Source organism: Girardinichthys multiradiatus, chromosome 24 (genome assembly GCF_021462225.1).
Source record: "Girardinichthys multiradiatus isolate DD_20200921_A chromosome 24, DD_fGirMul_XY1, whole genome shotgun sequence".
NCBI lineage: Eukaryota > Metazoa > Chordata > Actinopteri > Cyprinodontiformes > Goodeidae > Girardinichthys > Girardinichthys multiradiatus.
The window spans coordinates 5834158-5978336 of record NC_061816.1 but is presented as its reverse complement, the minus strand read 5'-3'; the positions used below and the strand labels follow the sequence as shown (position 1 = coordinate 5978336).

At 42.9% G+C, this 144179-nt stretch overlaps 2 protein-coding genes and 2 long non-coding RNA genes across 6 annotated transcripts in view; 3 read left to right on the top strand and 1 right to left on the bottom strand.

Annotated features, from left to right (window-relative positions):
• The window catches only part of LOC124861172, a 40349-nt gene extending 1499 nt beyond the window's left edge, over nucleotides 1-38850 (top strand). Inside the window, exons 3-23 of the mRNA XM_047354698.1 lie at nucleotides 1-775; nucleotides 882-1142; nucleotides 1849-2277; nucleotides 2362-2766; nucleotides 4614-5051; nucleotides 6982-7419; nucleotides 7576-7863; nucleotides 11253-11681; nucleotides 13045-13497; nucleotides 16463-16927; nucleotides 22692-23120; nucleotides 23238-23675; nucleotides 26282-26719; nucleotides 34990-35253; nucleotides 35362-35616; nucleotides 35703-35951; nucleotides 36061-36318; nucleotides 36419-36721; nucleotides 36808-37077; nucleotides 37391-37474; nucleotides 38015-38850. The exon at nucleotides 1-775 is cut by the window's left edge and continues 783 nt beyond it. Coding sequence (XP_047210654.1) covers nucleotides 1-775; nucleotides 882-1142; nucleotides 1849-2277; nucleotides 2362-2766; nucleotides 4614-5051; nucleotides 6982-7419; nucleotides 7576-7863; nucleotides 11253-11681; nucleotides 13045-13497; nucleotides 16463-16927; nucleotides 22692-23120; nucleotides 23238-23675; nucleotides 26282-26719; nucleotides 34990-35253; nucleotides 35362-35616; nucleotides 35703-35951; nucleotides 36061-36318; nucleotides 36419-36721; nucleotides 36808-37077; nucleotides 37391-37474; nucleotides 38015-38081 — 7436 coding nt within the window. The 3' untranslated portion in view covers nucleotides 38082-38850. The remainder of the gene's footprint in view (nucleotides 776-881; nucleotides 1143-1848; nucleotides 2278-2361; nucleotides 2767-4613; nucleotides 5052-6981; nucleotides 7420-7575; nucleotides 7864-11252; nucleotides 11682-13044; nucleotides 13498-16462; nucleotides 16928-22691; nucleotides 23121-23237; nucleotides 23676-26281; nucleotides 26720-34989; nucleotides 35254-35361; nucleotides 35617-35702; nucleotides 35952-36060; nucleotides 36319-36418; nucleotides 36722-36807; nucleotides 37078-37390; nucleotides 37475-38014) is intronic.
• A 38216-nt stretch (nucleotides 38851-77066) lies between these two features.
• Nucleotides 77067-88717, top strand: LOC124861966. The gene is made up of 2 exons (XR_007036802.1): nucleotides 77067-77171; nucleotides 87222-88717. It is a non-coding gene; the product is annotated as an uncharacterized LOC124861966 (long non-coding RNA).
• A 357-nt stretch (nucleotides 88718-89074) lies between these two features.
• Nucleotides 89075-142713, top strand: ahr2 (aryl hydrocarbon receptor 2). 2 transcript variants are annotated; one of them, XM_047355898.1, is made up of 11 exons: nucleotides 89075-89502; nucleotides 99339-99526; nucleotides 133180-133340; nucleotides 133417-133506; nucleotides 135497-135611; nucleotides 135865-136004; nucleotides 136081-136283; nucleotides 136367-136476; nucleotides 136985-137126; nucleotides 137201-138689; nucleotides 139842-142713. In XM_047355898.1, the coding sequence occupies exons 1-11, from the start codon at nucleotides 89444-89446 to the stop codon at nucleotides 139926-139928; spliced, it is 2784 nt and encodes a 927-aa protein (XP_047211854.1). In that variant the 5' UTR covers nucleotides 89075-89443; the 3' UTR covers nucleotides 139929-142713. The 2 variants fall into 2 exon arrangements, with proteins under 2 accessions (XP_047211854.1, XP_047211853.1); XM_047355897.1 differs by having other exon boundaries at nucleotides 89076-89502; nucleotides 133177-133340.
• Nucleotides 94315-115216, bottom strand: LOC124861963. Of its 2 annotated transcripts, XR_007036799.1 has the most exons (5): nucleotides 115106-115216; nucleotides 114880-114966; nucleotides 101483-101617; nucleotides 98042-98183; nucleotides 94315-94611 (listed from the first exon to the last, which is right to left on the bottom strand). It is a non-coding gene; the product is annotated as an uncharacterized LOC124861963 (long non-coding RNA). The 2 variants fall into 2 exon arrangements; XR_007036800.1 differs by lacking the exon at nucleotides 98042-98183.
• Nucleotides 142714-144179: the final 1466 nt, after the last annotated feature.

Sequence of the window (144179 nt, the reverse complement as noted above, 5' to 3'; positions counted from 1 at the left end):
GCTGTTCATCAGAAGACTCTCTGCAGCCCAGAACTGTGACTGAAATATACATCAATATTGTTCGGTTCTGTCTCCAGAACAGCAACAAAACCAGCATCAAGGATCCCAATCAGTTCATCAGAACCAAGAGAAATGAAATCCTGTCTCTGGCTGAAGCTGCTTTTAATGCAACTCAGAGAAAAACTGTGAACCTGGAAGAACTTTCCTGTGAAGACAGCTGCATCCTTTCCTTCCTGAAACCACTTGTTGTCAAAGTCACCTGTACCAAAAGACCTGTTAAATATTCTTTTCTCCATTACACGATGCAGGAGTTCTTTGCAGCTCTGTGGCTTTTAAAGAGTCCTGATAAGATCAGGGAGGTTTTTCAGCAGTGCTTCACTGAGGAGATGAAACACATGAAACATCTGATCCCTTTCATGTGTCAGTTGTTGAACGAGGAGAACCCCAGTTTGATGAGCTGTCTGATTCCAACTGAGGAGCTCAAGGAGACATCTAAATGGTTCTTCAAGGAGATGATCAAAGCATGTTTTCACACACTGTTCTTATGCCAGTGCTTGTATGAGTCCCAGAGCTCTGAAGCCTGTATTTACTTTCTGGACAAACTGGACTTCTATCTTGACCTCAGTGGAGAGAATCTGGACCCTTATTCTTGCTGTGCTGTGGCCTATGTGGTCACTCAGTCAAAGGAAAAGAAGATACGTCTGAACCTTCAGGATGTGACGGTATCTGAACAAGGAATGAGACAGTTCCTTGGATGCCTTCAAAATGTTCAATGGTATGAATGAATGTGCCTTTTTAGTGTCACATAAAATACTTACTAGGATATTTAATAGCTGAGGACTCAAATAAACATGATCAATACGTTTGTCTTTAAATGGCAGTTGTGGTGCCCTCATGGAGCAGCTGTGGAAGATTTTCCTCCTCAGTGAAGAACAGATGGATCACGCAACCTTACTGGGTCTCAGTGGGAACCTGCTGTACCTTCCAGCTGTGGGTAGAAGAAAGCTGTTTGACAGAGCTGTGAAATTTATGCAGAAGATGACGAAGGTGAACGTCTGCCTCTACGGGGACAGAGATGGTCCACTGTGTGACACTCTGTGTAAATCCCTTTTAGACGCTCTGCCGTACATCAGCTCTCTCAGGTCAGTTTATTTGGTTTCACATATTCTATTCAACGCATGTAAGCCTCAGTTCAGATGGATTTGGTGAAATACTAGAAATAAGACAGCTGCTGGTTCTGCGGTGGTGTCACTACAATACAACCGAGACTCAAAAATATCTTTATTTCGCTTTAGTCCCCATCCCATATTAATCTATCAGCAGCACATGCATATTGTCGTCTGCATTACATTGTATTTGTTTTAGCTATGTTTGCAACCAACAGGCCTATCTTGATAATGATACTCTGATGAGTGTGTTTATGACAAGCGGGTAACGAGTTAAACAGGTGAAACAGATTGTTCTGAAGACAGTTTGCATCCCACTAAACAGTCACTAGGTTAGCATTAGTCGCAGGCGGCGGGAGCGGAGGCAGCAGGTATTGTTCCTTTGTTTGGAATGTTGTACCGACAGAAAGACATCCATATCTTTGCACAGGAAAGGATTTAAAATGTCAGGCTTGATAAAAAAGTTTTTATACCCTTAAATCGTTTATAATAATAACATAATCTGTGCCATGTATATAAAACAATGGGTGCTCATCAAACCACATGCAGTAGTCAGATATATACTTTTTTAATAACTACATATTTGACACTCATTATGTGCACAAGTTCAGATTGGATACATAACAGTAAATCAAGAGGTATAATTTATGTTAAACATATTTTTGTTGTTATGAACCTTCAGGATGACCTACAGAACTGCAGGTTTGTTAAACCAGGAAGAGTGCAACGACACAATGGAAAAGGGTCAGAAGAACATGTTCCTGGATTTATGCTTAACAGCAGCTCTGAACGGCAAACAAACGTTTCATAGTGTAATGATGGAGCTTGTGTCGATTAGTCATATAAAAACTGACTTAGTGAATAGTCTTGTTGATTTGCATCAACATGCAATGAGGAGAGGTTTTTCCGCTGACTTACCAACCCTGAGATCAGTTTTCCAGTCAGCTCCTGCAGTCTGGACCATAAAGCTCTCAGAGAGAAAGACCTCCATCCTCCTGGAAGTGCTGAAACTCCAATCAGAGAAGAAACAAGTGAATCTGACAGACTTTTCACATGAAGAGAATGAAGTGAGGAGTTTCTTACAGTGTCTGCCTTATATCTCACAGCTCAGGTACATTATTGTTATAATCTTATCAATATTTCTGTTTTTGTGAGCTTGTTTTCAAATTCTTTCTTGCTTTTTGCCTTTTATCAGTTTTGCAACTGAGCCATCTGCGTCCTCAGAGGACATTGCGTTCTTGGAAATGTTGTGCTGTGCTGCGGCTGAAATGAAACAACAGAAAGGAGTGAATATGCTGGGGCTGTTGTTATCAGTGTGCACATACAGAGGAATTCCTCTCAAGTGGAAATTTGGTGATTTCCTTTTGGACCTGTACTCTTCTAAGACTGAAACAGACCAGAATTTCTCATCATTCCAGTCGGTCCTTCAGTCAGCTCCGGCAGTCTGGTTCATAAACCTCTCCAAGAGGAAGACTTCCATCTTCGTTGAAGTGCTAAAACTCCAATCAGATAAGAAACAAATTAATCTCACTGGTTGGTCACATGAAGAGAATGAAGCAAGGAGTTTCCTACAGTCTCTGCCTTATATCTCACAGCTCAGGTACATCACCCTTATATTATTTTACTGGTTACATTTTTATTTGAAACAAGTTGTTATATCACAGTGTCTTTTCTTGCATTGTATGAAAACATAGTTTTAACTATCTCAATGCATAATGGACAAATAAGTAACCGTATAACTTTGTTAAGCAACTTTTCTTGGTTTCTTAAAGTTGGAGTTTTTTATTGCTGTAGGAAGTTTTTAGAAGATGGCTAGGTAAACTGCAAAATAAATTTAAGTTTATATTCTATTGTAGGAATTTTAAAATTATGATGATTTTACTATTTACTGACAGTATTTATTACTACTTACTAGTTTTGAAATGCTGCTATGTGGACTAACGGCTACAAAATTATCCCGTGTTTACTTTTATAAATATAAATCTCCTGTGAAATTATTATTGCCATTATTGTTGTTTTGGTTACTGGTACTTAATAACACTACTTAATTTATATATATATAATATATTATAATCCTATAATAATTACCATTATTTTTGGAAAGTACACATTAAACTAGAAATATTTGCATTCCATGTGAAAATGTGCTCTGAATGCTGTAAGCTGAATGTTTTGGGTAAAAACAGCTGAAAAAGTCTTTGATGCTGAAGGATGCTTCTTTCGAAAGATGTAGCCACCGAATTAAGACAGCTTCTGTTTTATTTGCTAAATTTAGCTAACATTCTAATTCCTAATCTCAGCTAAGAGGCTAATATTAGGCCAACAATAGGAAGTTAGCTATGTATATCTTTCTCCATCTCTAATTCTTACAACAACTTATATGCTAAAGTCTATGAAATTGCCCCTTAAACTTAACTGTTAGCTGTTGTCTGTTGGTTGAAACAGCAGTAGAAGCTGTTTAACTAGCTAACACAAAATGTTAGCAAAATTAATTTTGCGTTTTGTCACCTCTTTGGGACAAAGGAAGCTGGTCTCACATAAACACAAATCTTCCACATGTCTTTCACCTTCAGTTGTAGTTCGAAAAACCTAAGAAAGCAACTATAAATGATACAGAGGAACAGGAACTCATTAGTGTGAATGCTATAGGTATTCAGGCAAAAAGAGAAACAGTACGACTGTGATGTGAATGCTTACTTTGCTTCACAGAACTAGGGAAGTTCCATTTCCAGCAAAAATGCAGTGTGACAAAAACAATGTATGTTGCTGTGATATAAAGGCTGATAAAGGCAGCAGAGTCGGGTGACCCAGAAAGCCACAAAAGGCGGATCTGTGGCCATACATGAGAAGAAGAAACACAACCGACCATTTACAGCATGATTGTAAACACTTATTGAACAAATAAAACTGTGCGATAAAAATGTGCAACTCTCTTCTCCCAGAGGACTAGGAGAAGAGAAGAGAGAAGAGGAGAAAGCCTCAATTTAAAAGTGATGAAGAGCAAAACTAGATGTAATTGACCCCGTTGCTCCACTGTGGCAGTTGAAAGGGCAGTTGGAAACAGTCACTCTCCTTGTCAATTAAATAAAATGGGCTGCCTTCTCTTGAACAAATATCTCTCTTAAAAGCAGTAACTAGTATCCAAAAAAATCTTGAACTGTGAGTGATAGGATACATTTTGATTTTAGGCAAACCGTAGCAGATATTTTTAAGAATTTTCACTCATGACAGTGGGCCAAAAAAAAAAGTAAAGATTTTACCAAGAAGTATTACCAAAAGTCTTAGCCATAATGTCTGGAATGAGCTGAATACTTTCGTATAGCACAAAGTATATATGTATGTGCTTGTTGACTGGCCTGCACAGAGTCCATATGTACGTGTGTGTGTGTGTGTATGTATGTATATGAAGTCAAATATTCTTAATATTTTTTCTTTTTGTTGTTGCAGTGTGGTTCCTTTGTGCTCAAACCCGGTTGAGCAAACCAGATTCTTAACCAAACTTTTCTCTGCCGCAGCAGAGAGAGAAAAACAGACAGGAGAGAAGATACTGGAGCTGGTAGCATCAGTCTGCAGCTATAAACATTTTCCGTTCAATGATAGATCCATTGATGAAACATACAGGCGTAATTTCTTGGTGGATCTGTACTCCCAGGTGAAGTACTGTGAAACTAAAACAGGTCTCAGTCTTCTGCCATCATTACAGTCAGTTTTTCAGTCATCTCCTGTAGTCTGGAACATTGACCTCTCAGATAGAAAGGCGTCCATCCTCCTGGAAGTGCTGAAACTCCAAACAGAAAAGAAAGAAGTGAGGCTGTCAGGTTGGTCACATGAAGAACGTGAAGTAGGGAGCTTCCTACAGTGTCTGCCTTTTATATCCAAGTTCAGGTATATCAACTGTATTTAACATTACATTTGAACAGGATAGCTTTGAATAATTTATAAAAGTAGTTTATGATGGAAAAATATTAAAATTAAGCTGTTTAAAACTATTTCATACATCTGTATTTGTTTACCCGCAAAATATGAATTTTGTTTATTACTCAGATGGTTAGTTGGCAAAGAACTTATGGACGTGGAGATTCATTAGTCATTTATTCATGTCCACAAGTGTTTCAGTCTTGGTAGCAGTGTGCTCTTGATAGACATTTCCACACCATGCAGATATTTGTCTGTGATGGAACTTTTCTATTGCCTATTTCACTGTCTTCACCTTGATGAGTTAAGCCTACTAGCTTGAGGGACCAATATAGCCTCAGGAGGCTGCCGAGTCCTTACTTGAACAGGTAGCCAGTCCATTACAGAAAAACAACACAGGGTTGCGGGAGCAGCAGTCTCAGCAGAGACATCCAAACCTCCTCCAGCTCTTCTAGGGGGAACCCAAAGCGTTCCCAGGCCAACCGGGAGACATAGTTCATCCAGCATGTTCTGGGCCGTCCCCTGCGCCTCCTTCTGGTGAGACTCGTAAGAATTGCTTCCAGAATGCTTTCGAAACCAAAGCCCGAGCCACCTCAGCTGACTCTTCTTGATGTGGAGTAGCAGTAGCTCTATTCTGAACCCTTCCCAGATGGCCCAAGCTCCTTGTCCTATCTCTAAAGGGAGTGTCCTGCCACCCTGCAAATGAAGCTCTTTTCAGCCGCTTGCATCCAGGATCTGGTTCTTTCGGTCATGACCCAAAGTTCATAACTATAGGTGAGGGTAGGAACATAGACCGATCAGTAAATTGAGAGTTTCACCAGCTCTCTTTTCACCTCAACGGATTGGCACAGCATCCGCATTACTGGGGAAAACCCACTAATCCACTCATATACTAGACCCAGAGATACTTGAATATATCCTTGCCGCTTTGCAACTGGCTGTGAACCGCCCTAGTACATGATGTAGGTTTTGGCTGGAAGGAGCCAGCACAACCATGTCATCTGCATAGAGCATAGACAAAATCCGCTGGTCCCCAAACTGGACCCGCTCCCGCTCTTGGCTGCACCTAGAAATCCTGTCCATCAAAATTATAAACAGGACTGGTGACAAAGGGCAGCCCTGCTGGAGTCCAACAAACCAGCAAACCAGACTCCTGCTCCACATGTACAGAGACCGAATGGCCCCTAATAATAGCCCCTGGACTCCATATTCCTGGTGCACACCCCACAGGACACCACAAGGGACAGGGTCGAATGCCTTCTCCAGATCCACAACGCACATGTGAACTGGTTGGACAATCTGCCATGAACCCTCCAGCACGTTGCGAAGGGTGTAGAGCTGGAGTGGAGTTTTTTACCCAACTTGGTCACTTCAGCCTGAGTGATGATTTAGTCCGGCTCAGGGGCCCCGGTTGGTCAACCAGCCAGTTTTTCCTTGATGTTACGCGATCCAAGTTAAACAATGAAGAGAGGATTGACCATAAGCTGCGGCCACCCTAAGGCTGGAGAATACCTTATTTCTACATGTCCGCACCACTCACTAAATAGAAACATTTAAATGGCTTTTAAACACTTTTCTCTGGCTTTTGCCTGATTGAGTACGAGATGCTAAATAGTTCTTAGAAATCTAAACTCTTCTGTGTTTTATTTATTTTTCTAAAGTTTTATTCTGTTTTCTATTTTATGATTTTTGTAAAGCACTTTAGTCAACTGTTGTTTTTAAATGTGTTATATAAATAAATTTCACATTGACATACAAACAATGTTCAGCTGCTCTGATTAAACATATGCTTAACTAACTGTAAATTCATTGTATGCAAGTACAAGGTGGAGTCCATCTTTAGTCTGTTTTATGCTGCTGACATTAACTCATCCTAAATGTTTGTTTCGTATTGTTCTAGATTTGTTCCTAAGAGTGCAAAACTTCATGAGGAAACCAGGTTCTTGGTGAATATGTTCTGTGCAGCAGCAGAGAGAGAACAGCAGACAGGAGAGAAGATGCTGGAGATGTTAGCATCAGTTTGTAAATTTAAAATAATACCTGTGAGTGACACGGATATGCTTGAGCAATCTCAGAGGGCTTTCCTGCTGGATCTGTACTCTCAGGTGATGGCCTGTGAGAGTAAAACAGGTCTAAGTCTGCTTCCTTTGTTAAAGTCAGTTTTCCAGTCAGTTGCTGGAATTTGGATCATAGACCTTTCAGAGAGAAAGACCTCCATCCTCCTTAAAGAGCTGAAATTCCAATCAGAGAAGAGACAAGTGGTATTAAAAGGCTGCTCACATGAAGAGAGTGAAGTGAGGAGTTTCCTAAAGTGTCTGCCTTATATCTCACAGCTCAGGTAAAGTCAATACACTTTTTGTAACTTGAGTTTAATCTCACTTGTCTTTAGTAATTCTTCATTTAGATCAAATTAGGATGCATTTGAGGACAGAAGATTTTGTGTATTACCATTAAAAACAAACATTGTTCTTTTCATTTTACAACATTTATTTAGGTTTGAGCCTTGGATATCAGAAGCTTCTGAAGAAATCAGGTTCCTAAGAAGTTTGTTCTGTGCAGCAGCAGAGAGAGAACAACAAAAGGAAGCGAAGATACTGAACCTGTTGGCATCAGTTTACATTTATAAAGCATCACCTCTTAAGCAGAAATGGTCTGAATTCCTGCTGGAGTTGTACTCTTATGAACTTAAAGCAGGCTTGAGTTTTCTACCATCATTACAGAGAGAGACCACCATCCTCCTGAAGGTCCTGAAACTCCAATCATGCAGGACACAATGGCCCAGGTAAGTTAAATAGTCCTTGCCTTTGTCCAAATATTAATATATTGGCTCTACCGTAAGTGTCAGCCCCCCTAACCAACAGTCTGCATTAATCAGCTCTGTTAACACAACAGGGCAACTAAGAAAAAAACTATTTTCTTTAAGAGTCTCAAACATACAGTCCACACCTTTACCTGTCAACAGGCCACACCCAGGTTGCAACCTGTTCTGTTAAGGCATGGTTTTTCTGGCGCCAATAATATCCACAGAGCGTCCCGTCTTGAATGACATGCCCCCACTCTTCTTGCAGACTTTCAGGCCAGTCAGCTCTAATTATAAATCTGACACCTCAGGCATATAGCCAATGAAATTCCTGTCACCTGGATGTATGAAAAGGTGGTGGTGAGTCAGTGGTGCTTAAAGATTAGCAGACAGAGTCTTTGTGCCCGCATGTGTAAGAAGTTTCTCACCAAAGATTGTCAGAATGTATCAAAAACAGAATACATTTTTTCAGTGCAGTTGCAAAATTACCCATGAGAGTGGATTGTGATTTATTAGATCATTACGTTGTTTATTAAACTGGTTTTATGGCAGCAGATTCCCAGGGAAGAAGAATTGTTTCTTGCCGAAGGCGATTGTATCATTTACAGGTAAACGTTTTTATTCTCTGCTAGCCTGCGTCTGTGTTGGGTTTTTATTTATTTCTCCTGGTCTGGTCCTTAGTTTACCTTCTGTTCTGTGTTTTGACTTGTGAATTGTTTTCACTCCCTCAGTCTCCCTGCAGTCTGGCTCACACATTTTCCCTTAATTGATCAGTCTCTCTGTTCATTGGTTCTCTCTGTACTCTCGTTTGTATTTAGGCTCTTTAGTTTCCATTGTTTCCCGCTGGTTCCTTGTCGTCCCCCTCATCATTGATACCCCGTGTTAGCTCTGAGTCATATACTACTATCATGTCTGGTCTGGTGTCCTGCTCTGTTAACCTGTCATCTGGATTCCGTATGTGCAAGAATTAAACCTTTCTTACCTTCGTTCATCATGTAATGTTAGCCTACTTCTCTGCACTTTGGTCCTACCAAAACCCGTTATATGACATCCGACCCCCTACTCTTAACATACCCTGCTCGTCTAAAAAGGGATCCAAGTTTTTTAACGGACTGCCTTTAAAAATATGTTTTTGGCTTTGAATTCACTTATTTTGCTGCACTGCTTGAATGATGATGTTTAGGGCTTCTTTGGACTCATCCAAAGTGAGTCTTGTTTTGCAGCAGTGCCAGCCCTTGCAAGGGTTGCTCTTATCAGTGACTGAGCTAAAGGCATGAGTAATATGCGCCAAATGTGTGAGAGCACAAACCAGCGATCTCCAAAAAGAAAACGTAATGAATCTTTGAGAACCAAGTTGTTTTGATGAAAGCCATAGCTTTTTGAAGTGGTATCCTCTGTCATCAGCATTTGAGCTGGGGTCAATGAAATCATAGTTGCGACTAGGAAGACTCTGACTCTGGTTGAGCTGTACGTTTGGTCTAGTGAACAAGTTGGTAAGATTCAACTGGTGAGCAGGGGCAGAACGAGTGACTTGATTTGCAGGATTCTGTATAGTTTTCACGTAGTGCCACTCTTCTGGGCGTGAAGACCTGCGAATGCAGGTCCCTCGGTGGCTTACATAGATATAAAATGTACTTGTTTCATTGCAAAAATAGCCTAAGACCTTTCTTGTAAAAGATTATGTTATCTAGCCGAAGATGTTTTTTTTGTGAGATCAGGTCAGCCAACTCTACATCTAATATAGCTAGCTGCACAAAGTTCCAATCAGGGTATAGTTTGTTCAAGACCTGGAGTCTTTGTCTCGACCATGACAAACCAAACCTGGCAGCTCCCATCAAAATCAGTCACCTCTAAGTAAGCCACTGCAGCAATCGCATTGGTCGAGGTGTCATAGAAGATGCACAGCTATCGGCTTTCAGCTGTTGAAGGTGAGAACAAATAGTACAGTTCTTTGAGTGATTCTTTCCAGGAAGCCCACGATTGCTCCATTTCTTGACTCAGTGGAACATCCCAGCTGGCATTGTCAGCGAGAGCTTGGGCTATGATCACTGAACATTTAAAAAATCCCTATTGCTTTGTTCATCGTAATTAGCATGCATTTTTCTTGTTTTGTCTGGACAGCCTGCATGATATACGTTTACCAGTAAAACTTTGGAGCATGACTTGCCCTTCAGGTTTTCCCCACAGAGTTTAGTGCAATTGGATGTAATCTCTTTTGCTTCCTGGGCATCCTGCTCCCCGTTATGCTTGATCGTTGGGTCAGCTTCTTGGTTCCATGGAGCATGACCTGGGTGGACAACAGTTATTATGTGGCCCTTGCCACATTCAGAACATTGTAACTTAGCTTTGCAATGCTTGACAATGTGTCAAAGAAGAACAGCCTTAAAGCAATTGTTCTATTTCAGAAACGTCCTGCGTTCTTTCATAGGTTTCATGTTAGGAGGGCTGCAGATTTTTGTGAACTGGGCACAGTTTACTACAGTCTTCTGTCTTTATTGGAAACCCACTTGTGTCAAGGCTGGGTTTTCGACGGATCTCTGTTTTGTGCACAAATATCTCTCTTTGTCTGTTTTCATGCAGCTGGCTCAGTTCTAGCGGTGCTATGAGGAGGACAGGCAAAATTAAAGCTAGGGTAAAGTTGACAAAAACATGAAATGGTGGAAAGGGCACACGGTGAACCCGCTTATAGTTTGCACTGACCAATACACACTTCTCTTGCAGGTTAAAGTTAAATTCCTGGACAATTGGATTCACACGCCTTGGTGTGTCCAAGTATGAAAGGCAAGAAAAGCCCCCCTCATTGTTGGCACACAGAATTTTCTCATCTTCATGTAATCCCTGTTAGTAATAACTGCGAAGCTCCCAATCCTTTTGAATGGAGCATCTTCAATATCTTGTGTGCTCTGTTTTTGTAAAACAACTCAGAGGCGTAATGAAGCCCAGCCACATCAAGGCTGTCTTTACTCTCTGAATAAAGTTAGGTTTTTAATTGACAAGGTTACTACTAGTGTTACAAAGGACAACCACCAGAGCGCGGCATTTGAATAACAAAGGAACAGAAATAGTTGGTTAATGGGCCAATGCGCAGTTTGCAGCAAGAACAGGTTTTCCAGATTTATTAAGCATTTTCAGCTGGATGTTGCTAAAGCAATATCACAGGATATGTCTATGTTAATAGCAATCATCGTCATGAATTGTTTCATGAATCTACAACCATGACTATATATGATGTAAAGGCTTTTAACCAACATTGTGGTAAGGTGTTCTGGTATGATCATTTAATTTTAATGGACAACACAGTTGGGAACAGACTACAAGCTGGCATAGCTGAGATCAAATCATCACTAAATGTTTCCTTTTTATTGTTACAGTGATTTTCTTCAGAGCTCAGATCTTGATAAACAAATCAGGTTCTTAGTGAATCTGTTCTGTGCAGCAGCGGAGAGAGACCAGCAGACAGGAGAGAAGATCCTGGAGATGTTAGCATCAGTCTGTAGATATGAAACATTCCCTTTTAAAGACGGTGGTAAATATCAGATGGATTTCCTGCTGGATCTGTACTCCCAGATGAAGGACCGTGAGACCAAAACAGGTCTGAGTCTCCTTCCATCATTACAGTCAGTTTTCCAGTCAGCTCCTGAAGTCTGGACCATAAAGCTCTCAGAGAGAAAGACCTCCATCCTCCTGGAAGTGTTGAAACTCCAATCAGAGAAGAAACCAGTGAAGCTGATGGTCTGGTCACATGAAGAGAGTGAAGTGAGGAGTTTCCTACAGTTTCTGCCTTATATCTCAGAGCTCAGGTACAGTCCTTCTACTTCACTGTTTTAACTGACCTACCTCTGACTTTCTCTGGCTGCTATGCTGGCTGCACCATTACAAAAACACTTCCTGCTGAAAGTATCAATATAAAAACACTTCCTGATCTGTTTATTCAGAACTTTTACTAAACTTTGTTGTGTTCCTTATATTTTAATTTATACCTTAAATTTGAACATCTTTACTATTGAATTGAAAGCAAAGGTTTAAATGTGGAGTTAGAAAATGGTTCCCTAGTTTTATTAAAACTTCTCCAGCTCAGAGTGAGAAGAAAACCAGATTTAATGCAACATATAAGAAGAGAGCAGACAATAGGAAGACAGTGATAAACAGGTGGTAACTTGTGCATTACAATGACAAAACAAGAACTTTGTTTGATTCATTCAGAGATTTAACATTTTCTTGCCGCATAAATGCCTATTTTATTTCTAACAGGGTAAATATTAATTTGATCAGAGTTAAAAAAATATAAATACATCTTGAGCAAATGTTTGGTTGGTGCCTTACATGTTAAAATATGACTGTTAATAAATCTTAAAAGATTTAAAGGTAATTAATAAATCTTCATGTAATATTTAAGGTTTATGGACGAACAGTACAGGTTTGCATTCCTAACCTATAGCGATGCAGAGTTAGTAGTGAGGTCAATGATGTGGCTTTGGGGAGAAAATGTTTATTTCAGCCATTAGTGACTTTAGTATTGACTCTGAATTGAGTGAAACCCTTGAGAGTTGAATCAACCCTGGCTCTGAAACACTTCATACATGACTTGGACTTGCCTTTCACAGACTTGAGACTTAATTGGACTGGGGAAATGACTTGTGCACATCTATGTTGTTAAGACATCAACAATCTGTTTGTCTGCAAAAACGTTTTCGGATGCACCTGTCTATAATTCACACAGAATATTTACATTTACTGTATTTTAGTTTTTCCAATACTGGTAATTCTATAAAACGTTTTTGTAAAATGCATGTCAGGGGATTTCCTGTGATCTACTCATTGTCTGATTGGATGGACTGGACTTTGATGAGTGGAGATGAACATGTGAATTATTACACCCACTAGTGAACAGAAATAAAAACATGACTGGATTCAACTTTTTTTCTTAAACTCAGATAAAATCCCAGAGATGATAATAACTCAGTGATTTAGGCAACAGGATCAGTGTTTGTGTTGTGAGTCAGTAACAGCTGCTTTGATCAAACACGTGTTCAACATCTAATTTCCTCACATGCAGGACAGACATCAACAAGATGGAGTCCATCAGTAGGGTGGACTCCCTACTGATGGAGCTGAGATTATGCAGCTGAGATTAAATTATGAATATGTTTTTGCTTCTTTTAGCTACAGTTTTGATGACTGGGATGACGGGAGTTATGATCCTGATGGACTAACCAGGTTCTTCGTGAATCTGTTATCTGCGGCAGCAGAGAGAGAACAGCAGACAGGAGAGAAGATGTTGGAGCTGTTAGCATCAGTCTGCACATATAAAGGTTTCCCTTTTAATGACAGCGACTCTGATGATAAAGATCAGAGTGACTTCCTGCTGGATATGTACTCCCAGATGAAGGACTGTGAGACTAAAACAGGTCTGAGTCTCCTTCCATCATTACAGTCAGTTTTCCAGTCAGCTCCTGCAGTCTGGACCATAGACCTCTCAGAGAGAAAAACCTCCATCCTCCTGGAAGTGCTGAAACTCCAATCAGAGAAGAAACCAGTGAAGCTGATGGTCTGGTCACATGAAGAGAGGGAAGTGAGGAGTTTCCTGCAGTGTCTGCCTTATATCTCACAGCTCAGGTACAGTCCTTTTATTTTATGTACCTAAATGAACAAACAATCAGATGAAATTGACTCTGCATATTTCTTGGATCCTAATATGTTTGCCATATGCGTTATATTTAAATACATCTTTCCATATAGAAATTATTAAACTTTTATTCTGATTTTATTCTTGTCTAAGTTGTCTTCTCTTTTATAACTGGATCATTTATATACAAGGATCAAATGTCAGAGGGTTGTAGCAGCTGGTCACAGGCTGGTTTTTATTGTGGTAAGGAGCTAAATTGGGGTAGAATAACTTTAACACTATGTGTTGGGTCTGATTATCATCTAATCGGAACTTTTTCTCCGCCTAGGTTTTTATTTTGGTTTGTTTTCTGTGATAAAATGTTAAGGGCAAAGCTTGTGATTCCTCTTATAACTAGCCTTTGTAGGTAACTTTGTGTAAAACTGGACTTAATTTTACTCAAAAGCAAACTTTCAATATTGGTAATTCTATAAACTTGTTTGTAAAGTGCATTTCAGTGTGTAAAAGCAGGGTTTGATATAATTACAGTCTCCTCCTGGTGCCATGTTTCATTCCTAACAGGAAGTGGTGGTTGTTTTGAAAGATTCTGATTGGCTGATATAGGTTTTAGCTTTGCGTAAAACTACCCCTATTGGTTTGGCATGTTTAAAACAATTCTCACTAGCATGATTGTGCAGGTTTGTGAGAATTCAAACTTTTCTAAAAAAGTTCCTACATCTACGATATATTTTTTTAAAATGATGTGGGGGACATTTTATTGACACGGCTACGTGTGTACAAGGCCTCAACCTTCAGCACCATCATTATCATTCTCCTTTTCTGTGCTGAGAAAAACTTTGCTAACATGGATTTAGCATAGGTTTTACTGGTCCATATGCCTCCATCACCACCAGATCTCGATCCCCTATCCAGGGGGTCAGATCAGCGATTCCTCCACTCCATTTCCAAGGGATCTGACCACCTCAGCCTGCACCTCGTCAGCTCCGAGCACTGGAGCCTTCTCCTATTCGCCCCATTGCTCAAGAGCCTGCTCCTAGCCTCAAGCTGCTGCTGCCTCAACCACTACTATGTAGTCACCCCTCAATTTCTGTTCCCAAGTTCTCTGATGAGGCCGTCCAGGTGGGCTTGCCTCTGCCTCAAGTTGTGTTCCCACGTTCTCCAACTAGGGGATCAAGGTGGACTGGCCTCTGTCTCAAGTTCCTCGTCTCCATCTCACATTCCTGTCTCCGAACTTTCCAATTAGGGCCAATATTTTAACCATCAGATGCTCACTGGTGAGCAACATCCCAGGAGGCTGCCCTGGTCTCTTGAATCCAGGCAAGGTTGTTGCCTGGATTTGTATGGTGAACCATATTATCTGAATCAATGAATCGCTCTTAGTCTGATCCCTCCTGAGGCCAATTTAACACTGGAGACCCTACCAAGAGCTCAAGCTCTGGATAACACAGCCCTCAGGATCATAGGGGCATATAAACCCTTCTATTATGTTAAGATGCCATCCATCCATCCAATAGCAGCCTAAGCAGAGAGACCCAAACTTCCCTCTCCCCAGCCACTTGGGCCAGCTTGTCTGGGGGAATCCCAAGGCGTTCCCAGGCCAGCCAAGAAACATAGTCCCTCCAGTGTGTACTGGGCCATCCTCTGGACCTCCTCCCTGTGGGACATGCCCAGAACACCTCACCAGGGAGGCTTGCAGGAGGCATCCTAACCAAATGCCCGGGCAACCTCAACTGGCTCCTCTCGACGCGGAGAAGCAGTGCTCTACTCCCTTAGAGCTTCTAAATATCTAAGGGAGAGCCAAGACCCCCTGTGGAGGAAACTCATTTCGGCTGCTTGTATCCGTGATCTCGTTCTTTCCGTCTTCACCCAAAGCTCATGACCATAGATGAGGGTAGGAACATACATTGACCGGAAAATCGAGAGCATCACTTTCTGACTCAGCTCTCTCTTCACCACAACAGACCGGTACAGTGCCCGCATCACTGCTGACGCAGCACCAAGCCGTCTAGCGATCTCCCACTCCATTTTTCCTCATTCGTGAACAAGACCCCAAGATACTTGAACTCTTCCCCCGACCTGGAGGAGGCACTCTACCCTTTTCCAAGTCCACAAAGCACGTGTAGACTGGTTGGGCGAACTCCCATGCACCCTCCAGGACCCTGCTGAGGGTGTAGAGCTGGTCCTGTGTTCCACGGCCAGGACGAAAACCACACTGTTCTTCCTGAATCCGAGGTTCGACTCTCCGAAGGACCCTCCTCTCCAGAACCCCCGAATAGACCTTACCAGGGAGGCTTAAGAGTGTGACTCCCCTATTGTTGGAACACACTCTACAGTACCCCTTTTTGAATAGGTGGACCACCACCCTGGTCTGCCTATCCAGTGGAACTGACCCCGATGTCCACACAATGCTGCATAGTCACATTAGCCAACACAACCCTACAACATCCAGAGCCTTAAGGAACTCTGGGCGTATCTCATCCACCCCCGGGGCCTTACCACCGAGGACCTTTTTAATGCCCTCGGTGACCTTAGCACCAGAGATTGGAGATCCCACCCCAAGATCCCCAGGCTCCACTTCCTCAGTGGAAGACCTGCCGGTACTCCACCCACTCCCGAAGTACTCCCGAGTTGAGGTCAACAGCACACCCTCCCCACTGTAAACAGTGTAGGTGGTGTCAGGTCTGACCAGCATCCTCCCCCACCATCGGAGCCAGCTAACCACCAGGTAGTGGTCCGTGGAAAGCTCCGCTCCTCTCTTCACTCGAGTGTGATTTATGCCACAGGATCAGTGTTTGTGTTGTGAGTCAGTAACAGCTGCTCTGATCAAACACATGTTCAACATGTAATTTCATCACATGCAGGACAGACATGTACAAGAGTTCATCAGTAGTGTGTTGTTGTTTTTTGTGCTGCTCAGATCAAATCATACTAAATGTTTCCTTCTTGTTGTTCCAGCTTGGATGACTGGGAAGAGCAGAGTTGTGATCCTGATGAACAAACCAGGTTCTTAGTGAATCTGTTCTGTGCAGCAACAGAGAGAGAGAAGCAGACTGGAGAGAACATGCTACAGCTGTTAATACCAATCTGCAGATTTGAAACATTTAGTTTTCAACAGAAAGAAATCGATGATGATGATGATGTGTCCATCAAATATCGCCTTGACTTCCTACTGGATCTGTACTCCCAGGTGAGCGACTGTGAGACTAAAACAGGTCTGAGTCTCCTTCCATCATTACAGTCAGTTTTCCAGTCAGCTCCTGCAGTCTGGACCATAAAGCTCTCAGAGAGAAAGACCTCCATCCACCTGGAAGTGCTGAAATTCCAATCAGAGAAGAAACCAGTGAAGCTGATGGACTGCTCACATGAAGAGAGTGAAGTGAGGAGTTTCCTACAGTGTCTACCTTATATCTCACAGCTCGGGTACAGTCCTTCTACTTCATTGTTTTAACTATTCAAGAACTTGTTAGTTCTCTAGTTAGTTCTCTAGTTAGTTTTCTACAGCTGCAGCAGCAGGCTGCGACTGGAAATTAACTTTAACTTTTCCACAAGTTAAACCAACTTTCACCTTGCATCCACAACAAACACCTCTGAAAGATAATGTTATCCTTTGCAGTAGAACTGAGCACAACCTAGTCAACATATCCCCTAATTCACAAACGTTCTGTGCAAAACTCAAAACAATTTCACAATAAAACGTCCTAGTTAACGGAGATCACAACTGTTCATTCTGTGTAACAGTGATTTGATGTCTGTCTTTTTAAGGCCCACTGAGGGACGCCATATGTTGGGGGTTATGATTATTGATTGATTAATCTTGATCAATAATTATAATTACAAATCATAATTTGACTAAATCAATTTCTTAACCAAAATCCTCATTTATGAATCGAGACCAGAGATGTTTCTGGTGTTGTAATTGCGGCTCAACGCCTTTGACAATTACAACCGTTAAATACTCAGTAATAATTAATAACTATTACCGGAGATGTCACTGTTTAATCGACCGTTTCTGACGAAACGTGTGGAACTTTACCTTATCTTGACTGACAAATCACTTTTGCACACAATGAACACAAAACGCTCTCTCTTTATCTATGTGAATATTTATTAATCTTCACCTACTCAACATGCAAAATTCTACATAACAAAGGTAACACATCTAACTAAGCAAAAATAAAGAACACAGCAGTGGGTGTTGAATCAACCAGCATTTATGGCAAAATTGAGAATATGACGGAAGAGGTGTGGGGGTGAATGGAGAGTGGGGGTGCAACTCCGATTGTACTCAGTGATGTCCTGATCATAAAACTTCCCCCAACTCCTGAGCACACAAAGAGTTATAAAGCTTTTGGCGGCAAGCTAGCGAGCAGTGAGAAAAATGGTTTCACCATGAGGTGATTTTAACAGTCCAGTCTTACCACACACCTGCGTTGACTCTCAGGTGGTAGAACACGCACAGAGCTAGGAACGCGGCGGCTCCAGATATCAAAATAACACATCAAAGTTTCAATAACAAGGTTACATGCACATATCGTTCAGAACACATGAGATCCTAACTAGCGATTCTGATCGCTTCTACAACCTCTGACCCTGCCCAGGCCTTCTACTAAAGAAATAAAAATAAAAGATGGGTTTTACTTGGTGAAGTTTCCTTCTGGGGCAGCGAGTGGGAGGGAAAGATGGGGGGTTGAAGCATTGTGCGCGTCCGCAGCTCAACTCCAGGAAAGCGATCAGTCCCCGTCCTTTGGCCTTCTTGACGAAAAGGAAAAATATAATTGGACCATCAAAGTCGACTTGGGATGAAAACACGGTGGCAGTTCATTCCTCGAACTCCGTGTTTTTAGTTACGTGTTAAACTCACGTCTTCGATCGGCAAAGTGAAATTTCTGGCCTTCCTAGTCCAGAAACCTCAGTTATGAATTGTTCGTTGTCCAACGAGAGAGAATGAATGAACTCTGAAAAGAGCTCTTCTCTTGAAGTGGCGCACTTCAGTCACTAGTCCGGTCCTAGCAGAAGGCGTATGTTCAAAGTGAACGCCTTCATATATAGCGTCCTGTGACGTCAGACTTGGGACGTCCAGTCATATCAGTCGCAGTGCTCGACGGGATATGTAGTAGCGGGCTGTCCTGGATACAAAATGGCCGATGCCATTGGAGAGGCACAGTGACGTCCAACAACGTGCAGATAGTCCAATACTCAGCAAACAAGTGGTCCAACAAACATACATAAACAGCATCACCATGGCAACATTATATCATACTGTGATATTTCTTCAGAGTTTAATTCACACATTGAGACTTTATTCACATGGAGTCATTTTTCAGTTACTTTATAAATTGATCCCATTTCAGAAGAAATCATTGTTCTCATTGCAGCTCATTATGGTTCTGATTCACTTCAGTTTCTTTATTATCAGCCTGCGATTATTATAGATCTATGATCACTTTGTTAGAATGAGGTCTGAATTATGTATTAAACCAAGACAGGTTAATAAATAAGTTATTTAATAGTTTATGTGCTTAAGTCACTGGCTCTGATGGCAAAAGAGATCTCACTCTCTACAACAAACTTACTAAACCTATGAAATATCTTGCTGCAAACACTGAAGGACCTAAGTTCCTCAAGAAGTACAGGCTGCTCTGTCCCTTCTTGTAGATGGTTTTACTGTTGCATCTCCAGTCTGGCCTCTTGTCCAGGTGAAAACTGTGTTTTTTATAATTCTCCACCAACTCCACTTCTTCTCATAGTGGATATAGTTTTTGACCAATTCCTGTTGGTTTTGAAATTTACGATGATTTCCTTTGTTTAGTTCACATTGAAGAAAAGATGGTTGTCCCCACTTAGTCCCTCTCTAAAACACCCCACGACTGCAGAGTCATCCAAGTATTTCTGCAAATGACAGGAGTCTGTCTTGTACTAGAAGTCTGATGTGTGCAGAGTGAAAAGGAATGATGTGAGTACAGTTCCCTGTGGTGCTCCAGTGCTGCTGATCAGCTGGTCAAACAGTGGTCTGTTCGTCAGGATAGTCTTTGACCTAGGCGATTGTCAAGACCTCCATCTGTGTCTTCTGGTGTTTCTGACAAAGCAAATCAGGCTAAATTGAGTTAAATTCACTGGAGAACTCAAATAACATGATCCTCACAGCACTCCCTTCTTTGTCTAGATAACAGGGCTCGAGGGACGGTGTCCTGCTGCTTTTAGATGTGCCTCTGCTTCACCACACCGGAGTTAAATAATTAGCAGGACTCTAGAGAACTAGATTGCATATTGAGGAGGTAATTCAGCCATTTGATTCAGGTGTGTTGGACCAGGGACACATCTAAATGTTGCACCAGCCCTCGAGGACTAGAGCTTGACCCCCATGGTCTAGATAAACCGTAGGTTTGTTTAAGCAGGTGCATGATGGCATCTTCAATTCCAACCCCACAGCGATAGGAAAACTACAGGGGCTTCTGATAGGATGGGCTTATTTGCTTACTCAGATGGGTCAACAGGAACCTCCATAGGACCTTCATGATATGGGATGTCAGGGCTACAGGTGTATAGTCATTGAGGACAGATGGGTGAGTTTTCTTTGGCACCTGAACAATGCAGAATGTCTTCCACAACATTGTAACCTTCTCTTATGCTAAGGTTGAAAAGGGGCTGCAGAATTCCTCAGAGCTGCTCCTTATAGGCCTTCAGGACTCTGGGCCTTACACCATTTGGACCTGCAGCCTTATTTTGGTTCAGTCTCTCCAGCTGACTCTTCACCTGACTTCTATAGAGACAGACAGAGGAAGGGGGAGGCAAAAGGAGCAACAGCCTCTTCTGATTTGGTTAAATAAAAACGTATGTAGAAGCAGAAGGGTACATGGCTGAGGTGGAAGATGAAACATTTGAGGTGTGACAGGAATGCTGGGGGTGAAATGAGGGTGTCTGTTTGGCTGCGGGCAGGAGAGAGGGATGCTGAGCTTGTTTCTGAACTGTACCTATTGAAGAATGTGTTCAGTTCATTGGCTCTGTCCAGGATTTAATTGATTTGATCCTCCTTCTGCTTGAAGCCTGTGATCTTCTTCATCCCTGACCACACATCTTGACATTGTTTCGCTGGAGCTTGACTCCAGCTTCTTCCTGTACACCTCCTTGATGTCTCTTATCTTGACTTTAAGATGCTTCTGTATACTCTTGAATAAATCCATGTCTCCCTCCCTGAAGGCTCTTTTTCTTCTTGTTAAACAGGTCCTTTAGGTAACTGGTATCCATGGTTTGTTACTGAGGAGGCACCTCACTGTTTTGATGAGGATGGTGTTATCCACACAGACGTTTATATTATCGGCCTCACACTGAGTCATGGCACTGATAGGTTATCCATGTGGCTGGCACAGTGCATCCCAGTCTGTATCCTCAAAACAACCTTGCTGGGCTTCTTTAGCATGCTGCGACCATCTTCTCAAAGTTCTCCTAATTACAGGTTGCCTAGGAACATGGGATTTAAACTCGGAGCAGAAAAATAAGATTGTGATCTGATTTGCTTAGAAGAGGCCTTGCTTACGATGTGTATGAGTGCTTGACATTCACATAAAACAAATCCAAAGTTTTGTTTTCTCTGGTAGAGCAGCTGACAAACTGTTGAAACATTGGAAGTGTAGCAGACAGTGAAGCAGAGTTAAAATCACCAGATATTTCCACCAACGCATTGGAGTGTTGTTTCTGTAGCTTAGCAACAGCTGAGTTGATGACATCACATGCAGTGTTAGCAACAGCTGCTGGTTTAACGTAAGCTATTGCCAAAATAACACTTATGAACTCTCTGGGTAGATAATAAGGATGGAAACAGTTCAATACCCGGGTTGGAGAGAAGACACTTTACAGTAACATGTCCTGAATTACACCATCTGTTTTTCACAAGTATTGCTAACCCACCTCCTTTGCGTTTGCCCCTCCTTTAAATCTCTGTCTGCTCGTATGGTCAGAAAGCAGAGAGAAGGTGGAGTCAGGGATATGGTCCTGCAGCTACAGTGCTGTGCAAAGGCTTTAGGCAGGTGTGAAAAAATGCTGTAAACAAAGAATGCTTTCAGAAATATAAATGATAATTGTTTTTTTTTATCAATTAACAAAATGCTAAGTGAGCGAACCCAAACATACAGCCAAAGTCATTAAGAACTATCTTCAGCGATAAGAAAAACAAGAATTACTGGAAGTGATGGTATGGCCCCCACAGAGCCCTGATCTCAACATCATCGAGTGTGTCTTGTATAACATGAAGAGACAAAAGGATGTGAGAAAGCCTACATCTACAGAAGATCTGTGGTTAGTTTTCCAAGATGTTTAGAACAACCTACCAGTCGAGTTCCTTCAAAAAATGTGTGCAAGTGTACCTGGAAGAATTGATGCTCTTTTGAAGGCAAAGGGTGGTCACACCAAATATTGATTTGATTTAGATTTCTCTTTTGTTCATTCACTGCATTTTTTCACATCTCCAAAAAACATTTGTACAGTACTGTATGTCTAAGTGAAACACTTAATACTGCATTCCCCATACTCTAGTCACATCCTAGTTAGGGCTTGGAGTTCATCCAACTTGTTTCCCAATGATCTTGCATTGCCCATCATAATCAAAGGAAGAGATGGTTTGAACTTCCTCCGTCTCTCTCTCCTCCTTTCTCCTGTTCTGCATCTGCAGCGCCGCCTTTTCAACTCATCTGAGATTTGGGGCTGTAGTTGCTCCCGGTTGTAAAAACACAGTGTTGCTATGGTAATGCATTATAACAAATATTCACAAGAAAAAGGAACAGTATCTAATACCAGAGTAAATCATCAATCATTCAAAACAAGCAGTTTTCATGCACAAAAATAACAGCTACTCCAACATGTTGCCAGCAATTCTAGACTATGAACTGGAATTTGATGGTTGGAGATTAAATGTGAATTATTACCACCACTACTGAACAGAAATATGAACATGACTGCATTCAACTTTTTATCTTAAACTTAAAACACCAGAGATGATAATAATTCAGAGATCCGATGTTCAGGATTAGTGTTTGTGTTGTGAACAGCTGCTCTGATCAAACATGTTTAACATGTAATTTCATCACTTACAGGACAGACCTGTACAAGACGGAGTCCAACGGTAGTGTGTGGTTGTATTTATGCAGCTCCGATCAAATCATCACTAAATGTTCTTTTCTTTTTGTTCCAGGTTTGTTCCAGAGAGCTCAGGTCTTCATAAACAAATCAGGTTCTTTGTGAACCTGTTCTGTGCAGCAGCAGAGAGAGACCAGCAGACAGGAGCGAAGATGCTGGAGATGTTAGCATCAGTCTGTAGATATCAAACATTCCCTTTAGATTATTGTGGTGAATATCAGAGTGACTTCCTGCTGGATCTGTACTCTCAGATGAAGGACTGTGAGACTAAAACAGGTCTGAGTCTCCTTCCATCATTACAGTCAGTTTTCCAGTCAGCTCCTGCAGTCTGGATCATAGACCTCTCAGAGAGAAAGACCTCCATCCTCCTGGAAGTGCTGAAACTCCAATCAGAGAAGAAACCAGTGAAGCTGATGGTCTGGTCACATGAAGAGAGTGAAGTGAGGAGTTTCCTACAGTGTCTGCCTTATATCTCACAGCTCAGGTATATTATCTATTTTTGTCATTTTTTGTTTTGTTGTAGACATGGTCAGTATTTCTCTGTGGGCAGAAAAAAAAAGAAAATCAAACACCAAATTGTCTCTTTTTATTGTATTTGCAGTTTTTTGTCTCAGGCATCAAATTGTTCAAAACAAACCAGGTTCTTAGTGACTCTGTTCTGTGCAGCAGCAGAGCGAGACCAGCAGACAGGAGCGAAGATGCTGGAGATGTTAGCATCAGTCTGTAGATTTTCGAGATCCTTTTTATTTGACATATCCAAGGCAGATCGACATCGGAGTGACTTCCTGCTGGATCTGTACTCCCAGATGAAGGACTGTGAGACTAAAACTGGTCTGAGTCTCCTTCCATCATTACAGTCAGTTTTCCAGTCAGCTCCTGAAGTCTGGACCATAAAGCTCTCAGAGAAAAAGACCTCCATCCTCCTGGAAGTGCTGAAACTCCAATCAGAGAAGAAACCAGTGAAGCTGATGGTCTGCTCACATGAAGAGAGTGAAGTGAGGAGTTTCCTACAGTGTCTACCTTATATCTCACAGCTCAGGTACAGTCCTTTTATTTTATGTACCTAAATGAACAAACAATGAGATAATATTTGACTCTAAATATTTATTGGATGTTTCACATATGTGTGTTGTGATTATGAATATGAAAATGAAAATATTATTCAATATTTAATATTAATACTTTAATATTTTATCAAATAATATTTCAGGCTGTTAAGGATGGTCCTTTGAATACCAGCCCAATAAAGCTGGTATTCATAAGACAAAATTGGTAATAGGACAAAATTGAAAGGGATAAGCGAAGCTCTGGCATTATTGAACAGCAAAACTCTGCATAAGCACAGAATTAATTTCCACAATTTTTTAAATACAAGAATTGACAAAAATAAGTCAACTCAAAGTCAAACATATTTCAATCAATAAACTCTTTACTATGCTAAAACAATCCAACTAAACTACCAAGCAGAATTAAAGAATAGGGGAGACTAATGGGCTATGTACAATATAAACAAGTTAATCAAAGATGATTGAAAATCCTGACCAAAAAGAGTGATGCAATATTACCATGTAATGTTTATGTTTGAGAACCAAGGATTATCAAGAAGAATCTGGAAGTGAAGTAAAGTTAGTCTTGAAACCAACTAAGGCAATAATCGGTATACCTTCAATCAACCATTCACAATGCAAGATCAGATTACACATTATTTTAATAAAATAACATTTTAAAGAATGATTTGCCGAATAAAACCAACTTTCTGGGTGACTAATTCCCAATGGTGTTTAATTAGCTGCCTTTATTTAGTAAAATAATATTTAAGGAAATATTATTTTGAACAAGAACCAAACCTTTTGGATAAATAAATGGGTCTTAATAGTGTTTAGTTATCCTGTCTAGTACAATAATATTTGAGGAAATATTATTAAGGAAATGTTAAAAAAATATTTATTGAAATATTTTGAATGAGGACCAACAATCTTTCTAGGTAAATGATCTGTAGCTGTTTAGTTAGTTATCAAGTTTAGTAAAATAATATTTAGAGAAATAATACTTCCTAGATTGGAAACTAACAACCTATCTGTGTAAATGATCTTCAGTTGACTCATAAAGTGGGCACATGTTCTTAGCCGTTAGCGGTTGAAGCTAACAAAAGAAGTGTATAGCTGGTTAGCAGAATCAAACACATACCTTAAAATACCACTAACAAAAGGGTTGAAATGCATAAGCGTGGACGGTGCGTTATGGCCGATCTTCTGTGTTTAAGAACCACCCTTAAAAGAAAGTTTGTCTTAACTTTAAAAAGACAACACAGAACACATCCTTAGCTGAGTGCTAGTCTGCTAGCACTTACTGTAGCTGAGTTTCTCAACACAAAACAAAACAAACGTCATTAAACGAACATTATTTAGATTATTTAACTCTAAATTAATCTTCTCAGCCCAAACACTACCTCTTACGTGAACCGTGCTGAGGCGGAGTCTTCCTGGGCGTTGAGGAAAACATCCACGTGCGGGTAAACAAAGGGTTAGCTCGCAGCTAACCTCCGTAGCTGTGGGAAAGGGCTTCTATCTGGCCCGGCCGAACCGTAGGACAAAGGCACGTTTGGCTCCTTGAGTGGCCGAGATGCGATGGGGTAGCTCCCGCTACCTGGCCGTGCAACGCGTTCCTGGCCTTCTTTTCCAGGCCGTGGGGGAAATCCACTTCGATTAGGGCTGCTTCTGGAGGCCTCAGAGGAAAAGCCAAGTCAAGCTTTTCTTATTACACCCTTTATATGAATGCATGCCATGGCTGGGTTAAAACATTACTGTAACCTTTACCTTTACTGTAATCTCCAGACTACATCTTCATCCACATAGAAGTCATTACACTCTATTCATTACAACCAGATCATTTATATACATGTATAATCAGGTTAATAAAGTAAGTTTTTCCTTATGATTAAACCTACATGAGGTCAACTAAAGCAGTAGCTCAACACTCATATTTGATTTTGTGTCCTGACTCTAAATCGATTCATGATTTGAATACATTCTCTTGTCAACAAGGATGAAGGTTCAGTGTTTCCAGTCCATCCCATCTAACTCCTCCCTCATGTTCTCAGTCCTCAGAGCAGCAACATGAACCATTACTGGCTGCTGGTCTAACTGGTCTTCATGAAGGTCTCTATGTGAACAAATGGTTCCCAGAGAACAATGAGGGAGAACATCCATGTTTTAATGAGAACTATTGAGCTGCAGCAGGTTGGAACCATGTGACAGTCTTCTGTGTGAAAGAATAATGAAATGATGTGAATAATAAGAGCTCTGTAGCTCAGTGACAACAACACAGCCATGTTAACAGCTCCTCACACACAGAGAAAAACATGCAGTTAAAGCTGATGTTGGTGGCTTGAATTTCTCTGCAATTAGAAAAATCTAAGGACAGCATTAGAAAAATCCCAAAGATGATAATAACTCAGAGAACTGATGCTCAGATCAGTGTTTGTGTTGTGAGTCAGTAACAGCTGCTCTGATTAAACATGTTTAACATGTAATTTTATCACATGCAGGACAGACATGAACAAGATGGAGTCCATCAGTAGTGTGTGGTTGTATTTATGCAGCTCAGATCAAATCATCACTAAATGTTTCCTTCTTGTTGTTCCAGGTTTTATCGTTGGAGGTCAGATCTTCATGAACTAACCAGGTTCTTAGTGAATCTGTTCTGTGCAGCAGCAGAAAGAGACCAGCAGACAGGAGAGAAGATGCTGGAGATGTTAGCATCAGTCTGTAGATATAAAACATTCCCTTTAGAGGAACAATACATGGATGATAAATATCAGAGTGACTTCCTGCTGGATCTGTTCTCCCAGATGAAGGACTGTGAGACTAAAACAGGTCTGAGTCTCCTTCCATCATTACAGTCAGTTTTCCAGTCAGCTCCTGCAGTCTGGATCATAAAGTTCTCAGAGAGAAAGACCTCCATCCTCCTGGAAGTGTTGAAACTCCAATCAGAGAAGAAACCAGTGAAGCTGATGGACTGGTCACATGAAGAGAGTGAAGTGAGGAGTTTCCTACAGTGTCTACCTTATATCTCACAGCTCAGGTACAGTCCTTCTACTTCACTGTTTTAACTATTCAACTTGTTAGTTCTGTCTTCAAGTCTTTAACATTCATAAACAGCATCACCATGGCAACATTTATTACATACTGTGATATTTCTTCAGTGTTATATTCACACATTGGGACTTTATTCACATGGAGTATCCATTTGTTTGCACTTCGTTCAAAAACAAAGCTCTCGTTATCTTTCTTGTTGACGCAGTGTGTGCAAAGTCTGAGACCAGCACTAAAATACTATTAGCAGAAAAACATTAAAGTGCATTACTTACAACATAACATGCATTACAACATTTACAAAATGTTTGAAACTTGTTGTCATAACGTCGTAGTTATTGCATTTTAGACCATCTCAAGGCCACAGTCCGTGGCACAGTTAATAGATGATTCAGTTTAATGTAACCTCAAGACTTTGTCTTGGTCAGAATAGTGAGATTGGTCCATCTGTGTATGCAGAAAAATATGTTCATGGTCAGTTTTTGTTGGAAGTGTCTGTACAGTTAGTAAGAAGATTCAGTATTTGCATGTTCGTCCTTTAGTCCCTCATGTCAAACCACTCACTGGTGTTTTCAGTCCACTGAACCATCAGGGTTTACCAGCACACATGCATCCTGGTGCTTTATCAAACTGGGCTTTTAGGTTATGGTGCAGCACAACAGGATAAACGAACGCATTTTAAAGAAAGAAATCTTCGTAAACAGATGCAAAACAAATGTCCCTTGTTATGTTGTAATACAGTAGGTTTGGCTATGAATAACTATTTTTCATAATGTACAGTTTCACTGACTCTGGATGAGGCAACAATCACAAAGGCAGAACGACAGGTGTAAGAGTTTATTTGTAATACAAGCTAATTGAGATTGAGCCCGGACTGGATCTGCCAAAGGGATCTGGACTGGCACTGAAGAGGGTAGGAGAGAGGTTATTGTTGTTCGGATGAAGTTATGGAAAGATGTGCAGAGAAGGGTTGAGGTCAGCTTACTGTTGGTGGTGGTTGATGGCTTGTTGGAGGAGGTTAGCCTTCCCCACAGAGGGTGAATTTGGCCGGAGGAGTGGCACAGAGATTAACAGTGCCGGGGTTCTCTTTGTGTGATCCTTGAGCAGCTGTGCTTAAGCTGAGCACGCAGTGTTGGAGGGTGGACAGGCAGGTGAACAATGGTGAAGTGTTTCCACGAGGTGATCTCAAAGCTGCTGGACTGAAGGTTGGATTGGAAGGGAGACTAACGGGTGGAGCAGCAGGGAGTTGTCCAGCACTCTCCAGAGCATGACACGTAGGAAAGGAGTTTGGAAATCTGTCACAGGGTGATCAGATCTCCAAAGCAGGACAAGAAACTCAATTAGAGCAGGTTTAAAGAAAAAGAAGAGAACTGCAGAACACAATCAGGTTACCATGCTGGCAGAAGCAACATGTTGACGCCTCCCTCCAGGTTCCAGCTCCTTATGAAGCCCCGATGATTGGGCTCAGATGAGAAACACCTGTTGCAGCTGCACCTGTCAGTCACACCCTGCAGGAGAGGGAAAACACAGCACAAACACAAAACCAGCACACAGCCACTGTGGGAATGAACCATTAATGGTTGCCAAAGGCAATTATTCACAATGTAAGTAATTTTAATTAAAATTAGTAAGTTAGGTCTCCAGCTGTGTGTCAGTAATTAATAGTTATTTATTATTTTATGAATACCTGCCTGGTAAGGTGTGGTATTATAGAACAATAGATTTAGGAGTGAATTTGTGCACTGGTGTTCGCAAACAGTAAGCCTTGCACAGAAAATACTTGAACTACCAATTGATTCTTAATGTGCCCTGCGATGGACTGGCGACTTGTCTAGGGTGTACCCCACCTCCTGCTCATAGACTGCTGGAGATAGGCACCAGCTTCCCCGCGACCCACTATGGAAGAAGCGGTAGGAAATGACTGACTGATTCTTAATGTTGTGTTAACAAGAGTGACTAGAATAATATTAAGGACCAAAATGGCTGTAGCGGGTATAACCAAAATATACCCAAGAAGCCCGAAGGAGAGACGCGAGGCTATCCCCCGGTGGGCCCACCACCTGCAAGGGGGAACCGTGAGGGACAGGTGCAAAGAGGATTGGGTGGCGGACGAAGGTGGAGACCTTGGCGGCCCGATCCCCGGATGCGTAGGCTTGCTCTAGGTCGTGGAATGTCACCTCACTGGGGGGAAAGGAGCCTGAGCTCTGGGAGGTTGAGAGATATTGACTAGAAATAGTTGGGCTCACCTCCACGCACCGCGTGGGCTCTGGAACCCATCTCCTCGAGAGGGGCTGGAATCTCTTCTACGCTGGAGTGGCCCACAGGGAGAGCCGGCGGGCTGGGGTGGGTTTGCTTGTTGCCCCCCAGCTCAGCTGTCTCGTGTTGGGGTTTACCCCAGTGGTTGAGAGGGTCGCATCCCTGTGCCTTCGGGTTGGGGACAGGTCTCTGACTGTTGTTTCGGCCTACAGGCCGGGCGGTAGTGCGGAGTACCCGGCCTTCTTGGCACTTGGCAACAGGACACCCTAGGTAGGAGGTCGATGATTGATTTTGTTGTCGTATTGTCAGACTTTCGGCCGCATGTTTTGGACACTCGGGTGAAGAGATGGGCTGAGCTGTCCACTGATCACCACCTGGTGGTGAGTTGGATTCGCTGGAAGAGGAGAAAGCTGGACAGGGAAGCCCAAGCGCATAGTGAAGGTCTGCTGGGAACGTCTGGCAGAGCCCTCGGCCAGGGAGGTATTCAACTCCAACCCCCGGGAGAGCTTTGACCAGATTCCGGGGGATGTTGGAGACACAGAGTCCGAGTGGACCATGTTCTCTGCATTTATTGTCGATGCTGCTGCCCGTAGCTGCGGCCGTAAGGTCTGCAGTGCCTGTCGCGGCGGTACCCTGAACCCGGGCCTGGGAAGAGTGTGGTGAGGCCATGGAGAGGGACTACCAGTTTGCGTCGAAGCGATGCTGATAAACCATCTGGCCGCCTCAGGAGGGGAAGCAGTGTTTCACCAACACTGTTTACAGTGGGGGTGGGAGGCTGCTGACCTCGACTGGGGACATTATTGGGCAGTGGAAGGAGTACTTCGAGGATCTCCTCAATCTGCCATCACGCATTCCCTGGTGGAAACAGAGGCTGGGGACTCGAGGTTAGACTCTTTCATCACCCAGGCTGAAGTCACCAAGGTCATTAAAAAGGTCCATGGTAGCAGGGCTTCGGGGGTGAATGAGATCCGCCCTGAGAACCTCAAGTCTCTGGATGTTGTAGGGCTGTCATGGTTGACACGCCTCTTCAACATTGCGTGGCGGTCGGGGACGGTGCCTCTGCACTGGCAGACTGGGGTGGTGGTCCCCCTTCATAAGATGTGTTCCAACTACACTCTTCAGCCTCCCTGGTAAGGCCTACGCCAGTGTATTGGAGAAGAGAGTCCAGCCAATAGTCAAACCTCGGCTTCAGGAGCAGCAGTGGGGTTTTTGTCCCGGCCGTGGAACACTGGACCAGCTCTATACCCTCTACAGGGTACTCAAGGGTTCATGGGAGTTTGCCCAACCAGTCCACAAGTGTTGACCTGGAGAAGGCATTCGACTGTGTCCCTTGTGGTGCCCTATGGGGAGTGCTTCAGGAGTATGGAATCGGGGCCCTTTAGTAGGAGCCATCCGGTCTCTGTACAAGTGGAGCAGGAGTTTGGTCCGCATTGCCGGCACTAAGTCGGACCTGTTCCCGGTGCACGTTGGACTCCGGCAGGGCTGCCCTTTGTCACCGGTCCTGTTCATAACTTTTATGGACAGGATTTCTAGGGCCGGAGAGGGTCTGGTTTGGGGACCAGTGGATTTTGTCTCTTCTTTTTGCAGATGACGTGGTCTTGCTGGCCCCCTCTAGCCAAGACCTACAGCATGCGCTGGGGCGGTTTGCAGCCGAGTGTGAAGCGGCTGGGATGAAGATCAGCTCCTCCAAGTCCGAGGCCACAGTTCTCGACCGGAAAAGGGTGGGTTGTCCTCTTCAGGTTGGAGGGGAGTTCCTGCCTCAAGTGGAGGAGTTCAAGTATCTCGGGGTCTTGTTCTTGAGTGAGGGAAGTATGGAGCAGGAGATCGACAAATGGATCAGTGCAGCTGCCGCAGTAATGGGGGCACTGTGGCGGTCCGTTGTAGTGAAGAGAGAGCTGAGCTGAAATGCGAAGCTCTCTATTTACTGGTCGGTCTACGTTCCTACCCTCACCTATGGCCATGAACTTTGGGTCATGACCGAAAGAACGAGATCCCAGATACAAGCGGCTGAAATGAGCTTCCTACTTTGGGTGGCCGGGCACTCCCTTAGAGATAGGGCGAGGAGCTCGGACATCTGGGAGGAGCTCGGAGTAGAGCTGCTGCTCCTTCACATTGAGAGGAGTCAGTTGAGGTGACTCAGGCATCTGCTTCGGGTGACTCAGGCATCTGCTTCGGATGCCTGCTGGACACCTCCCCAGGGAGGTGTTCCAGGCACGTCCCACCTAGAGGAGGCCGAGGGGACAGCCCAGGACACGCTGGAGGGACTATGTCTCTTGGCTGGCCCGGAAACGCCTTGGGCTTCCCCTGGAGTAGCTGGAGGAGGTGTCTGGGGAGAGGGACGTCTGGGCGTCTCTGCTGAGTCTGCTGCCCCTGCGACCTGGTCCCGGATAAAGCGGGAAACGAAACGAGAATCATAAACGATGCATGAAGGCTTTAAGAAAAGAAAAGGGAATAGCTTTCTAAATTACACGCAGGTAGGGGGAGCTGTATTTAATAACATCTTAAACTAGCTTATCACACATAAAATCCGATGTTCAGACGCACAAACATTTCCCTCAAATCACACCAAACAATACCACCATGAAACTGCCATGATCTGGTGTTTGAGCTTGAGTTTCCCTTAGGGATCTGTTTCCTCCTTTATGTTCTTCAGTTACTGTTATTTCAGTTTATTCACATTATTCCAGATCATGTTTTATTCTTACATTTAGATATTTATGTTCTTTAGCCCATCCCATTGTTTACTTATTCTTCTTATTCCTGTATATTTAATAATGTTAGATTCCCTGCTCATCTGTGTAAATCAGGTTCCCTCCTTTAGTTATTCTGCATTCCTTCTCTCTCATCAGCTGCTCCTGTTTTCTACTGACTAGCTATCTTGATCACTGGTCCATTCTCCTCCCTACCTCAGTATATGCTATGGTTTTCATTTCACGTCACTGGATTGTACTGTTTGCAACCCTATTTCATATCTGATGTCCTGTCCGTTTTCCATGTCCTGTCTGTAACCTTTCAGTTTTCAGAATGTTGACCCTGTGGCTTTGAAGCTCCTGATCTGCAACGTTGGTCCTGTTACACCTCCGCTCCAAATCATCAGATCACACACAGATCGATCCAGTCTAAAGGAGGACCAAGCGAACACTCGAGCCTCAGATCCGTACCGGTTTATCCATCAGACATAGGACAAATCCAGGGCCTTATATGAAGAAGATGTGTAGACCATGCCTTCTCCACTGCTGCTGGAGGAAATCCAGCAGACCTTTCAGGGTTCCAGGCTGGCAATTCCCCTGCCAGGAACACCTCCTCTCCACCTTTGCGAGGTAGACCGTCAGTTCACCGCCAATGACACTAGCATTCCCATCTGAGTCAGCACAGTTCCCTGCCTCGGTCACAGACTTCTCTGTCTCCATCACCTGCTTCGACATCTCTTGCTGCTTCCTCCTCTGCTCAGCGCAGAGGGCACCGTCATCTAGTTACTTCTAGCTCCTACTAGTTTAAGATGTCTGACTAACAGACCTGCTCTTTCCTCTGAAGATCCAAATGCAGTTTCCACCCTGATTTCCGAGGGGCAGGTTGAGCTCTGTTCTAGCCTCTGGGGGTCCATATGACCGCTCCACACTGCCTGCTGCTTTACCTCCTGTTTCTTTCTCTTCCTGCCGAAAGTGATGCTGTCATCGAGACAATGTCCGTCTCTGTTCCAGAGGACCAGACCAACGCCTCCTCACCTCTCCCATGGGGTTTGATCAGTACCTTCTCCCAGCGTCTCCAACATGCTTTTGGCTTCCAAGCAAGCTCTCAGCTCACCACTCAGTGTCTCCAAGCCCCGGACACTCTTAGCTTAGTAGCTTAGTGGTGCTTAGTGCTGCTGAAAACGCTGCTCCCTGTCTCTAGAACACATCAGCAGGTCTTTGTGGGTTCAGGATTTTTTCATATTTTGCAGCCCAATCTTCATCATCACAATCGTCATCCTCACAGTCATCTGCATCTCCTGATCATCCATCTACACTACAATGTCTGGCCTCACCACCATCATCTACAGTCCTGGCTGAGTTGCTTTTATCTTCATCATCATCTGCACTTCTACCATCATCCGCTTCAGCTCTCGCCACTGAGGGTCAGCTCAACGTTTCAACCTGTGCTCATCCCACTGAGGGTCAGCGCAACGCGTAACCCTCATCTCACGCCACCGAGGGACAGCACAACGCCTCTGCTCATGCCATTGAGGTTCAGCCCGATGTCTCAGCTTCTGCCTCTGAGGGTCAGCTCGACGTCCCAGCTTCTGCCTCAGAGGGTCAGCTATCATCACCATATTCTCCTGCTCTTGATCCAGAAAGGTTCAAGAGAGAATCGCCTCTGTCTCGATAACAACTCCACTGCAGACATTCTGAGGTTTCTGATGCTCCCCATGGCTCCTCCAAGGTTCCCAGCACCCTTCTCCAGTGCCACGTTGAGGGTTCCAGCGATTCCTGCACTGCTCTTCAGGGTCTTGCCACGGATTCTCCCAGTACTTCCTAGAGTTTCACTGTGGGTTCAAGTTTCCCAAGCTTCTAGGTGGGCTCTGGTTCTTGCCCTCCTAACGAGGCCCCTTCCGCCAGGCCTGGAGCCACGACATGAGGCAGGTAAACAACAGTAAGATCCAGTGGTGAAAACAGAAAACCAAAAAGAATAAATACTGTGGAAGGTTGGAGAATGGACAAATGAACCAGGGGAACCAATCAGGAGGAATATGAGGCAGCTGGTGACAAGGAATGCAGAGCAACTATTCCCTATTTTTGCTGTCCAGTTTTCTTTTTTTAGAAAGTGCCATCTGTTCCTTATCTTTCCATTTTTCTGTCCCACCCGTCTTGTTCAACTCTCTCTAGCGTTGTTGTGTGTCTTTCTGCCTTTCTCTGGCGAAGTCAATTCTCTCCCTTTCTACGTCTCACTTGTCTTTTTCTCTACTTTATATGACGCGTCTATTTGTAACTCCTCAACTTTCTCCTTTTGTTTCTCTCGTCCGTTCATGTCTCACTTGGCTTCCTTCTCATCTGACTTCTTTGCACTTGCCATAAGCTCAGAGAGCGTAGCGGAAAGGTGAAGCTCCCAATTTACTGGTTGACTACGTTCCTACCCTCGCCTATGGGCATGAACTTTAGGTCATGACCAAAAGAACGAGATCCCAGATACAAGCGGCTGAAATGGGCTTCCACCGCAGGGTGGTTCCAGGCAATCCCTTAGAGATAAGGTGAGGAGCTCAGACACCTGGGAGGAGCTTGGAGTAGAGCTGCTGCTCCTTCACATTGAGAGGAGTCAGTTGAGGTGGCTCAGGCATCTGCTTCGGATGCCTGCTGGACACCTCCCCTCCAGGCACGTCCCACCGGGAGGAGGACGAGCGGAACGCCCAGGACACCTGGACGGACTATGTCCTCCTGCTGACCTGGGAACACCTCGGGCTTCCTCCAGAGGAGCTGGAAGAGGTGTTGGGGATGGGGAAGTTTGGGCATCTCTGCTTAGTCTGCTGCCCCCACGACCATATCCTGGATTTAGCGGAAGACGATAAATTCGAGATATTTACTGATGAGAAAAATGAGCAAGAAACCAGACTAACAAAAGCAAGGACATCTGGATAACTCTATGCGTTACATTAACGCTCAGCTTGGACTCCTGCTTTACTTGCACTGCTTTACTTGCACACTGATCATCTGCACTGTTGTATTGCTCTTGCATCTTATACTGCTCTATACTTACTCTCACTCACTTAAAACTGTGCACATATATTTATATTATATTGTAGATATGTTTATACTGTTTAATTTGTACTGTATTGCACCGACTACGCCAAAACAAATTCCTTGTATGTCCAAAAACGTACTTGGCAATAAAGCTTTTCTGATTCTGATTCTGATTCTGATAAGATTGGTGATTTGCTGTGACTAATATAGTAATCGCCTGGATGGCCGTGAGGGTTTTAAAATATTTTTTTTTCGTCTTTGTCTCATCTTTCCTGGTTTCTCTGTGTTTCAGTTGTGATCCAGGGTTCTTCCAGAGTGTTTGTTCGTCACTATCAGTGAAATCCAGAGAGGAGGTCCAGCAGCTGATGTCTCTGCTGCAGCTCCTGAACTTCAACCTGCTGCTAACAGGAGAGTTGAACTGGGAAAACTGCAGCTCTGTGGGCAGAGTTCTCCAACTGTGTGGATCTAAAGTGGATCTGATCCTCACCGCCAGCAAGATGTCTGTTAGAGGAGCCTCCATCCTCTTTAGATCTACAACACAGCTCCACAGTCTGAGGCAGGAAGCTGGAGAACATCTCTTCTTCTTCTAACACCACTTATCATCCGTCATGTTGAACCATCAGTTCTTGATGTCCATCATCTCTGTTCTTCTGTCTGATTTCAGACTTTCCAACAACGTGGCCTTGTTCTTGTCTCAGTGGGCAAGAAGAAGCAGAGTGTCCTGTCCTCTGGTTGTTGAAGAGCTTTCTGTGGTGTCCACCAAAGCTCCACCATCACAGAGAGTCTTGTTGAAGGTTGGCAGCAGTTTGGCGTCTCTGCTGAGGTTCTGGACAGTTGGACGGTTAGACCTGACTGAGTCCGGCCTCCCTGCTCAGAGTCTCCTCAGTCTGCTGCTTCATGATGCTCCTCTCACAGTCAGGTAAATGTCTTCCTCATCTCCATCAGCTGAACTAAACACAGATACCTTCAGAAACACAGTAAGGATTTTATCTGTGGACTCTGCAGACTGAGTGAAGAGAGTCTCCAGCAGCTTCTGGTCCTCCTCCATGAGGTCCAGGATCAGGACCTGACGTTGTCCTTCTTGAATAAGTTTGGTGGAGACCTGAGCTCCTGCCAGTTGAACTGGGAGCTTCTTCACTATCTGCTGCAGCAGCCGTCAGCTCAGACCATCACTGTGAACCTGAAGAAGAACCGCTTCTTACAGGAGAGAGCTACACAGCTGCTGCCCTTTCTGCACAGGATGGTGCTTCAGAGGTGGAGGTTTTGTCTTCTTCTAATAAATAGTTAGTCTGATCTTCGTCCAGCAGCTTCTGGTTCCTCTAACTAAACTAAGAGTTGCTGTGGATCCTCTGTCTGCTTTCAGGCCCAGTCCCAGCTTTGTGAGGACTTCCATCAGAGAGATCTACAGAGGTCACAGCAGTCACATGATACTCTGTCTGCTGAGGTCATTGGATCATGTGATCAACCTGAGCTGCACAGAGATGGACTCAGAAGACTGTGCTGCTCTGATCTTCATCCTCAGACACAGTGATGGAGTTAGACTGAAGCTGCTGTGGAGCTCCATCCCAGCAGAGGGAATACAGTCCATCCTCCGTATGCTGCACACAGTTTCTGATCTCAGGTCAGATATTAGCGCCTGTTCCTCAGGGCTACCTACCATAACAAACCGTTCCCTCCTGAACTTTAACTGGATGGTTTTCTATCTTCTCTGTTCCCACCAGTGTGGACAGGAACCAGCTGCTGAGCTTCATCCACTGCTGCGCTGCCTCTGACAGCCAGCAGGAGGCAGCATCATCCCTGCTGAGGACTCTGCAGCACAGCTTGGACCTGTCCTGCTCCTCCTTCGTGGAGCTACCAGAGGAGGACCAGGCTGATCCTCTGAGAGTGACGGCTGCTGACTGCAGGGCCGTCTCCACCATCCTGAGACACAGCAGCAGGGACACACAGCTCCACCTGAGAGACTGTGAGGTGGAGGACAGCGGGCTGGACCTGCTGTTTCCGGTCCTGGACAGGGTCCGTTTCAGGTGAGGAAGAGCGCTGATGAAGCTGAAGCAGGGAGAAGCTTGTTCACATTCATGTTGATGTTCTTTGCTCTGTTCCTCCTGTTTAGAGTCAGTAAGACGGTTCTGGTCCAGCTGCTGACCCTGCTTGCTGTGGACAGCGAGACGGACACAGTGAGACGGGCCGTGTCTCTGTTTAGAGCCCTGGGAGAAGAACTGGATCTGAGTCACATCACACTGGATCAGAGGCTCTGTGGAGCTCTGGTTCTGATGCTGGACAACTCTGAAGGTCTAACAGAACTGGACCTCAGTCACTGCCAGCTGACGGACCAGCTGCTGCTCCAACTCATCACACATCTGCACAAAGTCCAAGTCCTGGAGTAAGTGTCCCAAACTGTCCCCTCTGTGGGAGACAAACACAAACATTCCCTCAGTTCTGATCCAAACAAAGTGGAGCAGCTGATCCACAGAGTGAGATATCAGCCAAACAGGCTTCAATGAGCCGTGATGCTCCATCCAGATCCAGGAGAGACTCCTGTCCCTGTCAGTGTCTGTATGATGAGGACACTTGTGTCTGTCCAGCAGGACCTCTGGAACCTGCTGCTCTCCTCTGTGGTTCTGATTGATTGATGGATCATGAACATGTTCCCAGTAGAACCTAACATAATGCAGAGTGTTGTGTTTGTGTTCCAGTCTGAGTCACAATAAGATCACTGATGCTTCCACTGATCAGCTACTCCACCTGGTCTCCATCAACCCCTCCATTGGTTCTGTGAGGTGAGCAAACATTCATTAGTTCATGTGAAAAATATTTATTTGTTATTTTATCTCTAAAATATTTAGATACAAACGTTGCTTCTCTTCTTCCAGGAGGGAAAACATAAATTAAATGATGCTTAGTGACCTTGAAGGGTCCAAACCCTCTTTAGCACATCAGAAAAAAACATTGACTTCCATCTGAACAAAGATTGAAAAGTGAGAAGACATCTAAAAGTGGTTGAGTTTTATTAAAGAACTTACCAAGCCTGACTATCAACATCTTGTTTAGACTAAATGTGGTTCTAGAGGCCAAAGATCTCCAATTTAAATCCATGTTTCTTGGCTACCTGAAGACAAAGACTGGCCACCCTTACATTTGCCTTCAGGGCTCAGTCATTCTCAACTAGCAGCAATATTTATTTTAGTATTGTGCAAAAATACAAGCTCAGATTGAAACGATAAACGTGTGTCCAGTTTCAGTGATTGTGGAGATAGAATTGGAGACACTGGTGCTACAAACGTCTTTCACATCTGCTCTCTGCTTTGCTCTGTTTCTAGACTCTCCAACAACAACATCCTCAACAGAACTCCTTATAAGGTCAACAGGAAGTTTGAGATCTGGTGAAGCAGCTGTCAGCAGCTGGTCATGTGACCAACAGGAAGTCCCTGTCTCCTGGTCTCATCAAAGACTGTCTCCTCAGGGTCATCAGATGGACATATTGGCTGCTAACACTGTGAAGTGGTCAGCAGTGGTCAGATCTGTTCTTCTTCTGGTTTCCATGATTCAGTCCAGACGTCTCAGAGGAACCATGCAGGAACTGAACACTATGAAGGAAAACCAGTTTGGTAGTTTGAGATGGGAAACATGGGAATCAATTTCCTGTCATTTTCTTGCCATTTTCTCCGGTGCTTCTTCCTTTTGTTTAGATTAAGATGTTTTGAAATGTTCCTCAAATAACGTAAATTGCAGAGAAACTTTAGCTACTATCACATCCATTAGAGGCTTTGTTGAAACCAATTTAACCAGTTCAAAGCTGGATGTTCCACAAACACATTGATCTTAGAGCAGTTTTCTGTCGCGTCCATCATTTTATCTGGAGAAAAGATCTGCTTTGGATTTGTTTTTGTCTCAAATGTTTTGTGAAGACACAAGTGAGGATGTTTTTATTTAACGTTTACAGGTGGTCCTAAATGTCTAGATGAGGTTTTACATCAGGTAGTCATTTGTTTTATTTTTTTTGTTACAGTTTGTCATGAATAGAAACATCATGTTAATATAAAGATGTTTTCAGCACTGCAACTACGTTTCAAATTAGCAAACTGTCCAAATCACAGTTAGGTCAAAGGCAAAAATTTATTAAAGTTTAAATAAAAGAATAAAATGTAAGAAACTATAATGTGTTTTTCATTTGTAGCTTTTAGGCAATTTCAAATAACTGCAGTATTTATTATCTTTCTGGTGTTTTATTTTTGAAAGAATGCCCAGGAAGCATAAATATGATATATTTTTGCTAGCTTTAAATTAGTTGTAGTTACCACTTGTAGCCACCAGAGGGAATAAACCTGCTATTCTAAATGATGAGAGTGTGTAGCCTGTAGCTAACTGGTTTCCAGCTGGTTTTCCACTTCAGATCAGCGAGTTAACTGGTTCCCAATCAGATAAATCAAGATACTTCATTAAACTTCATTATTTAACTAATCTAAAAGATTGGGGTGCGTAATTAACGTCTGTGGCCACAGGAGGGCAGTATAGAACATTAAAATTAAAATGTTTTTTTATGGTTTACGCAGTAATGTTAGATTATTAACAGATTTTAATTAACTACTTAGTTACATTTATTCCCTATGGGGCAGTGTCCTGTTCTCAGCAGACTGAGGTTTATTGCTAAAAATATTTATGTTTATAGTTTTTTAGACCCTGATTCTCACAATAAGTGTTTTTTGCTTGGATGATTTCTACTAAAGTTAAGTTTAATGCTTTTATTTGTTTATTATCTTACTTTAAAGTGGAGTATCAGAAAATATATTTTATTTCTATTCACCTGCTGCGCACCTTATAGTATTTATGACTGCGTTAATTAGAAAACTCCCTCTAAAAAAATCTATTTTGCAGTTTTCTGACATTAAGCCAAAATAAATTTATTAAAATGAAAATCCAAGTTTTCTTTGAACAGATAGAAAGTTCAGGTAAATGTAACTGGAGCCCCTCCTACTTCCTGTTTGCCAGTCTGGATGGAGCACATGGAGCAAACATCTGGGTAATTGCACCGTGACATCAACCAAAGTGGCTGGAGAAGAAAGTTTAGAAGTACTAATATTAGTCATTTGTGCATAGCTATAAAATCCACATTATGTGTCAGTTAGCATGCTAACACTCAGCAAACAAATTAGAAATTAGTCCAAAGCTGAAGAACCTTCTGGATTTATGGAGTTTCCCAAGTTCTTTAAGAAGATTTAGAAGCATTTTCTGAAAACTGCAAAACTACAAACAGGATATCTTTATCAGTTTTGGTCTCCTTCCTGAAGTATTGAAGCTTTCAGCCACCTACTGACTCAGTGAGACCACTATGGCCTTAATGAAGTTAGTCTCTGACTGACATTGCTCAATGAAGTGTTTTAACAGATTTTCATGTGACCTGATTTTCTCTTTTTGAACTAAACTAAATTATGTTTCCTACAGTCTCACATCAGAGTATTATTGCTTTAGTTGATGGTTTTTATAAGTAACAGTTAATAGTTCTGATACATTCCATCTACAAAGGATTCCTGCACAATCTGGAAAAGTCTTTTTTTCTTTCGTATGTAATAAGTTGAATCCATCCATCTACTTTTTGAATATGTGCCCAAATGTATTGTCATCTTTTATAGTTATACCTTAAAAATATGCTTAAAAAGGACTGAAAGCTGTGGAAAGTTTTGTCCCTTTAACATCAAAAATGTACTCGTACTCGTACTCGTCATCTTCCGCTTATCCGGGACCGGGTCGCGGGGGCAGCAGACTCAGCAGAGAGGCCCAGACGTCCCTCTCTCCAGACACCTCCTCCAGCTCCTCCAGGGGGAGCCCAAGGCGTTCCCAGGCCAGCCGAGAGACATAGTCCCTCCAGCGTGTCCTGGGCCTTCTCCCGGTGGGACGTGCCTGGAACACCTCCCGAGGAAGGCGTCCAGGAGGCATCCGGTATAGATGCCCGAGCCACCTCAACTGGCTCCTCTCGATGTGGAGGAGCAGTGGCTCTACTCCAAGCCCCTCCCGGATGGCCGAGCTCCTCACCCTATCTCTAAGGGAGTGCCCGGCCACCCTACGGAGGAAACTCATTTCAGCCGCTTGTATCCGGGATCTCGTTCTTTCGGTCATGACCCAAAGTTCATGGCCATAGGTGAGGGTAGGAACGTAGACCGACCAGTAAATTGAGAGCTTTGCTTTTCGGCTCAGCTCTCTCTTCACCACAACGGACCGGCACAGCGCCCCCATTACTGCGGCAGCCGCACCGATCCGTCTGTCGATCTCCCGCTCCATTCTTCCCTCACTTGTGAACAAGACCCCAAGATACTTGAACTCCTCCACTTGAGGCAGGAACTCCCCTCCAACCTGAAGAGGACAAGCCACCCTTTTCCGGTCGAGTACCATGGCCTCGGACTTGGAGGAGCTGATCCTCATCCCAGCCGCTTCACATTCGGCTGCAAACCGCCACAGCGCATGCTGTAGGTCTTGGCTAGAGGGTGCCAGCAGGACCACGTCATCTGCAAAAAGAAGAGACGAAATCCACTGGTCCCCAAACCAGACCCCCTCCGGCCCTTGGCTGCGTCTAGAAATCCTGTCCATAAAAGTTATGAACAGGACCGGTGACAAAGGGCAGCCCTGCCGGAGTCCAACATGCACCGGGAACAGGTCCGACTTAGTGCCGGCAATGCGGACCAAACTCCTGCTCCGCTCGTACAGGGACCGGATGGCCCCTAGTAAAGGGCCCCCGATTCCATACTCCTGGAGCACCCCCCACAGGGCATCACGAGGGACACAGTCAAATGCCTTCTCCAGGTCCACAAAACACATGTGAACCGGTTGGGCAAACTCCAATGAACCCTCGAGCACCCTGTAGAGGGTGTAGAGCTGGTCCAGTGTTCCACGGCCAGGACGAAAACCACACTGCTCCTCCTGAAGCCGAGGTTCGACTATCGGTCGGACTCTCCTCTCCGATGCCCTGGCGTAGGCCTTACCAGGGAGGCTGAGGAGTGTGATCCCCCTGTAGTTGGAACACACCCTCCAGTCCCCCTTCTTATGAAGGGGGAACACCACCCCAGTCTGCCAGTCCAGAGGCACTGTCCCCGACCGCCACGCAATGTTGAAGAGGCGTGTCGACCATAACAGCCCAACAACATCCAGAGACTTTAGGTACTCAGGGAGGATCTCATCCACCCCCGAAGCCCTGCCACCGCGGAGCTTTTTAACCACTTCGGAGACTTCAGCCCGGGTGATGAAAGAGTCCGACCCCGAGTCCTCAGCCTCTGTTTCCACCACGGAATGCGTGATGGCAGGATTGAGGAGATCCCCGAAGTACTCCTTCCACTGGCCGATAATGTCCTCAGTCGAGGTCAGCAGTCACCTGCCCCCACTATAAACAGTGTTGGCGGAGCACTGCTTCCCCCTCCTGAGGCGCCGGACGGTTTGCCAGAATCGCTTCGAGGCCAACCGGTAGTCCTTCTCCATGGCCTCACCGAACTCCTCCCAGGCCCGAGTTTTTGCCTCTGCCACAGCCCGGGCTGCAGCACGCTTGGCCTCTCGGTACCCGTCAGCCGCCTCAAGAGTCCCACAAGCCAACCACAGCCGATAGGACTCCTTCTTCAGCTTGACAGGATCCCTTACTGCCGGTGTCCACCGCCGCGACAGGCACCGCAGACCTTACGGCCGCAGCTACGGGCAGCAGCATCGACAATAGATGCGGAGAACATGGTCCACTCGGAGTCTATGTCTCCAACATCCCCCGGGATCTGGTCGAAGCTCTCCCGGAGGTGGGAGTTGAATACATCCCTGGCCGAGGGCTCCGCCAGGCGTTCCCAGCAGAACCTCACTAAACGCTTGGGCCTGCCGAGTCTGTCCGGCTTTCTCCTCCTCCAGCGGATCCAAAATGTGTAAAAACTACAAAAGAGCTGAACTGTTCTTATTCTACTCAAGAAAGTCAAAATCTTTTCAATAATTAAACAAACTGAAAAGCATACACAGAGAACACAGAAGAAATAGACAAATTATGGAGAAAAAATCCTTCCTTCTCCCACTGGTCAAGTTTTCACTTTCATTTAGTAGGGCGGACGGTTAAAAATGGGTTGTACCAGTTGTCGACCCCTGATCTAGACTCATATTTAACGTTTAAACTCAGTTTTTTTTGAGGCCAAAATTGAAAACTTGTTTCAAATTGAAGAACCAAATACTTTTATATGGACCTGTGAGCATTCTTACAAAACGCTCCAGTTCATTCAATGATTGTAGAGTTTTGTCTAATGTATAACTATGTGCTGCACATAAAAACTATATAATCACAGTTCAGTAAATTAGAAATTCTTTAACATTGAATTAAACAATATTATTCTGACATTTTTAAATTTATGGTGTGATGTGTTTGTAATGCAGAGAGATTAGACCAAACAATAGCCAGCTGCTGTGTTACAAACATCTCTGAACTAATATGATGAGTTTCTGTTCAGGTTAAATAATTAAACCCTTGTACTGACCCCCATGTGTTTTTAAAAAGAGGTAATGTATGTTGATTTGATATGATTTAATACAAGTGAAAATTAAAAGAAACATGTCCAGTTAAACAAATAATATGAAGAATAACTATGAAGAATAACTGTAGTTAAAATTCCTCACCACCAGAGGGCAGTCAGTAATCAAACAACTGGTAAACGTTTAATTTCTCACTGAATATATTCCAATAAATGACTGCAGCCATATTGACATTTAATAAAAATATAAAAATCTACATGTTTCATACTTGTTATATAAGAGGTGTAGTTTCATATTTAACACAGTCATACAGACAAAAAATGAATAACAAGTGATCAGAAATAGGACTATTTTCTATTATTTTTACTAGTAATAATAAGGGCCTATAAAGACTTGACTTCTCAAGTTAAACCTGTTGAGACTAGGATATAGGCAGGGCGAGAACTCTACTTTATATATCATAAAATTTCAATAAATCACACACAACTGCAGTTAATTAAATTAGGTTCAATCTTCACTTGTCCCCTAAACACTCTCTATACCGCCCTCCTGTGGCTGCAGACTATCATCACACACTACAATCCTTTGAATTAGTTTAACTAAAGATGAATCAGAATCAGAATCAGAATCAGAAAAGCTTTATTGCCAAGTACGTTTTTGGACATACAAGGAATTTGTTTTGGCAAACATATTTTTCTATCATAAATTAGATTTATGATAGAAAAATATGAGCTACTGTTTGAGAACTGAAAGACAGATGCTGCTGTTCAGCATCAGTGTGTAGATCTGCAGCTGCTGATGATCAGAGTTTGTAAAACAGGAAGCAGAAGTGAAGATCAGCTTCAGAGCTAAAAACCTCCTCCAAGGTGTCTCAACCTGCTGCTGGAGTCTGTTAGCATCGGTAGCTCCACTCTGAGTCTCTGTGGAGCTGCTTCTAATTCACTCTAACGGAGAAAATGTTGATTTTGTTGTAAAGGAGGCCCAAGAGTTAAACCACAATTTACATTACATTTCCTATGTTCTTCAAAATAAAACACCTATACGTGAATCTATCTGTATATTAATATATGATACACATACATATCATTAAAACTACTGCTGTTCACATCACCACATATTTAATTCAGTAATTACTTTATCAGGAAAAGCACAATTTATCAAAAAGGGGTCGAGATTTTTGTATAAACAGAAGTATATGTATTTCCTTTCTCTTGCACAACAAATCAAAATTATTTATTATGCAGTGTAGCTTGTGAAGATAAAAAAAGAATGACGTCATAAAGAAAAACATTTTAATTAGAAAGGATTTAGATCCATTTCCTCAGTATTTGGTAGAATTACATTTTAAACTGTATGAATTGGGTCAAACCATTTGGGTCGCCTTCCACAAGGTTCTGACAATAGCTTACTGGAGTTTTGGCCCATTCCCTCCAAACAGAACTGGTGTAACTGGTTTGTAGGCCGCCTTGCTTTCTCTCACCAAAATGTTGGAAGCTGGAAAAACATTTAATATTAAGATAGAAAAAATGGTCTTTCCAAAACCCACCAACGTCCCCAGATAAATGTTCCAACCTCTCAGCATGAGTACCAGAGAATACAGTCAACACTATAAAACTGACATTAATGTTAATGTTTGTGGTCTAGACAACTGGTGTCAACATCCAGGCCTGGTGGACCCGTGACCTTCAACCTCTAGACGTGTCCCTCAGCAGAGGAGCAAAGCAATCAACATGTTTCAGGTGTGTGCGTGTGTGCTTGTCTTTCTTCTTCTTCTCTGGCCTTTTCTGTTCGTTGGCAACCAGTATAATGGGGCATTACCACCACCTACTGGCCTAGAGTGGTTGGCAGAAGATAAACTGAAAAAAGAAAGAAAAACCTCACTAGATTTTATTCCATAGATCTATTTTTTAAAGATATTTAACTATTACACAGTTTGTTAGACCTTTCACTGTTAATTACTCAATGTAAAGGTAAATATTCAGGCGTGCTGAATTAGGGACACATCTATTGGCTGCATTTGTCTTTAAATGTTCAATATTCACTTTATTAAATATTAGGGATAAAACCTTGATTCTTTATGAACTCCACCATGAGATCCCTGGATCTTCTGAACTCCTAGCAGCCTTCTTTGCCTTCCCAGTAACTTTCAATACACCTTCGTCATGGTTAATCTAGCAAAGGAAAGCCTTTATTTAAACCTTTATATTTGTACTAACAATTATGAAACCTAAATGTTGTCTTGAAGCTTTAATGTTCACAGTCTTCAAGTTGGGAATTGAACTGCCAACCACCCGAACCCCATATGCTTCCCATCCTCTTGCTCATAGGTGAACAAGACGCTCAAACTCATAAGTTCGACTCTGCAGAGCTCAAGTGGGGGACACAGCTCTCTCCACAACCAGGTGGAGCTTGGCTTTGGTGGTCCAGGTTCTTGGATCTGGTGGGGTTTCAACCAGACAGCTTCACCACCAACAGCTTCTGACCACTCATGGAGAACCTTTTCAGTGTTTCAGTGTTGGGCAAAGTCCTCCAGTTTTCAACGGGGTTCATTTAGGAGGTTCATTTCAGAAGCTTAATGGCAGCCTGGTGTGTGTTGGCGATCATTGTCCTGTTAGAAGTCCAAACTGTGTCCAGGTTTAAACCATCTCAGAGGTGACAACCTCCTGTCCTTGAGGGTCGGTGTCGTACAACTTTCAGATGTGTCCCGGGTCCATCACATGTGAATCAAATGGATCCATTACCTCCTCAGATTCTGCAGAGGTCTGCTAATGACCTAATTATTAGATTCAGGTCCGCTGAAGCAGAGACAGGTATATTAGCTGGGTTAAGGTCAGTGACCTTAAAAGTTAAATAAAAGCAGCATTAGTGGCAACATGACTGAGGCCCAGAAACATGTATTCAACCCAACCCTACCTGTCCTCTAACACCGGTTCTATAATGGTCTTAAAGTTAGTACCAGCTCTACGTTTGGATCAGCTGTGCCTAAATATGCAGAACCAGAAACAGTTTATTATGAAGAATCCAACCCCCACAGCTGGTTTAATGAGCTACAACAGTGAGGTGAGAACAGCATATAAAGGCGGATGTTGTCTTGGTATCCTCCAACCCAACATGGAGCTGGAAGCTTTCAGGAAAATCCACCTGGAAATTTATTTAAAATGAAAAAGAAGGCTTGAGTTTGAAGCAGGGTAGAACCAGGATTACGGATCTTATTCCGTTAGAAAGTGAAACTCGTATATTATATAGTCATTACACATAGAATGAAATATTTCAAACATTATTTGCTGAAATGTTGATGATTATGGCTTACAGAGAATAAAAACCCAAAATGCTGTGTCTCAGAAAATTTGAATATTGTGAAAAAGTTAAAAACTCATGAAGTCCCAGCATAATCAGCTGATTAATTTAAAAGACTTGTAAAGGTTTCCTGAGCCTCTAAATCGTCTCTGTCTGGGTCAGTAGAAAATCATGGGGGAAGACTGATTGGACAGATGTCCAGAAGATAGTCATGGACGCCCTCAAGCCTCAAAATGTATTTGCCAAAGAAGCTGGTTGTTCACGGATTGCTGTATCCAAGCATATTCATAGAAAGTTGAGTAGAAGGAAGAAATGCGGTAGGAGAAGATGCACCAGCAACAGAGAAAACCATAACTTTGAGACGATTGTCAAGCAAAATCTAATCAAGAACTTAGATGAGCTTTACAAGGAGTGAACTGAGGCTGGAGTCAGAGTATCAAGAGCTACAACACACAGATGAGTCCCACACAGGCGCTACAAGGACCTTACCTGGGCTGAGGAGAAACAGAACTGGACTGTTGCTCAGTGGTCCAATGTTCTGTTTTCATATGAAAGTAAAGTTTGAATTTCATTTGGAAATCAAGGTCCCAGAGTCTGGAGGAGGAGTGGAGAGGAACATAATCCATGTTGCTTAAAGGTCCAGTGTGAAGTTTCCACTGTCAGGTTAATGCGATTTATTTTGAAAGTTCCAGAAAAGTTCTTACTGGCCTTTACTGTTGTAACTCATGTTGCACTTCATGGCTGGGGTCCCAGCAGATGTCAAGGTGAGCTTGTAAATTACGTTTGTGCCGTCGGAGTTCAGCTTTTCAACCCTTTTTCCTTTTCCAACAGACTCAGTTACACCCTAACCCTCTATATATGGAGGGTGAAGAGGTGTGCCAACCAGTATGCAGAACTGTGGCACATAGTCAATCCTGACTACTTCAGGCTGTTAAAACAAAGTACCGCAAATTAGCTTGTGGTATCTTGAGTACCCACGATTCCAGAATAAGTTAAAATTATATTTTTATGATATTCTAAAATTTTGAGATGTTCCTGTAAACCTGGATTATAAAGCTTGTATATTTATGCTGATATTATTCCCTTTCAGACTGATTGAGACTCATACTTGCCCTTGCAGGAGAAGTAACCATCTTTTCAGAGTCCTTTATTCCTGAAAAACTGCCAAAAATATCAGGATCTAAAAAATTAATTTGTGTTTATCCAAATGGAGATTACCAACACAGATGGTACCTGGCCTGTTGGACTTCTCAGTTACCCTTTAACCGACTTCTGTCAATGCGAGGTTACTTTGGACGACTCGAACCTACAGACCACTGGCTGAAAATCTGCGGAACTTTCCAACCAGAGTTTCAACAAAGCAAAGTTTTCTTCAGGACGTTTCTTCAAAGACACGGTTGGAGCTGCAGACTCTACTAACTGAGGTCTAAAACACAACAAAGTCATCTGAAGTGCCTTTTTTGGGCCCTGGTTTTCCAAAGAGTACGTCTCATGATGCAAGCAAATACCGGCTAACCTTTTTTTAAAAGGAATAGAGCTGCACAAAATATTGAATTGCTTTCATCATCGAATTATCGCAATCACAGCGGTCAGCTTGGAAACCATTTCTCACCAGTTGAATTAGCTCTAATCCCCTTTAGTGTTCACAGCAGGTGTATTTCTTTAGTGGCTGAGATGCTAAAGCACATTCAGAGTGTTGAAGACATTTTGTACAGGTAAAGAAAGAAAATTGTATCTGATGATATCGTAATCTTTAGCAACTGTATCATAATTCAAGGCTTTCCTGAAATGGGGGTTTCCTTTGAGTGCCGATGGTGTAATAACATCCCTACAAAGACATACACACCATAACTCTGACTTGTCGCTGCATTTTGGTGGACGAGAGAAGCTGCTGTTAAACACAAACAGTCATGAAATTGAAGACTTACAACATCACCTGCTAGGGGGACCTATTTCACGCTGTTTGGACATCAGATCAGTTACAGTTCTCATCATAGTCCCTCTGGAAACCAGCGCATTTTGGGATGAACCTGGGGAATACTGATTGGCGCTGACACTGGAGGAAGATGAGGGAGCAAAATCATCCTAGAAAGGCTGTTCTTCCAAGAATGTTTCTCGACGCCTGCAGCTGTCTGCACTCAACACCTCATATTTTATTTCTGCATTGACGTGTGCAGGTTTTCCACAGAAGACAATTTGCCTTGGTGATCTCTGGGTACTTCTTGAACATATTGACCAGTTAACGTTCCTAAGGTGACAATCTGGGTCGGACGGTTGAAGCTGCAGCACATGGGTATCCAACAGAACAATCTTTCCAAATAGAAAAGAAAACTTGGTTTCAGAATTAATAAAGCAGGTTAATGCTGATTTGGGTTGGCCCAGATGTCCATCCTGATGAAGATCTGTGGAGCAGACTTGAAAGTCCGTGACAGGAAACCAACCAACTGTGCCAAGTAGAGGGGTCAGATGTTCAGTCTGAATCATGCCGGCAGATTTTTAATGCCTGCAAGAAGCATGTGGTCAGAACTAAACAGGCTAAGGGATATTTAACTATATATTAATGCCTGTTTTCATAATTATGACACCTCTCCATAAATTCAAACTCATGCCCCAAATTCTTCTGTTAAAGGTTATTAAAGGTTGCTATGGAAAATGGCCCAAATGCATCACTATAAAGCCCAAACGTAGTGAAATGTTTGAATCTTATATCTCTTTAAATATATTCTCCTCGATTCATTATAATGTAACAGAGTGCAATAACTTGTTTGCATTATGAGTAAATAACATTAGCTGATGAGTCTTCTCATTCTAGAAAATGACCTGAACGACAAAACGTTTAATTTATGTCCTTTTTGTTCAGTTAAGTTGTAGAAATAAGAGCCAGCAGCATTAACAGTTTAACCCCAAAACAAAGATGTAACCAGAGGTCATACTGTCTGTTCATTGTAATAACCTCACAATTAGGAAATTAAACATAGATAACAAATAAATTCAGAATTAAATACAATGAGTTCTGTGGTTGTAAAGACAAAACCAGCCAAAATTCATTACAGTTTGTGAATGAGCTGTAATGTGAAATAGTGTCTTCATATATTAAGAGTCTCCTGAGTAAAACAGTGAGAGCAGTAAAAAGAAAAAGAAAATTTTCAATGTTAAAGCCTAAACTGTCCTGAGAAGTTGGTCCCTGGATCTCGGCCAAAGTAAAGTTAATCTGCGACTCAAAAACTTGTTTGTCAAATCAGTTTTAGTGTTATGTTAACACCGCTGTCGGTGACAGCAGATCAGCTACAGCCAGAAACAACAAGTGAGTCAAGGTTGCTTTGAAAAAAGAAGTCAGAGAGATGAAGTTGACTGTAAGCTGTCCTGCAGTTCCGGGTTATTTCCCAACAGCTACGCAGTATTTTCCACAACAGCAAAGGTTTGGCAGCGTCTGATTTCCCACAAGATCATTAAACGACTATGAAATGCATCAGCTTCAACAAAAGATATATTTATCCTGCTGTTAAGTCAGTCAGGATTGATTCAGATGGGCTTGGAGACTGTTGATGGTTAAAGGAAACTTGCAGAAACAGAGAACACGAATATAAATACATTCTGCCACAAACCAAGCACCACAAACTCAATGTTTTTGATTTTATTTGGCTTAAAAAAACCTAAACTCAGTGTCGTGATGGTCCAGATGATAAAAGATTAAAATATTAAAACGCTTTGAATAGGCGAGCTGGGTCAGTACATCACAGTTCTGCTCTCCTTGTTGTTCTTGTGGCAGGCGTAGCTTAACCGTTACCTTAAGCTGTTGTCCTTTTCCATCTAAAAGTGTTTCAGGCTTTTTGTAATTTCCTAAACTCCACTGTACTCAGTGAACACTGTATGCTCGCTGTTGTGCTTTTAGACACTATGGTATCAGCCGTGTAGCTCGCTGATACTGTCCCCTCAGTTCATTTATTCTCCTTGTCCTACCGCCAGACCCAGGCTGATTGCTTTGGTTGAAGTTCTTATGTTTGGTTTCATACTGTCTCTTTTCAGATTCCCACTCTTTATGTCAAACTGATTCAGAACATATAAGGCAGACTGGCCTTACATCAGATGGAAGTTAAAAGTACAGCGTATACATCTGTCCATTCACCTTTAAATGTGATTTTCATAGTCCAATTTACGTATATTTGACAAAGCCATATTCTTTTACTCAATCATCTGTGCACCACTAAGTCATTGTACTGTGAGCAAGCGTGAGCTCCAAAGCTAGTAACTTAGCAACCTGCATTCAAGGACCTGCATAGTTTCTTCTTTGTCGTTTTCTGGTGGTTGGCATACAACTATGTGGTGCATTGCCACCACCAGCTCTCCCTTAGCCTTTTGTCAATGCTAATAGACAGGTTTATTAACTAATCGAAGGCTTCGATCCGGTCACGGCAGGCTAATTCATCCTGCAACTTTTCACTTAAAGAATAAGGAAGGCTCCTTTAAGAGCTTGAGTGTTCCAGCGAGACTCGGCTGCTATTGTGCAAAAATCACTCGCCATCTCAGCCACTGACCTGTTACCTTGTTTGAGTGTCCATAATCTCTTAGCTGCCTCCTCATCACTGACACTGGGTGAGAATCTTTGTTTGAAGAGCTCCAGAAAATCATTGTATGAATAGAGGTGAATGGATGTACTTGAATTATCAAGGAAGGAAGAAGGAGAGCACTGGAATACCAGGACACATTGAAGCAACAAACCTCTGCACTTTTCGATTTCCCCGGAAAACGGTGCTTAAGTTGGGGAACCAACTTCTATGGCCGACAGAGCAGTGAACACAGCACTAATGGTGGGCTGAGCTGGGGAGGAAACGAATGGCAGAGTCAGCTGGAGGTCCAGGGAGTCTGGAGATGACGTGTTGGAACTGATTAACAAGGTAATTAAGCGTGTGAATCATTTCTGACTGTTGCTGATTAATGGACTAAAGACGTGACTCGTGTTGACCGAGTAAGATGCCTTCGTGAGTGATGTGCCCCAGAGTCAGTTTGGTCAGATCGTTCTGTCATAATGTTAAGTTGTTAGACTCTGACAGTGAGAACACTGTAGACATGGAGCACAGGAGCATGGGAGAAGCCAATGTCGGAGGAGAATCCACTCTGAGTGAGCTAGCGATCTGATGCCTCCCTCTAGGTTCCAGCTCTTTATAAACACCTCCTGGAAGACACCTGCCAATCGCACCCTGATGAATGAGAGAGAAAACAGCACTGCATGTACACACCAACCTGCACACAGCCCAGATGGCATGACGTACTCATTTTTATTGTAAAGACAGTGCTGGTGGTGAGTTGGATCCACTTTAAGAGGAGAAAGTTGGACAGACTTGGCAGGCCCAAGTGCATAGTGAGGGTGGGGATCTACTGACCTCAATTGAGAACATTATCAGGCAGTGGAAGGAGTACTTCGAGGATCTCCTCAATCCTGCCATCACGCAGTCCATGGTGGAAGCAGAGGCTGGGGACTCAGGGTTGGACTCTTTCATTACCCAGGCTGAAGTCACCGAGGAGGTTAAAAAGCTCCACGGTAGCAGGGATTCGGAGGTAGATGAGATCCACCCTGAGAACCTCAAGTCTCTGGATGTTGTGGGGCTGTCATAGTTGACATGCCTCTTCAACACTGCGTGGCGGTCGGGGACAGTGCCTCTGGACTGGCAGACTGGGGTGGTGGTCCCCCTTCATAAGAAGGGTGACTGGAGGGTGTGTTCCAACTACAGGGGGATCACACTCCTCAGCCTCCCTGGTAAGGCCTGTGCCAGGGTATTGGAGAGGAGAGTCTGGCCGATAGTCAAACCTCTCAGCTTCACGAGGAGCAGTGTGGTTTTCGTCCCGGTCGTGGAACACTGGACCAGCTCTATACCTTCTGCAGGGAACTGGTGACTGTGGCTCAGTAGGAAGAGTAGTCATCTTGCAATCAGAAGGTTGTGGGTTTGATTCCAGCTTCCTCCTGCCATATGTCGATGTGCCCCTGGGCAAGGCACTCAACCTCAAGTTGCCTACCGATCTGCGTATCGGTATATGAATGTGTGTGCGTTAGTGAGTGCAATTGGGTGAATGTGGCTCTAGTAAAGTGCTTTGAGTGGTCTGTATGACTGGAAAAGCGCTATATAAGTTCAGTCCATTTACTTGAGGGTTCATGGGAGTTTGCCTAACCGGTCCACATGCACTAAGTCGGACCTGTTCCCAGTGCATGTTGGACTCTGGTAGGGCTTCCCTTTGTCACTGATCCTCTTCGTAACTTTTATGGACCGGATTTCTTGGTGCAGCCAAGGGCCGCAGGGTGTCTGGTGTGGGGACCAGTGGATCTCGTCTCTTCTTTTTGCGGATGATGTGGTCCTGCTGGCCCCCTCTAGCCAAGACCTACAGCATGCGCTGGGGCGATTCGCAGCAGAGTGTGAAGCGACTGGAATGAAGATCAGCTCCTCCAAGTCTGAGGCCGGAAAAGGGTGGCTTGTCCTCTTTAGGTTGGAGGAGAGTTCGTGCCTCAAGTGGAGGAATTTAAGTATCTTGGGGTCTTGTTCACGAGTGAGGAGAGAATGGAGCGGGAGATCGACAGACGGATTGGTGCGGCTGCCGCAGTAATGGGGGCACTGTGCCGGTCCGTTGTGGTAAAGAGAGAGCTGAGCCGAAAAGTTAAGCTCTGGATTTACCGGTCGGTCTACGCCCCTACCCTCACTTATGGCCACGAACGTTGGGTCATGATCGAAAGAACGAGATCCTGGATACAAGCAGCTGAAATGAGCTTTCTCCGTAGGGTGGCCGGGCACTCCCTTAGAGATAGTGTGAGGAGCACGGCCATCCGGGAGGGGCTCGGAGTAGAGCCGCTGCTCCTCCACATCGAGAGGAGCCAGTTGAGGTGGCTTGGGCATCTATACCGGATGCTTCCTGGACGCCTTCCTCAGGAGATGTTCCAGGCACGTCCCACCGGGAGAAGGCCCAGGGGACGGCCCAGGACACGCTGGAGGGACTATGTCTCTTGGCTGGCCTGGGAATGCCTTGGGCTCCCCCCGGAGGAGCTGGAGGAGGTGTCTAGGGAGAGGGACGTCTGGGTGTCTCTACTGAGTCTGGCGATCCGGTCCCAGATGAAACAGAAGACAATGAGTACAAGTACGAGTACATATTGTAGTGGATACAGACATCTTAAAAAGAGCCATTTCATCAGTTTTTTCTTCTTTTATGTGTAATTGTTTACATTCCAGTTTTAACCAGAACAGTTTCTACCTACATGGTGAAAGTACATTAGACCTGTGGCACCTCGACCTGAAGATCAGAGTGACTTTTAGCAAGCATCAGACTTCAGCGTAGATTTCTGAGAAATCTAGACTTTTTAAAATTTTCAGGATCAGTCTTTTGTACAGCACTTCAATTATCATTAATAATTTTTAAATGTCCTTCATAACTAGAGTTTAGTTATAGGCTTAATATAAAAAAATTCAGGGTTAGTCTTGTATGTTAGAGTTTGAATCAAAAGAAACCATAGATCTTTCTATGAAGGTGTTTGATGATCTGAGAAGCTCTGAATAACCACTTAATTGAATACATTTGTTAAAAGTCCGTGCCCTGATTTAACACTACATCACCCATGAAGCACCTGATTGTTTTATAGATGCACTTGCTCGTAGCTTAGCGAGTCACTTTCAGTTTCTTTAATGTGGCTCAGAGACAGAGCAGCATCCATAGTGCAGGAATTGCCGTTCCCTGCCAATCTTTGCTATTCTTGTGTGTATGAGTCCTTGTGCGTTCTTACGATGTAAGTATAGTTTATTTGCCTGAAAGTTATGTTTGGTTCAGTCATTGACCCGAGTGGTGTGTTGCCATCATATTTATCTGCTACAGCAGAGCCTGAGACAGCTCTCAACATGCACTCCAAATAGCCATTTAATATTTAAGTTATGCTTTCAACCAAATATATGTTATGAATGTGAGTGTGATGTAATATTGCTGTTCATTTGACCTATTCTAGCGTTTATCAAGCGCACGTACCTTGCATTTAATTGATAATTAATGTGTGGTGTTAGAGTGCCCCCTAGGGGACTTTCAGTGGTACTGTAGACCAGTTTCCATGCTGTATTCATGCGCAGTTGTAGTTCACGTACATGGTTATTAATATATTATATTATTGTTTTTTTGTTCTAGATAACCACACACACAATACACACATGCCTAGTCACAAGTCGCTGCATCTGTATTGGTATCCTTATCATTGCCCATGTACCTGCTGCTACTTCATCCTGAATAAATCTGTCTAACTGCATCCTTGGAGTTGACCTATTCCTTCTGACCGAGGAAGACTCAGTTGAGGAGTAATCTGCAATCAGTGCCTGCTAGCCGCACAGTCTTTTACAAGTGGTCCTTCGAGCCGGAGCTCATTGGCTGAGTCAGCAAGATGGCAACGCCAAAGGATGGAGCTTCTCAGAAGGAGAGTCTAAAGCATAGTCCACGCAGGAGCAGGAAACTTCCGGGACATCTGGTGGAGTATGAGCATGACCTACCTGATCCAGAGGAGTCAGAGTCATACATGACTAGCAGTTCCGCTGAAACCGACAAGGAGGAGAATCAAAGGTGGGAGAAGATGGAGGTAGTATGGAAACCATGAATGAGATGCAAGTCACTATAAAAGAGACCAGTGGTGCACTAACCAAGCGTTTGGAGCAGTTGGAGCGAACATATAAGTCCCGCAGGCCTTTCCTGCCACAGAGTCATTCTTTACAACATGACAGGGCTGAATCATTTCCTGCACTCCTCCAAACGCCACAGCCTAACAGTGTAGGCAACTGATCAACTGATCAACTGAACCTTCTGGCACCAGCAGCCAGGCAGGACCCCAGAACACCTGTGAACCTACTAAGGCCAGTAGAACCATCCATATTTACAGCCCCTCAACATGAGTTCCAGCCACTGCCAGAGCCTCAGCCTGTACTCCAGCCCAGGGTGAATGCGGGTTTCCTGCCTATAGGTCTGTCGGCATCTGGTCCCACACTTCAGCCTGTGGCACAGCCAGAAGGCCCTCCGGTCTATCCAGTTACCCAGCCGGCACATCTACCAGCTCCACCTCCCAGATTGAATCATGTGATTCAACCTGCTCTACAACCTGTCATTCAAGTGGCGCAATCTGTACAATCTAGGAGGCTGGAACCATGTCAGACCGAGTCTCTATACAGCCAGTGGTACCGACGTCTGCAGCATCCAAGCAGCTCCAACCAGGTACCCTCCACACAACTGCATGATCTCTCTCCGGCCTCAGCCACATACATGTATCATTCACCACAAGGAGCGGCAGCCCAGCATACCTATAACCAGCAATATGCAGCTCCACCTGCTGATTCTGCCAGCCGCCACTCTGCTGCACATTATGCACCAGTACCTACATGCTCCACAGCAGAAGCTACCCAGCCAAACCTGATGGAGATGATTGTGGCATCATCCTATGGCATTCCGAGGCCCAAGCTGGTCACATTTAAATCAGGCAGATCGAGTGAATTTGCGTTATTGAAGAAAGGGTTAGACAGCCTACTTGGACCCCATGCACACCTCACAGAGGAATATAAATATCACATCCTGCTGGATCATTTGGAACATCCATGTGCTTTACAAGTGGCCAGACGCTATATTCATGACCGCACTCCTTACACTAGTGCAATCCGAGCTTTGGAACAGAGATATGGGCAGCCTAGACAGTTAGTCCAGAGTGAACTCAGTGCTATACTTAACTGCTCTCTCATTAAGGCAGGTGATTCTCAAGCCTTTGAAGATTTCTCCTTGGCTGTATCCAGCCTCGTGGGTCTCCTTAGTACTATGGATGATGTAGCAGCTAATGAGCTCCAGTGTGGTTCACATGTAGACAGACTACTCACTAAACTCCCTCCTAGCTACAGAGACAGTTTCATTGAGTACTGTATCACACGTGGCATCATACGCTCTGGCTGTAGCAGCACATACAACATGTATGACTTCTCTGAATGGCTTGACCGCAAATCCCAAGTTCTTCAACTATCAAGGCAAGTCATTCAGCCACAGTCATTAGACAGACCACGCCCAGAGAGGAGTAACCCCAGAGCCTCAACAGGGTTCAGAACACAGAGCAAGTCTACATCCATATATTATGGCTCAGATCCAGCTCAACCACCGCCAAAGATGGACACTAAGGCACTGGCTATTAATCCTTCTTCTCCTTCTAAGAAGAAACAGAAATGTAAGCCTTATTGCCCATACTGTGAAGGAACAGAGCACTATCTCAGTGGCTGCGTAAACTTTAAGAAGCTAGACCTCACAGCTGTAGCTACCTGGCTGAGGGAGAAATCCAAATGCTGGCGCTGTGGCCGTAAACACACTCCTGAGCATTGCACTCTGAACAAACTGTGCAGTACCTGTGGAGAACAACATTTATTAGTGCTTCATGACCTGGCTGAAGCTAGGAAGCAGGACCCTAACATCCTTACAGTGAGCACCAGCCGAGTGTTTCTGGACCCCGTCAGTCACTCTAGTCGGGTAATGCTCAAGGTTGTGCCTATCCAATTACATCACCCGGGGAAATCTCTTGACACCAATGCTCTCCTTGATGACGGTTCAGAGATAACCATCATACTCCCAGCTGCAGTTAAGTTATTAGGCTTGACACAGGAGGACGAATCACTATCTTTGCGCACTATCTGGCAAGATGTTATTCAGATAAAGAGAGGCTATGTCTCGTTCCAGGTGTCCCCGAAAGGCAAACCAAAAATGCGTTATAGAATAACACGTGCCTTTACTGCCCAACAGCTCAGTCTAGCTGAACAGTCATGTACAATGGAGCTTTGAAAGGAGAAGTATCATCATTTACAGCAAGTGCAGCTTGAGGGATTTATCCGGATGCAGCCACTAGTCTTAATTGGTTCCGACAATGTTCACCTTATAACTCCAGTCTGTCCAGTCCTGCGCGGCCCCAGCCATGGGCCAGTTGCTGTTTGCACCAAGCTGGGGTGGACCATCCAAGGTCCAAGCAGTAGTATGCCTACACAGCAGGGGGATGTGCACTGCCTGAATGTATCATGCCTTTCTCCTGCCGATGCCCTGCACCGAGATGTACAGCGTCTGTGGCAACTAGATGCTCCTCTACATCGACCCGAGAAGGAGGTCACATGCTCAAAGGAGGACAAGGAGGCCATAGCCATGTTAGAAGCCAAGACCATCAGAGTAATTGTGGATGGCGTGGAGAGATATGCCACCCCTCTACTGAGGAAGCAGGATTTTCCTCTGATGCATGTCCCTCCTGAAGTAGTCAAGGGACTGCTGCGGTCTACCGAGCGTAAGCTGGTTAAGCATCCTGATCTGGACCTCACATATAACCAGGAAATCAAAAGGTTGGTGGATTCTGGTTATGTGATGAAGCTGACTCCAGAAGAGGTTTACAGCTCTACTGAATCTTGGTATGTGCCACACCACATTGTACATCATAACAACAAAGCTAGGGTGGTTTTTAATTGCTCTTTTGAGTTCCAGGGGGTTGTCCTCAACCACAACCTTCTTCCAGGCCCTCCAATGGGTCCTACACTGCTGGGAGTGCTCCTCCGTTTCCGCCAGTATTCCGTGGCGGTGAGTGGAGACATAAAAGCCATGTTTCACCAGATCCGCCTGCTCCCTGAAGACTGTCCATTACTACGATTCCTATGGCGAGATGGTGAAACAGAGAGGCTCCCAGACGTATATGAGTGGAGAGTCCTGAACCTTCGGGACAACATGTAGCCCCTGTTGTGCTACATTTGCCCTTCAGCACCATGTGAAGGAGCACAGAAACACCCACAAAGACATCTATGACTCCGTTCACACCGCCTTCTATGTGGACAACTGCTTGCAATCCCTTTCTAACCCACAAGAGGCCAAGTTACTCATCGAAAGGATGAGAGAGCTACTCCTCCAAGGTGGATTTGAAATACGCCAGTGGGCTAGCAACCTCCCTGAAGTGGTTGCTCACCTGCCCAGCACAGCCAGATCAGATAGCTACGAACTCTGGTTAAACTTTAAAAGCCTTGACCCACAAGAGTCAACATTGGGTCTCAGCTGGCATTGCCCAACCGATGTCCTGGGATACAAGCAACGTCCAGTGTCTTACACAACTGTCACACTGCGCAATATCTACAAGGTACTAGCCAGTCAATATGACCCGTTGGGTTATATTTGCCCCTACACCACACGAGCAAAGCTCATTGTGCAGGCCCTGTGGAGCACAAAGAGAGGATGGGATGAGCCCATAGAAGGAAACCTGCTCCAGTTCTGGATGTTCCTTCCCACAGCATCAGTGGTGCTACATATGAGACTCATGTTTTCTGCGACGCTTCAGAGAGGTCATATGGAGCCGTGGCCTATCTCAGAGCCACAGAGCAGCAGGTGCACATCTCCACCTCCTTCATCATGGCACGCTCAAGAGTCGCGCCCCGCAAACAAGTGTCAATTCCCAGACTGGAGCTGTGTGCTGCGCTGATTGGAACTCAACTAGCCAAAGTACTCCAAATTGAACTCTCACTACCCATTCACTCTGTTTACTTGTGGACTGATTCCACTACAGTGCTACGGTGGATCTGGTCCAGCTCCTGCAGGTACAAAGTTTTTGTGGGGACTCGGATTTGTGAAATTCAGGAGTTGACCTCTCCAGAACAGTGGGGGTATGTGAACTCTGATGAAAACCCAGCGGATGACATCACACGAGGGAAACCACTGTCAGAGCTCACTATCTCCAGTCGCTGGTCACAGGGTCCACACTTTCTCACACATACTCCTGACACCTGGCCGAAACCCCCAGCAGAGTTCCCTAACAGAGGTAGTAAAGAACTCAGGAAGACTACCTTCTGTAGCTTCATGTCTGTATCTCAGAGTCTTCCAGATCCCGCACAGAGCACATCTCTAGAGGATTTGATTCTGGCCACTCACCAATCCCTGCATGGGGCAGCTGCCACCTCCTTCACTGCTACTGAGCGTCTGGAAGCAGAGACCCAGCTAATTCGCTCTGCACAGAATGACCAGAGGAGGTCCAAGCCCTCTATGCAGAGATACGCCGCACCTACTGGATTCTCAGAGGTCGCCAGGCCATTAAGAAACATCAGTACCAATGCGTGGATTGCAGAAGATGGCGCGCCTCACCTTCCACACTGAAGATGTCTGGCCTTCCTTCAGCACGGCTGAGACTGTACAAGCCACCATTCTGGTCTACAGTTTTGGACCATATATAATTAAAACTGGACGTAGGAGAGAGAAACGCTGGGGGATTATCTACAAATGCTTAACCACTCAATGTGTTCACTTGGACCTTCTCCCTAGTCTCGACACAGACTCTTTCCTGATGTCTTTACGTAGGTTTATTGCTCGTTGTGGGAAGCCATATGAGCTGTGGTCTGACCGGGGCACCAATTTCAGGGGCGATCACAAAGAGCTGCAGAGCACCTTTGAAAACATGGCCCCAGAGCTGCAGCAACAATTGGCAAAGCAGACCATCAACTTTAACTTTAACCCATCGCATGCTCCTCACTTTGGAGGAGCCTGGGAGAGGGAAATCAGATCAGTCAAGTCAGCCCTCCAGGTCATCCTAAAGGATCAAGTTGTTGCAGAGGAAGTCCTCCAAACAGCCCTTATCGAGGTTGCAGGCATTCTCAACTCTAAACCTCTTGGATATGCCTCCCCTGATGTGGCTGACCCTGATCCCATCACGCCAAACCTTCTCTTAATGGGGCGGCGGGACGCTGGACTGCCACAGGCGGTGTATGGCCCTCGGGATATCCTGTCCAACAGAAGATGGAAACACGGCCAGGTGATCAGTGACCCTTTTTGGAAATGCTTTATTCAGAACTACCTCCCAGGGCTCCAGTTAAGACAGAAATGGAAGAAATCTACTAATAATTCTGCTGTGGGACACATCGTGATGATTGTAGACCCCAATCTTCCCAGAGGACTGTGGCCTGTTGGGACCATCACTAAGGTTTTTCCCAGTACAGATGGTGTAGTTCGAGCTGTGGATGTGAAGGTTAAGGACAGTACCTACATTCGCCCAGTAACCAGACTGGTAGAGCTTCCCTAAGTGCCTGAAGACCTAAATGGTACCTCTTCCAACTAGCGGACTTCTGAATGAGTGTATTCGCTTCACGAATACAGGGGCGGCTGTTAAAAGTCCGTGCCCTGATTTAACACTACATCACCCATGAAGCACCTGGTTGATTTATAGATGCACTTGCTCGTAGCTTAGCGAGTCACTTTCAGTTTCTTTAATGTGGCTCAGAGACAGAGCAGCATCCATAGTGCAGGAATTGCCGTTCCCTGCCAATCTTTGCTATTCTTGTGTGTATGAGTCCTTGTGCGTTCTTACGATGTAAGTATAGTTTATTTGCCTGAAAGTTATGTTTGGTTCAGTCATTGACCCTAGTGGTGTGTTGCCATCATATTTATCTGCTACAGCAGAGCCTGAGACAGCTCTCAACATGCACTCCAAATAGCCATTTAATATTTAAGTTATGCTTTCAACCAAATATATGTTATGAATGTGAGTGTGATGTAATATTGCTGTTCATTTGACCGATTCTAGCGTTTATCAAGCGCACGTACCTTGCATTTAATTGATAATTAATGTGTGGTGTTAGAGTGCCCCCTATGGGACTTTCAGTGGTACTGTAGACCAGTGTCCATGCTGTATTCATGCGCAGTTGTAGTTCACGTACATGGTTATTAATATATTATATTATTGTTTTTCTGTTCTAGATAACCACACACACAATACACACATGCCAGTCACAAGTCGCTGCATCTGTATTGGTATCCTTATCATTGCCCATGTACCTGCTGCTACTTCATCCTGAATAAATCTGTCTAACTGCATCCTTGGAGTTGACCTATTCCTTCTGACCGAGGAAGACTCAGTTGAGGAGTAATCTGCAATCAGTGCCTGCTAGACGCACAGTCTTTTACAAAATTATATTTAAATTTTCTGAGGATTTTTCTTTTATTTTCAAGCCACAGAAGCCCTTTGTGTTTGTTTTTCTTTATAATTGTTTGTCAGTAGTTGCTGAAAATATATATTTACGGATTCAAACTTTGATTCCCATTTTCATTGTGATGCACCTGTATTGCATAACGGTGAGCACATGTGGCAAAAGTCAAACACGGTTAAAGCACAGATGTCAACGGTTGAGCACAACAACTCAAAACTGATCAAACTTGTGGCCAATGATGTGAGGGAACATGAGCCAGTTCAGAGAGCACTGGTTTGTGAGGCACTACAATGGATAGAAATCTGAGAGGAGGACTTCATGTGAGAACGAAGACAAAGAACAGTAATATCTGATGAAATTAGAGCTACTGTGATTGAATGGCCTAAATCACTTTTTCTGTATCACTTACAAAACTATACATACAGTAATGTGCAAATGTTTTAGGCAGGTGTGAAAAAATACTGTAAACAAAGAAAGCTTTCAGAAATATAAACAATGATTGTTTATTTTTATCAATGTACAAATGCTAAGTGAGCGAATCCAAACATACAGCCAAAGTCATTAGGAACTATCTTCAGTGTAAAGAAGAACAAGACTTACTGGATGATGAAATGGCCCCCACAGAGCCCTGATCTCAACGCCTTTGGAGTGTGTTTGACGTTACATGAAGAGACAGAAGGATGTGAGAAAGCCTACATCCACAGAAGATCTCTGGCTAGTTCTCCAAGATGTTTGGAACAAACTACCAGCCGAGTCCCTTCAAAAACTGTGTGCAAGTTTGCCTGGAAGAATTGATGCTGTTTGGAAGGGAAATGATGGTCACACCAATATTGATTTGATTTAGATTTCTCTTTTGTTCATTCCCTGCATTTTGTTGATTGATGACAATAAATGATTAACACTTCCATTTTTGAAGCATTCTTTGTGTACAGCATTTTTATACACCTGCCTAAGACTATTGCACAGTACTGTAGTTCTACAGAGAGTCTTTCAACTGGATGCAATGGAAAGACCACATGAATACATCTACATGGATGAAGCTGGGTTTAATCTCGCCAAAAGGAGAAGGAAAGACTGTAGTGTGATTGGCCAACGGGACATTGTTAGTGTCCCTGGTCAACGAAGTGGCAATGTCACATTGTGTGCTGCCACCAGCAATCATGGGGTTGTCCACCATCATGGCAACCTGGGGCCCTACAATACTCACCCGCTCCTCATTTTCCTCAATCACATGTAGATGCTGTTAGGGCAACAGGATGAACATCCCATCTATGTTGTTTGGGACAATGTGAGTTTTCACAGAGCCTCCCTCCAGGTTAGAGTATGGTTCATTCAAACTTTGCCTTCCACCATACTCCCCTTTCCTGAACCCCTTTGAAGAATTCTCCTCAAGCCAGTAGACGGTATATGAAGACCAACCTTACACCAGGGTAAATCCCCTGCAAGCCATGGAACTAGCCTGTAGTGACATAGGTGTGAAGGCATGCCAAGCCTGGATACGGCATGCCAGGGGTTTTTCTCCCATTGCCTGGCCAGACAAAATGTGGCCTTTGATGTGGATGAAGGCCTGTGGCCTGACCCAGTACGGAGAAATAATGCTTTGGCTGAGTAATGCACTTTTCAGTTGTATAAATGTGTACTTTATTTTTACGTAGGCTTATTGTATACAATTGCTAAATGCACAGGATTTCTGTTTTTGTACATTTCTTTTACTATGTACAAGAGCTAAATACATAGTTTTTTTTTTTTTTTTTGCAACATGCATTTAGCCTGCAGTGAACAATAAACATTTATTTCTACAGTTTCATGTCCTGAGCATTGTATTTTTTTTTTTCTATGTAGTGTTTAGAGACTACTCAGTGTTGTTTTTAATTTTGATTGAGTCGGCGCACGATTTGACAACATAGTTCAGTTTTGAGCTGTTTTGAGGTGAGAGTTTGGTTTTACAATAATTGTCTGAGGTTTTGTGAATGTAGCTTGAAAATTGGGTTTTGTGTTCACAGTTTGGAGAAATGGAGAGCAGCTTTCGAGAAATGTGTCTTAGCAATTGAGAAAAACTGTAACAGCAAAGGGACCAGCAAATGGAAAGCACAATATTAATTTAATAAAAATCAACAGAAATACATGTAAAGAAATATTTTTATTGCGCCATTATACAGGACATTGTTACAAAATAAATCAAGAATGAAACTTATGCTTTCCTTCTTGATGCCGTGTTAGCTGTGTAGTACAGCTGGCTGCAAGAGGAAATTAGAAAAGGAACAATTTAAAACTCTTTGCTTCAGACACAAAAAACGATACTCAAAGTATTGCTTTTGATCTGTTTATTGATATTCTATATGTGACAACCATATAGAAAGATAAACTGTTGCTGTTAGCATTGGTGTTGTTAGTCATCGCTTCAATATCAGCAATTAATTAACTCCATTATAAAAGCCTATGAAGCAATCTGTGTGAAAAAGCTACACAACAAATTCCTTTGATATTTGTATTTAATTTAAATACAAATAAACTAAATAAAATACAAAAGAAACTAAAAGACAGGGATATAAGAGGAATAACTCTAAATGTATAAAGAATATACATATATATGGCCTTTGTTCACCACTGGATTTACAGATTTTTTGCTACCTTTAAATAGAAATATATATTTTGTCCCAGGATCTTTTTTTGAATATCTAGATTGTTTTTTTTCTTTTTGGACTTTAAATTGTCAAACTGAAGTTTGTTTACTTCTTCCATCCAACTGCCCCGCCTCCTCTTAATCATGCAAAGGTTCCCCTTTACTGTTTTTGTGAGGCTGTGAGAACCCTTCTTTCTCCACCTTCTCGATGGTCACTTGAGGAAATGAGGAGTGGCACAAAACACCATGCCAAAGACATTCATAGGAAATTATTTGAGAGTACAGAAAGGAGATGTTTTCAAGAGGTGACTGGGTTTAAGCCGTCAACGCATCCTTTAAACTGTGTGTGTGTTGTAGGAAAGTGGGGATGCTAATCAGTCCCAGATGGCGAGCAGAATCCCATTCTGCCTGTGTGTGTGTGTGTGTGTGTTGTAGGAGTAAAAACAGTCTGGTTTGGCTCGCTTCGTCCCAGGATCTCGAGACGACGGATGAAACACACTCGCGTTTAATGCAAGGAGGGCCGAGGCGTTGCGTGAGAACGATCCTCACCAACTCTTATTCAGAGGGGGAGTGTTTGCATAAGCGTTTACTTCATTGACAGACCTGGCTGCCAAACATTTGTGCTCACAGACTAAAAGTGAGTCATGCATTCGAGGTCAAACAGAACAAATTGCCGTGATGTACTAAAATGTTGTTTTCCTTGCAGCTTTGACACAGTAGCTTAAAGTTTAACATAAGTCTGTACCTTGCAGGTTTTTAAAAATGATGCCAGGATGGTAAGACATCAGCAATTAGCTTTGAAGAAGCAACTGTTGCTGCCGATTAATCTGGGAAGGGACGTAAAACCATTTCTGAATACTTTGAAGACCACCGTTCCACACAGAGTAAGGTTATTCACAAGACAGCTGCCAATCTTTCCATACGTGGACATCCAAGCAAATTCACTCCAAGGTCAGAACTTGCAATGTTCAGAAAAACTGCAACAAACTGAAGATCTCCAACTCAAATCCTACAGGCCTCAGTTAGCATGTTAAATGTTCAAGTTTATGATGGGAAAATGTGAAAAATACTTGAAAAGTAGCTCAATTGGAATGGTTGAAGGAGAAGGCCACTACAAATTCAATCAATAAATAGATTTATTTATAAATATCTGTTAAATTCATTCATTTGCCCATTGCATAACTCAAAAATGATACTTTTCAAAAGGCCAGGTGTTTATTAATTTCTCAGGTTATGATTTATTTTCAATCGGCTGTAAGAATGCATCATCCAAAGACAGTAAAAATCAGCAAGAGCTACTATTAAAATCAAAGAGTAGATTTATTTTTAATCAAACTATTGTATAATAGTAATAAATAAACCCATAGTAATAAACCCATCTAACACAAAGGGTAATCAACAAAATATATTTACTACTCCTGATAAGAATAATATGGATCGGACTGCATGAAATGTTTAGCAACGTTATAATTCAACTGATTGGGCTCCAGTGGTTGTCTAGGCCTGGTCAGATTTTGTAAGAGAAGAGAGTAGAGGAAAGTGTGCAACATCCATTTACCAGGACTCATCCAGTTCAAGATCAGCAGAGTTTGCTCTGAAGAGTAACAGGACCCAACAGGTGTTTGTTTAACAGAGTTGGATGTTTGGGTGGCATAAATATTTTAGACCCCAGTCGGGAATACGTCTCAGTACAACAGTAGAGAAATACCTGGTTTAATCATAGTACCTTAGAGGGATTTCAACAGTCATTTTATTCACAGGTGATCAGACTGGAGAGCTTGCTGGACTTATGTTGGATGGTGAAGCTTACACATCTCTCTCCTTCCGGTTCTTCGCTGTGTTGCTCTTCTGACATGTCATTGAGGTGTCCAGCTTTTGAAACCTCTCTTACCTCCTAGATCCTCCTGCCATGTCTTAAATTTTGCTCTGATGAAGAGGAAACATAAGCTAGAAGATCACATGTACTTCAGGTGACTTCCAGCATGATGTGCTGGCACGGATGTCTAATCCTTCAGTGACAACCCTCAACTAAACTTCATCAAGGAATGAGTTAATCAAATGCAAAATGCCCAGACAATCCGTGAAGTTAATTAAACTCACCAAAGTAACATATTAGAACCAATGTTTGTCATTAAGTCAGCCCCAAACTCTCTGTAAGGCCATCTGTCCTACAACTGAATCCTTCCTTAAACTAGGTCACCAACTGCATGATGATCCATCCCAAACATAGCAGCAAATCTACAACAGAATGACTGATAAAGAAGACAAAGTATTGCAATGGTCTAGTCAAAGTCCAGACCACAACATTAAGGACACTGCAGCAATAAATTCAATCTGAAAAGACTCACAAAGAAAAGGGATGGCAATTAGAAAAGTTTTAATGATGTGAAATTACATGGTTATTTCTTTGGTGCTCGGACCTGGGAGGAAGACATGAATGCTGAGAATGACATGAGCTAAGATGATCATTTGTAAGGCTTAAATTTAGAGATGTCTTCCCCTGATCCGACACTGGTGGTGGATTGGAGCCAGGGAGCGAGGAAGCCAGGAGTAGATGTGAAGGAAGATGGTGGAGGTGGGGTGGACGAGGAATGAGCTCAGCTGACAGGCGAAGATGAACACAGCTGAAGGTCCTTTAAAAGCGAGGCGTCGGAAGGGGATTGGATGGAGAATCAGGCGGACAGGATGCTGAATGGAAGGCCGGGAGACGCACAAAAGAGTCATTGGAAGGTGGAGGCGGTGAAGGTGACTCTTTCATTCTGAATTTTTGTCAAAACTCCATTAAACTGAAGCACTGTTTTAAAGGGGAGTGCACCAGAAGATTCCCCACAGCCATGTGAGAACTCAGACTCAGACAGAAGGTTTCTACTGGGAGTTACTGCTGCTGGAGGAGGTGGTTTTATGCGCTGCTTCAGCTTGGGTGTACTTAGTTTTTCACGACTGTTGATCATTAGTCAGTGTAAAAAGAGACCTAATGTTTTCACTTACTCTCAAGACCATGGTTACGAGGGTTTGTTTTTGGCTTGAGTGTTTGATCTAAACAGTCCAATGAGTCAGAAGTTTTGAAAACTGAGACAAATTCACACAAAAACTACCAAAACAAAAGATTTTCCATATTGGAAGCATCATTACCCAAAAACACAAGTCATTGTGGCTCATAGCTTTGGTTCCACATTAACATACTTGACATATGGAAAGTGTCCCAACCAAAACTGTTACATCTGATGGGTTTAAGGCCCGCATCATAACTGTCATCAAGTGAGCTGAGAGTATTCTTGGTGGTCTTGAAGGTTTCTGCAACACCTTGGTATGTTTCTACTCCCTTCTTTGAACTCTCTCCCAGCTAACCCAAAAAGTACCTGTTTTGTTTTCCTGAAGCCTTTTATGTCGACTGAGGATGACCCATCAAATCTTCAAGGTCTAAAAAAGGATGGCTGAAATTAAAACCACTTAGACTAATAACAAATGTCTCATTGAAGGCTGCAGCTCTGAGCGCGAGATCCTAACCAAACTAAGCCATAACCCTGCAGTTCTTTCCTTTAATACTAATGTATCTGGTTTGTTCTTCTTACTAAATGCCCTGACACTCGTCTGGCTTCGTTTCTACATATTTGAATCTGATACTGCAGAAACAAACCCTCCAATGTTCCTCCCATGAAACGATGCAGACTGGCAGCACAGAGTGTGGGGTTTTGATATCTGAGGAATGAAGTGGGAGGGCAAAATATGTAGGTCTACATCAATATTCTTTATGAATGTTTTACTGTTTTGGGTTTGATTAAGGAAGAAACTGAGATGCTTACAGAAGCCAGGATGGATGGTTTTCCAAAAAGTACATAAGGAGATAAGATCTTTTGGTCTCTCTGTCTGACTCGGAGCTGTGAATTTCCCAATATTCCTGTTTGTTGTATATCACACGCAGCATCATGAATTCCAGCAGTGCATCAGAGACCAGAATCACCAAACAAAGATGTTTTCCCACAAGAAAAGGTTCATGCAGGATGATGGAAACATTCATGCTGACACATATTTCCAGCTGGGCGATTATTTTACAGTTTGGTAACATTTTGATCCAGCAGCTTCACACTCTTTAACCCGTTGCCTCAAACCATTCTGTTTTTTACCCAAGATAAAACTGAACAAGTTAGGTTGTATTAAATAATAATCTGAACAGGATGCAGCAGACACATTATCAATAAAAGGGCAAGTAAAAACCAGCTTTAAACATGTATGTATGGCAACTTCTTTCAAACAATACTGCGACTGTTATGATTTTGGGTTTTTTGGTTTCAGGTTTTTTCCTTATATGTTTTTCACTGCTCAAGTTTTGAATCATGCTTTTGTTTATTATTTTTCTGATCATGTTTTAGTCTTGTTCATGTTTTGTCAAGTTTGGTTTTGTTTGTATATTAGAGTCTCTGTCTTTGCCGCAGCCACGTTTTGTTCTGTCTGTTAATTAAGTTTATTCGGTTCACCTGCTCCAAGTTAATCGGTCTCCTTGCTCCACCTGGTTTTCACTCCATATAAACACACCTGTTCAGTTAGTTGTCGCGGAAACATTCTCAAACCAAGTCTTGTTTTTTTGATCATGCCATGCCTGTCTTGCCTGCCCGTTTGTTTTGTTCCTGCCTCCTGCTGAGTGTGAATTTTCGTAATTAAACCTTTTTTCACTTACCATCACTCTGCCTGCTTGTCTGCATTCTGGGGTCCTATATCAAGTAAACCATAACAGAATGTTTCCGCCAACAACGGACCTCGCAGATGAGCATCAGGCTAGCTCCATGGACCTCTTTACTTTCCTGTCTCTGGAGGCGGAGAAGTCACTACGCCGTTCTGCAGGGCTGTCAGTGCCGCAGTCGGCTTATGATGGATCCAGGTTGGCAATTCCATGTCCGGGGATAGGTCCCCTTCGCCGCCGTTCTCTGCCTGCTCCCCTGGCTGCGCACTCTGGTCCGGCAGTGAGGCCCACGTCCTCCTCCCGCCGCAAGAAACGCCGACGTGCAGGGGTTCCCAGCCGGTCGGCTGGCGAGGAGGTGGTTTCCCAGCCAGCCTACGTGAGGGCTGCAGCAAGTAAGCCTGCATCTTCGTCTGCCATAGCACTGTCTCCCAGGCTCGATGCACCTCCGCCCATGCCGTCTGCGCTCGCTCCAGCCCGGTGTTCTGAGGCAACACCTGACGAGCTGGAGCAGTGCTTGAGGTTCTTATGCATGCCAGATAAAGATCCTCAGGGCGACTAGTCTCCTGTATTCCTCTCCTGAGCTGATGGAGAGGATAAGGCAGATAGAGATGGATTATGAAACTGCAGTAAGGTTGTTTTACTGCCGTCCTCCTTCACCCACACCAAGCCACATGAGTGCTGCTGTAGAGCAGCCCACGCCAGGTCCACAGCCAGGTCTACGGCCAGACACACCACAGCCTGACACACCACTGCCTGACTCCAGGCCAGACCCTAAGTCAGCCTCAACCCCCTCCACATGGCGCAGAGGACGTCGTAAGAGGGACGCCCCGGCTCAAGTCATCGGAGGCCCCGGCGACTCCTCTGCCCACGCCACTGAGGGTCCGGCTGACGCCTCGGTTTCTGCGCACGTCACTGAGGGTCTCGGCGACGCCTCAGCTCCTGCGCACGCCACTGAGAGTCTCGGCGACGCCTCAGCTCCTGCTCACATCACTGAGGGTCCCAGCGATGCCTCAGCTCCTGCTCATATCACCGAAGGTCCCGGCGACGCCTCAGCTCCTGCTCACGTCACTGAGGGTCAAGCCGTCGCCTTAGCTCCTGTTCCTAGTCTGCAAGGGTTCAAGGAGCAACTGGTCCTCGTTCTGGCTTCTGAATCCTGCGACAAGGGGTTCGAGGAGGAAGTGCCGCCGGACCCTGTTCCGGAAGGGTTCAAGGAGCAACAGGTCCTCGTTCTGGCTTCTGACCCCTGCGACGAGGGGTTCGAGGAGGAAGCGCCATCGAACCCTGTTCCTGAGGGGTTTAAGGAACGTTTTGTCCTCGTTCTGGCCTTTGAACCCAGAGACGAGGGTTCGCCAGGTTCTGCTTCGGCCTCTGAGGGTTCGCCAGGCTCTGCTTCGGCCTCTGAGAGTTCGCCAGGCTCCACGCCTCCGCAGCTCCACAGAGTTTCTGTGAGGTCCTCTGCTCTGCTTGGTCGGCCTCCTGACCAGCCACGGTCTCTACGCTTCTGTCTGCCTCCACATCTTTGTCGGAGGTCTCCACGGCTTCGCCGCCAACCACCCAAAACTCTGTGGTGCAGGTCTGGTCGCCCGCCGGAACTCTTTGCCTGCTGGGGACGACCTCCTGGTCGCCCGCCTGAACTCTGTTCTTGTTTCTGGCCCTCCTGCCGAGGCCCCCTCCGCCCACCCTGTGTGGGTTGTTTTTTGTTTCTGTTTTCTGTTTATTATTTTTCTGGTCATGTTTTAGTCTTGTTCATGTTTTGTCAAGTTTGGTTTTGTTTGTATATTAGAGTCTCTGTTTTTGCCGCAGCCACGTTTTGTTCTGTCTGTCAATTAAATTTATTCGGTTCACCAGCTCCAAGTTAATCTGTCTCCTTGCTCCACCTGGTTTTCACTCCATATAAACACACCTGTTCAGTTAGTTGTCGCGGAAACATTCTCAAACCAAGTCTTGTTTTTTTGATCATGCCATGCCTGTCTTGCCTGCCCGTTTGTTTTGTTCTTGCTGAGTGTGAGTTTTTGTTATTAAACCTTTTTTCACTTACCATCACACTGCCTGCTCGTCTGCATTCTGGGGTCCTATATCAAGTAAACCATAACAGAGACAATATCTACCCTAATGCTGATGGTGACAGTTCGTCATGGCAATGAAAACAAAGCACTAGTTGAGAGTCGTGATAAGCTCTGGTAGCAACTGAACAGCAGCCAGCATTTATGTTTCAACAATATGTATAGCTCACATGCTGGCAGACCCAAAAGATCTGGCGTCACAGAAATACAGGTCCTTCTCAAAATATTAGCATATTGTGATAAAGTTCATGATTTTCCATAATGTCATGATGAAAATTTAACATTCATATATTTTAGATTCATTGCACACTAACTGAAATATTTCAGGTCTTTTATTGTCTTAATACGGATGATTTTGTCATACAGCTCATGAAAACCCAAAATTCCTATCTCACAAAATTAGCATATCATTAAAAGGGTCTCTAAACGAGCTATGAACCTAATCATCTGAATCAACGAGTTAACTCTAAACACCTGCAAAAGATTCCTGAGGCCTTTAAAACTCCCAGCCTGGTTCATCACTCAAAACCCCAATCATGGGTAAGACTGCCGACCTGACTGCTGTCCAAAAGGCCACTATTGACACCCTCAAGCAAGAGGGTAAGACACAGAAAGAAATTTCTGAACGAATAGGCTGTTCCCAGAGTGCTGTATCAAGGCACCTCAGTGGGAAGTCTGTGGGAAGGAAAAAGTGTGGCAGAAAACGCTGCACAACGAGAAGAGGTGACCGGACCCTGAGGAAGATTGTGGAGAAGGGCCGATTCCAGACCTTGGGGGACCTGCGGAAGCAGTGGACTGAGTCTGGAGTAGAAACATCCAGAGCCACCGTGCACAGGCGTGTGCAGGAAATGGGCTACAGGTGCCGCATTCCCCAGGTCAAGCCACTTTTGAACCAGAAACAGCGGCAGAAGCGCCTGACCTGGGCTACAGAGAAGCAGCACTGGACTGTTGCTCAGTGGTCCAAAGTACTTTTTTCGGATGAAAGCTAATTCTGTATGTCATTCAGAAATCAAGGTGCCAGAGTCTGGAGGAAGACTGGGGAGAAGGAAATGCCAAAATGCCAGAAGTCCAGTGTCAAGTACCACAGTCAGTGATGGTCTGGGGAGCCGTGTCAGCTGCTGGTGTTGGTCCACTGTGTTTTATCAAGGGCAGGGTCAATGCAGCTAGCTATCAGGAGATTTTGGAGCACTTCATGCTTCCATCTGCTGAAAAGCTTTATGGAGATGAAGATTTCATTTTTCAGCACGACCTGGCACCTGCTCACAGTGCCAAAACCACTGGTAAATGGTTTACTGACCATGGTATCACTGTGCTCAATTGGCCTGCCAACTCTCCTGACCTGAACCCCATAGAGAATCTGTGGGATATTGTGAAGAGAACGTTGAGAGACTCAAGACCCAACACTCTGGATGAGCTAAAGGCCGCTATCGAAGCATCCTGGGCCTCCATAAGACCTCAGCAGTGCCACAGGCTGATTGCCTCCATGCCACGCCGCATTGAAGCAGTCATTTCTGCAAAAGGATTCCCGACCAAGTATTGAGTGCATAACTGTACATGATTATTTGAAGGTTGACGTTTTTGGTATTAAAAACACTTTTCTTTTATTGGTCGGATGAAATATGCTAATTTTGTGAGATAGGAATTTTGGGTTTTCATGAGCTGTATGCCAAAATCATCCGTATTAAGACAATAAAAGACCTGAAATATTTCTGTTAGTGTGCAATGAATCTAAAATATATGAATGTTAAATTTTCATCATGACATTATGGAAAATAATGAACTTCATCACAATATGCTAATATTTTGAGAAGGACCTGTACAGCTCAAACATTTTTATATGGACGTACCTAAAGCATTAGTAGTGTAATAGTATGTGCGGCCTAATTGGAAACCATCTAATATATTCAGACCAGCGTTCATCTCCTAAAACTACACTATTGCAAGCCGGTTTTTTAATGTTTGCAATCTTGGTTTTGGTTCACTGTGGCCCAATGAAAGAAGCACCTGTTTGATGAACTGGAATGAGAGCTGGAGTAGTTTAGATGGTGCATATGCAAGTCCAAACAAAACACACATAGCTTTTAGTTTCGTTTAGCTCTGGAATGCTGTCCATCACAATTTCTCCCTTAATGACACTCTTGAATGAGGCTGGACTGAGCTGCAGTGAAGATGAGAGAGCAGTATCTTCATTCTCAACAAAAAGGATTCAAATATCAATGTGGCGAAAAAGTCATCATCATCGGTGTCCTTGATAAAATATACAAAAATGAGACACAATAGAAACCTTTCTCACAAAACAACCATAAAAGAAGTCTATGTTATTCAGTCATACGAGGAAAGGAAGGTGGGAAGAGCTATTACTGTTAAGGTTTTGGAAGTAAACAGCTTGAGCTCCAAAGGAAACACCTATGGGAACGCTGTAAGTTCTTTTCCAAACCTCGCCAAATGAACTGACAGGTTATATTATGTTGTCACACCACCAAAATTATCACTTTGATGCTTTAGCTGCTTAAAATATCTCGATATCAATGCTGATGTTTACAAGATCTTTAACAGACGTGTCCCTGGATTAGCCCTGACTGTTAGGTATGTAGATGAAATAATGCCATATTTCTGTTCAAGCAGCTTTGTCAGCATGGAAGAGTTACCTGTATTAGAAACCTTGTCACTTGTCATGAAAAACATTGTCGGTTAGCACCCTGACTCAGCATGCAGGGAGTAGAAGTGTGCAGCTCATAGATACATCCCATGCTATCCCACAGTGACACTCGTACTGGAACTAAAGCTTGGATGAAAACACTGTAACTCAATGAGGACTGAGAAATAACAGGTTACTTACAAGGCTTGCTTGGTAGGAGTCTGTGGGGTTGTCACCAAGGAGAACAGGAAGCGCTTTCAGCACCAGGGTCCGGGTATCGGTTGGCTCTGTAGTCAGGAAAATGACATGACCAGTAATGAAAAGTCACTTTGCATAGTTGCGAATTCTAGAGAGTATATCTATGCATAAAACTAAATAAACAACTTTTTCGAAATCATCAAGTAGGCTTTGGGGCTCTAGACCAATGATTTGTAAAAGGAATGAGGCACTGTTCCTTTGCAACAAGAACGTCCTGGAGTTTAATCCCAGCTTGGCGTCCTGCATGAAGTTTGCATATTATCTAAAACATGACTGTTAGGTTAACTGGTCTCTCTAAATGCCCCCTAGGTATGAATGTGTGCATGGTTGGTTGTCCTGTGTGTCTCAGTGTTGCCCTGTGATGGTCTGGCGACCTGTCCAGGGTGTACCGTACCTCTTTCCTGCTGGAGTTGGGCAAACACCACCCCCCAACCCTGCACAAACAGGACAAACAGGTTTAGACTATTGATGGAATGATGCCTTCTGCTTCCCCTTGATTGGTCGGCTGCAGGAAGTCTGCAAATATACAGCACCAGTCCATGTGAGCCACTGATTTTCTTTGTTTAAACCACCAGCACTTCCATGCTGCACAGTTGTAATACCATCTCTATTGTAGCAGATTGATAGGCTACAGCAATCTATATAATGAGCATAAAAAATAGAATCACTTACTCATCCCAGGCAATGACTTCTGAATAGTTTTGATTAATCACATTAAAGGTTACACATAATAAAGGATGACATTCATCAGTCTGTATGATTAATGACTTAACAAAACACCTCTGAATAGCTAAAAAAGAGGGTTTCAGAGTGGCCTAGTCAAAGTCTGGACTTTGACCCAATTGAGATGCTGTGGCATGGCCTCAGCCTGGTTGTTCATGCTGAAAACCCCTCCAATGTGGCTGAATTAAAACAATTCTGCAAAGAAGAGTGGGTCAAAATTACTCCATGAAATGTAAAACTTGCATTACCAGTTATTCCTAAGACTAAATAGGAGCTGTTGTTCAAATTAAACCATATAAAATCTGCTTTTTGCATTTAAACATGTTTTTTTATAGCAAAATTTGTTTGATCTGAAACAGATACTTTTTCACTCTGCTGTGTAAATTTGTTTATGATTCTGTAGAGATGTTTAAAAATAAAATTGTTCAACCAGTTGTTTAGTTAGCAGTAATATTTTGAAAAGGAAGCAAACTCCTAAATATCTCCTCCAGCCATTCACAATCTGCAAGAGATTAAAATTCTTATAGATCCTTTCATACCATCAGTATCAGCTGCTGCTGAAATCTGAATATCAAAGCCAGATGTTTTTACATGTTTTGTAATGAAACACAATATGTTGCCACAGACATCTGCTCTTCATCTCCTAACAGAAGGGATATAGCTCCATCTCAAACACAACCAGTTTTTGTCTTAAATTACAACTGTAATCCTATAAATAATGGTGGAACCTGTTAATATTTTTTTTCAAATTTTGCTAAATGTTTCTTCAATCTACCGTCTTTGATCAGGTTCATAGCATGTCGAGTATTTACATACTGAAATAGTGGAAGTAAAAGTGCCAGGAAAGGTATGTCAGGACTACATTAGGTGGTATACTTTGTTGTATATGCATTTCTATGCATTTTCCATTCAGCGAGCAGAATGTGATGCATTGATGCTGCCTGCAACAGGAAACACTGAAACACTTTATAATATTTCAAAAGCAGCGCAGTGGGTCTTTTGGATAATTTGCAAATTTTAAGTAATATCCAACCTGACTTTTTTATACAAAAGTAATTACAATTTATTTTCAAACTGGTGGTCTGGTAATGTCCTGATTTTGTTTTTGGAATAAAAACTTCCCAGTTTGCTGCAAATCCAGCCTGAACTCATGAGGAAGTAATGGTAAGGCAAACAGTGAAAAACTGAAAACCAACTATTTGAATATCTTCTGACTGGGATTTGCATATAGCAAAGATCAAAGGCACATCCAAATTCACATCCAACTGCTTCTTGTCTGATAATTTGGAAAGCTGAGCTGTGCAAACAAGAACTGTAGTTTTCTACTGACCTGGAGGTAGAGTAGACTCTGGAAGGCCATTAGATTAATTAACGCACTAAGAGTACTGTGAAAAACCATATTTCTTTATATTTTCTTTCCACAAAGGCAGATATTCTTGCAATCTTTTTTAAATTAGTGTATCAGCCAGACATAAATCCTAAAATTTATAGAAAAAAGATATTAGAGAGAGAAGAATAGGGGCAGAGGTGAAGAAGAGCGTAACAGGTACCCTGATCTAAACAGGTGGAAAAGAGGAGGGTATCATATAGAGATTGCATAGATTTATTACATTTGTCAGTGTTCAAAGAAGCTGCGTATAGCATGTGCTCTTAGTTCCACTTAGGGAGAATACCTTGTCATCAGCTGATCGTAAGTCCACCTGAAATATTTCCAAATAACTATGAGACCTGTGAAAAGCATGGTAGTATACCATCACTGATGTCGTCACACAAATGACAGCCAGTCACAAAATCCAAATTTATACTCCACTTAGGTGATCTTAGAATGGACTGAGGAGTTTTGGCTGATGAGGGGGATTGATAAGCCGGCAGCCTCAAACAACATATAAAAAATGGCAACAAATGTAACAATATCCTCTAACACGCGTTGTATCCCATGGATTTAAACGTTTCAAGTTTTAGTTGTTTTAAAGTGCTGCCACTGTTCTGAGGATTTATTTTGCATCTCTACAAACTCCCTGCAATATGACTTCATTTTTCTACAGGTATTTGGACTAGTACCTGCACGGAACATCATATCATAAACCCTGAACTGTACCTTTTAAAGATAAAACACATCTACGGTGACAGATGTACATCACTCACTGCCACTCAGTTATGGAAAGCCAGAGGGACCAAAACACTCTACTTTTCTTGCATCTTTGACGCATTGTTTACCTGCAAAAATTGTATGCTTACTTAATATGCAAATAATGCATCAAAAGACATATAAAAGAGATTGGAAATAAATCACAAATTGCTAACCCATTGTCACAGTGTATGTTTTTGGTTGGTATTTGTTTACATTTAGTCAGGTGTTTTTTCTGTTCTAAGTATGAGTCCTCGTTTCTGGTGTTTTATCTTCTAGGTTCTGTTCTGTTTACTGTGTTAGTTGGATTCCTAGATCTGTTGTCTTCCTGTGTTCTGGTTCCTTTGGTTTGTTTACTGTTTGTCTTGTCGGGCTCCTCATGTTCTTGTTTATCCCTATCTGGTTCACCTGCCCCTCTGTCTTCCAGCACACCTGTGTCTGTTTTCCCTGATTACCTGCCCTAGTGTTTCATGTCCACCTTCATCTGTATTTAAGCTCATCTTTGTCCTTTGTTCCACGCGGTGTCGTTATGTCTCTTTGAGGTCTCTTTGGATTTTTGTCCTTACATTGGATCCTGTTTTAAAATACCCCGTAAACTGGATGATCTTGTCACCCTGCACCTCGCCTTCATGTGAGTGAACTCTTTAAATTAAACTAGTGAGTTTTGATCCCACTCTGCTTTCTCCGTGCTTGTCTGCCTTTGGTCCAGCATCAAACACAAACTATGACACCATCCATGTTTCCATCCGGCGATCCTTGTCAGTTTCCTTTTGTTTGAATGCATCGACTGAACAAACTACACTTGGCTGAAGTCTAGTGTCTGTTTTCTCTGCATGCTTCGGAGACTGATGTGTGTTTATAATGTCAGATGACAACACTCCATAGAGATCAGTTGACTTCTGGTTGAGAAGGTTTCTTCGGTAGAACAAGAATTTAAATTTATATCCATCTTTAGTTAGTTTAGGAGCCGAGCGAATGCTAACATCGACTTGGAAGGTACCCTTCTAACCATGGGAATGCTGATTAACAGCACATCTGAGCTGTGGTTGTCAGGGAAAAAGGTTTGCCTCATGCCTAATAGTTCAAATCCAGCTTAAACTAGCTTGGCAACAGCGCAAATGCTAATGTCTACCTTGTTAGCGTCTTAAGACTAAGGCAGTCATTGGCTGTGAATGGCACATCTTAGCTGTGGTTGTCAGGGAAAACTTGTACTAGTTTTCCAGTAATGTTTAATGCCTGACAAACCAGATAGGGAAAATGATCTTAATAAGTTAGACTTATTGAGTTGCATGAGTAAATTTTAATAACTTGTTCAAATGTAACTATTTTAGGTGTTTTTTTCAGCAGGTAAATTTGCTCTTGATTAAGTTCCCAAATACTTCAAAAGTACATCATCACATATCTCCATTTCTTGAAAAGATCCATTTTCCAGATACTGGGATGAGTTCACTGAAAATTGGAAGAAACAGAAATAGAATAAAATATTATTTTTATTTTATTTTTTCAGATTTTAAAGAGAAAACACTAGAACTACTCCTGATGTCTTATACATGTGAGTTTTTTGTTAAATGTTTTTTGGAAATGTCAAGAGGCGTTTGGCTGAAGGCAGAAATACTATCCAGCTCTTAGAGGTTTTATCACATCATTAAACACTTCTCCTGGGTGGCCTAGTAGACACACGATCCCACAGCAAGTGAACCACCATGACCACCTCGCGTTAAAGTTAAACCAGTGCAGTCTCTTTCTGATTGCACTTTCATATCAACAGTAGCAAGAGCCTGCTGAAGGTCATGTGATGGCAATTTAGAACTTTTGGAGACTTCTTTTAGCATCTTGCAGTCTGCTCCAGAGGTTACTTGCTTGTCCAGCCAGACCTGGGCATGTTGGCAGTTGTTCTGAATGTCCTGTACATGTAGACTTTTTGGTACAGTGGAACGACAGATATTATCAGACCTTTATGAGACCTTTATAGGACTCATCAGCAGAGTGCGTACTATACCACATCGGATTTCCTTTAATCTTTCAGCTGTTTTCTTGTTTTAACACAATCTCTGCCATCAGTATTGGTTATAACAAATAATACAGTCAAGCAGTTCACGAGGCATTAACCGCACAATAATCTTTGTAGTCGGATATTTTCCAAAATAGCTGGACAGCTGCGTCGAGAACTAGCCTGTGTTTATGGGAAGCATGCTCTGCCACCACACCATGTGCCGCCCCTTAAATAGACGTTATTAAAAAGAATAACTACTTTATTTCTGACCTGATTGAAATATCCTCCTTGGCCTTGTGCCTGAGGAACGGCTATTTAACAACCAACCACCTGTTAGACTCTAAAATGTCTGTCCTAGAAACTGGTTTACAGCTTAATAAGGTACAAAAAACATAACATTGAAGCCAGCATCTGATTGGAGGCTTGTTCATAGTGAATCTGTCATGCATCCAACCCCAAAGCGAAGTCTCCAACCCATGTGCTCGTTTAAACAGAAACCGTGTGCTGATATTATTTAGCAAAGTGATATAATTAGTTACAGTATAAGCTCAGTCAGTAGCTATCTCTAGGAGAGAGACGGGGTTAAACTCTGAAAGACAGGGACAAGTGTATCATCAGTAGAAGGTGAGCACTAACTTGTTGCCAGCAGAAGCTTGGACGATGCCCCCCTCCAGGAAGGTGTCACAGGTAGATACAGAGTCAGGCCAGTTGTAGCTTCTAGGAAGAGAAAAGAGAGAGAACATACAGTTAAAAGCTGAAACAACAGCAAATAACGCAAAATTGGAGAGTAGTATGAGAATGTAGCAGAGAGAGTGAAAGTGGTCATTATGTCCCCCAGCAGCTTAAGCCTATAGCAGGATAACTACAGAGATAGCTCAGGATAACCTAAGCCACTCTAACTATAAGCTTTATTAAAAAGGAAAGTTTTAAGCCTAGCCTTAAAAGTAGACAGGGTGTCTGCCTCATGGACTAAAACTGGGAGTTGGGTCCACAGGAGAGGAGCCTGATAACTAAAGGATCTGCCTCCCATTCTACTTCTAGAGACTCTAGGAACCACCAGTAAACCTGCAGTCTGAGAACGAAGTGCTCTGTTAGGAACATATAGAACAATCAGATCTCTGATGTATGATGGAGCTAGATCATTAAGGGCTTTATATGTGAGGAGGAGAATTTTAAATTCTGTTCTGGATTTAACAGGGAACCAATGAAGGGAAGCTAAAGTAGGGGAAATATGATCTCTCCTTTTAATTTTCATCAGAACTCTTGCTGAAGCGTTTTGGATCATCTGAAGGCTTTTAACTGCATCTTGTGGACATCCTGATAGTAAAGAATTACAATAGTCCAGCCTTGAAGTAACAAATGCATTGATTAGTTTTTCAACGTCACTCCTGGATAGGATATTTCTAATTTTGGCAATGTTCCGGATGTTTTGTTTCCAGCAAGTGAAATGCATGCTCAGTCGGATTCATGTCAGGTGATTAATTTGACAATTGAATAACAATCCATTCCTTTGCCATTAAAAGCTCTTTGGTGGGTTTTGTAGTATGCTTTGGGTCGTTGTCGATCTGCACTGTGAAGCGGCGTCCAGTGATTTTTGAGGCATTTGGCTGAATATTAGCAGATAATATTACCCGGAATGCTTCAGAATTCCTCCTGCTGCTTTTGTCAACGGTCACGTCATCAATAAATACCAGGGAATAAGTTCCATTGGCAGCCATACAAGCTCATCCCATGATGCTGCCACCATGCTTTACTGATGAGGTGGTATGTTTCGACTGATGAGCAGTTCCTTTCTTTCTCCATACTGTCTTCTTCCCATCACTCTGGTACAAGTTGATCTTTGTCTCATCCGTCAATAGGATGTTGTTCCAGAACTGTAAAGGCTTTTTTAGATGTGTTTTGGCAAACTCTAATCAGGTCTTTCTGTTTTTGAGGCTCACCAATGGTTTACATCTTGTGGTGAATCCTCAGTATTCTCACTGGTGAAATCTTCTCTGATTGTTGACTTTGACACACATACACCTTCCTCCTGGAGAGTCTTGATCTGGCCGATTGTTGTGAAGGGGTTTTTCTTCACCAGGGAAAGGATTCTTTGTTCATTCATCACATTTGTCTTCCGTGGTCTTTCAGGTCTTTTGGTATTGTTGAGCTCACCGGTGTGTTCTTTCTTTTTGATGATGTTCCAAACTGTTGATTTTGCCGCGCCTAATATTTTTGCTCTCTCTCTGATGGGTTTGTTTTGATTTCTCAGCCTAATAATAGCTTGCTTCACTGATGGTGATAGCTCGTTGGATCTCATATTGAGAATTAACAGCAGCAGTATGAAAAATGTAAATATCACACTTGAAATGAACTCTGGACGTTTCATCTGACCCTTATGAATGGGATAATGAGGGAAGAGCACACATCTGGCCATCAAACAGCTGAGCAGCCAATTTTTCCATTACTTTTGGTCCCTTGAAAAGTTGGAGTCACACATTCAAACGGTTGTTATGGATATAAATACCCTCAAATTAAAGCTGATAGTCCGCAGTTTAAGCACATCCTGGTTGTTTCATTTCAAATATATTGTGTTTGTAGAGCGAAAAAGATAAGAATTGAGTCAATGTCCTAATATTTATGGACCTGACTGTATGGCCAAATATGTTTGAAAATTAACAGTCATCTTATTTTTTCACAACTGTAAATGTTATAAAAACAATTAAAGTTGCACATAATTCGCTCCTTCATGAAGATAAAATGATTTATTTAAGATATCTTTAAATTATGGACATGCAATCTTTATTTCTGTACCTGGACTAGTTTTTTTTACTGCATTACTTGAACAAATAATCAGTCAGAAATCAGTCCAGAACTCCTCTCAGTTCAAACTGAGGTTTCCAGCTTTTTCTAAAATATCTTAAAACTGATTTAAACAACCTGCAACATGCAATTAATTGAGTTTTACTGTGGTAAATACGGAAAATGGGTGTCTATTTCTTAACATGTCCTAATTTAATTTAATTTAATTTAATTTAATTGACCTTTCTAATGATATTAAAGTCCAACTAAATGCGTAAGGAACTACTTACCTATAAGAACAGGAAGACAAATGCTCTGTTTGTTGCTCAGACATAAAACAAAGTCTGCTTGGATTTGAAACTTCCCATCCAAAATCGCCACCAGTTTACCAAATGCACGGATTAACCCAATGGATTAACCAGAGCTGCATCTGCACTGTTGTATTGCTCTTGCATCTTATACTGCTCTATATTTACTCTCACTCACTTAAAACTGTGCACATATATTTATATTATATTGTAGATATATGTATACTGTTTAATTTGTACTGTACACCGACTACACCAAAACAAATTCCTTGTATGTCCAAAAACGTACTTGGCAATAAAGCTTTTCTGATTCTGGTTCTGATTCTGATTCTGATCCTGCTGTGTTTTCTTCTAACTGGGACACAACCAAGACAGGTCTGTTATTTCAACAGGCCACAGCATTTAATCAAATCCTGATTCACCACCTTTATTCCTGGAAGTTAATTTGAGACCTTCTAAGTCTGGAATGTTGCTCCACATTTCCCTCGTTTGGTTTATAAATTGAATACAAAGCAGCAGAGATGAGTAGGCAGTCTAGAAAGCACAAACATTGATTAAAAAATGGTTTATATGCCACCAGCCTGAGGTTTACTTTTAATACAGAGCAGATCTGGGAAATTCTGCAGTCCGCATAAAAACAGCCAACGTTATGCAAAAGTAAAATTCAGAGGCCAGGAGGGATAAACTTCTCCACAACTTTATTTCTGTAGTCAATTGTACCACTGGAGTTTATTTCCAGGCAACAAAATTAAAAAGGCAAATGCATGCCACTGTTATGTTTTTGTATTGTGAAGTTATTTACCTAAATACAGGCAGGACATCAGCTGACTTATCTCCGTTTAGCTTGTCACCAATTCTGCAGGAGCATGCTAATGCCTGGCCCTCCAGGGTTGCCCACCACTATCCACGAGGAACTAGATTTGTTGGGAAACATGAATTACATGAATTACAAGGTGAATAAAACTCAGACAGAACAGGAATTATGGGTGTGAACAGCAGAATCCTGGAGTGATAGGAACTGCCAGGATAGAAATGCTGGGGAGATCATTTGAGTGTCCAGAATGATACGGGTCTAATCCACTGAATAAAAGGAAGCAAGACTGGGGAACTGAGGGAAACCAACTGATGACTCAGAGGTATGAGGCAAAATAACTGATTAATGAAGAAAAACTACAATTGAACACAAATGAAGACTAAGAAAACAAAACTGAATATCAGAAATAAAGGCACACAACATCAACTCCTAACATTTTTAGTTGTTAAAAACTTTTGAAAATCCCATTTTTCTTCCCCTTCACAATTCTGCCCTATTTTGTGTCCCATTAAATTCCAATAATATACATTGAAGTTTGTGGCTTTGAAGTGACAAACTGGGGAAAAGTTCAAGTACTTTTGTAAATCACTGAAGGCCACAGTTTTAACCCTGGGTGTCCCTGACAGATAACTGTTTCAAGTCAGCCAGTAATTGTCCAGATAACTGCTGAAAATTTGACTTAATTTAGCCAAATATTTGTTGGCAAAGTTCAGTCTACAGTCATGACAGACCTGCCTGTTGCTCGCATGGAGAAGTCTATAACCACAAGAACTGGTGCAGCCAATTGAAAAAAGGAAAACAATGACTGTATACAACTGAATAATCAAGAGATGGTGAAGTTTTCAGAAGGGTTTTCATTTTTATGGATTACCTTTCTGGACATTGTTGATCATTGACAAAATCTTCATCTGAGACCTCACTAGCTTTAGGCTAGAGATAGTTAACAAGTTGTCTCCAGATCTTTTGGAGCTTTTACTGCCATGTAAATGCCATCTCTGCATGTTGCAATAAAATGCTGCAGTGGTATGCGGTGGCATAGTGGAAAGTTAACATTTTGGTGCTGCCAGTGTTAAAAATCGAGCCGTTTAGTCATGGATCTGGGCGGCTAATGATGGGAAACAAAGACTGCTGGCTTCTCAGACAACCCTGCTCTCTGTACAGTTAATTCTGGCAACAAGAAAAAGGCCGATTCCCTAATCCAGGACCAAGCTCTGATCAGAGGAAAACAGCAGTCTCTCTGTCAGCCAAATACTTCACTTATTCCCTTAAAGAGCTTTCATTTGCGCTAATTACAGGTCAAAATAAAAGCTTGGACTGTTCAGATCAATCAACTTTGTCAACGTTTAAATTTTCTTCAAGATTTATGATCACATTTTTCTTCAGCACAGCAGTCAAACTGAAACCGGAATGCCAGAAGAGTGAAGGAGACTTCATGTTTATTAACAAAATAATTTTCAACCAACAGATCTTCTTTCTTAAAGTTTCAGTTCCTGTTAGAAGTTTCCATGTCATCAGACGTCTTCAACCACGAGTATCTGATTAAGCTCCTATAGAGACGTCACAGATCCTCCTCTGTGAACTTTAAGAAACAGGTTGAGAAAGCAGCAGATCTTTGGTCAGTTCATGCATAAAAAAAAGCATCTTAAATATGCAAAAAATGTTTTTAGAGCAAGTTATAAAATTATTAATTTAATTATAACTATATTAAAAAAATTATTTGTGGACTGGACAGTGGAGCAGTTAGCGGCGCTGTTGCCTTGCAGCAAGAAATTTCTGGGTTCAAATCCGCCCTGGGGTCTTTCGGCATTGAGTTTTTTGTTCTCCCTGTGCATGTGTGGTTTCTCTCCAGGTACTCTGACTTAGGTTAATTGGTCTCTCTAAACTTCTCCTACGTATAAGTGTGTCTGCATGATTGTATGTCCTATGTGTCTCAGTGTTGCCCTTTGATGGACTAGTTTTGCCCAGGGTGTCCCCCTTCTGCTCCATGGCAGCTGGAGATAGGCACCAGCCAGATGCCATTGAGTCCAGAGAAGTCAGGTGCCACCTATGGACAAGGTGCATGCCAAGATCAGTTGCTCATCCACCCATAGTCATCCGAGATGAAGTCATGAAGAGAAGGGTCAAGGCATACCTCTATCCAGCATCACTCCTCAGCTCTTCATTGGGGCTTCTAAGGTGTTGCCAGGCCATAAAGTTTGTACACTGAGTTGCTGGTACACCCTAGAGTCTTCTTCCAAACGGAGGAGTCCAGGAGGCATCCTGTTAAAAGTTCTGCCTTTAAGCTCAGCATCATCTTCACCGCTACAGACACTCTATTGCAGAGGAGGCCCAGATCCAACAGACAAGAACAAGACAAGATACTTGAATCTCTTCAATCAAGGTAAAGACTCGCCGCTGACATGGAGAGAGCATTCCACCTTTTCCCGGTTTAGAACCATGGCCTCAGACAAAGGGGGTTTGGTTTTAATGTGACCTTAATGGATCATGAAAAGAGAAAACCAGTTACCTCACCCGGAAAGGAGAATTTGGGGTACTCTCCTAGAGCCTGGCATGCTCTGGTGTGAGAGCTTTTTGGGAAGCTCCTGGTTCCCAAGCTTTGAATCCCTGGGCTTGCTTGGGTCCAGCCTGAAGAAGTTCCAGGAAGGCCACTCTGCATGGACCCACCACCTGCAGGGAAAGATGCTGAAGGTGGTTGCAACTGGGTGGTAGGTGGGGAAAGGGTCTGAACATCTAGTTCTTAGTCTGTCTCTGGTCCTCTTATTTGTGTTCTCTTGCATTACCTCTGTGTCCACCTGGCAACTCTTTCTCACCTTACTCTTTGAACCTTGGCTCTGTTTTCTTCCATGTCCTTGTGGTTTGTTTGCTTGTCTGGTTAATGACCACATGTTTGTACCTCGTTTAGTCGTTGATGTTATAGAGCCATCAACTCCCAAAGCCCAAATTATCTCAAGCTTCTTTCTGCTTCAGTGACTTTCATGACTTCTCTTCATGTTCAGCAGTGCTGGAGACATCACACCCACAAAGTCCCACCTCAATTTAGCTTGACTTTTCTGGATAAACTGCTGGCAGCATGCTGCAGCATTGTGCAGGGTCAGTCTGAGTCCACTGATTTTGATGCAGCTTTAATGATCAGTGCATGTCTCTTCCTGCTGTTTTTGCACACATTTATATTCTTTGCACATGAGCTTTTCTGTCAGGACTGTTTGCATCCTGATACGTGACAGCTACCCTTTTACAATCTCAAAAAACCTGCAACATTGCACAACGTGATCAGTAATTACAAGGTGTTTAAACCAAAAACGTGCAAAACTTACTTCATGCATGTCAAATATTAGGACTAAGCTTCTTCTTTTTACCCTAAAAGTCCCTAGGTGTGCGTGTGCCTTTCAGTTTTGTAAATTTGGTCTTTGGCGTGCTGAAGCAGGTTTTTCTCTACAAAAACACAGTGATATATCACACCAATTTTGGCTGCACTAAATCAAAGGAACATTACAGGAATCCTTCACATTTATAGCTTAATAAAATCCAGCTAACGTCAGAGTGACAGAGCGTAGGAGGATATGGCGAGTGACTGCCAAACGACCCAAACATTAAATAAATATGAACAGGCACCTTGTGATTGCAAACCCACAGCCAGCTCAGGAAGAGTTCAGCCACAGGGGAAGAAGTTCAGTCTTCACCTGTTGATTGTCGCCAGAAAGAGTGACTCATTTGCAGTCTGTGAGCCAGCTTGTCCTTTCTAATACATAAAATTGGACTGATTGTAGACGTAACGCCACAGTTCTAAGAGCAGGCCCACTCCACAGGCCATAAAGACAAGGCGAGGTTTTAATAGCTGCATCAGGGTCTGGATTCTTAAAGTGCTCATCCTGGAAATGGCCCAGTGAGGACATGTCCAAAAAAGCTTGGAGAAGACCGTAAGTTTAAAGGAAACCTGGGGACACGATGTGAGACAGTAAAAAATGTCTTTGACTCATGACAACAAACATCCAGGTAATGTTTCTATCAGGGAAAGACGTGGCTTTTTTCAGCAAAACTATGCAAAAGTTCCAGGTTGTAAAACGATTTAAATCTATAAAATCTATGAATTGTTCAAAAATACTCCACAGATCCCAGGCTGTCATTATTTGCTGAACCATGATGAAGCCAAAGTTAAAAGCTGCATGTGAAAAACTAAGTACACCTCATGATTCCACCACTTGTAGAAACACATTTGGCAACAACTCTTTATCAGTCGACACTGTTGAGAAAATTTGGTCCAGTCTTCTGTACATGAGTGCTTTAGTCCATGGAGGTTTGTAGAGATTTGTTTACATCAGCTTGAGCTTTGGATTTTGACTAGACCATTGCAGCACCTATATAATTTTTTTTATTCAATCTGTGATGGATTTGTTGTTGTGTTTGGGATCATTGTCTTATTGATGACTCAGTTTAAGCCAAACTTAACTTGTTGACTGATGACCTCACCTTTGACTCTAGAATGCTTTGGTATACAGAAGAGTTCATGATCCACTCATTGATTGCAAGGAGCCCAGGTCCTGTGGCTGCAGAACAACAAGAACTGTGCTAGACACTTGGCATGATGTGTTTGGTTTTCAAACATCTTCCTTTTGGTCTAATTTGGCCAAAGGACAGAAGCCTTGTAGTTCATTCAGAATAAACTTCGCAAACCTACGTCATTCTGCCATATTGGTTTTAGAGAGAAGAGGCTTTCTTTAATCAATAAATGTTAACCATTATATGCTTTAAATATTTTCTTCTTGTGAATAATTTGTCTCTCTGCAGAGTGAAGGACATCAAATTGATTGGAAACATCTGTTTTGGTCTGTCCCAAGTTGATGGTGGCAGTTGCTTCTCTAAGGCCATTGCTGATGGCTTACCGCCCTGACATTCCTTGACTGCTACAACTCTGATGGCAGCTGTTGATATTTTTTTCAAAAACATTAATAATCTTTTTATTCTTATTTTTTTTATTTAAAGTTTAAGAAAGTTCATCTTTGTATGGTTTCCTTAAATGTTGTATTTGGTATCATTGCATTGAATTATTGCATTTATTATTGCATTCTTGTTTTTACCACTATTCTAAATGTCGTTATAAATTAAATGCACTGTTTTATCAGTTTGTATTTGTGTTATGGTTGAAGTAAATTCCTCGTGCAGTATTTTATAATTCTAGAATCTTATGGGGTTTTTTCTTGGTTTTTGTCCTTTTCTAGTTGTCCAATAATTGTTTTATTTACTTTGTATAGCCTTGGGGGTGTAATTCGTATTTGCATGCTCTATCTTTGGTTTTATGGTTATGTATAGCACTTTGTGTTAGATTTGATTGTATGAAAAGCGCTCGAACATTAAATAATTTTACAACATAGTAAAGACCAGCTCCTTGCTGTGTTGTCCAGATATACAAAATCCTCAAATTCAAATAGGGATACTGTTTTTCGTTTAGAAGTAAAAGTTAATTATTTTAATTTTAAATGCTGTGAAAAAGTATTTCCACCTCATAGATTTCCTGTTCATCAAACAAATATCATTAACCCCCTTTGTCATATTGTTCAGAAATATGGGAAAACGCAAATAAAACAAATATTGATATATTGGTTAGGCTACAAAAAAGAGCTGTTAGGCTCATTTATAAACTGGGATATCAGCTAATAGACTTTTCATTCAGATTACTACTTCTAAATGTATTGATATTGTATCTATGAAAATCCTGGAAATAATGTCTACAGCATTGAACAAAAGTCTTCCTCCTGGAATTCAGAAATAATTTAAGTTAAGAGGGAGTGAATATAATTTAAAAGGTCTGTTAATTTTTTTAATGCGAAAGAGAGAAACCGAGTTAAATCTAGATGTGTTTCAGTCTGAAACACATTATTATTAATTATTTAAATGATTTTAAATTATGTGCTTCTTTGGTGAGCTTTAAAAGAGCTTTAAAATGCAAAATTATACTATAGTTTATACTGCTATGTAGACATATAAATTTATAGTGTAATCCTGTATTTTTGTGTATTTAGTGTGTGTAAGTGTATGTATGTGTGGGTATACTTGCATAATCGATATGTATAATGTATATGTGTGTGTATGTAGTTTTCTTTTTCATATACTGTTGAGTCTTTAGGTTTATGAATGGAGAAGGCTGAACAAATATAAGCCATGGCTTTCACTTATTCCTTTTTGGTAAATTATCAGTTTATAGAATGTATAATTCTGTTTTGTTTTGTTTTCCTTTTCTGTAATGTTGTAAATTTACCACAAAAAATAAATAAATAAAGAAAGAATATCAGACAAAGATGACCTGAGTAAATACAAAAAAACAGTTTTCAAATGATTTATTTCATTCAAACCAAAAAGAAGAGGAAAATGTCTCGTCACCACACTGCAAACTTATATATTTTAATAAATCTAGACATTTGTAAAGGTAATAAAGGTTATTTACGCAACAAAGCGTGTACAATAAGGTCGTTATTATGAAAGTACATGTTTCCAAGATTCAACAATTGGATGATGGTTATAAAACTGTTCTTAAGGTGTTCTGGGGAGATAGCGCCTGTTCAGCTCCTATGCGGCCGCGGTCGGTCCACCTTAAATAATTCAGCTCTGCTGTTTCAGTGAGATTTAGACGCTGCCGCTCCGCTCTGTCAAATCACAACGGAGGCGCCGCCGTCGCAGGCAGAGGACGTCTCCCTTTCAAAAAGCTCAAAGTTTCCACCGACGTGGAAACGCTCCAACGACCCAAACACGACGAGTTTTGGATTTGGGTTGTTAGTTCTAGTCAGGTCGGGGTAGCGAGAAAAAAGTCCGGAAAAAAAACAAAACAACTCGCCGTCGTTCGTAACAAACAAGCAGAGCTTCAACAGCCGACATCTTACTGTCGAGTTTCCACTGTCTACTCGCTGTTATTATCAGTTTCATTTTTATTTTTATTTTCCGAACCGGTCTGGACGTGTTGGGGTGTTGTTTAAAGCCACTTTGTTCTTGTTTGGACTTTGTGGCGTCGCCTCACCATGTTGCAGAGCACGCCGCAGTACGCGATGAAGAAACGGAAGAAGCCGGTGCAGAAAGCGTAAGTTGACGACAGAAAATATTATTGCAACTTCTATTATTTCGAAAAACCTGTAACAGTCTCATAGGAATCATTTAAAAACCCGACTCTAGTTTTGATGCGTTCCTCTATGTTTGTGCTCCTAAAGAAGTGAATCTGATTGCTTTTTCTAACAATGTTGCTGTAAAATCTGTGTTTGTTTCTGGCTGCTCTGAGCAAGAAGGTGCAGCATGCAGCTGTGCAAACACATCCCGACCAGTCAGTCAGTCAGTGTGCCTTACAGCCTGTTGTTACATTGTTATAAGCCTGTAATAGGTGCTGCTGTGCTCCTGAAGTTGGGAAATATTGGGAAATATCGCCCAGCCAGCATCATTTCGATCCTTTTAAACCCTCTGAGACAGACCAGTTCTGCATTTTCAGAGGACACCTTGTTTTTGTGGTTGTGAAAGCAAACATGTTTGTTTTTCCTGCAGATTCCCTTCTTTCAGGGTTCTCTGATGGGTCCCTCAACATAATGTGAGGAAGAACCCTGAAAATTGAAGTTTTTTTTTAAGGTTGCTCTGCTGCAGCATTGCCATGGTGTTTGTTCATTGGGTTATTATTATGTTTATGACCTTTGTTGACCCTATATTGGTTTCAATAAACACATTAACAACTTTTTTTTTTTAATTTTAAGGACCCATGATTAAAAAGCAGTTGGTACATGCCAGAGAAAGAACGTACACTATATCCAGTCCAGTTGCTCCCACCACATGCCAAAGCGGTTAAAATGTTCCACTATGAAATGGGGCGCTGCTTCAATAAGCCACATTGCATCTAATTTCCCTTACGTAAACAGATTTGACAAATACAATACAGCTGGGCAGCATTCCAGCATCAGACGCCGGCGCCCATCGACCGTGTTGGGAAGTACAATGTTGGTCGTCTTGTTTGGGATCATTGTCCTGTTGGCGACCCTCTTCGGGCCAAGTTTCAGCTGTTGTACCGATGGTCTCACATTGACTCTAAAGTAGTCTGTAACTGCAAAACCAGCCCACGTCATCACCCCTCCACCACCATGCTTCCCAGCCGGTTTTAGGCGTTTGTGCTGATATTCTGTGTATTATGGCCAAACATCTTTACTTTGGTAGAACGTCCAAAGCGTAACTTGTCCAGTCTTTTGCTAGTTGTCCTGTCTTGAACTTTAACCTTTCACCTGCTGACTGACACCTGCAGAGGCTGAGATGGAGCTCCCAGGTTTTCTGCAACTTCTCTGAGCATTAGATGGTGTGATCTCGGGGTGAATCGGTTGCTTGAGTATCTCTGTAAAGAATTAGCACTATTTCAGTTGCTTAAATATTTTAAATCAATAAATGTGCCTTGATTAAACCCAATTTAACAAGGTCGATGTCAGATTGGGTCTTCAAAAGTACCATCTTAAATGTAATGCATTTTAAACCTTTTAAAATCCTATTAAAGTGCCCTAAAGGATGTTAAAATGTTCTAGTTTTGTGCCAGAGTGAATGAATTTATTTTAAACTCTCAGTCGTTCTTGTTCAGGCTAATCAAAATGTTTTATTTCTGATCGGGCTGAAACTTCTAGCCAAGCACCATGACGAATATTAGAGTTATAAAACAAAAATCAATAGTTTTCTGGTCAGCATTTAGCCTGCCTTACATGGTCTGCTACTAAGGACTCACATTTTAATCTAGTGCACAGTTGGATACACAACATTACTGCTGTGCAGCCAGTAGATTGGGAATTAATGGCTCAGAATGTGTGACGGCTCAGGAAGTTAATATTTCTAACCGGGTGATGAATTAAACCAGCCAGATGCATGAAGTTGGGCCCAGACGTTTTCCTTCCTTTTTAGTGTGCAAAATGCTCAATTGCTAAATATATCTGTGGCGGTAAAGCAGCAGGGTAGTTGTCAGATTTCTTTCACTAACCGTGATCCTAATCAGTACCAATATGAGGCATATCTGTAACCGTTCTGCAGAAATAGAACCACCTAAACCACTGGGTGAAGTCATTTTTACCCATCTTCTAGCCTCCTTAGTGCCGTCGCAGAACACGAAGGCTGCTTTAACCCTCTCTGTTTTCCTCACTGTGAAATAACCCAAGTTAATATTCAACCTTTCAACAAAGCCAGACCCAATCGCAAGACGCCTCCAAAGTTCTGAGCGGAGATCCCTGGCAGAACCCCATCCAGAACTGTGGTTTCACTGTGTGTGTGGCGCTACCTGCATTAATCATAATCAGGACGTGCAGCGAGAGCGCTCTCACGCAATGTTTCCACGAGGGAGGAGGGAGGGCGGGAGGATGGCGTAATCTGAGACTCGCTCAGTATTTTTTCTCCTCCTCCCCCCGACTGCCACAACATACTTTTTTCCTGTCTTTCCTTATGTCTTTGTGTGTTTTCTTGGGGGGGAGATTGTTTTTCCCCTCCCTCCCTTGACTCGAATTAACATAGTTTTGTGTCACGCAAACGTTACATAAGTATGGCATGTTCGACTTTTAGGAAAAGTGGCTCCCAGGGAGTTTATCTTTCTTTATTTGTGGGGAAATGGAGCTGGTGGGGCGAGTTGTGTGTTCACTCGCTCCAACACGAGGAAACGCTGAAAAAACTTTTCATGTGTGGTAATGTGTCTCAATTATGGAAAGACAAACTGGGGGAGGATGCGGCGTTCAGCTATGAACATTATAAAACAGAAAAGAGAAGTTAGGAAGCTTAAATAACCAACTAAAAGCAAGTGGAGGTTACTGATGTGGTATATGGTGTGAAAGTTCATTCCAGACGTGTCGGAGGCTGAGGTCACAGCTCTGTGCAGGCTGGTTGGCTTCCTTCCACAGACTCATCGCAGCAGCGAATACTTTAATGGTTGCTCACTCACTTCCTCTCTGACAAACCTTTCTAGACTTTTACTTGTTTTTACAGAAATAAAGTCTTTGTGTGCGAGGATCCGGTGATGTCCCAGAGTCTTAAGGTGACTCTGATGCTCTATGGACACTTCAGTACAGCATTATAGACATTTATTGGATGTGATTTTAGGATACTTCAACCCTTTTTTAAGTAGCACATTTGTGAGGTCGGACACTGATGTTGGACAAGAAGGCCAGTCAAGTTCTACCACATGAAACTCACTCATTCATGTCTCTATAGGCCGTGCTTTGTGCACTGGTGTGCAGTCATGTTGGAACAGGAAAGGGCCATCCTCAAACTGTTCCCACAAAGTTGGCATTGTCCAAAATGTCTCCGTATGCCGAAGCATAAGGAACTCCTTTCACTGGACCTAGAAGTAGTGAGGTCTTTTCAACGGGCTCCTTTTAGAGAGCCAGTTCTTTTGACTTGGCTCACTTAAAAGAGCCGGCTCTTTCGGCTCCTAAACGGCTCTTGAGTTTTTTGTTACTTGAATTAATTTATTTCCCACAGAAACTTACATATCCGTGCAAAATGGACTTTTCTTATTTTCAGTGTGAATCCGGTGTTTCATAAACCATGCGACCTCTAGTTGGCAGTTAAACTAACATCGATCACCAGTCTAAGCAGCCATATTGAACAGACCCCATTAATGCTAACAGCAGCTCGCTCGTGGCGTCGCAGCGCCAAATAGTCAGCCAGTGAGTATAACTGCCGACCCTTCACCCCTCGGCTATTGCAGACAGAGACGACCCGGTCTTGAATAAATGTTTGTAGAAACAGTCTGCACGCCTTGGCGCTGGATTTTATACACCTGCGGCCATGAAAGGTTTGGAAACCCCTGATTTCAGACATTAATCCTGCAGGAAGTCATTAGAGTAGAGCCCCAACTGTGTTCATCTAAACTGATTATGCAAAGAGGAACGGTCAAAGATCCGTCTCTCTGTATGCTCCAGTCCTCTGAAAGGGCGACACATATCAGGATCAGGAATTATTCTCTATTAATTGGCAGCTTGCTGGAGTACGTTGAGGCAGGAGCCTTGGATCGTTTTATCATACGTGCTGATGGTTCTGAATAAAACAGGGTCGATAAGGATTACTGGGCACCGTGCCTCGGACCACCGACAACGTGGTGGGTCCTTTGATGCCTGTCTGGGCCTGCTGATGTTTGTCGCCCTTAGTTGCTGTCTTACTGGCAAAAGTTGGTCTACACCAGGTAACAAAATTTTGTATTTAATTTGTTCAATCTACTCAAATTAAAGGTTGGATTTTCAGTACGAGAATATGCTGCTACAACAAAAGATGGGTTTATATACAGTTATTTTCTTTCCAGCACATTATGAGCCGTGTTATCTTTATTTCAAAGGTCAGATCTGCTCCAGGCGTGTTTTAATTGGTTTGGAAAGAGGCCAATAGCAGCGATGCATTATGCAAGTGAAATTGGGATTTCTGTGTCATGCAGTGAGAAGGTGCTGGGTTCAGAACCCATCTGTGGCTCTTGTACGTGGAGTGTGCATGTAGGTTTCTTCTGATGGCATGTCTCTGTCCTGTGAGTCAGTCACTGCAACCCTGAACAGGATCAAGTGGGTTTAGATTAAAGGCCCGGTCTAAAATTAAGCCTTAATATAAAATATCTCTGAAGGTCTTTGCATTGTTGCTAGTTAGTTCAGCACCTTCATCCATAATGGTTCTGATTGTTTGATGGAGCAGACGTATGTCACCTTGTTTTTATGCAAATCGTCACATGATGTGTGTCGGTTTTTATTTGCGAACAAATGCGGCTTACCCAATACAACCCTGTAACCACAGAGCTCGCCCACATTAAAATCAGGCTCAACCTCAACACTGCATCTCCTTAGTTATGCTTTTCGGGTGTTTTAAAGTCCACAAGCACATATGAAATTCTGAAAAATGGCACAATTAGTCATGAAAAGAAGATTTAGGTCAGAGGTCATGCTTTTATTGCAACACGTCTCTCCGCTGATAAGATCTGTGCACACATTAATTCACATTTATATAAAAACCCATCACATCCAAGCTGGCCTTTTCAGGTGGCGATTGGTGCGAGTGGTATGGGTTCACGTGGACCAGGGCGGTCGGACGTCGGGTTTGTGGTGATGTCACGCTGCCGTGGATGTAATGTGTTAAGTGATCGGACAGCTGCAGCAGACGCGACGTCTCCCTCTGTCTCTCGTGACAGACACGTGATGGAAATCAGGCCTTCAGCTTTCTGAGGAAACACAAGCGAATAAGAGTAGATGTTAGAAAACAGGGAGGCCTTGTATGGATGGTTTGAACAAGGAGGTTCAGAGAGTTTAAAGATGGTTTCAAGTTTTCTGAGTTTTCTTTGCCTTTAAAGCTGCAGACAGTACAGCAGAAGCCTCTCTGTTAGCGAAGCTTTTTAGGCTGAGAAACTGGTACATTCCTCGCATAGTCTCCATGCTTTTGTCTAAAAGGGCGCATTATTTCATGAACAGATTGTAGTTTATCGATTAAAGACCATAGGTTGAAGTGTTTCTGATATATTTGATACTTTGAGTGTTTAGTTGCATGTATTTTATTGGCTCAGGTGTCGGTGGAGCTCGAATGATCCCCCTGTTGTTCCTGGATCATAGCTACAGCAGAGAACACGATGTTTGGTCTCTATTGTTCTGAAAAGGTGTTGTTGCCCTGTCAGAGACAAAGTGTCTTTGTGTAGGCGCAGGAGAGAGTGTTTCTTCAACTCCAAAACACACACACTCCCGTATAATGCAAAGTTTCTGCAGCTCTAACGGCCCTTCCAGGACAGATCTGCTCGATAAGACGAGGAGCAACAACACTGGCTGCTCATTGTTCTTGCAGGGAACGCCGTCAGGAATGCAGTGATAGTCATCTCGCCTTGATTTCAGATATGTTGTGCATATGCTGTTTATTTGAAACAGATGTCTTATTAACAAGAGAGGAAAGGTCACTTTTTACACATTTATTTTACAGAAATACACATTTTAATGCTTTCCATTTATATATTTTTTTATTTCAGTTGTGCTCAGGCTTGTAGCTGCTGACTCTTCTATTCATTTCAAGTTCAGAAGTCAAGCAATATGTAGCAAAGTGTCAAATAACAGTGTATAGTGTATATATAATATAGTGAGGGCAAAACCTGTAAGATTTACATGGAGAGTTATCTAGTCTAGAGAAACGTTGATAGGTTGCAGTAGCTTGAAGACCTAACAGACCAGCATCTATCACCATAGTGGTAGATGACAGCTTGTGACAGAAACACTTCATTTCTGACAGCATTCAGATAGATGTAATTTCTGCACTGGTCCTGACCAGTATTATTACTTAACACTCACGTTTCATGGAACATTTTTGTCATCAGAATATGTGTGAGTTGTGTTTAAAAAAGCAACGGCGAATGGAAGCAGCTGAAAGTCTCTTTGTTTTTTTACAAATCATCCATCCATATTTCACTCTTGCGGGTTTAACTTCGCTACAGTTATGTAGCTGTTATGCTAGAAGTCTCTTAAGCCCATCTACAGCAAAAATAAGATTAAGTCATGATAAACGTAACATTTCATTACTTTAACATCTGCAGTCAGCTGAAGGTCTGGCTGTTGACTCTATGAAAACGATCAGCCTTAGTATTGGTGTGAAATCTGAATCCTTGTTTTCATAAAGCTCCTCAACTTCTCCTGCATAGAGGGCCTTTGGGCAACATATGAATACTCAGTCCATACTTTTGTGTGTTGCCAATAAGGAGCCACCTATTCATTTGACATATTTCCTTTAGAAAGGTCAGTATAGTAAAGAAATTTGCAGCAATTGCCTGTCTTAGTTTGTGTTTTTTATACATCATCATTCATATATGTCAGTGCATATTTTATTTTTTGAAGGCCTGCCTCCAAAAGCTCTCACTCACTCTTGAAAAAGTGCCTCTTAAATGCTATTTTGCTTCAGGAAACAACTGAAAAACCAGTTGTGAATGATTTATGTCAATACTGTCAAGAATTGTAGGTTTTCTGGCACTAAAATATGAAATATGCCGTTAAAGTTCACACACACCTGTCATTTTATTATATTTTCACACAGGGCTCCTAGATTTTCCTGTTATTTAGAAATATTTTTACTAGGGATGCACCGATATGAAAATTTGGGCCGATGTCGATATTAATTATGGCCGGTAATCGATATTTACAGATACATTTCCTTATCCGATTGACATCATTAAAAACAACCACACCACTGACGTTGCTTCTCTCCTTCAGTTAAACACCCACAATGCTGTGCTATCACTATCACTGTCACATGACCAAACAGATACCACATGGCCAAGCCCCTCCCCTCCCTCTCCACAAACAAAGATGGCCCACTTTTACTTATCAGACCGATACCGATATGTTAAGAACTAGCCGATACCGATGTTAACGTCGATATATCATTCATCTATAATTCTGACATGAACAGACTTTCACAGATGATAAAATGCACACTTTGACTAGGAATCCATCCAGAATATTGGTTGTTGATCGGGGACCAGCTTTTCAGCTTAACCGCTGACTAGTTTTTGATTGGAAACAGAGAATTCCCATCTTTTTTCAAGCGTTTTTCAGCCTTTTGATGCAGTACTAACAGATCTCTGGTCTAAGATGTAACATACGGTTCAAAATGTCACCAAGACAATCATTTTGTATGTGTTTTAGTTCGATATTAAAATAATATTTGACTTTACAGCTCCTGTTCCCAGCAGGAGATCTCCTTAAATGACACTGTGCCGTACCAATAAAAATAATTATTTACACCCTACAAGAAAAGATAAATCAGACCTGTTTCCCCTCAAAAGAAACCATCCTCATTCTTCTTTATTATTATTATTAATAAAAGTTACAATAAATAAATATTTATGTATCTACACAGATTTTCATAATAATATTTTTTATCCATTCCTTTTCAGTTGGAGTCATCTGTTGCTGCTTTATTGAGAAATTACTTTGGTTTTACTTTAAATATTTTATAATGATGTCAGACAAATGTTCCACTCATAGAAAACTAGTTTCAGTTTTGTTAATTATTGTTCAGAGGAACTGAAATCTGTTTATATTAATATCAGCAAGTCAGAGTTTTGCTGAACAGAAAAAGTTATAATTGGCCTCAAACTTTGATTTGTGAATTTATTGTAACAACTAAGTTTAATCAAGATTTAATATTGTTGCAGGTTTGGTAAACACGGTTTGTTTATTTGGAAATTTGGCTTATTTTCTTGTTTATCTAGCTGCTGTCTGCTCCTTTTCCAGGATGCAGAACCTGTAAAGTTTCATATCTTAAATTATTCTGGTCTTGTTGAAGGCTGTTGACATGATAGAGGACATTTGGCAATAAAAAAAAAATCATTCTAGGTTTGTTTTAAATAAAATCTGAAGCATAAAGGCAAAACAGACGGTCTGAATGTGGACTTTATGGTACTTTTAAGGATTTATTACTGTGTCTGAGTATGAGTTGGGCTATGTTGTCTCGACAGAGGTCATGAGGCAACCAAACCTGTCCTTGTTCCTGCTGCAGTTTGTGTTTGCGCTCCTTGAGAAGTCAGACATCCCCAGCAGGGTGTTCGAGTCAGCACGAACATCTGAAGCCGATTTACCTCAAAAAGCAGCAGATGTGGAGCTGCTCTGTGCGAGCCCCACCTGTAGCTGTGAGGTCAAAGTTTGCAGAAGATTCAGCCAATGCTCTGTGACTCCGCAGCCTGAGAGAAATCTGTCCGTCCTTAGATGGGATGTCGGTGAAGCTGCCTGGACACGTTAATCGCAGGGTGTTTTTTAGCAGTCACTGAGATTTAAAGAAGCAGAATCATAATTATTTCTAATGTAAGCTCTTTATCTGTCATTTTGTTTACATTTACAGTGTTTTCATGTGCAATGTGGGTGATGAGCTGAAACTTTCTCCTTTATTTTTCCAACCTTTGATCAGGCGTGAACATAGATCTTTCTAATTTGACATATTACTGCTACAGGACGTGTATTATATAAATAGTTGAGACTGAGTCAAACATCGACTCTGTGATGGAAACAGAAATATCAGCCAGTGTTGTGAAAACTTGCTGTCAGTAAGAAGTCGACGTTAGGGCGACCTGTGTGACACAGAAAAGATCAGAGTGTATCTGCTCCCTGGGTGGATTTATAGTTCTTATTAAAGTGGTGCAGATTAGTTTTAACGAAGCTTTAAAACTGACTGGAATGATCCTAAAAAGATGCCTCTTTAGGGGTGAGGACATGCTGACACAGGCTGATAGGATCAGATATGGAGCGGTTCAGCTGGGAGCAGATTTCTGTGTAAACACCAAAGCTCGTCTTCGCAGCGTTGGCCTGGGTTCCGTCGCAGATTCAGGCCTGGTTCAGGTGATGCTGCCGCTCTGACCTGCAGCCAGCTGAACCACTGACTGATGTCACAGGACGTTCATGGGGAGAAACCTGCCTCCTGGTCTCCTTCAGGAAGGACAAACTCTGCCAACGTGGGCCGCTCAGCTCCCGCCGGTGGGAAACAAGTCCCAGAAAACAGATGACCTCATTCTGCTCACCTGGTTCCCATGGCGACAGGGGTTGAAGCAGGTTACCTCTGGAGAGCCGAGGTGGTCTGAGCTCTGTCGTTTTCTGCTCGGCGGCAGCAGCTGGGCAGGAAGACGGTGTGTGATTCAAACTGATAGGCATAAGGCTGCAGCAGGGCAAGTTTTCCACACAGAGATGTTTGTAATTTGAGGTTTCTCCCCCGCCGTGTCCGTTCTGCAGTGATATGAGGATTAAAAGCAGCTCTTGAAGCTCTGATGCACTCAAACGTCAGTTTTACTTGTACCTTCAGCTTGTTTGTTGTAGCCTTCATGATCTTTCTCACTCAAACCTAACTTTTCACTCTCAGCTGTGTTACAGATGACTGCTTAGATTTGGGTAACGATTCTCACCGTCGGGTTTTCTCCCTCTGTGTCCGCAGGCCCAAGCCTCCCCCGCCCGATGGCACAAAGTCCAACCCGTCCAAACGCCACAGGGACCGTCTCAATGGCGAACTGGACAAGCTCACTAACCTGCTGCCCTTCCCCGAGGAGGTCCGGGCTCGGCTGGACAAGCTGTCAGTACTGCGGCTCAGCGTTGGCTACCTGAAAGTCAAGAGCTTCTTTAACGGTGAGAAGATGTGATTTTTATGCTGATTTGGCTCTGACAGTGTTGGTTTGTTTTTAATCAGGCTGCGATGGAGCTCCAGCTTGATCATTTGTTCAATTTGTGATGTAAACATCTGTTTTCATCCTTTTTCTGCAGAAAATATGAATATATAATCTCTAAAACGCCTTTTAAAAGTGTTCCTCACCCACATTTTTTACTTTCCTGACAGTTTCGATGTGTTTATTTGGGATTATATTGCAGGAAAATTATAGCTGGTCTTTAGCATTTTATGCAAAAATGAATTTAAAAAACGTGTGTATTTATATGGCGCCCCTTTTACTCTGACACCCCTAAATAAAATCCTGTGCAACCAACTTAAGTGTAATTTAACCTCAGTATAAGGTTCTGTATCTGGCCTCAGGTGTTCTTCAGAGAACATTAGAGAACATCATCATGAAGACAAAGGAACACAAAGGCGGGTGCACATGATCCTTAGCACACCAGAGATAAAGTGAACTACCAGAATAAAACATGGTGGTGGCGGCATCATACTGTGGGTTTATTTTAGCAAACACAGAGACGCTGGTCTGAGTTGGGTGGATGGATCCTAGAAGAAAACCCGATAGTGGCTGTGAAGGACAGGAGAGTCCTACCAGCACGGCAAACCTAAATATCTAACCAGAGCTGCAACAGAATGGTTTAGATCAAAGCATATTCATGTCTTACAATGGCCTAGTCCAAGCCCAGACCCAAATACAACTGGGAATCTGGAACTGCACAAGGCAGACTAAACCCCAATGAACACACTGAACTTTGTAGTTGTAACCTGATAAAATGTGAAAAAAGTTCAAGGGGTGTGAATACTTTTGCAATGCACTGCTCTGGAAGTAGATATGTTTTTATCTGGTTAAAGGATAAGTGGTGTTCAAAAGTCAGGATGATAACGGGGGTAGAAATGTGTTTTCACCATCAGCAGAAGAAACTGAGCCCCGTTTTGACTGTTTATGTTGAGAAAATCAAGAAAGGAAAGTTGGACCAGCTTTCTTGGAGAAGAGGTGAACTGAAAGGAAAGCAGTGGAAGAGTTTGTTTTGTTAGAGAGAAACAGAGGAAGAACGATGCTTTCTAACTCCTTTGAAAAGACAAATGTGTCCTCCGGGGCTCAGTTGATTATTTATATGAGAGTAAAATCTCTTCTATTTCTGTCATCTTTGCGTGTCATCCAAAGATCACTTAGCGTTTTTTTGTGTGTTGAGTTTCCAGGAAACTTCCTGACTTTGTTCTGCGTCTGCGATCACATCCAAACCGCCTGGAACCGAAGGCTCCTGTTTACAGTGAGCACTGAATGGGACTGTGGCGCTCACCAGCTGGGAGGCTAAATCTGTGCAGGGCTGTGAAATCTGGCCCCTCCGGCTTACCGTATATTTAAACCTGACCTCCTCAGCAACAGGAGGTTTGAGGTGGAAGGACAGGAGGCGAGCGTGTTGTCAGCAGTGCTGGTGTCCACCTCTTGTCTTCTGTTGTCTAAAATTTGAGGTCAATCACCCCTATTTGAGCTGTCTTCAGCTCTTGAGACATTTTAAGATTGTATGCGAAGGTTCACCCTCATGTTTACATCATAAGAGGCTTTACATTTATAGAAACATGCTCTGGAGGACGTAGGCGTGTGTTAACACAACACCAAGGCAGAAAGACATCAGCAATGACCCGATAGAAACAACCGTTGCAGCCCATTAGTCAGGGAAGGCCATTTCCAAGATATCTGAGGTCCCCCGTTCTGTACTCAGGGCAATTAGGAAAACACTGAATGTGTGGAGGGGACATGCTATACTTCTGGAACAAGGTTCTTCGGACAGAGGACAGAAACTAGATGTTTGGTTACTCTCGTGTTTGGAGAAAACACGGCATTTCTCGCCACCTCCTCCCAACTGTCGGGCACGGGGGTGGCAGTGTGGTGATTTGGGTTGACTGCACCTTACCGTCACTGAGTCGCCCATGAACTTCTCTGTAGACCAAAGTATTGTAGAGTTAGAAGTGAGACCATCTGTCCACGGTTGAAACTTGGACCACACTGGATCATCAACAGGACAATGATCCCAAACACACCAGACTGGCTGAAAAAGAAAAGAATAAAGATTTTGCAATGGCCAAGTCAAAGTTCAGACCTCAACCTGATTTGAGTTTTGTGTTGAGATCTTAAGCAAGCTGTGCAGAAACTAATGCCTGCAGACTTCAATGATCTGAAACGACAGCAGGGAAGAAAAGTAGACCCGATTTCCTCCACGATGATGTGAGGAACGGCAACATTGAATCAGAGTTAGCTCTTTGTTTTTACTGTCTCTGCTCTGTTGTTTCTCATCGCTTTAAGAGCTTTAGCCACAAAGGGTGAATTCTGCAGCAGACATGGTGATTGGAGCGCAGATCAGACTGTGAAGAGGTGATGCATGACCACATCACAGAAAAATGAAACTGCTGCAGTATCAACGGGAGTCTGTGTTCTTCCAACTGAGCCAGAAATCTCAGCTGCTGGCGGCTGATCACTCAATGACTGACAGTGACTAACAGCCCCATCAGCCAGCCCCTCTTTAACCCCTGAGAGCCTGCAGAAAACAGAACCTTTTCAGGATTCGTTCTCTCCTTTCACAACCTGTCGGCTGAAGGTGCACAGCAGAGCCTGTTTCTTCGGACTCATCAATTATTTGGCAGCACAGGTCGCTTGGTGTTCAGTCAGAGGCAGTGGAGGATGTCTGGTTACTCTCAGACCAATGCCTGCAGCTCTAACAGCTTCATTGCTCCCTTCCTCCATGGACCAACCTGTTCCAGCACCCCGGGGCCTCTCGTCCTCTGGTTGTCCAATTGTTTCACAACCTCCATCTCGTGCAAACGCTGCAGGACTCTGGGTTGTTGTTGTCAAAGCTTTCTGTGTTAGCTCCTACTGTCATGTAGGCACATGTCTTACTCTCATTACCTGCGACAGGTTGCTTTGTCCACTTTCAGAGTGTTGTATCTCCTGACTAATTCCTGCTAGAACCTCTGCAGACATGGGTGGTGTTGTCAGGATGCAAGCTAAATTAGCCGTGTATGTCGAGGTTTAATCATAATACTTTTCTGCCATAGCTAATTATTCTGCAGGTTTCGTCACTCCCCTGTAATTCTGCTGCCGACCCGTGCTCACAAGGGAGCCTTTAAGACTCATTTAAGAGTCAAATGAAAGCAGACGTTAAGGGCAGGAAACTATTCAAGGTGGACTAGATCAGAGGACAAGGTCAAATTTAACTGAAAACAATAAAACATCAGGCTTTAAACAGCTGAAAGTCAGTTCATTAAATTACATTTATAAGGGTCTGATAGAGTGCAGGATTTGTTTCCTGTAACTGACCACAGATTAGATTTTATCTCTTATGGTTGTGACTCCCCCACATGGGACCAAGGCGGGACCTTTGCGCAGAGAACTTTTTCATTGATTTTCTTCCCCCAGCAAATTCAGATGAAGATTTAACGACAACAGTGCAGTTTATTTATTCAGGATTATTTTTGTTGAAAAACTTTAATGTACAACAAATAAAAATGCACAGGATTTACTTATAATAAGGTTACTTTGTGGAACTTGCAGCTTTTCTGCAGATCTCACCCTAAACTTAGAGGTTGTTTTCCAGTACTTAGTTGAAACTTATTGATTACTTAACCAAACCCACCAGGTTACTTGGTGAATCTTTGAGCCTTTTTTCAAGATACTCTGGCCATTCTTTTTCCCTGAACTCACTGTTAAGCCTTGAAATATTCATACCCCTGGCAGATTTAGGTTTAATGTACCCACATATGTCTCTTCTGACTGGAATTAATTTAAATGTTTTGGAGCAGCCCAGCCAGAGACTGAATAATAGTAAATCTGAGAAGGGGACTAAAGATTAGGGTGATGGCAAGGAGGCCTTCCAACCTCTAAGACAGGGATGTCAAAGTCAAATACACCAAGGGCCAAAAAACCAAATTTGCTACAAGCCAAGGGCCAGACTGGTTCAATGTTTATTAAAACATATTAAAATGATTGCACATAGCCTATTGAACCAAGACTTAACACAGAGTACATTATTTAATAATTAAATGAATAAAGCAATATTTTGTTATGGCTCTGTAAGTAACCTCAAGGGGAAACATTTTCAACAGGCAAACAGCTAAAAATTTAATTGGTTTGAAAAATAAAGTATGTTTCTTAATATCAAGATGAATACATAAATAAAAGTGCGTGCATTATAAACTTTATATTGCATTATATTCTTTCATTACAGCCAAACTTTCTCCACACAGAAGACACACAGGTTTGCCTTTTGCCTCCGTGAACATGTACTCTGCCTCCCACCTGGCTTGAAACCCCCTGTTCTCAGCGTCCACCGTACGTTTAGCCATGTTTGTGGACGGGGGTACCTGAAAGTTGATATCTGCTGTGATTGCTGATGAACAATGAAGCCGCTTGTGCGCGCTACAGTGACTTTGCGGACTACCGTTGCATTGTGGGGAATGTAGTGTTGGTGCGTGCAAAACGCCAGCGGGCGTCTGTGGCCTGCGGCCGGTTCTAATAGTAATTAAATATCATCCAGGGGGCCATAGATAATTATTCGCGGGCCAGAGTCGGCTTGGAAGGAGCTGGTCAATTCAAAATAAAATTTTTATGTTGATTATTTATAGAGATGTAAATAATTTATGAAATGCCATTTATTAAAAAATGTAAATAAAGACAGATGAATTACTATTTTTACCATGTTTTATTATCTTTTGAGAGATGCCCGTCTCATTTCGTATCAGAAATCACTAAGACAACAAACAAAAGTTTAAATCTGCCAGGGGGATGGGGTAAAGTTTGCCTTTAGCTTAGAGGTTGTTTTTCAAAATGTTGTCAAACAAATGTTACTTTCAAAAAGTCAGATGTGTTAAGTTAACAGAACCTACCCTGGAGTCACAGGTTACTTTTTATGGTTACATGCCGAGAACTTACTAAATGTACAGGTTAATGTGACAAAATACACAAGCTATCAATTTTGCAGTTACCTGTAGGTTTTGGAAAGCAACCAGTAAGCACTGACAAAGTTTTGGATCATTATGAGTTACGTTTCAGGTAAATTCTCAAAAGAAAAACTACAGTTACTTTCAAGTTCTGGCAAATATAATCCAAAGCTAAGTTCTAGATTGTCGTAAATTCCCAAAAGTAATCTCTAAGTTCCATAGAGTAATCTTAAATCCTGGAAAAGTACCGTGTAAGATCTAGAAAGTAACCTGTAAGTTATGGAAAGTAAGCTGTGAGCTCCGGAAAGCAACTTGCAAACTGTAGAAAGTAGACCTTTAAGTTCTGGAAAGTAACTTGCAAACTATAGAAAGTAACCTGTAATTTCTAGAAAGTAACCCGTGAGTTCTGGAAAGTAACTTGCAAAATATAGAAAGTAACCTGTAAGTCAGTCATGTAAAGTAACCCTGGAAAGTAACTTCTAAACTATAGAAAGTAACCTGTAACTTCTGGAAAGTAACTTGCAAACTAAAACAAGTAATGTGAAAGTTATGGAAAGTAACCTGTAAGTTTATTTTCTGGGAAAAATTCTGGAAAAAAGTAGCAAATTATAAAAAGTAACCTGCAAGTTGTGGCAACGTACTTAATAAATTTTCCCAAAAAAATTAACCTGGAAGTTTTTAATAAATTTTAAAAAGTAACATGGGAGGCTCAGTGTATGATCTGTAAATTCTGTGAAAGTAGCCGTTAAGTTTCAGAAGGTAACATGTACATTTTGGCTAAATGTTACATGATACTAACTGTTGCAGATAAACATTAAAGGTGGACATGTGTTGTCCGGCTCATTCCACTGCTGAGCTGGATGTATGTGATTGTGTGCTGAAGGCAAGCAGATAACCAAAGCCCCCTCTTTCCCTTGATGTTTCTTGATGCTTGTCAGGACCCCACTTAACAACCAGGGAGCAGGACAGTAACTAAGCAGGAAATGGCTTTGATTTTCTGGTCTCTGGAGGGTAAACTCAGACTTGGCGCCAGGGGGAACTGAGCATATTTTCCACACAAAGTTTCAGCACTTAAAGCTGTAAAAATGCCCGGCATTTTTAAAGTTGCATGTAAAGGATAAGGAAAGCTGCGTTAAGATGTGTCTCGTGGGCTACATGGAGAAGCTGTTTGATGGCAGCAGAGGAGTATGACCAAGTTTTTAACTGGAGAACCCTTCATACGTTTGATCCAAAGTCAGCCATCAAATGGAGTAAAAAAGTGAAACGTCTGGTCTGCTGTGGTGGTGAAACCTTCGTTGTGTTTGTGGAGCCCTCTGTGTTTCTCCTGAATATCCCTGCACAGACAAAGATGACCCAGTAGTGTGAAGGCACATGGGAAGGCCAGCGACGGCTCCAGTAGGATGTGGTCCAGAAAGAGAAGCTCTGTGTCCGTTCTTTCGGTCCTCGACTCTCAAGTCGTCCCCAAGCATGGGGCTGAACTGCAGGTTGAGGACGAGGGGGCTGCTGGGAAACACCCAAGGGTTTGATCTCATATCCAAAGCTCACAATGAAGCCATTGTTCCAAAGTTTCTGAAGCAGACCTCCTTCATGCTCAGACAGGGCTCTTTTTTTATCCTCACTGTCTCCGTCTTTGTCTGTCTTTTTTCTGTGTCTTCTTTCTTGTCTTCCACTCTTCCTTCTGGTGACCACAAAGCCTCATTTTAACTTGGACAATACTAGAAACACTGTCCACATTCCGATAGGCAACCAACATGTGACATCTGTTCATGTGTTATCTAAAAACACACCACACCCTGGGATGGATTAAAAAACAAGTACGACAGGGGGACCCAAAAGGGTTCCACTGTGACTGACCCATGTACCGTCTCATTCCTGTGGAAACGCAGAGTTGCAACACAGCAGCAAATTGCTAGAACCAGTGGCCCGATGGCAAACACATTCTTCTAAAAACAGAAAAAAAGTCCAGAATCAGTCAAAAATGTTCCCCAAAGATGGACAAAACAACCAGAATGAGATTAAAATATTGTAAAATACTCACAAATTAATCACAAATGTTCCAGAACTTTGCATAAAAGAGCCAGAAAAAGATGGCAACGTTACAAAACAACCCAAAATACAAACAAATATCCTAAAAAACATACATATTCATGAAGGATGTTCCACAGAGGTGAACAGAACAACCAGAATGATATGAATATGTTTTAACAGACTCACAAATTCAAGAAAACTGTTTCAGAACTTTGTATAAAACCTACAGAAGATGGAAACATTTCATAAACACCAACAACACAACCAGAAAGGGATAAAGTAAGACCCACAAATGTTTCACAAAAACAGAAAGTGATATAATTATTCAGGAAGACGCACATATCTATGAATGCAATGCATTCAATGCAAACGTTCCTCAAAGACTTACAGAACAACTCAGAAAGAAATTAAAAAAGGCTTAATAGTCATACATTATATGTAAAATAATCCACAGAGACAATCAGAACTACAAACAGCTAAAAAAGACTAAGAGAATGAAAACATCTTTCAGGAAGACCTAGAACTGGATGTAAAATGTAAAACAATATGTACAGAAATGGAAAGAAATGAGAAATATGATCCAAAAGACAAAGAAACCAACAAAAAATGTTCCTCAAAGACTAAAAATTAATAGAAATGGCAGCAGTTATATAAGCTCTGACCCTTTTAGATCCCCTCACTGTCCTCTGCAGGGCTCTCCTGCCTGCCATGTTGCACCAGATAATACAACAGAGAATACAACAAAACCAAGAAAACGTTGCATAAAATCATCCAGAATGTCTGCAGAAAACCCATCAGAGCATCAACACAACGCTGAATGACTGCAAGGATCACTAAAAATCATCACCCAATCAGCACATCCTGTATTGTTTGTGCTGCGGCTGGATAAAGACAGATTTATGGCTGCTGAGAGGTGCTGGGAATGACAGGAGGGAAAGTGAAGGATGATAGATTTAAAAAAGAGAAGCGCCTGCACCTGCATATTAAACATCACGAGGGTTAAAAAAAGCAAGAGGTCTGAAGAATCTGTTGTTTGTAACAAGGCTGGGCTGTGTTGTTCTGGAACGATGAAACCAAGTTCTGGTTGGAAGTCTTCATGGTGCCGCTGATGAGGCCCCAGCTGAGGGTGCTTCTGGCTGTGTCGAGTTGTAATTTGTGGTCTTTTAATAGCTCAGCTGAACTTCCCTCCTTTGCTGCCCATTAGGAAACCCACGCTCAGTGCTGTGTACACACATTTAGTCTCTTTGTTGTCCGTTCATTTTCTTCCGCTGAATGTACACACGCCCTTCCTCATTCTCGCTCATGGGTTTTCCAGATTGAGGTGGCTCTTTGTTGCCATCTTTGTGTAAAAAAGCGATTTCCTTTTTCCTGATAAAGACACTCTAACTTGCCTGAACTAAGGAAAACAGAAGAAACAGTCCACACGTGTTGGCTGAGTCATTTTTAGACGAACACAGAGGACTTCTCTGAGTGTTGTTGTGAACAAAGTGTCCCCACCTCGCTTCCACTTCTGCTTTTCCCTGCTTTTTGACTGACAGGCCAGCACGAGGTGTCAACAGTCTCAATCTGGTGTCGACGCTCCCAGCCAAGTTTGAAGCAGACGTTTCATAAACACCAACAGTTTTCAGCGTGGCAGCTGCGTCAGGTTGCTGCCCGCAGGAAATGGTTGCCTGGTTTCACATCATTCACTGGGACCTGTCTACATCCTAGAGTCAAATGAACCAGAGTGAAGCAGTTTAAAGAAAGTTTGTTCTGGTCTCAGATCACAGGATTTATGCCGGTTATAAAACTCCAGGAATATTAGGGACTTTTTTCCAAATCAGAGGTCAGCTGAGCAGCTTCCCTGCTGGTAAACTGCTGAATGATTGGACTCATGCCACGGACGTCACATGTTGGCTTCTTTCTCATACATGATCTAGAGCAGCCACACGCTGTGATGGAGATACGGATTGGACTCTGGTGAATATTTACAGCTCACAAGGGTTGACATTAATCATTTATTTATGATTATGATAACAGGATGTAGGACGGGCCACAAAGACAAAAACTAATTTGCTCAACTCCAACAAACTGAAAGCCAAATAGCTGTCAATAAAAGTCTTTGAGTTTATCTTCTCATTCAGGAATCAACTTTCAGCTCTTCTGATAGATGTTCCAGATACTTCTGTGAAGGTTCCTTCATCTGCTTGGTGGGGTTTTCCACTGAAGGGTTAAACCAGTCCTTAACTGGTTCTTTTAGAGTTAAAATGGTAATTCTGAATAACCCAAAGGAGCTGGAACCAGGCGTTGATAATGATATTGAGCAACAGAGTCCATACATTGAGTTTGAAAAATGAAGCTTGCTTCGTTTTAATCAGGTAGATGCAACCGACTGAAAATAAGTGAAAAAATGATCTAAAGTCCAAATAAAACCTCTAAAAAGAACTATCGACCGAGACCATTTTGAAAATCTGACAAAAAGCTGCTTGGAAGAACAAATGGAAATGAGGAACGACTTTTGCTCATTTTTTACAAAAAGATATTTTTATAATCATCAACATAAACTGACCTAACAACACTTTGTTTTCTCAGTGAGTTTTCTGTCTGTCGTTTATGTGTTTGATGCTGAAGGAACTTCATCCAACGCGGCCTATTGTTCAGCGCAGAGGAAGAGGATTAAGACGAGAAAAAGACAGAGAACTGTTTTTTGTTGCATCCTGTACACCAATATTTGTATTGGCAGGGGAGACAAAGTCCAATGAGAAGACCTTTAAACTGCTGCCTCAAACCGGTTCTGTCATCAGAATAAAACAGGGGAAAGGGAGAAGTGGAGGCGCATTTATTCCTTTAAAACAGCTTTTGGAAATGTCAGTGATGGAGGTCTGTCCACGGCGATAGCATCGGGCCTGCAGACACTCTGCTTGGAGGAGTGCAGTCAAAACACGGCACACGGGCGGTCATGTGGAAACCTGTAGCGGCATGTGGGGAGGAGCAGACTGTGTACGCGGCGCTGCAGAAACATGCAGGCAGTTCAGTCATAATCAGCCTTGCTTTTAAATCTGCTGACCACTGGTTATTGATTTTCTTCCAGGATCACCTGTAGGAGCTCACTATGTGAGTCAGACGGGTCAAAGCCTTTATGAATAAGTGAGATTTGTGTCTGGTCTAAAAGCTGTTAAAGAAAACAGCTCGTGGTGTCAGACAACACAGCTCTGCCTGTTTGTAAAGGGTTTGTCTGACTCACAGGAAGTTGACTGTTGAGATAAGCAGACACCAGATGAACCTTTACACTGGTTAAACTGGTGCAAACAACCTTCACGCCTACAGTTGGGTAGAGAAATGTTTTATTCCAAAGGAAAACTTGGTATTAGTTATTTTGTACCTGGGTTTTAGGAGCTGTTTCTTACAGGACATATTATACTCTTGCACCAATTTGTACCTACCAAGGGAGACAGTTTGTACTTTTAGTTTGCGCTTCACAACCAACACCTTCAAGAAGGTTTCTGTAAGGAAATGTCCAATTTCTCCAACTGTTACCAGGAGGTGCCCAGTCTGGGTTGTGTTGGTTTGATCAGGGGTCATAATTTTCTCATTTCTTGGGAGTCAAACGACCTTGGTGGGAATGAAGCTGTTAACTCAGCACCAATTGTCAACATATGTTCTCTCAAGGCGTCTAGCAAGACAAACTGATCCAGTTTACATGCATTCCAGTTGGATCCAATTACATTACAGTGGAGTCAGCCAGTTTATAATCCTAATCCCTTGTCCTAATAGTGCATTAGGCTACAGAAGAGAAGTGATTGCATTAAGATGTTTGCTGCAGTCCCTCATACTGAGCAAGCATGTGGCGACAGTGGGCAGAAATGAGAACAGAGCAGAGCTTCAGTGTGAGTGGCCATCTGCTGCGACTGCCTGGAGATTTGAGAAGGAAATGTTTGTAATGCAAATTATCAAAAGAATACGAAACTAAATAATACATGAGATTTGAGCATTTATATGGCTATTTCTCTCTATAAGTCATGAAAATACTTAGCAACTTGTTAAAGTAAAACCAGTGAAATGATAATAAACTCTTGACGTGCTTCAGATAGTTTGTTAATGGCCTTATAACCCTTCCCATATTTATGGACATCAACAAATGCTCCCCCAAGGTCAAACACACACCCGTAAGCTGCAAGATCTCTTGAGGTGGTCACACTGCTGATGATCCATTAATGAACTGCATTAACTATTAGCTGCTTTCCATCTGAAACCCTGCGAAGGCTGGAAGAGTGGACCTAGTTTTTGACAGTGTGGGATTGAGAGAAGCTAACACTGACAGAGCTCTGTAATGAACCGTTTCTGTGGTATTCTTAGTTTCCTGAGAAATTTCAAAACCTACTCCTCATGTAATCAGTTCTGCAGTTCCTGGAGATGCGCAGGAAGTGATATGACGAGGCCAAAAAGCTGAATACTTCAACTTTTTCCTTTGTTCCTGTTAAAGTTTCCCTGAAATAAAGTTTAATTCAGAGCAAACCTGTCTGCTGCCATCCTGTTGCTATGACTCAAACCTCTCACTTTATAAGTTGTGTGTTCGTGCCACGCCGCCACTACAATCAAATACTCTGGTTATTGTCTCTGTCGCGGCGTCCAACACCTGACCGCTCGGCTTTTAAGTAGCTAATTACCCTGAGACACAGTGGCGAGGCCGTGGCTGGGTGTCGTCTGCCTTTTTATCTCCGCTAATGCAAATAAAGGATTTGCATTTTCATTTTGCTCCACTGTTGTCAATAACTCAATGCTGAAACTCCCTGGATGCTCCAACCTGACATTCTGCTCATAAATTAGGACTTTTAGTTTAATTTACAGGTTTTTGTCTTAAATTTAGATCAAAGGTCTCTGAGTTGGTTGAGTCTGTTTGAAATCGACAGCACCCACTGAAAGTAAAAGCACAGAGCACCTTTCACCCAGAGCTTGATTCTATTGAAACCCAGCAACAAAATGAGCATAAACCAGCAGGAGAGACCCACTTAACAGCAGCGGGGTTGGATCTGCTCGCTGCATGGACTCGCAGCTTCATCTGGACTATGAGCTCCACAAGCTTGTCAGTTAATCCTGTGGAAACTTGTAAAACAAGTCGACTAATCTCTCCTGTGTGCATTAAAGGAAGTAATGTTTGTCAGAGGAAGTCAGGGTGGGAGGAAGCGCCTGGGGCGAGGTTTGTGGTGTCTGCTAACCTCTGATCTAGCCATAGCTGGAGCCAAACCCGGTTCATCTGGGCTGTTACTGGACTCTCTGCCGGGCTTTTCTCAGGTTAAAACAGACAGAACTGAACATTTTGCTGATGTTTAACATGACTTCATGCGTGAAAAGCTTTATCAGTAGCTACCTTTCCTCTGTGCTCATCAGTCTGTCTTCTTCGCCTCTTATCAGCAGCCAGTGTTGTGTAAGTTACTCCTCTACAAGAACTACTGCTATGATCACACAGATTACAACTTGCCTGCTTTTTTCATTCCAGAGCCATTTTGGATGTGTTTGGTATTGTTGTCCTGAACGTCCCACTGTATCAAAGTTTCAGCCATCTAGACCTAAAACAGGTCCACAGCATAATGCTGCCACCACCATGCGTGACAGTTGGTGCAGTGTTCTTACGTTTGAACGTCCTCCAAGGTCACCTCTTGTCATTGTGGCCCAACAGCTTAATCTTTGTCTTGTCTGACCATAAAAGATTATCGGGGGCTGTTTTTCTGCCGGCACCTTTATGGTCCATGTTGATGTAAAACGGGCTTTGCTGGGGAGTGACACTGGTGTTCCAACAGTTTCCATAAGATAAGGTAAAACTGGGTCAATAATAACAATCGATGTTTATTTCCATCTTGGTGCTGTTTGTGTTCCTGGAGAAGAGGAGGCGGTTGGTCATGTGACAATAATGATCTTTTCTTTGATCTTCAGTGGGTTTTTATGGATTTTCCAGCCGTTCTGAGTGTTGGTCAATCCACCCAGATCCTTATGATGCCTGAGATAAATTGCCAGTTGGACTCATCTATGGTCGCTACATTTCTAAGCTAAACTCTACCCAATAAGATGCGGAGAATAGTTTGGTGGCACTTTGTCTGATCAGATTAGCTGCAATACTGTGGACGTTTTTACGATTTACAGGACTGAGAGAACTGCTGTTGACTCCGCTGAATCTGATCCCAGGAATAAAATGTGCAGCACAGCCGTCCTTCATCCTGGTGTCTGCACGGGAACCCTGACCGACCTGAGGTGTACTTTCATTTATTAAATCCAGCTTCTTTGCATGTTAACGTTTGTAAAAGGTGATTTAAATCTGTATGGATATTTGCGGATACTGTCTTATTGCACTTTGGGGTTCTACCGTCTCTATCCACGAACCGGGTTTTCAAATGAAAAACTGTAGCGCAGAAAGGTCCACAGTCAGGATACAGAAGACCAAGCTGCTTCCTGACTCCACTTCCTCTTTTGTCGACCCAAATGTGTCAAAGCTAGCGTTTCTTTTCATTAGGCAATCTGGAGACGGGTGTGGTTTATATAACGGAGCCCCAGCCAAGCGCAGAGATAGCTCAGAGACGTTTTCCAGTAATGCCAATAAATCCCAGAGGGACAACACATTAGTTTATGTCTTCTTTATCTTCTCTCAGCCAGAACAGGATGATATCAGGATATCCCAGGGAATAGCTTCAACTAATAATTCACGACTCTTGAACACACAGCAGTCATTTTTCTTCTCTTCAAGTAATGCATTTAAATTACATTTCTGTCACGCTTTCTGTGCTTTGCTATCACAATGAGAGGCCGCCACTAAACGAGATCAATAAGATAAAACCTTCAGAGAGATCAGTCAGTCTCCCTGGGGTTTGGAAAACATTTAACAATTGAAATCATGTAAATATTCATCCAGATTTTATGCGTTTATGATCTAATTTGTTGTCAGTAATTAAAATAGATGCATTGATTTAAACTGGATCGGTTTGAATTCCTTTCTGCTGCTCTCGCGTTGCAGTTAGCTTAAACTTAAGCTTCCTGTCTCCTCTTTTCTTAGATTAAAAATAAGCATTTCAAGGAAGGACACGCACAACCAGAAGCAATCTGCATTTTAATGTCAGCTAAAAATGTGCCGAGTTTCATTTCCCGTTGCTGAAAACATGTCAACTTGTTGCTTTAGTTGGAAGAGCAGAGAGAGCCTCAGAAACTCTTCCAATAAACCCATGTAAACCGAATAAACTCACACGATGTTCAGGTACTCCTCAGCCGTCCAGCACAGGTTGCTCATTCACATGCTGCTTAAAAGCAGCCCTGAACATGTGGGCTGGGTCGTCTGCATCTGTAGAACCCCTGAGTGTGCAGCTAACGGGCCATATTTACTGGGATATCCACTGTGGGAGCATGCCGATGCTGCTGAGGTTTCAGGAAACATCCAGAGCTGCAGCAGCATTGCAGTTTTAATGACAGGGGATCCAGTTTGGTCGGATTTTTATGGTGGAAAATACTGGCAGTGCGACTGCCGCGCCTCTCTCCTCGTGAATGAGAGTTTATGTAGGCAGCCAGGCAAGTGTGCGTGGGTCATTAAAGACATGAGAAGCTGCCAGAAAATGGAGATCACTGCAGCGGCAGGAGCAGCTCCTTTAAACCATCAGCTTATCTTCAGCCGCTGATTCATGTCTTTCCTCAGGTGCTTTGGAACCTCTGCAGCCAAAGAGTCCCGGATGTTTACCACCAGTTGATGCTGCTTGCTCTCTTGAACTTTTACTTTACCCTGTCGCTGTCCTTGCGGAGTCTTCTATCTTCAGTCACGGCATTTCTCTCGCTATGTGTTTACAAGTCTGGTTTATGTGGTATATCTGTGGTTAATCACAGCCGTATCAAACCAGCAAGTTTCCCCAGGAAGTGCCTGTGGCCTGGCAGACTGAACCCAGGGCAGGCTGCTCCATTACCATCAGGACTAGGCCTCTGTGAGCCTGAGGAGGTGCTCTGGCTGGACTCTGGGACATCTTTCTTTTCTCAAAGCAAGGATTAACTTAGTCATAAACATCAGAAATGTTTAAAACAGAAGAAGTTAGTCTCTGTTGGTTATGATGTTGGAAATAAAGCTGGAGTTCTTGATTTAGCCTCAGTTGTCAGATAATGTTCAGATAAAAGGCCTTAAATAGGAAAACCTCTGGCATGCAGGTTGAGTTTTAAGCTTAATTTAGTTTTAAAGTGCTTCAACGAGTTGTCAGTAAATAAATAATTTAATGAATGGGTACAGAGAAGGTGTATTAAAAGCTGCTTGTCAATTTCTGTTTGCTGGAGGAACAGAACCTGACATTTTTCGTCTATTGTTTGACCGACTGAGCGATAAAACTGCCCCAGCTCCTCCTTGTTTACATACCTCAGCTCCTGCAGATGAAAGAGGAGCAGGCACCTCCTTCCATCTGGTTCAGACATGTCGGCAAACTGGCCGTCCTCGCCGCCGGCTCTAAACACCGAAACGATGGCTGTGGTTGGGTAATCACTCCACTTTAACCCTTTAATACCTGGCCTCCACCATCTGACATGCAAGACGCTTCAAACCAGCAGATTTAGATGGAAACATGGTGGGAGGATGGAAAGCTTACCTGCAGTGATTCCTCCCCCCCCTCCGGCTGTGTAAAAGCTTGTTTGCCATGTGTTTCCTATCGAGGCTGCATGGAGCAGCAGCTGAAGCAATCAGCAGCCATGTGTTTAGCAGTCCTCTGGAATATTTTTAGCCAGGCAGCGTGTATTTTTAGGGCCAACAAATTGGGATCCATAAATAGCACTTGTTGAAGCGGAAGGTGGGACATTCCTGATCAGGGATCTCTAACGTGGAAAGGTTTTATACGGATACAAAATGGAGGATTTGTATTTTTAATAAGGCTTAGCTTCCTTTAAGGAGATATAAGTCAGATGGAGGTTTTTCTTTTTTGCACAGCCTTTAGTCCGTGCAGCAGTTCTGGTTTGCTGAGGGACATCCACAGCTCCGCTTCCATGTTGCTCTTAGAAAAGCACCCATTTCTGCTCCCATCTGCGCAACAAAAGACGTCAGACGTTTGATTCGGCATCTAATTTCTTTGCTTCTGGTAAATGTTTGTTCCTTACTTTTTTAAACCATATTATATTCTGCGGAACTTTTAATTCAAACTGGGCCTTTACTCAGTCCAGGTTACATTTGATGCTCATGACAGATCTGATAAAAACCTTCCTTCCTCTGTGGTCGCCGTGACGTAAAAACCAGAAGCGGGTTTCTGCAGTCAGCGCTCCGATCTCCAGCGTCTGATGGAAAACAAGCATTCCCAGGCCCAACCCGAGCAGCACATAGTCACGCTCAGGCCTGTGGTAATGCCATGCAGCGGCCCCAGCGCTCCAGTCCCTCTTCGGGACTGGCTTTGTGACGAGTTTATGCTGGCCCGTATTTCATTTCAAAACAAAACAAGTCCATTTAGAAGAGGAAATAGTTTCCTGCTGTGCTTGTCATGCTTGGAGTAAACACACAAAAATGTTCGCGCCATTTTGAATGTGTGCATCCTATTTGACATTAATACAGGGGCATAATATACTGCTTTTATGAATGGAAAATATAGATGCAAAGAGTGAATATTTTCATGGTTAACTTCTGGGACAAATCCTGTGTGATGGGGCCCAGTCTTTGAGGGTTGGATTTGAGCCCAGTTGTTGGACTCTGTTACTCCACCTGCTTTTTGAAAACTGATCCCTGTTTCTCACTGGGGTTCTTCTCCTGACCATCCTTATATTTCTTGCAGAATTTCAGTCTGTTAATGATATTTTCCTTTGAAAGAAGAGGATTATTTCAGGATTTGTTGCACTCAAACCCACCTACTGCCAGTGTTGAGCAAATTCTGCACTGGTGGCAGCATGCTTCTGTATCGCCTGGAGCCCACTGGAACCTTCTTCTCGATAACTGAACTTCGCAACATTCTAGAAATATTTTTTTTTATCTGTTTAACACTGATTTAAAACACTTGGTTTTGTAGTACTGAAATGCATGTAAAGTCTGTGTGTTAAATGTTTACCGTCATGCTTGGTTTCATGTTAACTGTAATACAAATCTGTGGCAGTGCGGTGTGTTTAAATGCTAGAGCAAGTCTGACAGAGTCTGCTTGTGTTTCATTTTTCTCACACCTAATGTGAAACCAAGCCAAAGTGTTTCTCTACATATAAACAGTAAAAAGAAAGCAGAAATGAGGCCAGGATGGCAGAACGCAGCTTCCTGGCTCAAACAGGTCACTGCAGTTCATGTAAACTTGTTCTCTGACAACCTGCACAACCTGATTTCTCAGCAGCTCCTGTACCTTCTGGGAAATTTGAGCTTCACTTTTCACGAATGATGCGTTTTGTTTTGTTCTCTTTCATGGCTGCTGATAATCCTCTTCCTCCTCACCTTGCAGGTGAGACTCCTCACCATGGCGGGCATGTTGATGACTTCTTCCCGCATTTAGTCCGTCAGTGTTGTTGCTTAGACACTGCAGCTCCTCTGCTTTCCGTTGTAGTAGGACATTGAGTAGTTGTATTTGGACTGCAGTCGTGCACATGTGCAGATAGTACCCACCCTTCCTGTTTGACTGCATTCACGTTTAGAGACACAATCTGAGACCTCACACACGAGCTCTGCAGTTTGACTGCTTGAAGCCGCAGCAGCGTTAATCACCCCGAATAACAGCTAAATCGCTCCTATCGAAATGTTTTCACACAGGAGGCTGCCGTCTTTTTAATGGGGAAGTTGGTTCTAGCTTCTTGCTGTCGTCTTCGGTCCCTCTCCTAAAGTCCTCGTGATCATATTACACCAGCAGCAGGGCTTACCAGAAAACAAAATATCTTGTGTAAATAAATGACAAGGAAAGGGTTTCAGAGTACAGGCAGGTTTTTCCACCCATCTGTCTTGCTTGTATTTAATTCCAGTGCACCACATCATGAATCCTCTCCTGAACTGCTGTTTCTCTGTTTTGAGCTGTTCACTTGTAGCAGTTGGTGACTAGTTTGCTTCACATCGGTGCATAAAAGTAAGCTCGGTATCGACCTACCAGCTAGTGATGACTCAGAAACTGGCCAATGTTTATATATAAACTGTTAATAATTCACCTTTTAATTGAGAACAAAGCTGCAGCTCTGATCAGAATTGCACAGCTCTGCAGATGTGCTATCATCTCACTTTGTGTTTTCTGTCAGAAGAAGGATTTCAAGGTTTAAAGAAGACATTTTAAGTTCATCTGCTTTAATCCAGTAGGATGTCTGGGTTTCCCTCCTTGACATGTTGCCCCCACAGCCCGATTTTTGACCATGGATGGATGAGCATCATCATTAATGGAAATTTATGCTGTGTTGTCAAAACATTTCACCCTATGAAGATATATTTAAAGACAAGATAATCAGTCCAAGCAGTGAACCTTGTGGAACTCCAACCTGGTTATTTTAAGAAACTGAAATCTTAGATCGATATTATTCAGCCAAACATGGAGGATTTTAGAATCAACAGCACAGTAAAATAAAAATAAACAACTTTCACAATGAAATCAAACAGCATGAAAATAATAAATCAAACAAACATAAAAGTATAATTGAAAACAGGCTACAGTTAAATATGCAGCACAATGAAACTGTAGGAGCAGAAATAACGTTTTCTGCAGTTTCGGCAAAGAAATCATACAAAAAAGGAGCCACCTGAAATACACACCTGCACTGCACAACTGAATTAATTGCATTTTGGATATTTCATAAATGACATATTGTATGTTCTTGCTGCAGAATAAGCATGAAGCCATACAAACCTGTTCATATTTATCTTAAAGAATGCACACATTTGCATATACCTCTCACATTTTCCCTTTCAGGAGGTTTAATTTCCTTTAAAGCAGCACGAAGCTGTGAACTTTTGGCTTGCGTCAGCCGTCCCTCTCTGGCATATACCAGGCGCCTTTAATGGAAACGATGAACCGTCGGCAGCCTTCATGCAGAGTGTGTGTTTCACCACAGTGGCAGCTCGGTGCCACCACTTCCGCCTCGTGGCACCCACAGCTGGTGGCACGACGTATGAAAGGAAACGGGCTCATTTCAGGATTTTAAAGATGCAGGCTGCTGTTGGCGGCCAACTGATGATGAGTAGAGGAAGACTTTCACTGTGAAATATCCTGAAATACGTTTAGAATCAACAACCTTTCACCTGAATAAATATTTTATTGCTGTCTATTCTGTAGTTTGAATTAACTTTAGTGCAGGCTGGTAAAAAAACAACATTTCTGTAGCCTGGTAAAGATGCTGCTGAGGCTACAGTTGAAACTCTTCGCTCCACCTTAAAAGATGGCTGTTAAATCTGTGGGTTAGGCTGAATCACGGCGCTAGTGATGTCAGTTTGCGTAAGTTCCTCTCGGTTTCAACGCCCACCGCTGATCTGAGGGAGGAAGCGTCTGAGGTCAGCTGGGATTTCCTCTGATTCAGTAGATTTGACAGCGACGCTGCCGAGGACCCGGAGCGGAGCGGAGCCTCGCAGTACCGGGAAATATCAGTTACACTTGAATTTACTTTAGATGCAAAGCAACAGGTGACAACAGAGTGTCTGGTTGTTGCTTCAGGGCAACACCTGGAGGCAGCTTCTCGTTTAATTTCTGTTTGCTTCTTTTCAATAAGTTAAATTCAGTTTAATCTCATTCCCGTCAGTTTAGCTATTAACCACAGCAAACCTCATTTCCAGCCACTTCATATTTTGTTAGAGTGCTGGGAAAACGTGTTTAGTCCTTACAGATTTCTTCTGTATTTGCTTTTTTGGATGTTTATTATTTAAATCAAACAAATATTATTATCAGACAATTACCCGAATAAATAGAAAATGTTTTAAAATGATGGTTTTATTTCTTAAGGAAATAGGCCATATAACACTAATTATGTTTGGCCACATTTTTCAATTCAGTTTCCCCAGCTTGATTTTTACCAGACTGGTACAATCAAGAAATCAATTTAATAGAACCTGTCTGGCATTATGAAGTAGGCTGAAAGACCTCAAAAAGCAACTTATCATTCTGATCTAAAGGAATTCAAGAACAGATAAGAAACAACGTGGAAAGGGTTACGAAGCCGTTTTAAACTGGAAATCATGCTGACACAAGCTTGCTCATCCTGAAAGTGGAGAGGAACCAATTCCATGTAGCAGCAGAACTTTGGTCCACGGCTACACACGGGGTATAGCTGTTTGTGTGACTATGTTACTCCATAATAATGGAGCGATGAGCCTCTGTCTGAATATTTAGTTTATCATGATATAAGACCCTTTTATGTGTAACTTAGGCTACTTTTAACAAACATCTTACTTTCTGCTTATAAGAGAAGCCCGATGTTTACAGCACGTAAACACAGAGCCGGTTCTGAACCAGAGGCCCAGTAATTACTGATAATCGTCTGTTCACGTTAATAAAAAGCAGTTTATCTGAGGCCTGTTTTGCTTTAGCAGTCTCCTAAATGTGTTACAGAGGACGGTGACGCAGATGACATGGGAGAAGGAGCGGGAGCATCGCTCCGACATGATCAGGCAGAGCTGAACAGCTCTGATCGAACTGATAGCGTTTCCATGGAAACCACCAACACGCCTCAGCCAGCAGCTCAGCGCATCCATCCGTCCTGGCTGGGTGCTGCTTTCATGTGTGCGTCTGTCAGCTCTTTTACACACATGGACATGTTGTTAAGCGACATGCTTTGATCCGTTTTATCTTGAACAGTATCTCCTACGGCTCTAAGGTCCATGCAGTGTGTTTAAAATCAGGCTTGGACCTCTTACAGCTCTGCAGCCGCTCTGCTGACCAATCTCTGGAAAGATAACCCATGCTAGCAACTGTCTGGCCATTACACGTTCCCTAAATAAAGTCTTTGCTGTTTTAGCTGACTGCTAGGCTATGATTTGATGTACACACCTTGATATTAATCTGGGATTACTAAATAGTTTTTAGTGGTTTGGCAGGTTTTATTTTCTAAATAGATAGTCCCTAAATTTACCAGGCCAAATCTTTCCCTCAGATTTACACTTTTTTGACAGATTTCACTATCAACTGGTTTGTTGTTAGCTTCTCATTATGTGAGCCTCATTAACTGATAACTACCTGCTTATTTTTTTAATTTATTGACTAATGACAATTTTTTTTCCACTGAGTTGTTTTAGAGCAAACTTCATTTCTGTAAACACTTATCCTGCTTCCTTATTTCAATTCATTTTATTTATATAACACAAATTCACAACACATCATCTCAAGTCACTTCAATCCAGTCACACAGACAGATTTCAAGTCAATTACATCCATTCCAGTTGATCATAGTTATCAAACAGTGCACTCAGGTTCAGTTTATTATTCAAATTGGTTAAAAAGGTTTTCTGTCTAAGGAAACTCAGCAGATTGCATCCAGTCAGTGACTTGCAGCATTCACTCCTCCTGGATGAGCATGTAGAGACAGTGGACAGTCACTGGCGTTGACTTTGCAGCAATCCCTCATACTGAGCATGCATGTAGCGACAGTGGAGAGGAAAAACTCCCTTTTAACAGGAAGAAACCTCGAGCAGAACCAGGCTCAGTGTGAGCGGCCATCTGCCACGACCGACTGGGGGTTTGAGAGAACAGAGCAGAGACACAAAGAGAACAAAGAAGCACTGATCCAGGAGTCCTTTCTATGGGAAGGAAAAGTAAAGAATGAAAAAGCAGTATTAGCTCCTTTAGTGACTTCATGTAGGAGAGAAACACAGCTAGGCAGATAAACTCTGAGCCAGTTTTCAAGTCTAGAGGATGAAAGAGCACATAGAGTTGGTCACAGTAGAAGCTCAGCCAGTAGCTTTGTCTAGGAGAGACAGGGTTAAACACTGAAAGACAGGGCCAAGTGGATCATCTGCAGAAGGAGAGCAATAAGTTGTTGGCAACGGCAGCTCAGTCAACGCAGTGTCAGGTTGGGCCAGGTGTAGCTTCTAGGAAGAGGAAAAACAGAGAGAACCTAAAGTTAAAAGCTGAAATAACAGCAAATAACGCAAAATTGGAGAGTAGTATGAGAATGTAGCAGAGAGAGTGAAAGTGGTCATTATGTCCTCCAGCAGCCTAAGCCTATAGCACCATAACTACAGAGATATCACAGGATAACCTAAGGCACTCTAACTATAAGCTTTATCAAAAAGGAAAGTTTTAAGTCTGGCCATAAAAGTAGACAGGGTGTCTGCCTCACGGACTAAAACTGGTTCCACAGGAGAGGAGCCTGATAACTAAAGGATAACCTTCTTCACAATGTACACATACTTCATGTACCTGCCAGTAAAAACAGTGTTTAAATGTAATTTACTAAGAAAGCCACCCAACTCTATTAGCCTAAAACCACTGAAGTTTCAGACTGGCTGCAGAGTTTTCAGATGAGTCAGGCTGGTTACTGCTGCCACATGCAGTAATAACATTTAGTCCACCAGCACTCGAAGCTGTCACCTTGTTTCTACATCAGGACTGATTGGTGTAGTGAGCTGTAAGTGAGGGAGGTACTTCAGCTGGTTGGTTCTGTTGAGCTTTCTCTGGCTCGTTTTGTTGGAAACAACCTTCACGGCTACCTCCAGCTTCTTCTCTCATTAGTTATAAAAGTTACTTCAGTGTGTGTGTGTGTGTGTGTGATTGTTTGTGTGTTTGGGGGGCTGTGTTTCCTGTCCTCAATGAGTCCATGGCACGATAGCGATAAGAGCGCCGGAGCTACATTATACTTCAAACTCCATTACAGATTACTCCCGATTGCTCCCCTCCCTCCTCCTTTCCCTCCTCTTGTACTCTCTAGACCTCCAGTTCTTCCTCTCAGATGCAGGGAAACCTTCACCTCCGTCTATCTCCTGGTAATCTACTTGTCCTCTCCCTGCGTTGCCTTCCTCCCCCTCATCAGTACGATAATATTTAGCAGTTTCTAACTGGAGAACATGTAATCATGCAGGCTGGTGGAGAGCCAGTAAACCCAGATCAGACTTTTTGGCAGCTGTTCATGTTTGCTCTGGGAGTGTGTGATGTGTGTGTTTGTGTGCTCCCAGAATAATGATGCTAAATGTTTCCCTCCCTCTCGGTCTCCCTCTCTCTCTCGTCATCCTCTCCTCCGACGGTCTCCTTCCTCTCCGTTTTCAGCTCAGGATGTCGGGGTTGAAAGTTCGCACGTGAAACTAGGTGTGTGTGTGTGTGTGTGTGTGTGTGTGTGTGTATGTAGTAACTACAGTAAATTATCCGAATTTCCTACAGTTGTGTTGAAGCGAACAAAGAACCTTCCTGATCACCAGACATGGCTCAGTCTTTCTTTCCTTCTTTCTTGCTTCTTTTATTACTCCTTCTCTCCTTCCCTTCTGTCCTTCATTTGTGCTTTTGATCCTTTCTTCCTTCTTTCCCTCCTTCCTTCCTTTCTTTAGTTCCCTCCCTCCCTCCCTCCCTCCCTCGCTCCCTACTTCCTTCCTTCCTTCCCTCCCTTTCTCCTTCCCTCCCTCCTTCCCTTTGTCCTTCCTTCCTTTCTTTAGTTTCCTCCCTCCCTCCCTCACTCCCTACTTCCCTCCTTCCCTCCCTCTCTCTCTCCCTCCCTCCCTCCTTCCTTCCCTCCCTACTTCCTTCCTTCCCTCCCTACTTCCTTCCCTCCCTCACTCCCTACTTCCTTCCTTCCTTCCCTCCCTCTCTCCTTCCCTCCCTCCCTCCCTCCCTCCCTCTCTCCTTCCCTCCCTCCCTCCCTCCCTACTTCCTTCCTTCCTTCCCTCCCTATCTCCTTCCCTCCCTCCTTCCTTCCTTCCTTCCTTCCTTCCCTCCCTATCTCCTTCCCTCCCTCCTCCCTTCCTTCCTTCCTTCCATCCCTCTCTCCTTCCCTCCCTCCCTCCCTCCCTCCCTACTTCCTTCCTTCCTTCCCTCCCTCTCTCCTTCCCTCACTCCTTCCTTCCTTCCTTCCTTCCCTCCCTCTCTCCTTCCCTCCCTCCCTCCCTACTTCCTTCCTTCCTTCCCTCTCTCCTTCCCTCCCTCCTTCCTTCCTTCCTTCCTTCCATCCCTCTCTCCTTCCCTCCCTCCCTCCCTACTTCCTTCCTTCCTTCCTTCCCTCTCTCCTTCCCTCCCTCCCTACTTCCTTCCTTCCCTCCCTCTCTCCTTCCCTCCCTCCTTCCTTCCTTCCTTCCCTCCCTCTCTCCTTCCCTCCCTCCCTCCCTCCTTCCTTCCTTCCCTCTCTCCTTCCCTGCCTCCTTCCTTCCTTCCTTCCTTCCTTCCTTCCTTCCCTCCCTCCCTCCCTACTTCCTTCCTTCCTTCCTTCCCTCTCTCCTTCCCTCCCTCCTTCCTTCCTTCCTTCCTTCCCTCCCTCTCTCCTTCCCTCCTTCCCTCAGTCTCATCTGAAGTAATGTCTTCTTCTCTCTGTGATAAATAAAGTTGAATGTTCCCTGCATTTCCTCTTAAAACAGTTTTTGTTTGTGTTTAGCTGCAGGAACATCCAGGGCTCAGTTTCTGGGAACACAAACGTCTTTGTGTCTTTGGTGCATTTCCATAAAGAGCCCGTCTTGGTGTCGTCAGCGCCGCCACAGGCCAGAGAGTTAAATAAATGTTATAGTTGTAGAAACATCAGATATGACTGGGGAGTAAGAATCTGCTTAGAGTAAAATTAATAAACTTTTTTTAAAAATCTGTTTAATGTTTACTTTAAAGACACCTGGATAGTTTTTATTCAAATGGACAGAGCATGAAGGTCAGCAGAGAAACAGGAAGAATGCATCAGTGAAACCTCCGTTCACTGTTCTCCAAAGCTGAACCGCCTTTATGCTGTTTAACTGAACTGGAGCCTGAGGGAGACACACACCTGCAGTGTGAAGCTAATCTCTGACAGCAGTCCTTGTTGGAAAGACACTGAGTGATGAAATCCTCTCTATGTTAGAGATGACGAGGCTGAACTGCCGTTCACACTGAGGAATGTAGAGATGCAGCCTTATTGCGCCGTGCCTAGGGTCAGAGGTCAGCGGCATGTCAGGGACAGGTGTGGAAGGGAATGGTTGTCAGAAAACAATAAATCAGGGCTGGACGTAGAGAGCGAACTGGATTATTCCAGGGAACAGCTTCAGGCCGGCGAGATGCTGCTGTTCCCACCCCACCTGCTCTCTGTTGGTAGTGGTGGAGGAAGGATTCATGCCAGTAAAAACCTTCCTAAGAGACTGGAAATGTGTTGTTACCTACGTACTGATTTATGAACCAAGCAGGGTCACAAACTTGGGTGCACGACAGCATCAATCTAAGGTCAACATTTCATGAGAAAATCTTTAAAAATCCTCAAATTTAGACTGTGATTGTGTAAAAACATATGATTCATGTTCAGTCAGGGAAAGTCCAACTGTCTGAGCTGATTAAACTTTCAATTGTGTGTCTTCTGGAAAGTATGGCTGAGCTATGAAGCTCCAAACAAGGCTGGGTTTTCTTCTTTAATTAGCCTAAATCTCATTGAACTTCATTAGGACATTGTTGCAGCTATTTATGTTAATACTGTACAATGTATCGCTACCAAAAGTCGCAGCACTGAGTGATTGATGAACACAGAGTCTGGGAAAGCTCATATGGAGGCAAATGTTCCTTCAGCTAGCGTGTTGTTACAGTTCAGAGTTTATCCATCTGTTTTTGTCCTTCAGAGCGTATATTTAGTTGTCTGAAGTCAGGACCAGTGCAAAACAAATGCTACCCTGTCATTTTGTCATTCTGTGTTGGGCTTCCAGGTTTGTAAGCGTATAATTCAGCCAGTGGTTAAGATTTCCAGGGAGAAGAGTCAGGTTAAAGCTGAGAAGAATCCAGTTTTCCCACTTCTCTGTTTACCAAACTTTTAACTTTAAACTCTCCCATTCTCGTATGGAAAAACGTTTCCCTTTACAGGGAAGGAAAATTAAATAAACATTTATTATTTACACAGGTTTAAATTGAGCAGGAAGTGAATTTTACTACGCTTATGTTGTGCAGAAATAGATTTTCTCGAATCGGCACAGGATCTAAACTATATTTACAGGTTCAGATTTATACATACAGTCACCAAAACTAAGAACATCAGTTCAAGCAACTGTACACAAATACAAGTTATTCAGATGTGTTCCACCACCTTGCCAAGGGCTGGATGAAGAAAATAGGTTGAGATGTTCGAGAACAACCCAAGAACCACCAGGTTTCAAATCTGCGAACTACTGGAGCATCAGTGTCACTGTCCACAGTGAAGCCAGTTAAAAATCTCCATGGACTGAGAGGGTCCAGACCAAGAAGGAAGCCCCTGCTCCAAAATCGACATCTTCAATCTTAGGTGAAACTTGCAGCTCCTCACATAAACAAGCTAAATGCCTTCTGGAGAAAAGTTTTACTGTCAGACAGGAAAAGGATTGAGCTGTTTGGTCACTTACCATGTTTGGAGGAGTCAAGGTGAGGCTTTTAAACCGAAGAACACTGTGCAAGCTGTTAAGCATGGCGGTGGCAGCATCATGCAGTGGACCCGGACCTTCAAATTCTTCCACTTTGCCTCAGCTCTACAGCTAAATGACTTAATATTAGACAGAGCTGGGTGTTCCCGCAGGACGGGAATCCCAGACACATCCAAGCAGATTTGGGAATAAATAAAGCAGGCTAACATGAAGCAGCCTGATTGGCTCTGACCTCAACCCTGCTCAGAAATGGTGGATTATTTTTCACAGTTGGGTTTGTGCCGTGAATTGTAAATTCCAGCTGGGGTGTATGTATATATCTGAGCCTGTATGTAAAATTTTCTCCCCGTGTTGATTAGAGAGAATCCATGCAGTGCAGAAACTGTCAGTAATTCTGTGGTTCTTTACGGTCTAAAAGAACATAGTCAGTTCTATCTGCCCCTAATAGACATTTAATGGCATTTTGTGGTGCAGATGACATGAACCTGAGCCAAACTACAGCAGCTGTCACTGATCAACGGGACTGTAACAAGACAGGAAATATTTGAATCTGGCAGAGGTGATTTACAACCAGAGACACACTCAGAATGTGAAACTTCAAGGAGCGCAGGTTCAAGTCCAGACCTGCGCTCCAAGCTCCTCTGAGAGAGAAATGCATCGAGTGAGCGCCGGTGATCCTGATCTCCTGTCAGACCCCCACCACCGCCGTCATCCTGCAGCCCAAAGAGGCACAGAACAATGACTCCTTTCAGCACTCCGGTTTCAAAGAGAAACCACAAAGTGCAGGAGAGCTCATGCAGGAAGATGGCGGGATGAAGGAGAGAGAGAGGGAGATGAGGAGGCCTGAAATCGTTTCACCAACTGTGGGTTTGAGAGCGGGGTCAACAGGATCAAAAACAACACGAAGAACTAAAGCTGGAAAATCTTTCAGTTTCTTTGAAACTGAAAGAAAATATAAGCACAAGAAGCTTTGAATGCAAAATGTGCATGCTGACAAAAGATCAAGACAGACAGTCCAAAATATGTGAAAAACACAGACATTTGTTCTAGTAATTTTCCAAGGTTTCTAATTCAGGTTTTTGGCTTTCAAAAGCCAATGAACACATCTTGTTAGAAATAAACACATCACTTCTTTAGCTAATCAGCAGAGAAGGAAATTGACTTTTTTAAGCCTTAGGTGCATTTCTGATTCTGGCGATGCATTCACAGCGTTTCATCATGTTTAGGTCATCATTCTTCACATCCTACTTCAGTCTGTTGACCTGAATATGTAATTGAATGATATTTAATGATCAGGATGTCTATAGATCTGTTATTTATACCAGTTTAAAGAAACATGTGGATCCAACAGAACTGAAGGACCAATTGTTTTTGTCAAACCGTCTGAGTTTAGGACCGGTCGGGTCCTTTTGATCAGTCGCAGCACCCACATGAATCAGGAGAATGGTTGTATGGAGCGCTGCAGGGCCTCCTCTTCATCAAAAAGCCGTAGAAGAGGAGGAGGATTTGGTTTCTCCTGTTTTATGACAGCTCTGGATGTCAGCAGGACTCAGCTGTTTCTGGTTAAATGTCAGCGCTTAGGTAGAGGGCTGCATGAAGTGGGTTTTTACTCCCATTTCATGTTTTTAATCAGAAGAACTGGGGCTTTCCCGAAAGCACCTGTGCTACTTTTGTTTTTCGTGGTTATAGAACTTCTGTTTTTATTTTTATCAGATCCTCTCTTAGATTTTCTTTGAATCATTTTCATTCCTTGTATTTTATCTCCACTGGATCTCCCTTCGTTTGACCGATTTTCTGCTAATAACACACCTTTTTTCCCTCTTCTTCATCTGACTCTATTCTTCTTGTCAGGCCTAAAATAGCTCAGTGTTGTTGAAATAACACAGAACCACCAAAGCAAATGGCCTCCAGCTATGACTGTTTTAAGGCACTGTACTCTGAGCATGCCCAGACCAAAGCCACTGTGAGGTAACAGTGAAACCAAAGACAAAGTGAAAACATCACGCTCTCGCACAACGCATTCAGCTGCTTCTCGTTTGTTTGTATCTTCTAATTATTTTTCTGACTTTGTCTTTTAGTCTCTGTGTTCAATCGTGTTGGGTTTCTGTTTGAAATACAGCTCAGTTTGTTTTCTGGATGTTTTTCATGTCATGTGTTTGTGTGTCATCAGTCATTCCTTTGCTCTGAGCTCATTTTTGTGACATTACAGCGAGAAACTCATACGGTTTTGTTTCCTGTGCATCACCAGTAATCAGCCAAACTTTGAAGTGTGTTTGGATGACAAAAATAAATTCCTAGGTTACTCCGTAGTGTTTAAAACAAGAGTCCATATTTATTTTCTTATATTTTTGATCACACTAGAGTGAAAGGAATCAAGGGCAGGCCACTGTCAAAAGACCTGAAATTTCAGGATGGGATTTAAGGGTGAGGGACATTAGTGTGGTACAAAGTGGTACCGTATTACTGAAGGATTTGAAGGGGCTAATCAAATTGTTAGGTGGTGATCTAGATTTGTTTCATTGCTACATAAAAGAAACTTAAGCCAATGGTCTGAGAGGCTTTGACAGCACGGGGTTCTGAAAACAATAAAGTATAGAGCCGAGTACACAGCCTTGAGGCACCCCTTGATTAAACATTGGCTATAGGAACGTGAGAAGATGAGCACTTTTATTGTGAAAATAATTTATTTTTAGCTGAAACAACTTGCCAATAGTAGCGGTAATCTAATTCTTCTTTTCTCTTTGCTGTGGTTGAATCATCAAAAGTGTCAAAATTGAATGTTTTAAAAGTAAACAGGCTGGGTTCGGTTCAGATCAGGCCTAAATAATATACAGACTGATTCAAATTACTTCTCAATTGTAGACCAAAGACCTGTGTCAATGTTCTGATTCTAATGCAGATCTGGGGAATTTGTTCCCGTGTAACTATATGTTTATTATTGAAATCAGTCCAGATTAGTTCATCTTTTGGGCGTCTGTGGTTAAAATCTTTCTCTCAGCTTTCTGCATTTCTCAGTTTGGCTTCTATGAATTCAGTCATTTAACAGTTTCAGATACATGTCTTTTTCTGTCATTATATCTTGTTCGTTTAATAAATACAGGCTACTTAATGGTTGATTCTTATCAGAAATTGTCTAACAGGTAGCTGCAAGGGTCAAACATTCCTTTAGCTTTTTTTCTTGTTATTCCCCGAAAATGTCAAATATTTGCTCTTCTCCAGTTCATGCTTTTCATTTGCATAAAATCTAAATTTAAATCATTTTAAGGTTATAACAAGTGACAGTCGCAAGTGTTCATTAAAGCTGCAAAATGTTTGTTTCTAGAAGTTTGGAAGCTTCCTGGTGAACATCTTCATGATGCTGTTGCTATAAAGCAGGTTTTCTGCACTATATTAAGTTAGTTCTGAGTAAGTAAACACATAAAACAAGCCTGTACACACCCTATCATGTTGAAATCCTGCTGCAGTAGGGAGAGGGCCTGAGGACTGCTGAGGGGAAGGAGCTTCAAATCAATTGTTCCTCTTGTGTCTTAGCATAAATTGTGTTTAATGGCGTGCAGAGCGTGTCATGGGAGCAGTAAAACATCTGAAAGGAAACTCCCTCTTAGTAGAGTCAGAGCAGAGGAGCTCAGGATTAAAGAAGAGAGTGTTTTTACATGAACTTTGCATGTTGTCACTCCAAAGGAGCCCAGCGTGCTGCCAATCAGTCCTGATTAGGTTAGGGAGGCATTTATGGGTTTGAGTTGTCTGGGTGTGAAAGCTGCTGTTTGTGGGTGGTCGTCCATCGTTCATCATGTGTGAAAAGACGGAGTTCAGCTCTGGGAATGTGCAGCTCCATTAGGCAGAGTAAATGAAACATGCAGCAGTGTAAATCATTTCAAGGAGTGTCACAGATTATGTCGTCTTAAAAGGCCGATTTATGTCTCCAACGAGTTTCTGTCTGGGTTCCTTTGGCTGCTTTGGTATCTTGCTCTGACTGTTAAAATGTGTCCCTCTTCATACTTTGTTTTTTTTAGGTCAGAGAGTTGTGTAAGAACCCAGTTATCATGAATGTGGATTTTTTGGTATAAAATGTAAAAGTTGGCTTGTGCAACAGGAAACTCCCAGGTTCATTGCAAGGAGATTTAAAGAGTGACCGTGGTACTTATTTCCCTCCTTTGTACTTTACTTCGTTTTTAAGGATCCCATCTGGTTTGGTTGTTCCTGTATTTGTAGCAGGCGAATATCAAATTTTCTGGGCTTACTGGATCTCTGTGCTCTTTCCGTGCAATCATCCCTGTCTGTGTTTTCTCCGTCTTCATCCAGTAGATTCACCATCCAAACCCCCAATAGATGCCGCTCAGCTTCACATAAAGACCGGAAGCAGAGGGACATCAAGACTTCTCACACCTTTGTCTTTTGCTTAAAATGAAACGTATTTTAAAGGCTCATCAGTATTACTGTGTAGTGATAAAAATAAGATCTAAAATGTTACTGGTTTTCTCCATATTTATCACTACATGATAAAAAACACAGTAAAGAAATGTAAATTTAATGTGTCAGGAAAATGTTACTTTCTCTTTTAATTCATGATTTAGGTCAGGCTGATGTAGGTTTAGTTTCCAGCCCATATCTTTCCAAGGAGCCAGCTGTCTTTCTTGTAAGCAAGAGAAATGGGAGTTAGTGGTCCGGGATTGGATTTATTAAAGCGGAACTAAACCCCAAATCTACTTTTTTGCAGATAAATTATATAAATTGGGCTTCAAGTGTGCCATCTTTATATTACTGTGCATTTTTTTTTACATTTTTATGTGAAGTTGTTTAATTCTGCAATATTTGTCCTAACACTGTCTTAGTGCTGCCCTCTGTGGGTTGAATGGTGGTTATTGCAGTTGAATTTCAAATAGTTTTTCAAACAGTACAGCCTGGTAAGTGTCTATGTCACAGCCCCCGCATTTGGGTATAAAACCACCTGACTTAGACACGGTCCTGTAGCGACTCAGGAGTTGGACTTATGACCATTGATCATAGCGTTTTATGCTTTATACCTTCGATCGTATGCTTTACGATAATATAAATCTACATGTACATGTAAACTTTCTGAAAGTTTGTTGCTGTTTTGAACATTAGCCCATGTTAGCAATGATGCTGCTAACTTCGATTTACCGCTCAGAAACTGGACCCATTTTGTCCTCCACAGCCTCGAGAGCCCCCACTTTACCCCCTCCGCTCATCGTGCCACTCAGTGTTGCTTGGCACCCCCCCCCCCTCCACACACACACACACACACACACACTTTGGTGGCATTTTATTACATTTGTCTGGGTGCGGGTTATTCTTTTAGGAGACCCCCCCGGAGAACCACCTAGCAGGAACCCCAGGGAGCTGCAGCAATGAGCCCACAGGCGCCACCGGCAGCTGTCTATGCCGGAGCAGATCCAGCCATGGACCCCGAGGCCCGAGGCCCCAGGGCACATCACCCACCAGCAGAGGCCCCGAAGAGTCAGGGGGCTCAGGCACCGGCAAGCAGCCACCGGGAGTGAGCCGGCACACACCACAGCAAGGACATCGAGAAGAGGACACTGAGAACCACCAATACACCAGTGGGCAGGGATACTAGCCACCGGCAGGGAGTGTGGCAGGGAGGAAATAGGCCCTACATTTGATGGAGGGTCTAAACTGATCCAGAAGAGGTATAAAAAAAGAAAGAGGGATCAGCAACCTTACCACATCTTAGTCCTTAGTCCGAAACCCCAACATACACCTTCTACCTTTTGTAGAAGGTGTATGTTCTGTATCTTTTTTAGCCCTGTTAATGGATAAGACAAAAAAGACTAAATTGCTGAGTCATGTAAGAACCATTAGACTCAGAGAATGCTGAATCACTGGTTGCCATGGGGATTCCCACCGTTTCACGGAAGCACGGGTCTGGCCACAGCGCCACTCTTTTCACCGGACAGCAACCCAGCCTCAAACAGGGTTGCTTATTAAAAATTACAAGTCTTATTTTAAGTGGGAAGCAAAACCTCAAATACCTTTCTCTGCGTCTGTCTCTTGTAGGAAAAATGACGGGCCAAAGAGAGCCTTCACGCGCCAGTGTTAAAAGAAAAAGACAGAGCTGGGGTTTTTTCTTCTCTTTCGTAACCCATTTCATAGAAACCTGCAACTCCTCAAGCAGAGGGAGACACATGAAGTGATAAAACAATTATCGAACGTTGACTGATTGTGAAGAAATGCCAGTTCGGTCAGATAAAGACCAAGTTTCTTTATGTTGTTTAAGCTTTAAATAATGATGCCACAGCAAAGCATGACTGAGTTATGGAGCTGGGTTTTCTGGCTCATTTTAGAACCAGCTTAAGGTGGTAAAAAATGACATTCCTGTGGGAGAGAGAGTGTTTTTCTGCTTCAAATTACAAAAGCTTCGGTGTGAACCATTTCCTGCTTCATAGTTTGAGCTTGTCAAATATATTCACTGTAAGGATGTGCTGGTTTTCTGAGACTGATCTGTGTTGCTTTTTAAAGGAGTTATAATCTTCGGGTTTCAAAATTACACATTTCAGTCTTTCAGGATTGTTTCCATGAGCGGCGATTCGCTTCACGATTGATCGAGTCTCTGCGTCAGCCTGGGAGGCCTCCGTCTACCACTTCACACAGAACTGTTCTTCCCCCTGAAGTCCCCTTCCCTGCTGAGTTCAGATCACGGAGTCCAACGAGTAATTTTGCGGCTACGCCTGTTATCCTCGTTTGGCCTTTCCCGAGGACAATGGTTGGATTTCAGGACCAGGGTTGCTGCAGAAACGCACTCTGGGCTCTAACACCGCAGCCTGCAGAGAGCTTTTACTGTAAGGATGTGCTTTCTCATGCCATTGTCGTCTTTCGTTTAGTTTCAGCTAGAAACAGACCAGAATGATCAATTAGAAGGTTGCCTCTGATGGAGTCCTCTTTCCTCCTCCTTCAGTGCACCCATCATCAATTTAAACTGGTTTCCGTCTCCGCCATCCACCTGCTTCCTCTCTCGGACGATATTTTAAGGTGTTCTCAGTGGTTTATTTTCACCCCTGTTATTGAGTCGCTCTGAGTGATAAGAGGAGGAAGAGGAAGAGATGCAGGAAACATCACGCTGCTCCACCCTGATAGAGAAACACAGACAGATAAATGCTCTTCCTGTTGTGTCACCCCAGGCCTCATGTTTTTGTAAACGCTGAGTTGACTCTTCATCGCCTGAAGGTTCCAGTGAGTTAAATGAAAAACAGATCTGTGCTTCAGTTTTTTCATCACTTTTGTTTTCTTCTCCTGCAGCAGTCATGAAAGCCGGCCCGAATGGATCCAGCTGGACCAGTGAGCGGGACATGTTTGGAGGGAACGTCCAGAGGGCTCAGACTTCTTCACTCTTGAGCTCCTTCTCCACGGTGTCGACCTCCATCGATGGAGTCAGGTTCTCTGAGGGAGAGCTGCTGCTTCAGGTTCGGGTTTGTTTCAGAGTAACAGAACAAGCATGATACGATTAGAAAGCAACAACCAGCCCTCTGTGTTCTGCAGGCGCTGAACGGCTTCGTGTTGGTGGTGACGGCTGAAGGTTACGTCTTCTACACGTCCCCCACCATCCAGGACTTCCTTGGCTTCCACCAGGTAGAAACTAATCAGGCTAACTCAGATATGCACAAGCCTAACCACATGTGTCGCTACATCCACGTTCTTCTCTGTGGTCTTCCTCTTTTCCTCCCTGGTAGGTCCATTATCCCTCCTGTGAAAGCTCCTTATAAATATCTGTAGTTAGATCTCTCTCACTGAACCCTTGTTATTGTTTCAAACTTTACAAAAATTATCCACAGTCTTTTTTATTGTTTGCACAAAGTAGGAGTACAATCGGCAAAACTGTCCATAATCAGTACCAAAAATGACAATATAAGCCATAAAAGGGGCAGATTTCTCTGGAGTACGGAGCGATCTGGAGATGGTCCAGAGTCCTGGGTCGTGTCTTCTCTTCTCTTCAGCTCAGCCCTCAGGGTTTCTACAGGACAGAGGTGGATATTTTATGTCTGGTCAAGCCCTTGTGGGTTGATTTGGACACAGTGACGACCCACACAGCAGAGCTCATCAGATTTGTGTCTAGTATCTCCTGCCATTTTAGTTGTAAATGGACTGAACTTATATAGCGCCTTTCCAGTCACGCTCAAAGCTCTTTACACTAGAGCCACATTCACACTCACTAACGCTCACGCATTCATACACCGATACGCAGATCGGTAGGCAACTTGAGGTTAAGTGCCTTGCCCAGGGGCACATCGACATATGGCAGGAGGAAGCTGGAATCAAACCCACAACCTTCTGATTGCAAGACGACTACTCTTCCTACTGAACCACAGTCGTCTCATAGGCGGGTTGTGCGCCTAGTATTTTGGCAGATTTCTTTTTCCAGCATTTTAACTGAGATTGTCTACAGCTCATCTTTCCTCAGATGTTCTCAGGCTCTACAAACCTCCTGCACACTGTTGTGTGTGTGGTTTATGTTCCTTCGGGACAGATCTCTCAGGTTTCGACGATTTACAAATCTGTAAATGATACAAACGTTGTCTGACTTTGATGTGCTTTCAATTCTCCATAAGAGTTTTCACAGGACTGGTTGTAAACGATCGGAATCTTTTCCTATGCCTTCAAATGTCAGAAAACAGGACGTCTGTGTCTGTGGCTTCCCTTTACAGTTTGTCGCAGCGACACCTGTCTGTGGACTTCGTAGAGACACTGGTTATCGAGAGATTTTCCTTCTTACCTTCCTTATCACCCTCCTTATTCAGCGTGGTGGCAGAATAAATGCGGGTCCTCGTCCAGCCTGGCATCCATCAGTCTCTACGTCACATCTTACTCGTTCCAGGCAAACAGGAAGTCATTGTTTACTATTTAAAAGTTCCTAGAGAGTCTGGTCAACTTATAAAAGCCAAGTATAAATTAAAATAAATACTTCAGATCCATTTAGTGGGAAAGAACTTTCACAGAACCCTCAAAAACAAGTCATTTCCCACTAAAAGGGCTACGTGTTGTTGTTGCGTGGCAGATAAAGTCTCAGCTGGACGACATGCTGACTGACTGACGGACACTCGGACTGAGCCACACAGGACTGCGTGAGAACTGAACTCCTTTGTCGGTTCTGAACTTTTGACTTGTAAACACATCCGTCTGAAGCCGGGGTTAAACGTGTCTGCAATCTGAGAGGGTGGGGAAAAAAAAACACAAAAACCTTTCTTGGGTGGTTTACACACACCACAACACAGTGTTTTCAGCCGGGATGCTGATCCAGGACGTCCGCAGCAGCTGGGGAAGCAACCAGCTGCTTTGGTGATTAGTTTCTGATATTAAAGAGCTGATCTGAGGTCAAATGAGGAGGAGGAGGAACACAAAGAAGAAGAGGAGATGAAAGCAGGAATGAACCCTTTTGTTTAGGAAGTTCAACAGGCTGAATTGAGACACCAGAGGGCGCCAGACTGACACAGAAACATTTGGAGAGGAATATGTATAAATGTATAAAAAAAAGTATCAACCTGTTAAAAAGAAATTGATTTACGAAACTAAATGAGACATCAGAAATCCCCAACAGAAATGTGATTTCTGTCGTTTTCTTTAGTCGGACGTCGTTCATCAGAGCGTGTTCGAGCTGATCCACACAGATGACCGTGCTCTCTTCAGACGCCAGCTTCACTTCTCCTTGAACCCCAATGCCGACGGATCCGAGAATCCCAGTAAGTCTCTGGCCTTACAGAGCAAATAGCAGCTTTTTACCGCAAACTCCAAACCCGCAGCTTCACTGAACACCTTGTAGAAGGTTTTATATGGGTTTTATTTCATGTTTATCAGCTTATTTCCTGTAATCAAACCTTTAGTTTTGTACATTTGGATGCTTTGGACGAAATGTCTGATGATTTTTGAAGGAATAAACTGGAACGCTGATTTAAAGCTGTTTATCTTGACTCTAATGTTTCCTCGTGGCTCCAGGTGAGCAGAACAGCTCTGAGATCAGATCCAATGTGGTCGCCTATGACCTCCACGCCATCCCTCCTGAAAACTCGTCCTTCCTGGAGAGAAACTTCTGCTGTCGTTTCCGCTGCCTCCTCGATAACTCCTCTGGCTTCCTGGTAACTTTATTTCTTCTCTTCTCTGAAACAACTTCGGAGAACATGAGACGTTTGAGCTCTTTCTGTTTATCTTCAGGCCCTGAACTTCTCTGGCCGCCTGAAGTTCCTCAACGGTCAGCACCGGGTGTCGGAGAACGGGGCGTTGGTTCCTCCGCACCTCGCTCTGTTTGCCATCGCCACTCCACTGCAGCAGCCATCCATCCTGGAGATCCGCACTAAGACGCTGATCTTCCAGACCAAACACAAGCTGGACTTCACCCCCATCGGCATCGACGCCAGGCATGTGTCTCCAGAAAAATCAGCTGCTTATCGGTTTTGCAGAAAACATCTGAAGTTCATCTGAATGGTGTATTTGTCCACAGAGCGAAGATCGTTCTGGGTTACAATGAGGTGGAGATCAGCATGAAAGGTTCTGGCTACAGCTTCATCCACGCTGCTGACATGATGTACTGCGCCGACAAGCACGTACGAAGTATGTCTCCATTTTACTCGTACTGCCAGTACTGTCGTACTGTAAGCTAAATATTCTACTCCAGAAGGCCAGAAGTTCCTCTAAAGGCAGAAAATATTCTGAAAGTTGAGTTAAACGTTGCAAATATTCCACAAAATATACTGAAAAAAGTCCAAAGTTCTTCTGAAAATAATTTTAAAAAATTTTTAAACTAAACAGTACATTAAACAAAAATAAAAATTATAAATCCATTTCTGAAAAAGATCCAAAAACATCTAATGTTTATTCAGGAAGGTCTAAAAGTCTACATTAAGATGACAATAAAATGTAATGACGTGTATATATCGTAAATACGGATATATTTGAATAAATACAGACACATCCTTATAAATCCTGATAAACATTTCTGTCTTTATTCTGATGATGTTTGTACATTTTGATAAATAGTTGATTCGTTTTCCTAAATATTGATAAAGATGCTGTTTCTGAAAATGATAACAGAAAGGTGAATGTTTCTTGTCTTCCCCAGTGATAAGAACTGGAGAAACTGGTTTTACCTTCTTCCGACTGCTGACCAAAGACCGGTGCTGGGTGTGGGTCCAGTCCAACTGCCGGCTGGTGTATAAAGATGGGAGACCAGAATTTATCGTGGCCCGGCAAAGAGCTTTGACGTAAGTCTTTCTGTGTTGCGTTTTTGACTGGTCCAGGGAGCTGCTTCTGAAACAACCCGTTTGTTGCTCTGCAGGAATGAAGAAGGAGAGGAGCAGCTTCGCCTCCGACAGCTTCAGCTGCCGTTCAACTTCGCCACCGGAGAGGCGCAGCTCTACGATCTGCCGCTGAGCTTCGATGTTCCTGATTCGTGCTCCGCTCCCAAGAACAGGAAACCTGATGGGGAATCCTGTAACTCCAACTCCTTGCTGGGTTGCCTGCTGAGCCAGGACAGGTCTGTTTACTGCAAACATGAAGATCCCAACAACATCAGCTCCCTCAGCGACTTGGCCTTCCAGGACACCCATGCCGCCCTAAGCATTCCCAGAGAACCTACACCCAAACCCACTGTCAGCAGTTCGCTGTTGAAGATGGACCCCACCATTCAGGACATGGTTGAGACCCTGGAGAAGATCTTTGGGGATACTGATCTCATTGAAGGAGTGGACGTGGGGCCTGAGGAGCTGCAGAGCTGGGAGACCTCCCTGATGAACTTCAACGCTGGCAACGAAGAAGTGTCCAGAGAAGACCTCAGCGACATCCTCAGCGGCGACATCCTGACCTACGTCGCAGAGCAGCTCCAGCAAGAGGGTGGGCTGATGTTTCCGGATCAGCTGGACAAACTGTCCTCCGGCATCTCGCCTGTCAATCTCCAGAACCAGAATCCTGACCTAGCTAGGCCGCAGAACTTCAGCTGGCCCCTTCTGTCCCAGAACCAGCTGACACCAAATGGAGGGCAGATGGTGGTGGGACAGCCGCCTCCTCTCTCTGGAACGTTGAAGCTGAGCCACCTGGACTGTCGTCAGATGAGTTCTGGATTAAACGGCCTGCAGACCCAGATGCCGTGTCCGTCTTCCCCTCAGCTGGGCAGCTTTACAAACATGATGTTTAACCCTTCATGTCGTCAAACCCAGGGTCAGCTTTTTAAAGCTAGTCCAACAAACGTAACAAGCCAGCTTAACGCTAACCAAACTGATCCAACAACACAGAGGCTCCCTCAGATAGGAGGGCCTGTCCTGGACCAGAACACAGGAGTGTTTATCTTTACAGGCAACGAGCGGAATGACTCAAACTCAGCTCAGAACTTTGTAGATCCATATGCCCCAAATATTTCAAATATACCAAGTCTTCCTGCAGACTCCTTCTCCAACTGCTACACCCTGCAGATGCAAAACAGTCAGCAGCAGATGTCCGTCAACCAGATATCAGGGTTTCATACAAACCTCACCATCCAGGACACATTCAGCAGTCCAGAGATTGTTCTGTTTCCTGATCAGCTGGACTGCATGTACAGAAACTCTGCTGCTGCACAGCCTTCTAACGGAGTCCATGACAGTCAGGCGAGAACAAACCCCGACTCCTTCCAGAACACGTCCTGCTACTACCAGGCTCTTCCTGGAGGCGAAACTGTGGCGGCGCTCCCAACTCCTAAGGAGGCGCCGCTGTCCTACCAAATGGCTGCTGCTCTCAAGTCGAATGGCCTGACGATGCAGCAACACTTTCCATACTTCAGTACAAACACACAGGTTGAAACTTTGATTCACTTTCTGTAGACTTTAGTTTAAATCCCTTTATTACACTAATATAAAAGCATTTTATTGCTAGATCGTTGCATAAAAAGTACCACCTGCTGAAACACAGTTGATTTAATATCAACACCAATGCAGGGAGAATAAAAAACATGCAAAACGTTTCCTTAAGCCAGTTACCAGATAGAAAGCTGTTGCGTTCTTGCACCCCCTGGTGGTCAAGCTTTGCTAAGCTAAATAGATAAATATCTGGACCAAATGTCTCAACTTTCAAAGGGACACAACTGAATTTATCAGTATTACCCTAAAAATAATATTTAATCGTATAAAATACGATTGCTACAAAATAAGTCAGTTAAAATTATTATTATAACAATAATGTTTGTAAAAATATAAATAGTATTAAAAATATAAATAGTAGAAATGATAATCCACGTCCAGTTTAGCTAGCCTCTGCATTATAAAAGTATTGACACCCCATGCAACAAGCTCAGTTTATTTTATTGGGATTTAGTGTCATAGTGGGTTTCAACATTTTTTAACAAATAAAATGTTAAAAGTCTGGCATGTAGCCACCTCCACCCAGCCTCAAGTCGTTTCCAGCCTCTAACAGGGTTATAGCTCCTGCTTCATCCATCTTCCCATCTTCTCTGACCTGCTTCCCAGTCCCTGCTGAACAGAAGCATTCCCACAGCATCATGCAGCCACCACCACCCAGTCTTTTCCAGCCTTTGTTTTAGAACCTAACCCTGCTTTAAACTTCTCCAGATGTTTCTCCCTGACCTTTCTCCTGTGACCCTTGGTCTTCCTGATGCTGGTTGTTCTCTAACAAACCTCTAACCGTAACAGACCTTTATTTATTTATTTTGTTCAATCTAAATATTTAGAAAACCATTGATCATTTTTGCTTTCAGTTCCAAATGATTTACTGTTTTGTCACATAAAATACATGGAAGTTTGTGGCTTTAACGCAAGATGTTCAGTGGGTGTAAATACTTTTGTAAAGCACTTATGCAGTCTTTCTTTATCCCATCATATAGAATTAAGGTTGCAAAGTTTCCTTCTGACTGAATTGCTGTGTAATAATGTCTGTGAGCTAAAACTCCCTGCTTTTTATCAGCCTCTCAGCCGTGTCTGGTGTTTCCACAGATGGACAACCATCTCATCGTCAGAAAAGGAGGATTTCCGTTGACCACGCTGCCCAACGGCAACACGTGCCTCACAGAGAACAAATAGGAATGAGACGTCTGGAGAGCAAATCAGACTGAAACTCGGACTCGCATGTGGCCGCAGAGGAAAACCCTAAAGACTTGCGTGGACTAAAGTGGATAAGACTGAAGAACAGGCGAAGGACACGTTTAGGTTTGGTGGTGTTTGCTCAAGGTGAAGAAGTCCAGACGGGAATGATTTATCAGAGCTGGAAAAAAAATTCTAGTGATTTGCTTGTGGAAAATAATATGAATGATATATGTTGAATGATTTTCCACCATTGTCCATCAGGTGGGAGCTTTTATGATATCACTTATTAAGCAGTTTGGATCGTCGTCTATTTTATTGTAATATTCAGTTATAAAGGATTTTAAAGTCTTCAGATTGTCCCATAAATCTTCACATTTAACAGTTTAACAGGTTTTTTTTCTTAAATAACGACCAGATTCAATCACATTCTGCATAAAATGTTTCCTGTAATGGAAATAAATCTAAGCGGCGTTTAGCTAATCTGTCAGTGGAGGCGCGTGCATCTAGAGACGAGAGTTCATAAAGCATTAAAAACATTTATTCAAAACACTTTTAACGCTGATGATGCACGCGGTCGGTTAGCGGTTGATGGAAGCGAATGCAGACCTTTAAAGAGTCATAAATCACTTCAAATGCAGCAAAAACGTGACAGAATGCCAGCTGTTTTGGTTTGGGTTAACCACAAGGGGGCAGCAGTCACCTTAATTGGAACCAGGAGAAACCTGCCCCCAGGTTAATTTGAGTAAGTACTGCCCCCTGGTCAGGAGTATTTTCTGATAGAGTTCGGAGGCTAGTGGTCATAAATGGTATTGCACTTTACAGCGCTACACCCAATCCTATCAACGATTATAGTGAAAATCTAGAAAAATACAAGAACACTGAACCAGCTGCGTTTTTGTTCCGCTGTCGTCTTCAGCGGATTAATGTCCCGCTCTGTTTGCTTTCTGATCCAAATGCTGAGAAGGATCGGATAGGTCACTGTTTTATTGCTGTTTTTATCCGCCTCCATCAAGTTCATTTCAACTGTCCCCCCGGGGGTGGGGGGGGGGGGGGGGGGGTGTTGGCTTTGCAGACAGACAGGGTGTAATATAAACAAAAACAGAGGGACGTCGTCATCCTACTAACAGCCTGAGAGTCGAGTCGATTCAGTGAAAACAGCTGCTTGTTTGTATATTTTAAAGCTTTGTCTCTGAGCCAGATGTTTCTCTTCTCTCCTTTAATTTTATTATTTTCTTCTGTGTTTTTGCTCTTTTCCTGTCAGAGGGGAGGTAATATCCAAACGGTGCCTTAAACTGACGGAGCTTTAAAAAGAAAGGGAAAAATACTTTTATATTGACCAAATTACTTTCATTTTACGAAGCCAAACTATTAGATTAAAAGTATCTGATTTGCCAAAGCACAGAAACACTTTTATTGCGAGATTCCTGGAGCCACTTTATAAAACTACATGGGCACAATTTAAGACTTTAGCAGTTAATTTTTAAAGCATAATTCTTGGTGCACTCTATTTGCACTATATTTAAAGACATTTAGTGGTTTATTTTATCAAGGCTCACATCCTCCATATGTCTGCATCCTTAAACCCGTCCAGCAGCAAAACACAGAAGTTAAAAAGTGTAAGGCAGCTAATGTATATATTAAATAAGGTAAATAAATGCAAAAGTAATTCATATATACCTTTTAATTCACCTGGTTTTAACAATTCAGCCCAAACTGAGCCAACTTTACTAACTTCTTCCAGAAAGTAATCATTTTTTGTTAGATTTTAGAGGAAACAAACTTGAACTGTTCATTTGAGAACCCAACCTTTGCAACCAAAGCCATCTGAGGATACCAAAGGGAATATAATTAGCAGTTTCTGACTCGTAAAGAACGTTCAGATCAACATCTAAAATAGGCGGATTTGTCCTTTTAAACGTAGCGAAACTAAAACTCTTTCATTAAACCCATTTCTTTACATTTTTTTGCCATAAAGTCATTAATGTCGAGTTTTTCTGCATTTTTTGAGGAGCAAATCTGCTGCAGGTTTTAGATGTTGGTTTAAATGTTTGGTACAAGTCAGACATGTCTCTCCTGTTTGGAGTGAACTCTGGGAAATGTAGTGATCCAGCATTTAGCTCCAACTTTGGATCAGTTTTTACTCATTTCTGGCTCACATTGCAGCCTCAGTTAGTAATCCCCATCACGGTTAAATCCAAACACTCCCAGAATGGCGGGTGTTTTCACAGCTGAGCCAAAGCCTCTGTAAATGAATGAGAAATGAAACAAAATCCCCAAATATCTCCTCGTGTAGCTCACTGTGAACGTCTCAGTGACGTTTGGGGCTCAGATTCAGTTAGAAAACAATGAAAGCCAACATGAAGCACTTTGCGTGATCTTCCCAGTCAGTGCCTTTGTTTCGCAAAGTATTCTATGTATAGAGATATAAATATATATAGTTACTCCTACACTATAAAAAGCCTCTAATATTTTACCTATATTTTCAAACCTATGGAAGCCATGCCTCCACAATGCAGTATGTCTTTGTTTGGCTGTGTTTGTACATACATTCATCTTTGTCATCTGCTTCATATATCCTGTATTGTAATAATGCATTGCCTTTATTTGACCCATGCCTGTAATTTTGTATTTTTTTCTGCACAGCTCATACATAACCTCCTGCTCTGATGTGTTTTTTGTGGCTTCTTTACTTCATCGTGTGGGTTTGCTCTCAATATTTTACCTGTCAATCTGTATCTGAGTGTAAATCGCCATCATATTAAAGTTGAACAAATCACTGCAACCAGCTTCGGGGTTTTATTGGAAATATGATCGAAAATACATAAAAGTCAAGGAAATGACCTTTTAATTTTGGGAATTTCTCGTGCAGCTACAACCTAACCTGCCATAAATACAGAACACTTACAGGGGTGAAAATATTACTGAGGTGAGGCCTTCAACACCATCGACCCAGACATCCTCCACCAGAAGCTCACCCAGAGTGCCGGCCTCCACCTGTCAGTGGACCACCAGCTTCCTGAAGGACTGGCAGCAGCACGTGAGGCTGGGGAGCATCTTCTTCCGCACAAGAACCATCAGCACCGGCGTCCCCCAGAGGTGTGTTCTCTCCCCACTCCTCTCTCTACACAAAAGACCGCAGCTCAGTGGACCTCTGTCTGGGAAACTCCTGAAGTTTGCAGATGGCACCACTGTAATTGGACTGATCCAGGACAATGTAGACAGACATGAGGTGGATCGGATGGTCCACCGGTGCAGTCAGAACCATCTGGAGCCTAACTCGCTCAAGACTGTAGAGACGATAGTGGACTTCCTCATCATCCTCAACAACACTTCTACTGTGGATCAGTTCCTAGGAACCACCCTTTCTCTGGACCGGAGATGGTTGTAAGAAGGCCCAACAAACACTGTACCTTCTGCAGCAACACAACAACTGCAAATTTGCACAGGAGCTGCTGGTCATCTTCTACACTGCCATTATTTAGTCTGACAGGTCCAAACTGCAGCGAATAATCAAGTCTGCAGAGAGGATTGTCAGGGCTGACCTTCCCTCCATCCAGGACCTGGACAGGTACAGAACCAGCCCCCAACAAGCTTACTTGCTCTACCACGTGTTTTTCTTTTCTTTATATATATAAAACAAAATATCTGTACATGCACATACATGTAAAGTTTATATACTTATTGTCTGAGTGCTTGAAACCAAAGTTCTTTGTTTGTGCAACAATCTTGGCCAACAAAGCTGATTCTGGTTTAGATAATAAATGTTGATCAGTGTGATGGTCTCCTGCTTCAACTAGGTGGCAATGTAACCACTTTAATGCAGTGGTTTCATCAGTGTCGGACTATCTGCTCCCAGTTCATCCTTTAATGGTTTTGCAGTATTTCCAACTATGACAGAAAGAACTCAAGAGCAGCTGAGCTGTTATCTGCCTTGATGTTGGATTGTGTGTATATTTGTGTGTGTGAGGCTGTTTCCTGAGTACAAGACGTCTTCTGGCTGGTGTGGTCGGCTCTTACACCTGACTGCCTTTTATCTACAGACTGCACAGTCTAACGCTCCGTTGAGGAGACCTAAGCTTCTCTTTCACGCCTTCCTGCTGGATCATTACTTCCTCTGGAACAATACCAATCACCAGAGCAGACGTCCATAACTCTCCATTAACATTCTCCACGCCTCATCTAACTGTTCCTCTGTCCTCCGTAGACGCTGTCAGGAAAGAAGAGATGCAGGGAGTGTTTTCCAGTTGC

Excerpts from the sequence above, each read along its gene's own strand:
- ahr2 (XM_047355897.1), top strand. The coding sequence starts at position 89,444 with ATGTTGCAGAGCACGCCGCAGTACGCGATGAAGAAACGGAAGAAGCCG. Across the intron at positions 133,507-135,496 it reads ACTTCCTTGGCTTCCACCAG|TCGGACGTCGTTCATCAGAG; the intron begins GTAGAAACTAAT and ends CGTTTTCTTTAG. Across the intron at positions 136,005-136,080 it reads ATAACTCCTCTGGCTTCCTG|GCCCTGAACTTCTCTGGCCG; the intron begins GTAACTTTATTT and ends GTTTATCTTCAG.